The sequence below is a fragment of the Macrotis lagotis genome, chromosome 1 (genome assembly GCF_037893015.1).
Source record: "Macrotis lagotis isolate mMagLag1 chromosome 1, bilby.v1.9.chrom.fasta, whole genome shotgun sequence".
Taxonomy (NCBI): Eukaryota; Metazoa; Chordata; class Mammalia; order Peramelemorphia; family Peramelidae; genus Macrotis; species Macrotis lagotis.
In genome coordinates this window covers 5781333-5925511 of record NC_133658.1, presented here as the reverse complement: position 1 = coordinate 5925511, position 144179 = coordinate 5781333, and the positions used below count along the sequence as shown (strand labels likewise).

At 45.1% G+C, this 144179-nt stretch overlaps 1 protein-coding gene and 2 long non-coding RNA genes across 5 annotated transcripts; 2 read left to right on the top strand and 1 right to left on the bottom strand.

Moving 5' to 3' along the window:
• Positions 1 to 23044: 23044 nt before the first annotated feature.
• CYRIA (CYFIP related Rac1 interactor A) lies at positions 23045 to 110272 on the bottom strand. Of its 2 annotated transcripts, none has more exons than XM_074195064.1 (13): positions 110213 to 110272; positions 72956 to 73090; positions 64351 to 64502; positions 47729 to 47808; positions 38349 to 38470; positions 34875 to 34980; positions 34219 to 34355; positions 33858 to 33935; positions 31217 to 31333; positions 31049 to 31128; positions 29454 to 29580; positions 27995 to 28065; positions 23045 to 25076 (listed from the first exon to the last, which is right to left on the bottom strand). In XM_074195064.1, exons 4-13 carry the CDS (start codon positions 47796 to 47798, stop codon positions 25013 to 25015), a joined length of 972 nt encoding a protein of 323 aa, XP_074051165.1. In that variant the 5' UTR covers positions 47799 to 47808; positions 64351 to 64502; positions 72956 to 73090; positions 110213 to 110272; the 3' UTR covers positions 23045 to 25012. The 2 variants fall into 2 exon arrangements, with proteins under 2 accessions (XP_074051165.1, XP_074051167.1); XM_074195066.1 differs by lacking the exon at positions 110213 to 110272 and adding an exon at positions 99430 to 99742.
• On the top strand, positions 81100 to 84911 carry LOC141512616 (uncharacterized). The gene is made up of 2 exons (XR_012475544.1): positions 81100 to 81690; positions 84637 to 84911. It is a non-coding gene; the product is annotated as an uncharacterized LOC141512616 (long non-coding RNA).
• A 6245-nt stretch (positions 110273 to 116517) lies between the features above and the next one.
• On the top strand, positions 116518 to 140337 carry LOC141512608 (uncharacterized). Of its 2 annotated transcripts, none has more exons than XR_012475542.1 (3): positions 116518 to 117044; positions 138391 to 138470; positions 140254 to 140337. It is a non-coding gene; the product is annotated as an uncharacterized LOC141512608 (long non-coding RNA). The 2 variants fall into 2 exon arrangements; XR_012475540.1 differs by lacking the exons at positions 138391 to 138470; positions 140254 to 140337 and adding exons at positions 125660 to 125746; positions 126666 to 127021.
• Positions 140338 to 144179: the final 3842 nt, after the last annotated feature.

The following is a 144179-nucleotide window of genomic DNA, read 5'->3' as shown; positions in this document are numbered from 1 at the left end:
CATGCACAGGGGAGAAAGAGGTCTAAAATTAGTAGGGATAGTTGAATCAAGGGAAAAGTTTTCAAATTAGGACTCTGACATGTTTGTAGGCCTCAGGTGAATCAGGAAGACAAAAAGAGATTGAAAATAAAGGAAAGACTGCGGCTATAGAAGACAGAATGGGATGAGATCCCTTGGGTATGGCAAAGAAAAGAGTCATCTCTCAAAAGTAGAGAAAGTAGTAGAAAGGAGAAGCTATAAGGTGAATGTGAGATGAAGAGCAAAGGAGAAAGGAGAGTTCTCCATGAATACTCTCTGTCTCTGGCTCAATATGTTTAGTGCAGACATTTTATAAATCAGACCCTCAACAGACCCTCTCCCTTTGCATAGATTCTGAAGAGGAATAATGTTCCTCCAGGATCAGAGAAGCTTTGAAGCTGCCTGTAGGGTTAATTAACTTATAGTCATGTTGGCTATTTTTCCTTCTCAAACTCTCAGTCAGAATGCCTTCAAAATATACGTAAATAATTTTTAAAGGAAAAAATAATTGGTCCCTCTGTCCCACCATGAGAGAGGTGTGCCATTTTGTTAAGATATCTTAATAAAAACCATTTTGATCACTCTGTTAAAAAGAAAAGGAAAAAAATATAGCAATGGAAAATTGGACTAGTCCTTGCTAATTATTGGTATTTTCATAGTCATCATTTGAGATAATCTGGACGCTCCCCACCAGCCCGGTATTGGGTATCCTGCTCTCTTTTAGATATCTGAAGATGGTGTTTCCCTCCTTTTAAAGTGTTTCTTTCTCCAGCAAAGGCCATCTCTATAAAGAAAAGTTGTCTCAGAAGTCTTAGGGCAGTTTCAGCTTCATGTATTAAAACTTCTCGGAGATATCAAGGATGTGGTATACCTGGTTGGGTTTTTCGCTTGCTTTCTTTAAGGTAATTTCCACTTTGGCAACTATGATATTTAGAACTTAAATGTGGGGACTGCACTGCCCACAACGGAAAGATTTTTCTTAGTTTGCTTTTTGCAAAAATTTTAGCAGATCTTTTCTTATTTCTCATCTTGTTTTATCTTTCCAGTTTCATCCTGAAATGTTTTTGAGATGTTCAGACTTAATAAAGCATCTTGCCAGATTTTCTGTAAATTTATTTTCCCCTAAAAGCTTTTAATGGGTCAGCTTTGTTTGTAATTTTCCATGATTCTTGTTCATTATGATTTTGTCTTAGACTGTGTCTTAGGCTAACTTTGCCCTTGGCTGCCCTATTTGAGCTTAGACATAACTTCAGTCAAAAAAAACCCTTCCGTGGGAATACATAGAGAAGACAGAGAGGTTTAGGGGGGTCAAAAGGAAAGTCTGAGACTTGGGCTAGAAAAATGTCAGACTCCCAGGGATAATATTGGGCAGGCACAGGCAGGTCCTAGATAAAAGATGTAGGGGTTGGGATGGGCTCCAAATCCCCTGTGAGTCATCAGTATGGCATGGCAGCTAAAAATGAGAATGGAGAGCTGAGCTTTATTTTGAGACCTATTCTGTGTTTGAGAAGGGAGCTCGTAAGCCCACTGGGGTTGATCTTCTCATACGAGAGTGGAATATATCAAAAAATATAATTTAATGTTATGTGAAATGATATGATGTGATATTGTATAAAATGAGATGATCTATTTTCCACATTTCAGCTTTTATATCAAATCAGACATCCTTTTTATGATATCATGTAATACTGTATCATACATTTTCGGCACCTAGGTGGTACATGGATAGCACACAGATCCTCGAGTCAGGAGGACCTGAGTTCAGATCCATCATAGACACTTGACACTTACTTGCTGTGTGACCTTGGGTCAAGTCATTTAATCCTGATCACCTGTGTCCAGGGCCATCTCCAGTCTCCTGATTCCTATCTGCTCACTGGATTTAGATGGCTCTGGAGGAGAAAGTGAGGCTGGGGACTTAACTTAGCACAGCCCCCCCTTCAGATCCAATCCATGTCCTTGTCATGGCATCACCCCCCTGATAGCATGATCTTCAGAAATGAAGGACACACATAACTATATGATATGATATCTAACATAGATACTCAATCCACACCTTTCTAACTCTTCCACAAGGACACAAGAAGAGAATTCTTCAAAAGCTTTGCTAAAAATCAAGCTCAACGATCTTGAGAGAATTCTTGTCAGCTACCAGTGGAGTAAACTTGTCCAAAAAGGAAATGAAGTTAGTTTGGTAGGTTCCACTCTGGAAGAAACCAGGTGACTTCTGGATAATCAATGCTTACATTTCCAAATATTTTCAAAGTATTAATGATCTGTTCTAGAATCTTCTCAGGAAACAAAGCCAAGTTCACTGGTCTATAGTCTGTAGACTGTGTGTACCCTTTATCTCTTTTTCTAGGTCTTTCTCCGTCTCTTTGTCTGTCTGTATCTCTCTCAGTGTCTTCTGTTTTTTAAATTTAGAAAGTCTTTGACCTTCTCTCAACCTGTAGTCCTGTTTTCCATGATCTTTCAAGTATCACTGAACTAAATATCCCATGTGGTAATGTCTTCAAGTATCCAAATATTTCTTGTGTTAGAGGGGGTAAGACTTGTTTTGCTTGACTCCTGAGGTCCAAGAGTTATTGACAGAACTGGAAACTGGGTCCATCACAAGGGCCAGTCAGAATCAGAACTTGGGTCCACTCATCGCAAAATGGCTCCAGGTAAAAACTGGACATTGTAAAGGAGTTGATTCTTCAGGTATGAATTAGACTGGATGACTCCTAGGCCCTTTGGGTTCTGCCATTCGTGAATTTTGACTCTCCAGTTAGGGCCTTGAAAATTGAGCTGAGGAGTGTGGCGCTCCAGGACAACCTCTCCCCTTTGTCCAACTCTCCAGGTGGGGAACTATAATCAATGCTGCCATTGCCAGTGGAAATGATCTACAGGACTCTGCCTGGCCACCACGACTCATGTGTTGCTAACACTATTAAACTGTTGTCACTTCTGTATTGTAGTCCTTAGCCATAATGAGCAATTATTTTTTTTTCATTCATTCATCCTCTGGCTTGCTTTCTCTCTATTCTTTCTCTCCCTCTCTTTCTCTGTCTCTCCTAACTCTCTCTCTCTCTCTTTTTTTTAAGGTTTTTTCAGGGCAAATGGGGTTAAGTGGCTTTCCCAAGGCCACACAGCTAGGTCATTTTAATTGTCTGAGACTGGATTTGAACCCAGGTACTCCTGACTCCAGGGCTGGTGCTTTATCCACTGCCCCACCTAGCTGCCCTCTCCTAGCTCTCTTTTGACTCTTCCTCATTCCCTCTCTGTCTCTCTGTCTCTCTGTCTCTCTCTCTCTCTCTCTCTCTCTCTCTCTCTCTCTCTCTCTCTCTCTCTCCCCCCCCCTTGTCAAATGTCCTTTGCTAAATTGTCTAAACTCTCTGATCCATAATTTCATCATATCCATTGTAAAGATCCCCAGTTGCCTCTGTTGTCCATCTTAGAGATGTTTATAGAGAACGTGTGGACTCTTCTGAAGTTAAATGAATAAAAAATTAGAGCAATAAGCCAGAGCAGGGAATGGAATGAGATGATGTGTGAATCCTGGTGAGATGGGAGGACTGAAGGCGTTCTAGAGTCATTCCTACAGACTGAAGATCCCAGTACTCATGGGCAGGTTGAGGGCAGAGTCTTTCCTAGTTTCTCTTTAAGAGCCAGGGTGGGTGTCATAAGAGAACCTCCTGTGCATTTTCTCAAAGATCCATTCAGGGGTAAGCCATGGCTACCATTTCCTTTTTTTTTTATAATTTTTATTTTTATTGAATTTTACAATTTTCCCCCTAATCTTACTTCCCTCCCCCATCCTCCCACAGAACACAGTTAGTCTTTACATTGTTTCCAAGCTATACATTGATCCAGATTGAATGTGATGAGAGAGAAATCATAGCCTAAAGGACAAAATAAAATATAAGAGATAGCAAGATTACATAATAAGATAACTTTTAAAAAATTAAAGGTAATAGTCTTTGATCTTTGTTCAAACTCCACAGTTTTTCTCTGGACACAGATGGTCTTCTCCATTGCAGGCCGCCCCAAATTGTCCCTGATTGTTGTACTGATGGAATGAGAAAGTCTATCAAGGTTGACCATCACCCCCTAACTGTTAGGACATACAATGTTTTTCTGGTTCTGCTCATCTCACTCAGCATCAGTTCATGCAAATACCTCCAGGCTTCCCTGAATCCCCATCCCTCCTGGTTTCTAATAGAACAATAGTGTTCCATGACATACATAGACCACAGTTTGCTAAGCCATTCCCCAATTGAAGGACGTTTACAGAATTTCCAATTCTTTGCCACCACAAACAGGGCTGCTAGGAACATTTTTGTACACAACTGCCATTTTCAACTGCACCTTCACCACCTTCCACTCAGAGAAGGAGACTTCAGGTCAAGATTAAGAGTCTGACAAGACCAGAATCTCAGAGCTTCAAAGAATGTCAGAAGGCATCCTGTTTTCCTGAGCCTAAATCAAATACAGTTTCATTCTACTTCCTTGTAGGCACTGAGATCTCTCTCTTTGCCACATCCCCCATTTCCTGCTCCCCATAACATATTTTTTGTGTATCCACTCCCCCCTTGACATGATCATCTCCTCTTCTGTTGTTTGAATCTGAGAATGTACAACATTTTTTATCGATGACTTAAATATTTATTTATTTATTTATTCATTTATCTGATGATGTGACAAACTTGCTGTGTGTCCTTTGAGAAGTTGCTTCACCTCTCTGAACTGGTAGACTTCTCCCACTTGCAGAAGGTAAGAAGTAGAGTGGGAGAAGAGTCAGGAAAAGAGAAAACTCTTTGATTAAGGAGTCAGGATGCAAAGGGATCCTTATAAGTTCAAGAATTGGGTTGGACCTCATGAGAAACAATTCAATAGGGTTTAATATTTGTGTAAAATGACTCCCTAACATAGTTCTGTTGCCTTTGCTAGGAAAGGCTCTTTGGTTCTTAAGAGAATCTTCAAAGCCCCAATCTCTACAACTGTCTCTGGTCTGAGGGGGGTGGTTGTTGGGGACTCACTCTTTCAGATGAGTAATTCTTAACTCCTCTCATCTTCCTTCACTCACCCACCTTTCTTCACATCCTTCACAGTTAACTGCCCACAGGAATGGACGATGGATTTATGTCTGATGTATAGAATCAATGCAGAGGGATTCAGTGAACCTAGAGTTTCTAAGATAGAGAGACTACCCCCAGATTGTGAATTCAGGACTTCCAGAAAAGACACAATTCTCTCCTCCCGTGAGTGGACAAAAGAGGGTCAAAAAGGGAAGACCATCACCGAGTGACTTTGATGTAGGGATCCAAGATAGTCAGGATCTGAAAAAAAGCTTCTTCTTCCTCCTCCTCTTCCTTCCTCTCCCAAGTTCCCTGGTAAACTTCCTTAGCACCCTACTAAGATGCTAAGAGTTTGGGGTACTTGAATTACATTGAAATCCCTGTGTCCTCCTTCCTGTGCTGGGAATGGCCCAATGATGACCAACGTCTCAATGGGTTCACCTTCCAGAGAGAGAGAAACAAAGGAGCATGGACATGGCAATATGGAAGCCAAGGTCACAGGGTTGAGACCCCTGTCTGTCTCTGCTGACTCCTCTCAGGGTCTCTGCTCCTAGTCAGGAGGAAAATTCCTCCCAATAAAACTCAGTCAGGACTTGGAACAAATAGGTCACCTCCCCATAGATAGTATTGTTTTTGAGGCAATCTTTACTTTTTCCCCTTCACAGAAAAAAAAAGCCTAAGAGAGGAAGAATGTAGAATGAAGCTTTTAAACACCTACAGAAATAGAAAGGGCTCCGAGTCTGTAGATTCACTTTAGAAGGGCAAGTCTCATTGAAGGATCTACCAAATGAATGCTCCCTCTTTGTACCTGCCCTGGGACCATGGTACTAGGAGGTTGGTCATGTCTCCTGATCACTCCCACCTTCATGAAGTGTCTCCAGGGGCATTCTCCAGAAGTGGGCCTCAGCCTCTGCCATGAAAGAGGATCCAAGGAGGTCCAGACCATAATTCTCAAATTTAGTAACTTTTGAAACTGGGAACTAAATTTCAGAAGAATAATCCCAAGATCTATGGTCTCATCTATGTTAGAAAAGAAAAGAAGGAAGAAGGAAATTGGGAGCTGATGCCTAGGACCCTCCCACTGAGACCACTGGGGTAGACTGAGGCAGTTGGCCCTCATCTTACCTGCTGCTCATTATTACATCTCCCCATCCTGCTCCACTGTGGTAAAGAATTTCACTGAAGAAAAAGCTCAGGAAAATAATTTTCTGAAGGAGGATAAATCATGTCTTGTACATTGAGATAACGCAAAGAAAGAGAGGCTCCTGAGACAAAAGCCTGCCCACATCCCAGTACTCAGATTCTGGAGATGCCCTTCATGATGGGGCAGGGTGGTGGCCATCACAGGTGTTTTCTCTATATTCTCAGGAAGAGGTTAGACCATTCACTGATTTAGAGATGGATGGGACATCATAAGCCAACTAGGCCAGGCCTCCCTGTTTTACAGATGAGGAGACTGAGGCCCATGGAAGCTAAGTGACTTAACCAAAGTAACACAGGGGATCAGCATCAGAGGTGGGATTTGAACTCAGGTCTTTGTGACTCTACAATCAATATTATTCTCCCTGTCCTCCTCTGTCCCTCATTACTTGATGCTTCATGGAGATGTCTGGATATGTCACATAGGGCATATCATATTGAGGGTAAGAAATAGCCCTGTCAGTATAGGGCTATGTGAGGACTGAAGTGAGGTTGATCCTTTGTGACTGGGGACCCTAGGGCAGTTTCTCAGGAGTTAGACCTTTAGAGACATGTGGTATGAGGGAAGAGAACTTAGCAAAGGGAAAACCCATTCTCATGGAGTTCTGGGCTTCTTTTAAAAAGTTTTTCTTTAATGCAACGGAGTTAAGTGACTTGCTCAACGTCACACAGCTAGGCAATTATTGTGTCTGAGGCTGGTTTTGAACTCAGGTCCTCCTGACTCTAGGGCTGGTGCTCTATCCACCTAGCCACCCCCTTAGTTCTGGGCTTCAAAGAAGCATTTCATTCCAACAAAGGGCTTCTCTACATAGTCTTCTCCAGGCCACACATCCACTTCTCTCTTCTTCCTTTCCTCTCTCTTTTCCTATCCGTCTCTCTGGCTCTGTCTCTCCCCCCATGTTTGGTTGCCTTTAGGGCACACCTGGTTTGCATGAGCCAATATTAAGATGCATTTGAGCCGACAAATAATTGGCTGGGCCTCTCCTCTGGGAGGGGGGTGTGGGGGGGCATTCCTGGAGGGTGAGGTCAAGGTCTCCTGGTAAGGAAATTAAAACTATCACCCAGAGCTCAACCCTGAGGCTGGACCCTGCATTTGGGAAACATTATCGTGTTGATCATTGGTGACGTCTGGCAGAAAATGAACTTCTGTTTAGATGTAGCTTTGGGTGCATCATGGAGGCATTAGCTTTTTTAACCCTGTTTCTGCCTTAAGCAAATAGAGCTCCGATGGAGGCGAAACATGATAACTCCCCAAACATCTCGGTCTCTCCCGTCTCTACTAGAATAGAAACAGCAAAGATAATTAGAAAGTGATGGTCATTCTGACGAGTCCAAGGGGGCAGGGGGAGAATTTCTTCTGGCACAGGAAACAATCCCCTGCCAGCAGGCCTTCCAAACACATTGGACAAGGAACTTGCTGAAGGTCAGACCTGACCCTTCACAAACCCTGATGGCAGAAACCAAAGCCATCTACAAAGAAGTAGCATCTCCAGTATATCAAAGCGACATGGAATGGTAGAACTGGGAGGAACTGTCCTTCATTTGCTGTTTGGCCTTCATTCTCAAAGAGGACCAGGAGGGCGAAGGCTTGCCTTTGGAAGTGAATTGGGTTTAAGTGTGCAAAGTCACCAGCCTCATTTTCTCCTCCGTCACTCACCATCTGGGTGCAGTGGCCAGATTTGGATCAGGATGAGTGGAGATGGTCCTGGATGCAGTGGGAGACCCTGATCTTTGCAAGTTAAGGTCTTTCCAGATTTCAGTTTAACTGAGGCAACCTATTCAGGGTAAGAAATGAGGCAAAATATGAACTCTTATCTAATTAAGGAAACTAAAAAACAAAATCAATCTGGGAAGACAGAAACTATTGCTCTGAGCCATCAGGGTCCAAACAAGGACCAAGTGGGGCTTGGACTGGGACCTATTATTTAAGGCAATGGGATTAAGTGACTTGCCCAACGTCACACAGCTAAGAAATTATTAAGTGTCTGAGCTGGATTTGAACTCAGGGGTCAGAGTGATTTGGCTTTACGGCATGGTCCTTAAGAAAGAAATCTAGCTCATTAACTCCAAGATATTTAATGAGGGGAGAAACTTTAGGATTTAAAATACAGAATATCAGAAATTGAAAGATTATTGGAGTAGAAATGGACGCCACCTTGGAGAGAATACAAAACCCTAGATCAGGGTTCTGAAGGTGGATTCACAGACCAAGGGATCCAGGGACAGATTTCAGAGGGTCTGTGATCTTGGACTGGCATTTTTTAAAAAATCATCTTTCTTTGTAACAATAGAATTGTTTCCTTCACAATCTCATGTGAACTCCTTGAAGGCAAGAACTGTTGTCTGCCTTGTTTTGCAACCCCAGGGTTTAGTGCAGTGCTGAGGCCTTCTAGGAACTTCCCAAAGGTTTCTGTCCTATATGCAAAATTGTACAAATTATTGTACAAATTATCTCTTCTGAGAAGAGATTGCCAGGCAACCCCAGACTACCGGGGCATCTATATCACAAAACAGTGGAGCACCCAGGGACTGCCTCTGTCTCCTAGAGCTATATTTGGAAGAGGTGGAGCCAGATGGCCTTAGAGGAGAAATGGCTTCCTCAGAGTCTCCTAGTCACAAATGCCTTCCTTGCCCAAGGCCCGACACATCAATACCCCATGGCAGAGGCTAAATAGTGTTGTCATCTTCACTCAGGATGAAACCAGAAGAGCTGTTCAGTGGAAGGCAATCTTTCAGGTTCTCCCTGAAGAGGCAGATAAAGGATTGGGTAGAATTACTGCTTTCTTGGATTGAGAGGCAACAGGAAGCATCATTCTGGGAAACGTTGGGCACATCTCTATGCCCTGGTAATGATGGGTATAACAATAATGATACTAATAATGTCACATTTATATGGAACTTGGAGGCTTGCAAAGTTCTTTACAAATATTCCTTTGGATCCTCATGACAATGTTCTCAGATGTGCTCTTTTTTCATTCATTTTACAGATGAAGAAACTGAGGCAGGGTGGCTAGATGGCACTGTAGATAGAGCACCGGCCCTGGAGTCAGGAGGACCTGAGTTCAAATCCGGCCTCAGACACTTAACAATTACCTAGCTGTGTGGTCTTGGGCAAGCCACTTAACCCCATTGCCTTGCAAAAACTTAAAAAAAGAGAAAGAAACTGAGGCAAACAGAGGTTTAAATGACTTGCCTAGGGTCACATGGTTCCTTGGTGTCTAAAGAAGGATTCAAACTCAAGTCCTTCTGATATAAAGTTCAACATCGTACACCTGGCTGCCTCATAGTTACAAATATCATCATGGTTGCTATTTCTAATTAAACTTCGGCATTACAGCTTGATGTTTCTAATTTTACCTTGTTGAGTATTTTAAATTCCTAAGAAATTTTAGAAACTCAGTTTATTTTTGATATATTTAAGATCTGTTCTCTGCCAACTTCCAAAATAACTTGAGGCAACTTGCCAACACAAATATTGGGCAAGGTAAGATTTTTTTAAGGACGATAATGACTAATAATAGTAGTTCATCACCATCACTGCCACTTCAACTCTCCCTTCTGTAGCCACTTGAGTTACCCAGGATTCTTTACTCCCCAAATTCCTCTGAGGTTTTAGTGTAATCACCATTTTGAAAATAGAGAAACGGATATTCAGAAATGGATCCTAATGGATCTGTTGGGTCACACAGCAATTAAACGATGTAATTATTTGACTGGCAGATGCAATACCATATCAATGCCCTGAAAAAGGCATTTGTAAAGCACCCGATCCTAGGTGTTCGAGAAATCAGTTGAAATAATTGGGCATATTTAATAGGAGAGGAGAAATCTTGTGGGAAGAGTCCAGGAGGGAAGAGGCAGAGTCACTGCCTATTCTTCACAGACACTAAAGTGATGTAGGGAGGATTATTTCCCTAAGATATTGTGGAAGATGTACTTTTCTCACTCTATCTTTTATTTAAAACACAGTTTCCCCAAAGTCTTAGGGAACTTTTAAACTTTCATAGCTCCTATCATATGTCTCTCTTTGGAAAATCCAATTGATGTTAAATCGGTTTAATAGAACTGATCAAAGGCTCTTACACTGGGGGACACACAGTGGGATTTCTAGCTGATTGTGGTAATGAAAAGGACCCAATGCTTTGGAATAGTAAGGAACCCTGAGGAATCTTCGGTGGGGGGGCTAGATAAGTTCTCACTACCCAGGGATTCCATGGGATTTCTTAGGTGGGCACATGCACAAAGAAGGACACAGACAGAAAGGGACAAGAAAGAGCATTATTGTTCTAATTGTACTTATGTTCACAAAATCCTGGAAATGAAGTAGATGGCCAGTAATCTATGATTGAGCAATGAGGCAGCATGATTTAGAGCGGGGACTCTTCAATCATCATGGAACCTTCTGGCAACTTGCTTGGCCAACCTTATGATTCTATATATTTATTATTGTTACATTATCATTGTTTTCTAATTGATATCTGACTAATATTTTGACTATCTTGATTAAACATGGACAATAGTATCGAAGCTTTCGGAAACCTATCTTAAATGCATTAAACAAAAAACTACTCTAAATGCATGCGAATAAATTAAATGCATAAGATCAAAAGGAACTATAGCTTAATGAAAATAAAGGTGTCTAGTTTGCTATTCATGTTCACAGACAGGGATCTATCTATATATATGGACCTGGCATTAGGAACCCCTACTTTGAGAATGGGCCTTGAAATCAAGAAGCCCTGATTTCAAATGCTGTCTCATTCACTTACTAGTTGTGTAACTCCAGGTCAAAGTGTAACTTTGCCTCAGTTTCCTAATATGTAAAATGAAGAGGTTTAGAATTGTCAGTCTTTATGGGAAAATGCAATGAAATATTATTACATTATAAGCAGTGATGGATATGAGGAATTGAGAGAAATGGGAAAATTTATATGAACTGAATCAAGCAGAACCAAGAGAAGAATATGTAAGTCAGTCAATCGGCAACTATTTATTAAGCCCGACATTGATCTAAGTATAGGAGACTGTAAGAAGATAAATGAAAAGGATGTGGAAAAGGGTCATGCCACTTGGTGGGTTGTGGTGAGAGAGATGTCAATATTTTTTTTTTTACTTTTTTGCAAGGCAATAGGGTTAAGTGGCTTGCCCAAGGCCACACAGCTAGTTAATTATTAAGTGTCTGAGGTCACATTTGAACTCAGGTCCTCCTGACTCCAGGGCCAGTGCTCTATCCACTGCACTATCTAGCCACCTCTGGGGGATGTCAATATTGATGAGATCACAGGTCCATCCAAATCCCAAGTGGGTGAATGGAAAAAATATTGTAATTCTCCTAAAAATCTCAAATAAAATCCTTTAAAGAAAATGAATATTTTTCATGAAAGTAATTACATTTTAGTGCTCAATTTTATCTTTTCCCCTTCAAAGCAAACTCATTGTGGGTTGAATGGCCTATATGAAACCCTTACCATCAATTTTTGGCTCCATTGGGTTCAAATTTTAATTGAAAGATGCACTGAGAATTAGAATCTTCCTGGAGACTTCCAAGTTGGTGCCTATTAGGACTCTTTCTTTGACCATAAAGATATCATTCTTCTCACAGTGTGACATCACTGACATGGCATCATCCTGTTTTTTTCTCTGGGGGACATAGATCATCTCAAAAGGATATATATCTGACAAAAGACATGGAAAATGGGGATGACCTCCATGAGGATATCATGGAGTGAAGTCAGTCACACACTTGTATTTGCCATTTCAAGTGAATCAATTAGAAACATTTGATAGGATTATAAAGGAGATGGGATAAACAGCATTCAGTCATGGGAGCTGCCAGTCATTAGGCAAAGGAAGTCGTTGTTGACTAATTAGCCATTTCATTGTAATGAAGTTCATCACTCTTATAAATGAAACTTAATATACTCAGAAATGTCTTATTTAACCCTTGGACAAGTACAAGTCCTGAAGATGCTTATGTATACTGACCCCTAGGTTAGTTGGAACACCAGGAATCATTTCTTCCTTCCCAACCTACATAGCTTGACTTGAAGACAGGGAGATCCAAGTTTACTTTTTGCTTCATAGACTTACTGTGTGATCTGGAGTAAATCATTAAACCTCTTTCCACCTCAGTTTCCTCATCTGAAAAATAGGAACAACAATGCACCTATTTTAAAGCATTGGAGTGGGGATCAGATGAAATAACATGTAAAGTGTTTTGTAAACATTCCCCAGAAATAGGCAAGAGGATTGTGGTAGAAAACATCTGGGACTGGGTGTGAAGAGTTTTAGGAAAAAGATTTCAGAGTTCATGTGAACATAAGGAACTGCTGCCAATATTTATTTTGACACAGAGATTCCAGAGGTTTAAATCTAGGCTCTATTGTGATTAAACCTATGATTAAGAACTCACAAAATTCCTCTGAACCAAGACTGGGTTTGGACAAAGCTTTTTTTTTTTTTTTGGAGTGGGGGGGAACACATCCCCTAGATAGAGAAATTGTCTTTGTTTTTGTTTTGTTTTTGCAAGGTAGTGGGGTTAAGTAATTTGCTCAAGGTCACACAAGTGTTAGATGTCTGAGGATGAATTTGAACTCAGGTCCTCCTAAGGCATGACTGGTGCTCTATCCACTGTGCCACCTAGCTGTCTTTAAGAAATATATATTTTTAAAACATAATGTAATCTTGATGAATTCATTAAAATCATGTGACCTGGTCAAACCAAATCATGAGCTCACGTTTCCTCCAATTTCACTAGGGGTAAGAGAACTGAATTAGACTGATCTAGTAAACAAAATTGCAGATTTAAACACTGAAATTACAAAAATCATGTTACATACATTTTAAAAAAAGGAACAACTGGTTAATTGAACGAAAGAGATTTAGACATCACAAAGATAATCAAAAGGTTGGAGCCAAGGGTTTCCTTCTACAAATAGAGAAAATTAAATTTGGGATGCTCAAACTCCCCTTTGACTTCTTGTATTAAGAATATGAAAGATCTTACCTTAATATTGTCATTTCATGAGTCAAATTTCAGCCAAGTGTAGTTATTATTAACAGGAAATATCCAGCCAGATATCCAGAAGAAATGGCCCTGAGTCCTAAATAAGAAAAAATAATAAAAGGAAATAAAAATAATTCATGAGAAAAGAGATCTTTTGGCTGTGTCCCTGGTTCTTCTGTGGGATCTTTTATAGAAGCCACTTCCCTTATTCCTTCTTCTGATGACTCATCTGTTGTTGAGGAGCTTGCTGGATTAGATGATCAATCAGTTAACTATTCATTAATGTGTCAGGAAATTTGCTAAATTCTAGGGATATCAATGTTAAAAACAAACTATTTTAAAAATTCCTTCAAAAAAATTTAATTCCTTTCCCCAAGAATGCTGATGGGTCTAGAGCCCTTGCCATAAAAATCTAATTTGAAATAAAAAAAAGCTGACTAAAGCTATTTAGCTTGGTGAAAAGATGAACTGATAGGATAACTCACTTTAAGTATATGAAAGAGGGATTAGACTCACAAATACCATAGGTAGCTAGGTGGCACAGAACACAGGGTGCCAGACTTACAATCGGAAAACTTTAGCTTTATGAGTTCTAGCTGTGTGATCCCAGAGCAGTCACTTAACCTTGCTTTCTTCAGTTTCCACATGTATAAGATACAATCACTACAACTTCATTTAATATTTTTAATAAGCATGACATAGTTACCTGAATTCACAGTCTCTGTTCCAGTAGAGGATGAACTGGTCCCTTTTTATATTTGTCTGGATAGTCATACCAAAGTATAGACCTGGCTAGGTCCATACTTTGGTATGACTAAATGTTCCATGTATGAATGATCCTGAACAATTGATCATTTCTCAGATTCTCAACTTCCACCTCTCTAAAATGAGGATTAAAAATGGATTAGTGGCTGCCAAGAGAGTTCTTGGAACTTCAAGAGATTTGTAAAGCTTCTATTTCTACAAAAACACCAGCTACTGTTATTTTCAAATACATCTGTTTTTGCTCAATTCATTCTGGGTTAGTTTTGTATCAAATTGTGTTGAGGGTCTTAGATCTTTGACTGTTACACATAGAAGCAGAGCTTCCCCCTCCCCATTGGGGTAAAGACCTTAGTCTAAGATCTTGAATTGATTCATACTCTATTGTCTCTGTGACTTTGTGGGTGAACAACATAACCTCTCAATGCATGGAACATAGTAGACACTTAACAGAAGCTTTTGGACTCAATACTCCAACTGTTAATCTGCCTTGATAGAAGATTCTTCATCAATACTTCCTTATATTCAGGGGTAAGGTGGTACATTATAGACTTATGCTTCCCATGCTAAATATTCAACTGAAGTGGTGACCCCAAGGCAAAATGATTACCAGAAGAATTCATGTCAAGAGATTAGAGTGCTTCTCTGAATGGAAACAGTGCTAAACTGGAGGGAAAATCGAGCCAACCCCCAGTTGACAACAGTGGAGAGAAAAGGAGTGGGCAGACAACACTGTTCATCTGGATTAGAACACTCACAAGAATCAAGACTGGTTTGATGAAAATGATGGAGAAATAGAGAAGCTGCTAAATGAAAAACGAGAACTCCACAAGGCTGAGCTGCAGGTTAGTTCATCCATTTCTAATAAAACAGCATTTAACATGATCAAAAATAATGTACAAGCGAAACTCAGAGACATGCAAAATTCTTGGCGCAGTAAAAAAGGCAGATAGAATTCAGTTTTATGCAGATAGTAACAATCCAAAGTGCTTTTATGATGGTTATTTATGCACCAAAGCCCTGTAGTGCATCTCAACTGTTCAGTGCTGATGGGGCCACATCGATTAGGAATAAGGGTCCTAGATCCTAGAGAGAGGAACTGAACACTTCCATAGTCTTCTCAACAGACTGACATCAGTCAATGCTGAAGGCATTGACCATTCATCTCAGATTGAAGTCAATTCCTCTGTAGCTGAAGTTCTAATAGAAAAGAGGTTTAGAATGCCATTAGCAGAACACCTGATGGTGATTCTATTACAGCTGAAATTTACAAGGTGGGGTCCAGTGTTTGTACAAAAACTGACTGAAATTTTTCTGGTTATATAGCATGAGGAGGTTATCCCCCATTAGTTCAAGGTTGTCTCCATTATCCATCTCTTTAAAGACAAAGGAAATACATTGCCCTATGACAATCACACAGCAGGTGTCTCTCTTATTACTAGCAAGATTCTTGCCAAAGTTGTCTTAAAAAGACTGATTCTTCATCTGGTCACCTATCTGAGGGTGTGGCTTCAGGAAGGACCAGGGGACAATCAATATAGTGTGTGTTGCTGACAACCCCAGGAGAAAAGCCAAGAGCAGGAATCTGTATACAACATTTGTAGATCTGACCAAGAATTTTGATAGTATCAGTCATGAGGGCTTTTGGAAAATTATGTCATAAATTGGTTGCCCAGAGAAGTTCATCAGTATTGGGTGCCAATTTCATGACAGCTGCTTGCCCGGGTTCTGGAATGTGTATGATGCTCCCATGATTTCCAAGGCATCAATGGAGTGGAATAAGGATGTGTCCTTGCTCCCATACTTTAATAGCATGATGTTTTCAGCCATGTTATCAAATGCCTTCACTGAGGATGAACACAGTATCGGGGTCAGTTATCACTTTGTTAGCAAATTCCTCAACTTGAAAAGGCTACAAGCCAAGATCAAAGTGGAGGAAGGGTTGATGCATGATCTTCTGTTTACAGATGATGGTGCCCTCAATGCAGCCTCTGGAGCTGAGATGAAACAAAGTCTAGATCAATTCTCTGCTGTTTGTGCTAATTTGGGCCTAACAATTAATTCCAAGAAAACCCAGGTGCTCCATCAGACGGTACCACATCCTCCACATATGAAACCATGGGTTACAGCAAATGAAGTTTTGAAAGCTTTGGATAAGATCACTGAATAGTGTCCTTTCCAGGGGAGCACACATTGATAATAATAAGACTCTGAATTACCAGAGCTAGTCCTGCTTTTGTAGGCTCCAAAAGTGACTGTGGAAGAGAAGAAGTATTGGACTGACCACTAAACTGAAGGTCTACAGAACCGTTGTATTGACCTCATTGCTATATACCTGTGAGACCTGGAGAATCTACCAGTGCCATGCCAGGAAACTGATTTGCTTCCATTTAAATTGCCTTAGGAAAATTATGTAGATCACCTGGCAGGAGAAGATCCCAGAAACTTTCTCTAATTTAATTGTTAAGTATTCAAACTCTATTACAGAGAGCAGGACTCTGATGGACTGGCCACATTGTTTTAATGCCAAATGTATGACAATCCAAAAGTATTTTATGGAGAACTCCCAGAAAGCAAGTCCTCACAGTGGGGTCAGAAAAAGCAATACAAGGTCATTCTCAAGGTCTCTCTTAAGAACTCTGGAAATGATTGCATGACATCAGAGAACCTGACATAGGACCGCCCAGAATGGTGTGCCCTCATTACTAAAGTGCTGTGCTCTATGAGCAAAGCAGAATTATAGTAGCTCAAAAGAAACACAAGATGCCCAGTTTTAACGAATCCACTCCAAATGTTCATATGGCTTATTTCTGCCAAATTGTGGTAGAGCATTCCAATCTCATATTGGTCTGATCAGCCATAGTCAGACATTCTGTAACTTGACTCTATCATACTAATGCCATTTTGGTCCTCTTTGAGAATGAAGAGCAACCACCAACTAGATGGGTAAGTGTTTAATCATTTTCCCATGAAAAAATAGCAAATGACAGAATTTTAAATTTAATGAGATTATTAACATTTTCTCTTAAAATCAGATAATCCACAAAATAGTAAGTCATGTACTTATTTGTTGCTTCAGTTTCTGAGCTGGTCCATTCTGACTGGCTCTCACAGAAATCTGCATTTACCAACGAAATCGTAGGTCTGGGCTTAACAAAAAAAAAAGGTAGAAAGTACTAGTGTTCTACAAGATGACTCTCAAAGGGAAATGAGTAATTTGTGAACTGAAGAGAAAAAGGGAAGCTAGAGGGTGCACCTTGGCCAGTGGCTGTAAGATGAATTGGCAGGCAGGCAGAAGAAGATGAGGGGACCAAGTATTCTGTAGAATAGTGACCTTGAAGTGACCTTAGCAAGAAAGAATACCCTCAATTCTTTGTCAGTCTCAGGAATTATGAGAAATTCTGTGTGGGGGAGAATTCTCCCTGTTTTGAGATCTATTGACTCTGTAAGCTCCATCTTCCCTTGAAGAGCCTCCAGGCACTAAGGATAATGGTCAGTGTCTTAATGTGTCCACCCCAGAAATATTCTGCATTCCCTCTCTCATCACAGCCTGCTTAATCAAATCAGATTTCAAGGGGACAGCTTCAGCAAAACCTGTCCCTCCCTCCTTTCAGATTTTTTCTTACTCCTAATCTCAAGGTAGTTCCTTCAGAATAGAAGTACTGTGAATAGGCAGTGGTTGATTTATTGCATTTGTGTACCCAGCACCTAGGACAGTTCTTTATCCTTTGTATATTCAGAGTGAATTGGAGGCCTGGCCAAGCCAGAATTGCTGAACACAAGCCAAGTGCTCAGTTGATCTAATCCCCACATGAACTTAGGTCATGCAGTTTATTTACTATGTTGTAAAGAAATGGTCTGTTGCTGGGTTGGTACCAAGAGTCAGAACTGGGGTGGGGGAGGGACATTTGAAAGGCATTTACCACCATTTTATCTTTCCTAACTGGTTGGGTTTGAGTGGGCAGTCAAGGGATGCAGTGGACAGGAGATGCTGGAAGTCTCTTGAGTAGAGTAGAGGTCTTGGACTCTTCTCTTTCTACTTGGGTCTCTATAATGTAACTTGAGAGGCCTTGACTGGATTCCTGCTTCTTTTTGGCTCATGCCTAGTCTTTGCTGTTCTCAGGTGGAGGAGTTTCAAATTAGCCTTTGGCTTTGTGCGGTTCACAAGGCCATCAGAGGTCTGGGACTGGAGGCCATACTAGATTCTGGGAACTGCCAAACGTAATGAGAATCAAGATTGACATTGTCTAGAAATAAGATCATAAATGACCAAGAGGGAAAATGGGATGTGGTCATTTAGAAATGACTTGGAGGGTAAATGAATGTAGAAAGTGAGTTAAGAGTCTACTGTCCCCAAGCTACCCTCTAGCTAAAGTATGGTGAAGAAGGGAGTGGAAGGCATTGGAAGGAAATGGATGCAACTGTGTTCCTCCTTTATCTTCTTAGTAAATAATTCTTTAAAAAGGAATTGATGCAAATTAGTTACATGAAATTGGAATACTAATCTCCGACAACTGATATTTGGAATCAGGATGAGGGCTTGAGCTATTCAATATGGAACTAGCAATTCTTTCTGCCTGGACCAGAAACCCTGAGGGTTTCTCTCCCTAGACTAATATTTTTTTGATCAGGTAAAAGAGACCATTCTCAGTTTCATTTCTTACCTGCCTTAATCAATGAATGGGCATCACTTTGGTCAAACTGAGACCTGAGAAAGATCTTAGCTTAAAAAGGCCAAGGTCTCCCATGGCATCCAAGGCCATCTCCAGTTATCCTGGTACTACTTGGTCATGGGATCAAATGACTCTGGGGAAGAAAGTGAGTCTGGTGACCTTACAAAGTCAATCCTCATTTAGGGCCAATTCACTTGCATGTCATGGCATCGCCTCCATAATGTGATGGTCCTTTTCCAGAACAAAGGACAAACAACAATAACAGCATATAGAAAAATCACCCCCTCTCCTTAAGAGCACCCAGTAGAACCTTGAGGGAGAGATAGAGCCTTAATCAGAAGTTGGGTTCATCTGTGAATGGGAGGAGGATTTTCAGAGTTTATAATATCTACATTAATGAGAGTCTGTTGATTGATTGTGAGGACAATTTGCTTGAGGGCTACTATGTGCAGATACACAACGAATCTCAGAGTCAGTTATATCCTTTCAGATCTGACCAATAATCACCCTATGAGATCTTGGCCAACAACCAACATCTTCTTGAAGAGTTCCAGTGTTGAGAGCTTACTACCTATCAAAACACCCCATTTCACTTTGGGGCAATTCTCTCTTAGGAAATTTTTTTGATTTGTGGTTGTTGAGCTATGTCTGATTCTTTGAGATGCCATTTGGAGTTTTCTTGACAAAAATGTTAGAGTGGTTTGTCATTTCCTTCTCCAGCTCATTTTTATTGATGAAGAAAATGAGGCAAGCAGGTTTAAATAATTTGCCCAGGGTGAGACAGCTAGTTAGTGTCTGAGACTGGATTTGAACTCAGGTCTTCCTGACTGCAGGCTTGGTACTCTATCCATGGTGCCACCTAACTGTCCTTGCCTCACCCCAATTCCTTTGACCAATCTTCTTAATTCCTATGAGACACATCTTGGGTGCCCTGCTCTGGATATTCTTTGCCTTCTCAAAAGCTGTCCTAAAATGGAGTGTCAGAAATTAAATTGAGCACAGGACTCCCACTGGAGTCTGGCCAGGTTAGAACCTGAAAGCATTATTGCCAACTCACTCCCAGACACCGTGTCTTTTTCTTCTTCAAGTAACGTCAGATCAAATTTGCTTTTCTGGCTGCTGTATTACAGAGCTGACTCCTTTGGATCTCAGGGTTCATCCACAGCCCCAGGTCTTCTGCATGTGTACTAAGGTCTAGCTATTTCACATTCTTTACTATCACCCATTACTTTACAGAGTGTCAGGCCCTTGAGAAAAACACACGTTCAGTAAATATTTGTTCTACAAAGATCACTGACGTGCTGGCCGAGGTACTGGATTTAGAATGTTAGGACCTAGGTCAGGATCTTGGTTCCATTACTCCCTGGGTGCTCTCTCTCTAAATTTCTTGCTATAGTCTACATGACCTACTCATTTTTGTTTTAGAGCTACAAACTAGTATTAAATCCATTTTGCCATTGTCCCTGGGCATTGGGGTTAAGTGACTTGCCCAAGACCACACAACTAGGTAATTATTAAGTATCTGAGGCCAGATTTGAACTCAGGTCCTCCTGACTCCAGGGAAGCTGTCCTATCCACCAAGTTGCTCCTTCAATATACTCTTCTATGGCCCCATTTACCATCTGATAACTTTCTGTACCAAATGCCCCTTCCTGGCTACCATATCACTATGTGTGATGTTTTCCCCTTTAGAACAAGAGCTTGGTGAGGGTAGGGCATTTCTTCGCTTTGTATTTTTATCTCTAGAGTTCAGTATATTGCTTTACATATAGACATTAGTTCATAGGTGTGTCTTTTATCAAGGAATTTTCACTTGCATGGGCCTCAGGTTTCTCTTCTCTAAAATGGGGGAATTCAACGACCTGTAAGATCTTATCCAGTTCTTGGTCCTCAAAGCCGTTACTCTAGTGTTACCCTTTAAAGAAATGAGCCAACAGTCTCTCAGGATATGTACCAAATTTTATTTCATTTTACACTCAAAACATCTGTACAAAAGGAGGAAGGGCAGACCAGGAAGGACAAGGATTTCAGCAAAGAGCAAATGAGAACCGTGGCCCAGGTCTTGACAGCAAGATGCAGTTCTCTTTCTATACATAGCAGACAAAGAACCTCCTAGTAGGGTTGGCTCTTACAGGGAAAGGTCCTGGTTCACATCTCAGTCAAATCTATCACAAATTCATAGCAATCTAGTTCAAGTCATTTTCAAAAAAGTGGTCAACTCAGTGTACAGCAGGAGAATATTCCCTCCACTCTCTAAGGAGGGGGGCAGTGGTCCTTATTTGTTCTGGGCAGGGGTGAGGGGGGAGGAGGCTGAAATCATTTCTATTCCAACCTTAATCATAAATTCTTCTTGATGAGATTCTGCAAGCTACAGATTGGCATAACCTTGAGGTCATGGACAGAGTTGGCAGTGGTAGATGTGGGCAGAGATAGAAAGCTGGATGAATGGAAATCTAGATGTTCTCGTCCCAGGACCCTGAAATTTAGTTTCTTGATCTTCCAGTTTTCTGGCAGTTCAGGCCCCTAGGACTGGGAGAAGAATGGGTCTGAAGAAAAATACTCAGTTTGGAGTAACCATCTGTTTCTTATCATCTTTGTGATCTTGGGTAAGTCCCTTCACTTCTCTGGGACTCAATTTCCTCCTCTACAAAAGGAAGCAATGGAGAAGGCAGTTTCTTCTGTTCTGAAGTGGCTGATGGTTGACAAGTCCTCATGGTGTGCTTAGAATTTCATTTACAATCATGACTATGTCTGGATCTCATGACCATCCAAGAACCCATAGCTGGCTCGAGCAACTCCACACCTATCAGTCTACAGAGAATGACCAAGGTCCACCATCCACATTGGTTGGTTTTTTCCACATACCAGCATTCATGACACTCAGGGATTCCAGGTGGTTGTTTTCATGTATACTAAGGGTTCCAGAGGTCACTGTTCACACTCTTTTTCCCAGAATTAATTGTGCTATGACTCTATTGACTAAGAAGGATTCAGGTCCCTTCTATTTTAAATATTTAGGATTTATATGCAAGACTTAGTGTATACTCATCTGGACTGCTGTTGCCCTCTGGTACAAGATGAAGGACTCCATTTTCCTCTTACTATCTGTCACCCAAGCTCAGTAAAGATACCTGAATGGATTCTGTCAAACTTTATCATCACTTACTTTGGTAAAGGCACCACGGGTAGAGGGGAAAGCATTGAATTTAGAACCTCCTTGGACCTCGGTTTCCTCATTTGTAAAAAGTGGGGTGTAGATGGACTCTGAAGATCATTGATGTATGGTGCTATGATCACAGCCCATCTGTGTGACAATGAGCAAGACACATAACCTATGAACATCTGGTTTGTTTCCATGTATAAAATGGGTCTATGTGTTGGGATATTCCTCAGATCCTCCACCTCAGCAATTCTATTGTAATCTGATTCCATTTACCAGATTCTCAGATGTCATAAGGCAGGGAGGGACAGTTAATATTGTGAAGGAGAGGACAAGGGTCTCCAAATATCCTGACAGGATTAATGACGGGCCAAAAAATTTAAATAAAATTTAATGGAGATAAATTTTAAGTCCTTCCCTTAGGTTATAAATCAAATAAACAAAAAAAAGATTTCATAGGTACAGGACAAGGGAAAAATTCTCTAGAAAAATATGGGGATGGTTAGGGTGGAAGCAGGCTTGGGATTAATAGATGGACCAACATGAAGGCAGATTGGCTCACACCCAGAGCTGGGGTGGCCTTCAAGGGCCTGAACAGGAGTTGTCCTTTTGTATTTGCTTTGTGAATTAATTTAGAAAGGACATTGAATAACTGAAAAACTTCCAGAGGAACACAACCAGGTGGATCCCAGATCCAAACACATAAATTCAGAACTATAAGGGAGCTCCCAGGAAATCTAATCTTCAGATGCCATAAGTAGGGTTGGATGGGATTTTGCACTCAGGTGAGTCCACCTCCACATTTTGTGGACTTGCCCAGGGTCACACAGCTACTAGGCAGGATTCAAACCTGCTTCTGGGTTCAAGTTGTCTCATTGGAAGCTCACAACAGCCTTACAGGTGCCACTATCCTTATTTTACAAATGAGGAAACTGACTTAGGTTAAATGACTTGCCCAGAGTCACACAGCTACTAGGCAGGTGTCATACCCATGTCTTCCTGACTCTGGGTCCAGTGCTATATTTACTGTGCCACCTAGCTGGTAGCTAAAGGAGCCCAAAATGAAAGGGTAGCAGCCTCTGTGAGATGAGTGCCAGTGGAAAGAACAAGGGATATTGAGCCTGGAGAATCATCTTCTTCCCTTCAGAGTGTGTGTGTGTGTGTGGGGGGGGGGGGTCAGGGCGTGGTGGCCGTCCTGGAGTATCTGAAAGGCTGGCAGGTGAAAACAGAACCAAGTTTGTTCAGCCTGGACCCACAGAGAGGAACCTGAATTTTAGAGGCTGAAGAGATGATTTTGAACAACGGAATGTCATTTCTGGAGAGGGGCCCAAATGGCCGCCATTGTTGTGGGGTCCCATCCTGGGGCGGGGGGCTGGATGAGAGCTCTTGAGTTCCAGTCTGGCCCAGAAATGACTCAGTTGTCCTGGCACTAGGCTGGCAGGCCAGTTTGCCTACTGGCTGCACTCCCTTCCCCACTCACAGACTTTACCATTGAAGTCATTCATGTCCTTCTCATTCCAAGGGTTGCAGCCAAAGATAATTAACCAGAAATGATCCATCCAGCAAAGGATCCCCATATCAGCCCATGGCAGAATAGGCCTAGCTGTAAGTTATTCAGCTCCATGACCCCCCACACCAATCATCAAAGCCATTTAAAGGCCATCAATAACACTGGTTCCCACATCCATGGTGATGGAAGGTCTGTTAAGCACTTGACAGGTATTCTCTCCTTTGCTTTTCACCACAATCCTGGGAGGGAGGTACTAGTATTACCCAGAAGAAAATGAGTCTGAAGGAGGTAAAGTGACTTCCTCAAGGCCACTAAGGATCTGAGGTGGGCATCGAAGCCAGATTTTCCCAACCGAGAGGTCACTGTCCCACCTTTTTAACATCTACTCTAGAACATGACCTCTAGCAAAAAGCTTTTACCAGATCTGTACTTTCATTCTGCTGCAGAATGACTTTGAACCAGTCACATTTCCCTTCGTTGTGCCTCTGCTTCCTCATCAGAAAGATGAGAAAATTCCATATGATGATTTGCCATGTTCTACTTTCCTAAAGTCCCATGCGACTGTCTTAGTTTATGTTCCTGGCAGAAGCTCATGGGGCCCTACTGGACCCTCCATTCTCCAGGAAAGTTTTGCCAGAATCTCAAGTATGAGGCAGGAAGTAAGACTCAGACACTGAGGGAAGACTTCTAGGAAGAGATCGAAAGTGAAAAGCATTTCCTGAAGATTGTTCACCATTTAGACCCGAACCACCTTCAATGCTCCAGAACCCTAAACCCTGGTTCATGGAAGGCTGAGTATTCCCTCTGGCTCCTCAGTAGAGAGTGGTAGAAAGTAGGCCCCCTCCCAATGCACAATGTGCTTGACCCCCCAAAAAGATCTTCCCTGAAAGTGAACTTTCCTCCTCTTGAGACCCTTCAAAGCAAGATGGATCTCAAGATCCAGAGGATTCCGCTGATGGGCAGAGGGGCTTGTTCTTCCCTCCATCCTCAAGCAGCGCTGTGGTACTGCTTATCTCGATCAGTTGGGAGAAAAAGAAGCAAGAAAAATCCATCCTGGAAATGATAGGAATTGCTGCTACCAAGGCCGCCCCCAAATTCCAGCCGAGAGACAAACACACGTGCTGGGGAGCTTTAGAGGGAAAAGTCAGTCAAAATACTTACCAGCTCCATTGTCTCTACACAGAACATCTTATTTTTATTTTAATTTTCAAAAATGTTTATGATAAATTTAGTTCCTGTCTTCCAAAAATGCCTGCCACTCTTTACTTCCAACTGAGATAGGAATGAAAGCTTTTTTCTAGAACCCAATTTCTCTCCCAAAGCAGGGCAACCAAGAAGGAATGGCTACCACAGAAAGAGAGGGTCCAGTGAACAGAAAGCGCAAAGTCTGTGGGGCCACGGGGCTTGTCTGGCTGAAGGCCAGAGGGCTGGGAAGAGAATTTATCTCTCACTAAAGGGCTGCGAGAATCAGTCAGGTTAGGACCGAAGGGCCATACATCTCAGTGACAGGAAGGAAATGGTTATGTAAATACACAAGTATTAACATAAATCTATATTAAATATGTAAACATATACATCTTCTGAGGTCAGGGCCCCTGTGGAATCCTCGGTGGAGAGAGGCCTCTATTGGAGCATGGCTCGGATCTGTTTGGAGGTCGACTCATCATTCAGGTGCTTTGTAGTGAACCTAGCAGGGGGAAGCAAGCAGCAGATAGAATCTGAGGTCCAAAGTCTGGGGCCCAGTTAGTACAAGATCCTAGCATCTCAGCATGAGTCAGGTCTACAGAGGCATCTGGTCCAGCCCTTTTGTTATCCAGAGGAGGAAGCTGAGTCTCAGGGAGGTCCAATGACTTGCTCAGGGTCACACGAGGAGTTAGGATCTGAAAAGGACTTTGAAGGCAAGACCTCTGACTTCTGTTATTTCCCCAAGGGATCAAAGCTTCAATTATACAAAAGTCATTTTGCCTTTTTTCTAACATGCCCCCTTGCTCCTGGTTCTGTTCTACCCCCATCCCCTTTCCTGGGGTTCTTGATGTTTTGGACTTGTGATTTCAAAGATATGAGAAGCTGGGGCAGTTAGGTGGCACAGTGGATAGAGTACCTGCCCTGGAATCAGGAGGACCAGAGTTCAAATCTGAGCTCAGACATTTAATACTCACCTAGCTGTATGACCTTGGGCAAGTCACTTAACCCCATTGCCTTAAATTAAAAAAAATAAATAAAATTTTAAAAATAGTATGAGAAGCTCCCCAAAATGGTAACTTATCAACAGTTCTTCTGCAATGGATGCCTTGGGCACCAGAAGTTATGTGACTTGCTCAGGGTCATACAATCACTATGTGTCAGAGGTAGGCCTTGAACTTCCCTGACTCCAAGGCTGGGCCTCTTTTTACTAGGCTTTGCAGCTTCCTATTGACGCTATCGAGAACTCCTCAAGTGCCTTTTCTGATCAAGGATGTGATTTCTATGCCAGTAAAATGTCTATAGTAGGGGCAACCTAGACTTGAAATCAGGAATGACCTTGGGTATGTTAGTTTCCTTCTTTGTAAATTGATGATAACAAGACCTTTCATTGGGAGAATATTCTAATATTTGAAAGCCACCCTGTGAACTAGGCCATGCAATCTGTCAGTTAAAACATAAGCTTTTATTAAGTATCTACTGTGTTCTAGGCACTATGGCAGTTATGGGAAACATAAATACAAAGAATGAGACAGTCCTTCACTCAACAGGTTTATATTCTAATATGTGGGGAGGATCATTACCCTTTTATACAGAGACTAAACAGCTTTCTCAGTATCAATCAGCAGGTCTTTGATCTCCATGGATGCCAATATCAACTTCATTGGGTTATTGTATGGTCTGATTGAGCTAGAGGATGGGAAGGTGGTATAGAGATGTATGTGGGCTCTTGGGAGTCCAGTGGTTGTCGCCACTGAGAAGGGACCGTCTCACCTTCCAAATATGTTTCCCAACTTGCGTTAAACCCGATAACTCCCCTAGAATTAGCAATGACCAAAGATCGTCCTTTTCTAACTTTTATCTCATGATCCCAACTTACAAAGGGCCCCTTTCTGATTCAAGACTAAAAATGAGGCAGCAGAAAGAGGTCAGAACTTTGGAGTCAGAAGATTTGTAGCCCCCTGAGGCTGGTCCTAGCAATCTGTGAGTTCACTGATGCTGTCTGGGACACATTTGGCCCCTCAGTTAAACAATGAGTTTGGATCGGATGAACATTGAGACAATTTCCAGATAAAAATTCTGAAGAACTTTCCACCTCCTACCTCCGTACCTCCCAACAAGGTTTTTCAAGAGAGTCACATTAAGGCAAGAATTCCTTGGACAGGAAACTCCTATTGATTTATTGACTACATCAGGATGGTTTCCCTGTGGGTGCTCTCTCCACTAGGGCACATATTCTCCAACCCCAACCCTTATGCATGAAGACCATCCCCCACTTGACATTATGGCTAAAGAAAGAACATATTTCACTGTGAAATATGTTGCCTATGGCAAGGCCTATGCTCTGGAGGGGGAAAGGGTACATCTGGGCTTGGGAGACAGGCCTTTTGTAATAGATTCTACTTAGAAACTGGGTTCATATCCCTTCTCTGTTCCCTCTGCCATCTTAGATAATCAACCAGCAAGCACCTTTATGAGGTGCCTCGTTGGTATAAGGCACAGGTGACACGTGGGCAAAGAAAGAAACAATTCCTGCTTTCAAGGAAGTGACATCCTAACCTGCCTTCCCTTGGTAGACTTTGTTCCTTCACCCAGGGAAGGAAGGGGTTGGCCTTGATGCCTCTGAAGTGTCTTGGATTCTCTGTTTCTAAGTCATTCCCCCCTTCTGGGCCTCAATTTCCTCTTCTATACAGAGGGAGCTGGACTGGATATGACCTTTAACTTGATGACTCCCTATTCATTCAGTTTTAGTGAAGAGCAAGAAGGCCCAGAGAGAGAACCAGGACCTCATCCCTCCCCAGTCTTCTTACATCTTACATCCTACAAGAAGTGACTTCCAAGACTTATGGCCACCAAGGCTGGTGTCTTTCTTCTGAAATGATCTTCTGCTCAATCTCTCTGCATCTTGTTTGCAAGGAATTGTTTTGTCTGCTTTTTCTCCATTAGGCAATGAGTTTCTTGTGAGTAGGGACTAGTTTCTGTCTTTCTTTGAATCCCTAGCTGTTAGCACACATAGCAGAAGTTTACCAAATGCTCATTGACTTGATTTGAGATTAACAATTGAACTTTTCTATTTGTAGGATTCAGCCATCCTTGGCACATAGCCAGTCCTCAATGAAGACTTTCTCACTCCCCAACATTCTCTTGTTTTCTCTGACAAAGGTATTTCCCAGCTCTGAAATTTGATGTTCTACCTACAAAGGTTCCTTTGGGCTAGAAGATTCCATGGCCTGGATGCCCTGCATGTGCAATTATTTTCCCTTTTCTAAGATCTAAGGTTCTGTGAAGTTCTAACCTCCTGTGTTCTATGTTCTGAAATCTCTCCCAAAGAGGAATGTCCCTTTTCTATGTATTGGACCTCCCTGGAGCTCAGACATGTTGGTTCTGAATTCCTTCCCAGCTCAACACTAATTCCAGGCTTACCTGAGGGCATTCAAGAGGCCTTCCACACTGTCTGGAGGCTGTTCCTTCAGCACTTTGATGCAACCTTTCATCTAGAAGAAGAAATGCCAGAAAAAAATATCCCATGCTTTCATAGGTCAGGAGGACAAACATTGCATCCTGACAGGTCTATAACAGGGGAATTGAATCTCATCTATCTAATTCCTTCCTGAACAAAATCACCTCCTTTATTTACAGGGTGGTAAATAGAGGCCCAAGTTGGGGAAGGGGTTTGCCCAAAGTCACATTGGTAGGAGGTAACAAAACCTAAGATTCTCAGCCTTGGAATCAGAAGCCTAAGATCTCAGTTTGCAGAACTATAGAACCAAAATGGGTCAGCCACAGAATCTTATTTATAGAAAAGTTAAGAAGTAGCCATCTAGCCCATATTTGAAGTTGCCTCTCTGGAACCTACTGGGTCAGCCTTCTGATTAGGAATCCTGGGTTCCAGATACTACGCTACCTTCTGTTATAGGACTCAGGGTATGGAATGGAAGAAGAGAAAAGGAGACGGAGGTGGACATATGGACCAGATTTCCCAACAAGCCCGACTACCTAAGCTTGACTCTTACCAGATTTTTCATTTTTTTATTCCACCTGAAATCCATGATTAGAGGGCCACCTGGTGGTAATATGCCTGCTCTTTTGAACAATGAATATTACTTGAAGGTTCCTGATGCAGTCAGTCACACCTTAGAGAAAACTATTTTTATCACCTTGCTTTCTTCCTTCTATTCAGCTGAGGCAGGCTGTCCTAAGGGATAGGATTTTTGGTTTGGATAGGAGAGGAAATAATGCTACTGGGTGGAAAAGTTTTGGAGAGGAAGAGATGCTTCAATAACTTAGCCCTGGGGTTCAAGGATGGAGGTGGAGGAAAGGGAGGAATAATGGACAGTAAGTTTGGAAAAAGCTTGGGGCCAATTATTTCATCTCTTTCAGCTTCAAAATTCATGTTCCCTCCCTACTTTAAGATTCAGAGAAGGCCAGAATCCAAATTAGAAGAACCAAGAACATGCATTTTCTTAGTGTTTAATTTGCGTAACATTATCACTAATGTCTCTCATCCTTTCCTCCTCTCTTTTCTGTCTCTTATGGTGTCTGTCTCTGTCTCCTTCCCTCCAAATGTCCTTTCTATCCTGCTTCCCATCTCTTCCCTGCTGGCCCAGAAACCCAGTCCATGGGGATTACTAACGAGAAGCAGCTTTCCTTGTGACCAAACTTCAACCACACCAATGCAGGAGACTGACTGGGGTGACCTCCATATTACCTAACATGCCCACTCTGTGAGGACATGGCAAGCCTCATAACCAGAGGTGATCTTTCCCATAACATGCTTTATCTGATCATCTCTTAGATTTCTAGAACATCTTTGAAGAACACTTCTAGAACAGCATCATGAAAGGCTATTAGTTCTCAAAGTCTGCTTCCCATCAGTCCTTACATCGATCTTGGACGTCTTACAGAAAGCCCCGACTGGGTGCACATGGTCATAGAGAATGATGACACCGACCATCACTCGCATACAAAACAGTAGAGTTTCTTCACTGGTGAACCTACTTCGGTATTCCCTGGAACACAGAAGATAAATCCATCAGTCCAGTTTTGCTTTACCCACAAAGTCCAATGATCTAAATATCCCAACATTAATTTTCTGGTGTCATTAGAATTATCTCTTCTGGACGTCCTCAGAACCACATGGGGATAATAAGTGAATACCAAGTCCATTACTGAGCCTTTTGCCAAGAACCCATCCTCCTGACCAGGTGGACCAAGAGAGAGCAGATGGGAAATTAGGAGGCAGAGAGGTATTTTCCATTTCACTCTGGAGTGTGGCAGGGAATTGCTCTCATCTTTCCAAAGCCCATTAAATGTACTTCTTTTATAGTGGGTCCCTCTGGCTGCCCAAGAGTTTTGAGAATAATGACTCCATTTAGGAGAATCTGACTTATTCCAATAGAAGTTTCTGTCCTCAGAAGCTGTTCCTTTTCTCTTTGAAATATGGATCATGCCTCAAGGAAGGACACGAGGATAAGGCAATCAGCCAGCAGTCAGATGGCCTGACAATGCTGCCTGCATTTTATGTGGTCTCTAAGGACAGGCTGCTGGTCTACATGTCCCAGTAAGACAGAGATTGGAGAAAACTTCAGATAATTTTTGTGTGGGGGAAGGGAATAATTTCACAGCAAAACAAAAACCTCTTGTATTAAGTGGAAATTGCAGTGTAAATGATATTGGACTGTGTGGCCATAGGCAACTCACTCCTCTTCCTTAGGACTCAGTTTCCCCCTTTGTAAAATGGATCAATTTGGTTGTAAGAAAGGCACTTTGTGCATCCACAGCCAGAAAGCACTGACCTCTGGAATGAGAAGAACTAGGTTTGAAACTTTCCTCTAGACTCTAGAAGCCAATTGCATTACCTTGGTCTAGAAAACAATGCAATTGGACTCAGTGATCTCCAAAGTCACTTTTGGCTTTAGATCTAGGATCTCATGAATTTTTATGTGTTGAAGAAACAGGAGTCATTTTTATTAACATTGCCATAGTCCTCTGTGCCAGAGTCCAAATAAAATGCCTACTGTGGGTCTGGATTTTCTCATCTGCCACGTTAGGGCTTGCCACTAGAATGCTATGAGAAATCCAAAAGGAAGATTATTTTTTTTTTTAAACAGAGCCTGGAAGTAAAAAGAAAGCATTGAAAACTACACTGTAAGGCAGCCACTCTCATTTTCCAGATGAGGAAACTAAAACTCAAAGGATAGTCATGACCACTTGACTGGATCCCAGACTCAGATCCTGCAGGACTCCTCATCTCCAGGGAATCCCCTGGAAAAGACCTCTTGGGCCCAGTCAGGCCCTGGGAGGATGACCAAATCAGCCAAGATCTCCTTCCAAGATGACACCAGGCTCCTGAGGGGCTTTCCCATTTATCTTCCTTCACATTCAGTCATGAGCATCCAACCAGATCCACAGTCCAAGCTACCTGGGCCCTGCTGACTCCCATCCCCCTTGCAGGAAGTGATGGCTTCCTTGACTTACGGGGTCTCCAACATGACTTTGCACACACTTATCATGGTGCTAAGGCAATCCGTTGTGTTTTCAATGGGCAGAGTTTTGTTCTGAGGAGAAGACACAAGAGACAAGAACACCTCTGTGAGTGCTGCCTGCTACAATGCATCCCCCAGCCTCCCAGCTGAGGAGACTCACCTCGGAGACAAAATAGGTTGTAGCATTGCTAAGGGTCTTCAGCATTGGGGTGGCTTCTGCATAGAAGAGGGACATTCGGTTGGCCATCTCGTTGTTGACTTCATTTTCAATGTCTAGCTGATGGAAGGAAGGAGAGAAGATGGGATTTATTAACAAGGGGGTTGAGCAATGGGGAATAGTGGTCTGTGAGTTGAACCTGGAGTCTGAAGATCTGAGTTCAGATCTCTTTTGCCCTAACTCTTCCTCCCAAGGAAACACACTCTCTATATTGTAGGAGTTTCATCCTGGCAATATGGAATAAGAAGTAACCTTTGGGCTGAATAACCCACCCATTTCATTTCACAGATAAGGAAGCTCATGTTGGAGTAACTTCTCCAAGGCCACACAGGAGAAGAGGCAGTCTTTCCACGGAGTTCCTGACTCTGAATCCAGAACCTTTCTAATTAAGGGTGGCAGCATTCTTCCCCAATTAGACTGTAAACTGAAGCAGGGCTTGTGTTGCATTTTTAGGTACATTTTTTTTCTTTTTTATAGAATCATCGAATTCAACCTGGAGGGGAATGCAGTGATCATTAGGGCTAAATACCCCCATTTTACAGACAAGATGACTAGGACCAAGAGATGCAATGTGATTTGCCTAAAGTCTCACATGCAGTAAGGAGGGGAAACAGGAGACTTGAACTCGAGATCCCTGATTACAGATCTAATGATTTTCCCACTCATCATATGGCTTCATCATTTATCAAAATGCCATAAATGCAGTTGTTATCTAATGTTCGATGAGTTTTATGTCTCTCTCATCAGTATTTGTCCAGCTGTCTTTCCCTTATAATCTCCATGACATCAGTGATTGCTACCATGCAGATGACTCCCAGAGATATGGATCTCCCTCAGAAATGTTCACACTACCTACCTGTGCAACATCTCCAAGAGGATGTCCTGTCACCATTGCAAATTCAATATGGTCAAAAGAGAACTCCTCATCTTGTCCTTGAGCCCTGTTTTCCCTCTTTGATCTAACCGTATTTCTGTTGAGGTTATCTCTACATGGGTGTATTCTTCCATTACAAAAAATGCTAGAGGGAATCCCAGGTTCTCTCTCCCCAGGTTCCAACCCCAGATGACTAATACTTTTTTCTAAAGTTTTTTTCTAAAACATCCTCCACAAGTGTCCTTCCTCCAACCCTGGGCTCGAGGTCTCCCATGTAGAGTTCCCACCACACTTGAGGTAGTTCTTGGAGACAGTTCTCATTGATGGGAGGTTCTTTCTGACATCTCATTTAAATCTATCTTTTGGAAATTTCCTCCCATGAACTCTGCTTCTGTCCTGGAGGCCAAGCAGAGCAAGGCTGATCCTCTTTCAATGACTAGCCCTTCATATATTTAGTGAAAAACAGCTAACCTATCCTCCCTCAACCCCCACATTTCAAATCTTCCTCCCAGTTCATAGTTCAGAGTTATTCTTGATTCTTTGATTTCCTTCAGATGCCATAACTACTCAACAAGTTTTGCCAAGTCTTCCTCCACCCATTCCTTCACTCCACCCACAAGACTGCCATCTTAATTCAACCTTATCATTTCTCACATAGATTGTTGTGTCCAATGATTGGAATGTTCTCTCTCCTCCTAACATTAACTTGCTGAAATCTTTAGTTTCTATCTTCCTTGAGTCTCTCCAATTTGAAGAAAGTGATCCTTCTTCAAATCTGCCTTTTCCCCCCCATACCTTAAATGGCAGTCATCTGTATGTGTGTCATAGTTCCCTTATAACAAGAAAACTATAAGCTTCATGAGGGTAAGAACTCCTTTTACCTCACTCCCAACATAGACCTACTTGGGTTATTGTACCTAATAAGCCTTTAATAAATGTTTAATGCATATTGTTTATTGAATTACAAATTAATCTATGCTGAAAGCAATCTAAAAGTTAATAAGAGTCCATACCCTTTGACCCATAGTTTCCACTGGTAGACATTATTTGATGGAAATAAATAATAAAGGAAGTTCTAATACATGTCAAAATATTTGTGACAGCAAGTTTTGTGGTAGCCAAGAACTACAAAGAACATAAATACCCATTGGCTGAGGAAAGGTCAAACCAGTTGTGATAAGTGAAGGAAGTGGAATATTACCATGCTGTTAGAAAAGGTGCACATGAGATGAATACCAAGAAACCAATACTGAGGAAAGGAAGTAGAAGCAGAAAAATAATTCACACAATGACTATGTGGGTCAGATCAATGGAAAGAACTATCACATGGCAACCAAAGTTCAATGTTGGTGTGAGATGGTAATGACCAAGTTTGACCCTAGGGAAGAGACTTGCCAAAGTATGTTCCCTGGGTTGGGGAGGACTATGGGATATATAGGACATCAGCCTTTTTTTAACGGTATGTTTGCTAGGTTTCCTGAATCCTTTTTTTCTTCCTCAGATAAAAGGCATTTTTTCTAATTGCTTGTGCTAAGGGATAATTGGGAGGGAGGGGAGTGAATGTAGGTGACACAAAGATAAAAGACATCCACAATATTTTTTTAATAGAATGACCACCATCTTTCTTCCCATTACCTCCTCTCCAACCTCTTTCCTAAAGCAGAAAAAAATGTGCCTATGGCAGCCCCCAGACAGAACCATCATGCTCACGTGCATATTGTTGATCCGATTACGGCTTATCGTCCTCCTGTAGTAACTGAAGTCATTCTGTATTGCGGGGTTTCTCATCTGGAAGGAGAAAGAGAAGAAAAGCCCCTGGAAGTTCATGTGGCAGAGGCATGTACAGTTGAGGCAGGCCACTTCATCATTTGTGTGGCAATTGGGAAAACGGAGTCTAGTGTGGCTTGTTGCCAACGTTCACAATTCAAGATAGAGGTTAAAAATAAAGATGGAATTCACTTCTCATCCACATTCGTGGACTTCCTGAAATCTATCCCATGCTGAGACTCTTGGAGCTAGAGGGGCTACAGAGAGACCCTAGGAGCCCCAAAGAAAGAACCTCCTGCCTCACCTTCAGTTCATCAAAGCGTAGGGTAAAGTGAAGGATCTCGGCAAACTCCTTGGCCAGGGCCTGTTCTCGCTCCAGGTGCTGGGTAGGGGTGTAGGGTGGGCATGTCAGACATTCCAGAAGATTCTGAAGAGCTTTTTCTGGAAGGTAAAACCATGAACATATCAGGCCCCTTTTTTTGCTGGTTCGTCCCTAATTCAGAGGAAAGAGAAGGCTGTTTGAAGCCAGAGTGGATGGACACCAACCCCAGTCCTTCCATCTTTTTCTGAGTCTTAGAAAAAGTCTCTTCTCTTTTCTTTATATTTCTTTTTTACAGGAAAGAATTGGAGTCAGGAGTCTCTAAAACCTTTCTGAGCTCTCATCTCAGGACCCTCTGACTCAGATGTAATCCAACTTCTGTCTTTCCTGTGAGCTTATAGAGAATTGTGTGTTGGGATAGGAGGGGATGACCATGTTCATATACCTCCAAGTCACAGTTTCCTTATTTCCAAAAAAGGAGACAATGGTCCTGGTGACATTGATCTCCCAAGGAAGTTGTCTCCCAAAGTAAAATTTGTAGAAAGCAGGGAGATGCCTTCTATGTGGGAAGAATATCAAAGCTCCAAAGTGCGATTAAAAAAATAGATAAATAAAAAATTAGATTGAGAACAAGAACTTACCCAGCCGGATGGAAAATTCATAGAACCTCTTTAGCCGGACAACAAGAGGACACACTGCATTCCAAGCCTTTTCTTGCAGCTGGATGTCATTGGGATTTTGGATTGCCTACAAGGGAGAAGCCAGGAGATGTCATGAATGGAGAAGCAGCTTCTGAGTCAGGAAGAACTGAGTTCAAATACTGTCCTTGAAACATACTGGCTGTGTGACCTTGGGCACGTCACATGACCTCCCTGTATCCTGGAGGATGCTCTTAGATCCAATATGGAGAAGAGGCAAATCTTCATTTGAAGAGAGGGAGTTTTCTCCCTGGAGAAAAGCTACCTATGCCTTGAGATTTCAGTCTCCATCCTTACCCCCTCCAGAGATATGAAATCTTATTTAAATGAAAGAACTCAAATATGGAGAGAATACTTTTTGGCTTTCACATTCTGTTTTCTAAATCTCTATGTTTGATAAAACCTTCAAACGCTAATATTCTACAGGCTAATATTCCTTCTGGATCTAACACTGGAGATGTTTATGTTCTATGTTCTAAGGTCTCTTCAGGTTTCAAACACAGGGGATTCTAGAGTTCTAGGGCCTAAAATTCTTCTCAGTTCAAATACTGAGTTTTTTAAAGCTCTATATTTTAGATTCTCTTTAAATTCTAACCTTTTCAGTTCTAAGGTCATTTTTATTTGAACAGTCTGTGTTTTAAAGATCTAAGTGCTAAAGTTATTTCAGTTCCAGTTCTAACATTCTTCATTTGCAAGCCCTAAGATTTTGGGGACTTCCACGATTGATGTCATCTCATCCATTCCAGCCCAAACACACTCTAAAGTGCTTTCGAGTTTCCTTCAGCTCTAACATCTAACAATAAGGAAACGGTGACTTGGAGGTCTATGAACATGGTCATCCCCTCCTATCCCAACACACAATCCTCTATAAGCTCACAGGAAAGACAGAAGTTGGATTACATCTGAGTCAAAGGGTCCTAGGATGAGAGCTCAGAAGGGTTTTAAAGACCCCTAACTCCAATTCTTTCCTGCGAAAAGAAATATAAAGAAAAGAGAAGAGACTTTTTCTAAGACTCAGAAAAAGGATCACATGTTAGACTATAGTTTTGGGACAAGATAGAAAAACGCTAACAACTCTGGAATTGGATGCTTTTGTCAACAACTATTTCTCAGGACCTACTGAGTCGAAGGACTATTCTAGAACTTACACAACCAGTGAGATATTCTGGGACAAGATGGTCTCCTGCATAATGGTCCATTAGTTCCCAGATATTTCCATCCTGATAACTTTCTCCCCCTCCCCCCAATCAATCTGCTACTAATGGCTCTGAATGAGCTTCTCACTCCTTCCCCTACAAGTTTTAGTGGGAGATCTTCTGAAAGACCAAAGGCATGCCCCCCTTCTGGCCACAGATCATCAACAGTCTTCTGTTCTTGAAAATCATTTCCTTTGAGAGTTAGAAGTAGGAAACTCTGATGTCCAGAAGCACTGTTGCCTTTCTTCCTTCACACGACTGCTTTCCTAGTTCAGACCCTCATCTGCTCCTCTGGGCAGGAGGCCTCCCTAGCAGGTCCCCCTCAATCCTCCACATGACTGCACATCTGCCAATGGTGCTCACTCCATCCCAGAGTCCCTACTGTGACTCCCTCTGGCACAAGGAGTCAACATCAGCTTCTGTTTGACCTTCAGAAACTTCTAGAATGCTGTTCCCAGTACTTGTCACAGATGCCTTTCATATCCCTCCTGCTTCTAAAGGTGTGGTCAGTGGTCTGCTCCCTGCAGGGAATAATGCACTATTCCCCCCCACACACCTTGTCTCCACCTCTCGGATTCACCCTTGGCTTCCTGCAGATGTTGCTCCAAAGCTGCACTCTTTTTATGGACTTTGAATATATTTGGGGACTTGCTCATGGAAGGACATGATATTTCCCCAATGCTTGATGGTCAGGACCATTTGATCATTGAGCTTGGATCCAATGTATCCATTAGTGCCTGGTTTGTAACAGATATACCATCAATCAACTGGTTCAAGTGCTACACACTGGGTTATAAATATTTGTATAATGACTGAATGAATAAATGATGATGTGAGTTCTTGAAGAAGACTGTGACATCATGGAGGTGATGCCACGACAAGCGCATGAACTGTTGCTTTGGGGGGGGGGGGTGCTAAGTCACCAGCCTCACTTTCTCTTCCACTGTCATCTGGGTCCAGTGGCCAGATATGGATTAAGATGGCTGGAGATGGCCCTGCATGGGAGGCAGTCAGGGGTCAGTGACTTGCCTAAGATCACACAGCTAGTCAGTGTCAAATATCAGAGACTAGAACTCAGGTCCTCCTGACTCCAGGGCTGGTGTTCCATCTTATGCTGCACCACCTAGCTACCCCAATGAACAAATGAATGAATGGATGCTGTGATTCAAAGCAAAAAACAAGAGGTCCCTGCCCTCAATATACTTCCTAAGATGGTGCAGCATATGTGAATTGAAATAAGTTTAATGTTCTTTCAGGAGGGAACAATCACTCACAAATGGGGAAATCAAAGGGACTTCCTGGAGGAAGTGACCCAGAATGATTCTGAGAGACAGGGAGAAGGAGGGGAGCATTTAAGGAAAAGGGGACAGCCTATGCCAATGGCATCCTTGAGGAATACGGGGCAGTTCGTGCCTATGCAGAGGCTGGAGATGGAAGGTTGAGGTTGGGGAATAGTACGCCAGGTCATTTTGAATGGAATACAGAGTATGTGAAGGGGAATGATCAAGGAGACTGGGTTAGATGGTGGAGTGCCCTGAATGCCACCCTGAGGAGACTACCCATAACCTGACAGGAGGAGGATGGGTTCAGGGTAGCATGAAGCAACCAGCAGAAATGGTGGTGGATTTAAATTTAGAAGAAGTAGATTGGAATCCTTGCTCTGTCCTTCATTACTTGAGTGGCCTCTGATCTCAGTTTAATCATCCATAAAATAAGGAGATTGTAAGAGCTGACACCTTAGACTTCTTTCAACTCTAAATTGATGATTCCCATATGATCCAAAGGGAAAGACCTGGAGAAAATCAGTTTCACCCCAATCCATGAGATGGGGTTGGCAATACCAACATCAGTGGCTCTAAGGGGAAAGAGTCACTAGAAACTAGCCTTATCATCACACGTTTGTTTTCCTTAAAGAGTCGACTGGTTAATGACTATGCAAGGGAAAGCTGGAACACTAAATCATTATGTGAAAGGCGGATGCTGAACCCCGAGTGTGCATGTCTGGAGGTGGGGGTAAGGGGTGGATACAATGTCTGGTTGGATGAATTTCCTAGAATAAAAGGGACCATTCATACATTGGCTTAAATGCACATTACATCCCCTGTTCTTTCCAGGATTCTAGGAAATACTGCAGCGATGACTTCATTCCCTCCCTCTACACCCCCCTAGTCCCCCCTCCACCGTTGTCAGGACAATATTATCGTTGGCTTGGCTTACTCACATCACGGATCTCCTGGCCAGCACCTTTGTAAGCTTGCAGGTCTGTGAGAATGCTCTCTGAATCTTGAAGAACGGCACTGACCTGGTTCCAGATCTCCCTCTCACCCTCCGTGGGCTGAGCATCTAAGCAAGGTGACACACAGGACAGACACACATGGAGTCAGCTTCACACAACCTCACTGGGCAAAGTCCTTTCAGTCCTCCTTAGGCTACCATCTTCTTTAGAAAGCAAAATCTAGAAGTTGAAAAGCCATGGTCTCTTCCGGGTCTAAATCAAGGAGAGGAGAACCATGGCTTCTCATCTTCTTAATTTTGCTTTATAGAGAAGACTAGACTAAACCCCAAAGGCCAAAAATTGGACCAGAAATGGGAATTTTCAATTCAAATCCACAAACTTTCAGTAAATGTCTACTGTGTGCATAGTCCTCTGACATTTGAGGATACAGATAGAGAAACTACTAAGAGCTACCTTCTGGAAGTAAATAGTTTAATAGAAGGTAGACTCAATTAAATCCCCGAATCATTGAAAGTCGACTATGTATGAGGCTACTTTGGAGACTAACTTTCTACCTCAGTTATATACCAACTTTGTGGTCATGGACAATTGTCTGAAGAACCAATAAAGTATCCAGTTCTAGCATGTCTAATACTGTGCTAGGAACCAAGTTTAGAAAGCTGAAAACAAGACTTGCTATAGATGATGAATTACAGAATTATGGCACAATTTTATGAAGTATCCAACCTGGATGATACCACAAACCCAAACATTCCCCAGTTACTAAAATCCACAAGTTTTTAAACCACCTACTATTTGCCAATCACTGTTTTAGTCAATGGGAAACTAAGAAATGTAAAAGATATTCTGTCAATAAACATTTTTCCCAGGTACTATTCTAAGTTTAAGAGCACTGGTGGTTTTCAAAGAACTCACAGTCTGTCTAATAGGGAAAAAAATTACAAACAAATGCATATAAACAAGGACAAATTGGAGAAAATCACTAGAGGAAAGACACGAGCATCAATGGTATTTGGGAAAGACTTCCTGTAGAAGGGGAAGTTGAAACGAGGAAAATCAATGAAGTCAGGAGGGGGAGATAGGGAAAGAGGGGATCCTAGTCCTGGGGGATGGGAAGGGAAAACAGCTGGAGTCTGGAGATGAAGTATCCTGAGGGAGCAATAACAGGAGGCAGGCCTGGGCCAATGGATGGTGGAATGCCATGGCTGTAGCTTCCCTTGATTTAGATTTAAGTGAAGTTTTCATCACAGTTTTCATACATTTCTTGTGGATAGAAGGAAAGAGAAGAATTCAACAATACACAATAGATGTTTCCCGAAAGAAGGTTTGCAGACATGAATTAAAAATGACCATTTCTGGGCTAATTTCTTGTCCTTATGGTTTAGTCTAGTCTTCTTTAAAGGACACAATCCAGAAGGGTGAAAAGTTACCATTCTTACCCTGCAGAGAGTGGATTCAAAAAAGAGTAGTTAAAGTCAACAGAGCAGGAAATCACTAGTCGAGTAACCCAGGCATCTCTGAATGACCCTGGGCTATTTAATAGTTTTCTCAGTGACTTGGGATAAGAAGCTAGGAAGACTGGCTAACACATTGGATGACAAAGTGCAGATCCTGAAGGATCTAGAGTATTGGGGTGAATCCAAGGTGAAATTCACCAGAGATACAGAATATTGTACTCTTGTAAAAGCCATCTTCACCACTCCAAGATGGGGGGAGACATCTGTTAGGAAGAAGGAATTTTGGGGAAAAATCTGGAGATTTCAGTGGATGGCAAACCCAATGTGGAGTGAAAACAAATGAATACAGTTTTGAGTGATATTACTGGAGGCAAGGCTTCCAGGAAGGAGTTGAGAAGTCCACTGTTAACTGACCTCCTCAGACCTTGTCTAGAGTAAAAGAAAAATTCTGGGTGCCATTGTTTAAGCAGGACATTGATAAATTGGAAATAGTCTAGAGGAAGTCAACCAGGGTTTTAAGGGCCTTGAGTTCATGTGATATGATGACAAATGGGGATTTAGCTTAGAGAAGAGGTGACTGGGGAGGGAAGGGGGTAGAGACCTGAGGACCATCCTTATATACTGGAAATACATCAGCTGGAAGAGAACCCAGAGCAGTAGAGGTTGCCAGTTTTGCAATCTGGTAAGGTAACCAAGCTTCTTCAGATCCTCTGGTCCCAGTCTCTGCAATCCAGCTAGCTAAAGAACATCAGAGACATATGAAGATAGATTGAGTGGTCTGGTCAATGGCACAGAGCATCATAATTTGAACCCAGATCCTGTGGAGACCAATCTGCAATGGCTTTATTTGTTGCCCTAGGTTTCTTCTGCAGATTTCATCGAATGGTGGCCTTCTACAATTCCAGTGATTTCCAATAATTTCGATATTATTTTCCAAGATGGTCACCTAAGCTAGAAAACTTTGCTGTCTTACCAGACCAAAGTCCCTGTGATTTACATGGGCCATTGAAGAAACCGATCCTTCCCACAGGCTGAGGAAGCAGCCATGCAGCCCCTGACAAGGGGGATGATTTACACACCTGTTCTGGACCCACAAAAGCTGAGTGTATTACAGCCCACTCTCTGCCCTCTGACCTTGCTGACATACATCTCTTGCTGAATTCAAAGTGGCCAGAGCAGGATTTGTCAGGGAAGGAGACTCAGGCCAGATCGATGGAGGTTTTCATCAAAAGGATTTAGCCTCATTTGGGAGAATTTTGCCCCCAAGTGATGGTGAATATCGACTGTCAACATGTTGATAAGAGTCCAGTTTCGTGTTCCAGCTGGCCCCTCTCATTGGGGAATGGGGCCCTTTCATCCCAAGTGGAATGTCAAGCATTCCCCCTGTCAACAGAGCTGAGGAAAGGTACCACCAGGCTTGGCTAACCAAGAATGCCTTTGTCGGAGAGATCAGATGCCCATCTCCAAGCAGGGGCCTCCGAGAGGGGGATCATTCCCGAAGAATGCATCCTTAGGACTGAGACCAGCCCAGGGCCTTATTTGGCCTCTACACCAACCACAAGAATAGAGAATTTGTCCCTGGAAACTCGATGAACCAGCTACACAGTTTGATAGAGGACTTTTTTTCAAATGCCAAAGATCACACGTGGGATGCAAGGCACCATTTATTCTGAGGTGTCTCCGGCCCTCAGAGGATGGGCTAGCTTTGGCACCAGGATCTATGACTTGTTCAAGGCCCTGGGGAATGCTTCATAAACACTGCTGGGCCAAATGAAGAAAGAGATACACAGCAAAGCCTTCCTGCCTCCATCAATCACAGCAGTGCCTTTTTTGTTCTTCTTTGGGGATAAACCAAGGGACATAAATTATGATCTATTATTAACATTTGAAGATGTAAAGTGGTAACGATTTATAGGAAAGCATTAACAGCTCAGAGAAAGGGGGAGGGGTGTCAAAATGGAGAGATAAGTTTGAAAGTATATGTTTGACTTAGTTGACACACTGATTTCCATGGGGACATCCATCACTCCCACCACATAGCCTCAACCCTCTGTAATGAGGGGCCAGGGGTCTGATTCCCGAGGCCTGGGAGGCTCCCACTCAGCCCTCCCTACATCTAGCCAACAACAGGGTGCGAGACAGGAACAGGGAACAGCACCTCCCATCACCCCACGTCCCCACCAAGTCACTGTCCATTCTAAAGTCTACTTCTGACCCAGTTACTTTCCTACTCAAGAATTTAGCCTCAGTGACATCGATTCAACAACATTCATTAAACACCTATTAATTAAACTCTTATTGGTACAAAAACAAACAAAAAAAGAATTATCTTGACCTCAAGCAACATCTCTTTTGGGAAGGAGACCTAATCCACAGGCAAGTTAGTGCTTTACCACCTGGATTCTGCCATCTTTGTCAGGCTTTCCCCTTCACAATCTGCTTTCTAGTCAAGGAGTTGCTCCCCATGTTCTCATTTCTGCCCCATCACTGTGTTTTGGCATAAGCAGGTCCCTACTCCTTGGACAGTCATTCCACATTTCTTCTTCTTACAGGGCCTGCCTTCTTTCATGAAATCAGAGCTTAAGAGATGGAAGCAGCCATAGAGATGATCAAGTCCCATCCCTTTATTTTGTGCATAGGAAATGAGGCAGACAATAAGTCAAGTCATTTGCCTAAAATCACCCAACTTAAGATTTGAGGCCGGATTTGAACCCAGGTCTTCCGGCCACTGCACCATGCTAACAGCAAGATCCAACTTGGGTGCCTGCTCCTCTACTCTCCTGATCCTCTTACTACTTAGAGTCATCCCCCCAAATTATCTTGTATTGTCCCCTTATGCTCTTCCTCCCCTGCCCCATATGAGGACAGACAGGCCTATCCGTTAGCATTATCAATCCCATTACCTTGCATTGGCTTACATCCTCTATTCCTCACCCCAGTTTTCTTGGCTCCCTCATAATTCCTGCCCTAGTTCAACTTGGTACTCCTGACTCAAAGTCCTGTCCTATTAGGAACTCCTGTCCATCACTAAACTTGGTGAGAGTGGCAAGCAGAGAATACAAGAGAATTTGAGGGAGCTGACCCTAAGTAATCAATATCTTCTGCCCTGGTTCCAGTCTCCATCATCTCTGTTCTGGTCTGCTGTAAGAGTCTCCTCATTGGTTCCCCAGTCCTCAGTCTTCATTTATCTTCCAAGGAGATATTCTAAAAGTCATATTTATCTCATGCTGAAGAAACATCTGTGGCTCCCTAGGGCCCCAGGTTCAAATAGATGCTCTTGATTCTGACATGTAAAGACCCCCCCCCCAATCAGACCCTCACTTTATCTTCCCCAGGGTGACTGCACATTATTCCCCCTTGCATCCCCCATATGCCACCCACTGGTGGGCTCTCTATCATATCTTTGCTAGGCTAGAATTCTCTCCTTCTTCACTTCTGCCTCTTAGATGCACCAGCTTCCTCCAAATAACATCTCATGTGACATTTTATCTGTTCTTAGTTGACCCAGGCTTCCATGGCTTTATGTGTGTTTTTATTCACTTTTCTGAATCTATGATAGTAGAATAAAACCTCCTTGATGTTAGGGACTGACTGTTTCACCAAAGCCTCATCATCTGGATTGGATTCTCTGGTTCTACCTGGACTTCTACTCTCCTGGAGAGCCTTCTAGAGCTGATGGTCAACTTTCACCCTATGATAGGACAGTGGAGAGAAATGTTGATGGGAGGGTTCTACCATTCTGGCCCAGTTTCTAACAAAAAGTCTCTGAGAGGATGACTGAGCTGAGGAAGGAAACACACATGCAGAACAAAATGGCAGAATTTAAACAACCCGAGGGATGCAAACCTGCGGGTCATTAGTGGAAAGTGGAGCCTTCCTCTCCAAGGTCAAATGACTAGAGGAGGGGGAAGGGAGGGGAGGGGAGCTCATTCCTTCCAGTTGGGAACCCTTGGGACAACACAGAGGACTTAACTCTGAAATGTTTTCCCCCGGGTCAATTATACTCCTGCAACTCAACTCAATTATATTTCATCATTGACTTCAAAAGGAAAGTGTGACATTCACAACTTATTTGCTCTTTGAAAAAACAAAAATCCAAGGTGCCAAATCCATTTAAGTGTTCCCCCTACCCTTGGCCCTTCCAGAAATACTGACTGGGCCCAGTGAGGGGGGAAACACTGAGGGAGGGGGTCTTTCATGAATTTTTCAATGTTTCTTTCATCTTGGTTGCCCGTATTCCTCAGAGGAAGGAAATTTCCACTGCCAAAAAAGCTAAAATTGGGACCTTTTTTCTCAGCTCCCAGTCTTGTCCCTCTTTGCTAAAGTACTGACTCAAAAAAGTCTTTTATCTGGGGTGGGGGGGGGACTGATTGAACCTGACAGTACAGGCCTAGGTGACAAACCAAGATGGCACCAGAGGTGAAGCTAAACAAGTCAGTTTGGTGGGATTGAAGTTGGGAGTCAGAGGTTCATAGCTCCTTGGTCTTGCAGCTGTTTGAGCAGCCCCAATTTATAGAGAAGGAAACAGAGACTCAGGGACTTGTCCTAAGTCACACAGGGAGTATCAAAGGTGGGATTTAAACCCATATCTTCTCATTCCCATTGTACTACTACTGTCTCCTGAGACAAAGAGTTGGACAGGATCACAGAGTTCACAGTCTTTTCATAACCTCTGTTTTTTGGTAGGTAGAGGTCCAGAGAAGTGACCTATCCAAGGTCACACAACTGCTAAGTATCTAAGGTGGGACTTGAATTCAGGTCTTCTTGATTCCTGGCATTAACTACATGTATGACCTTGAGCAAAGTCCTTTATTCATCTGGGGTCTATTTTTTTCCTTTTAAAATTGAGTGAAATATAGCACATAATCTCTAAATTTCTTCTGTAGCCAAACCCTTTTGCATTCAGAAATCAGACTTTTAGGTGACAAAGCTTAGCCAAATCTGTATCAACATGCTTTAGTTACATTCATATGTTTTTATTTTTTTAAATAAAAATAGGAGTGAGCCTAGTGTGGTGGAAAAAACTTTATGTTTAGGATCAAAGGGTGTGAGTCCAAGACCTAAGTCTCTTAATTGTTATCTTGGACAAGTCATTTCCCTTCCTCCTATCTTCATTTCCTTCTCTTTTACATGCAGATGATTTAGTTTAGTCTTGTGAGAGATAAGATATATAACTCTAAAAATGCTCTAGCAATGACGGCCATTTTTAGATTTTGCTGACCTGATGCCCATGAAATAGAAAAAAAAATAACATGACCAATGAAATGACACTTTTATAATTTCACATTTAAAAGTCTAAACACTAGTGTTGGGGTCCTTGCTCCCTAAGTATTTTGTTTTCCTCTGCAAATATTTTGTGCAGGCAGAAATAGTGAAGAGTAGTGGACAAGGGCCTGACTTGGAGTTAAAAAGATGTGGATTCAAGCTCTGCCTCAAATATCTTCTGGCTGTGGGATCCCGGGCAAGTCTCTTTAGAACTGTAAGCGGTGAGAAAGATGGTGGGCTGTATCAGTTCATAGGAGTTCTTCACAAATCCTAATCCTAATCAAAGGCCTAGTCAACCCCCACCATCCCCGTGATCACCATCAATACGACAACTAACACCACTGCCATGAGCATCCTTATCACATCACCACTGCTAGTACTACTACCACCACCACCACCACCACCACCATTACCACCAACACTAGTTCTATCACCACCATCATCACCATTACAACCACCACCGCTATTACCACTGCTACTACTCCTAGGATCACCATCATCATTCCTGTTGAGGTAACTAGCTCCCTAGTATTTATATCGGATTTTATAGTTTACAAAAGGGATTACTCATGTTAACTCATTGGATCAAGCTCCCACCCGCTGACTTTACTTATTTGGGACCTAGTGACTAGGATCCCAGTTCCATTTACTTAAAAAATATACCAAGAACATGAAAACAGTTTCTCTCCTTAGATCCACAATATATTATACTCTCTCATATACCGGCTCAGTCCCTGGAGAAGTAGGCTTAACTGAGCTTAGTTTCTACACAGCACTGTCTCATCAAGATCACATCCAAAGTCAATATCTCAGCTGGAGAGTCTTCATTTCAGTTTTGGCTGGTATGGGTCCAGAATACGCCTCCAGAAGATCACTCCTCATTCCTTGGGGCATCAATATTGGACTGGCTACCACCCCTGGGACAGTCCTCCTGTCCCAGATTCCTGTGACTAGTTCTCCTGACCCTTTAACACTCCCAAGGTCAGGGACTCCACTTCCTTAACCAGCCACTATGAATGGATAATCATCAAAATACCTCAGAATCAATGAGGCAGAGAGACAGTCTTAGCTAAAGCTGGCAGGTCTCTTTGGGTAACTCTGCATCTAACCAATACATTAGTTGAGCAGAAAGTGTTACAGAATGCCCAAGGCTACACAGTGTGTCCCTTCAAACCACTTCTCTTATGTGCCATTGGATTTTCCCCAGAAGTAGGTTTCCTAGGATTTCCACATGGAGACACAAAAGTGCTCTGCACTTGTTCCAAGTCCTGTTTCATCTAGAAATATAGGTTTGGGCTTGGATTTGGAATAACTAGTTAAGATATTCCATCATAAAAGGGATGCTTGGGCATGCTCAGAGGACCATTATTTATCAGCCAGAGCCGGACAACACCATAACAGAGAGGAAAAGAACCTACTCTAGGATATCATTTTGTTGTATTTTCTAGAATGTTTCAACATCCCTTTAAAAAGTAAGCATGAGGCTAAATTTCATTATAGAATGAAATAAAATAGGGAGTCAGTAATGACAGAGACACATGAGAGCGCCTAAAACAAAAAAAAATCATAATTATATATTTTACATAAGAGTGCCTAAAACAACAAAACAATTATAATTATATATTTTACATTATTTTGCAAATGAAAGAGAATAAAATGAAAAAGGGTAGTGAAAATAGCTTAATTGGGAAGAAAAGATATCCTAAGTGGTCTGCAAACCAAGAAATAAAAGAAGAATCCAATACTGGCCCATAGCATGTTGCATCCACCAATAATCCACCATAGTTTTAAAAAAAAAACATTTTGGAGGGAAAAAATGTATCCAAACAGTTGAAATGGAAGTGTACAGTAGGAATAATAATGATAGCAATAATATAGTGCCTATATGGATGTATGGTCTATATCATATACATAATTCATATATATGAATAATCTCATTTGAAATAAAATACAATTAGGGTCCTGGAATAGAAGAGAACTCTAACCAACATTAAAATATGAACCTATTTCTCCCTTCCCCCAATATTGAAATTTTAATTTTGTTCACCAAAGCAATCTTAACTGACTGATGGCTGGTTTAGATTGGCCACAGACACATAGAGGATCCATGGTCCTAAGGGAACTCCCTCTCATCTTTGACAGACTACATTTATGTTCTAAGGTCCCTCCAAGCTCTGAGGATCAAAGTTCTAAAGTCTATATTCTAATGTTCTAAATAAGCCAATGGGCTAATAATGTTGGATTCTTGCTTCACTTCTTGAATGTGATTGCAGACCATTTTTGTGACATTTTTTTCTCTCCAATTAAACTATTTCTCTTATCCTCACTTAGTTTATCATCTTGCATTTTCAAGATAATTTAAAATATACACATTTTTAAAAAGTATTCAGGTTTAGTTTAGTTTCAGTTTATTCTTTCTGAGGATTAATCAATTCCAGCACCATGGACTCTTGGGTCCAACCACAGTTGTTAGAAAGCAGATGAGGAAGAATCCCCCTCATTCTCATGGAGGACTCAGGTCTGAGGGAACCAGGCTGGGCTGGCAATATGTCTGGGACCATGAAGCTGAAACCTTCATCTCAGTCAGTTCCAAGGGGAAGAAGGAGAAAGGTTCTGTAGCGTCTAGTTAGTTGTTCAACTTACTTTCAAAATCCAGGAAAAAGTGGGGGTAGTTTTCAATTTCCCTGGTTAAGACTTTAAGAAGATTGCCCATTCCAGGAAACCTGGGGGATGCAATAAAAAAGTAAATGGTTATAAAGGCAAAAGGAAAAAATGATGCAAAGGTTCAACACATCTGGTCAAATACCATTAAAAATCCACTAAGGCCATGACTTTCAGGATCAGTCTGGTGCCCCTCATGAAGGCAGCAGAGCAGAAGGGCTAACCAGGTCATTATCTCTCCTTATACCTAGAATGGGATAATGCATTCAGCATAAAGTATAATGGAAGATGCTACAAAAAAACATCATCATCATCATGTGGCTAGTTCTTGGCTACCACTTGGCTCACGAAGACAGGTTCTAGACTGTTACTTTAGCAGCTATGGAAAAGGGTCACCTAAGGACCTAAAGAAATTCATCTCAGAATTGCATATGGAAGGACTCAGGTATTTGGGAAGGGAAAAGTTTGAGCTACTCCTTTCTGTGCTTGGTCACTCTTAGCTCTGACATTCTATATCTCGACGACACTCTCAGTTCTCATGGCCCTCGGTCTTTAGTTTATGTTCTAAGGCCCTGAATGCTCTGTCATTCTGGAGTGGATCTCCTAAGTTAGTAGCCTCCCTTCAAAGCAACATTGCATTTATCCACTTTGTTTTTCTATTTATTCTTTTTATTTACTGTCTATACTTAAATCCAGAGTAGTCTTGTCTTCACTATTAGAATGTAATCTTGTACTTGTATGCTCTGGCATTCTAGAGAGGATGTTCTAAGGTCTCGCATGCTCTGCCATTCTAGGTCTTGAAGACACTCTCAGTTTTTATAATCCTCAGTCTACAGTCCCTCCCTGGCATTCTAGAGTAGATGTCCAATTCCAAGTCTGGCACTTTGCCCACTGAGTCACCTCTTGTGGGGTAGAACCTTTACTATTCACAAGCACTCAAGCCTCTAGACAAACAGGACTACTTGGCTTCCCTCATGTACAACCTATAGGGTTCTCTTTCTGCCCTTTTGCCCATGCTGGTCTCTTGCTTGGCACTCATTTTACTTCCTCTCTGCCTGTTACCCATCTTTAAAACCCTGACAAATGGTACTTCTTTCAGGAAAGTTTTTTCGGACTCCCTCACCCCCAAGTGGAATTTCTTCCTCCATCTTCTGACCTTACACAAACATCCTCATCATCTAATTTGTGATTGGTCAAGATAATATAATGGAGGGTACTTTACAATCCTCAAAGCCTTATAATCGTCATCATCATCATCAAAACTCCTAAGTTTTATGCTCTGAATTACATTTTTGCTATTAACATTCTTCCACTGAATCCTGATGACGCCTGGTACGGATGTGACCCTGGGATCTTTTAAAGTTGTGCCAGGGCAGAACATCTTACAAGCCTGAGAGGCTTGGAATACTGCTCCAGCCACAGAGCCAGTCTGTTCATGATCGGCAGCGGAGGCTCAACATTAGCAACATCAGTCTGCTGACCACTCAATGAGGAATTCTTCAGCTGTGGAAACCCATGAAGGAAGGAAAATGAATGAGTGACCCTCAGTCCTCTGCTGCCCCCTTCTGATTCTGCAAGGTTGCTTGCCTAGCGTGGAAAGGAGGATTGGGACAGCTAAGAATCACAATGATTTTAGACCAATCACAAATTGAATTTGGCTCTTGCTTTTGAAATGGGAGACCACTGGTCAATGAGCAGACATTTTACTGGGGTAGTTGTTGCCTGTCATGAGTAATATGCTGATGTCTTACCTTTGCTAGCAGACTGCAAGCTCCTAAAAGGTATGGCTCACCTGGTATTTATCCCTGGGCATAATAGCCAGTTATCAAAATTGTTATTTTTATCGTTTAAAATCCATCAGCAGTCTTTATTAGAAGGAAGCAAACATGTATTTTGATACCTGTATTTACTTATATTTATCATTTTATTACTTAATTCTATTTACTAAGACCTATTTGTGCCAATTGTGTATAAGATTCTTTCCTCAGAGTTTACTAATATCATCTTATAAAAACTGAGAGTGTCTTCAAGACCTAGAATGCCAGAGCATGCGAGACCTTAGAACATCCTCTCTAGAATGCCAGAGCATACAAGTACAAGAATTGGACATCTACTCTAGAATGCCAGGGAGGGACTGTAGACTGAGGATTATAAAAACTGAGAGTGTCTTCAAGACCTAGAATGCCAGAGCATGCGAGACCTTAGAACATCCTCTCTAGAATGCCAGAGCATACAAGTACAAGATTACATTCTAATAGTGAAGACAAGACTACTCTGGATTTAAGTATAGACAGTAAATATGTGGCACAACTTGTGAGGGAGTTGCAGTTCTCATTTTCATTTTACAGTTGAGGAAACTGAGTGTTTGAGGCAGAATTTGAACACAAATCTCCCTTATTTCAAACCTGGTTTTATCTACTTTGCCCCTTATTTGCCAACTAGCTGATCAATAGATACATATTCCTCATTTTATGTTGCTATCCACAGAATACCAAGAGAGATAAAAGAAGGACCTCCAGAACACTGGATAAGGCACTTTGGAAGACTTGAGATGAGGTGGGAAAGGGAAGATGCATTTATATAGTGCCTACTGTATGCATACTATACTATGTACAGTGCCTTACAGGTGGTATTTCATATGATCTTTACAATCTTAAGAGGTAGGTGCTGTTTTTATCCTTATTTTATAGTTGAGGAAATGAAGGCAGACGAAGATAAAGTGACTGGCCCAGGATCACACAGCAAGTGTGTGAGGTCAGATTTGAATTTGTCTTCCTCTAACACTGCTTCATATAGTTTCTTTTAAGGTTTATTCTGTGACAGGGAATTTTAAAAAAAGAGCTCCTCCCCTCAAGAAGCTTACATTCCAATTGTTGAATGAATGCTTAATGGCTATTATAATTATAATCTCTTAGGTGCGGCTAGTTGGCATAGTGAGAGGTGGCTAGGTGGCGTAGTGGATAAAGCACAGGCCCTGGAGTCAGTAGTACCTGGGTTCAAATCCGGTCTCAGCCACTTAATAATGACCTAGCTGTGTGGCCTTGGGCAAGCCACTTAACCCTGTTTGCCTTGCAAAAAACCTAAAAAAAATAATAACAATTATAATCTCTTAAACTTTACAATCTCCCTGAATGACAGGCAGGGACAGAATAATTTTTATTCTGGAGGTCTGGAGCATGACCTTAGGTTGTTCTCTCATCCTTCCCCCCCACCCCCTCCCTCTGTTTTCTCATCCATCACAGAAGAGCAGCTGGGGTGCTGTCCGAGGTCCTGACTCTCCAGTCAGCGGGCCTGGAATGCGCTCCCTCCTCTCCTGTACAGTCGCAGACTTCTTTAAGCCTTATGTTCTAATCTACAGGATCCCTTTACAGTTAGTGCCCTCCCTTCCAAGCAACCTTGCATTTCGCCACTTTGTTTTTCTATTTATTCTGTTTATATACTACATACATATATATACATACATATATGTATATATATATATATATATATATATATATATATATATATATTTATATATTTAAATCCAGAGTATTCTTGTCTCCAATATTAGAATGTAATTTTGCAATCATTTTACTCATGGTGCCTGTCCCATAGAAGGTGGTTAACAATGCTTGTTAATCAACTGACTGACCCAAATATACAGAGGCAGTGTGGTTCAGTGTATGGAGTGTCGGCTTTGGGGCATTCCTGTTCTAACAAATTGAATTGTGTGGCTCAAATCAACTTCTCTGGGCCTCAGACTGGTCCTCTGTAAAATGGGCATAGTTTTGGTCATAATACCCACCTCTTGGGGTTATTGTCAGGCTTGAGCCAGGCCATGGAAATTTAGCATACAACATTAGAAATGTCAGTTAATGTTATTACTTGGTCATTGGAAAATCCTGGATGGAAAGCACTTGGGGAAAGACAAATATTATGGAGTTGGCCTAATTGTACTAACTAGGACTGGAAACTGGCCTGGTCAATGCCCTGGTCTTTCCTCTCATTGAAGCAGATACACATGTACTCTAAGAGGGCAGTCTGGAAGAGAGGAAGGTTCACAGGCCTAGGCTGTCAGGATTCTTAGGCATCACCTAGATCTATCCCCTCAGTTTAACAGGTAGGAAAATGAGGTTCAGAGGGGGAATGACTTTTCTATACTCTCACAGAATTTTTTTAAGGCAAATGGGGTTAAGTGGCTTGCCCAAGGCCACACAGTTAGGGAATTATTAAGTGTCTGAGGCCAGATTTGAAGTCAGGTACTCCTGAGTCCAGGGCCGCTGCTCTATCCACTGTGCCACCTAGCCACCACCTCTCACAGAATTAAAGTAGAAGAATCAGATTCTGAATTTGGGTCTTCTGACTCCAAATTGAGAAGCCCTAGAATTTGCATCCTCCTGGTGGGGTGATGCACTTTGCAAACCTTAAAGTGTGTGTGTGTGTGTGTGTGTGTGTGTGTGTGTGTGTGTGTGTGTGTGTTATCATACTATCACCATCACCATCTTCATTATTACAACATCATCATAATCATCAATACTAGTGCTCCTGCTAGTCTTCCTGAGGCTCCAGACCCTTCACATGGGCGTACAAGGACACAGGATCCCTTCTCTGTCTCTGGGCCCAGTCATCAAAGAAACTGAATTGAATTGAGTGGTGGTCTTAGGAAAATGAAAAGTTATCTGAAAGAAGTGTCTGTAGAAATGAAGGCAGTGACTGGGACAGAGGGTGGAGGGAGGAGGGATTAAATACCTACTGTGTGAGGTGCTGGGCTAAGGGCTTTTTAAATATTCTTTCATCAGTTCCTGAGAAGAGTTTTATTTCTGAAAGCTGCTTGGGGAGACGGGTCTTTGGACTTGTGCCTGAATTGGAAAATAAATGCGAAGCCGGAAGTCGATCTGTATTCTCAAAGGCTAAAGAAGCAATGGAACAAGTGAGGAATTTGTTTAAAGACTTGGCCTGGAATTTATCTATGGATCAAATAAATTTATTAAAAATCAAACTAAAGGACAAAGGCAGCAGCCTGTTGATTTATAGTGTGAGATTTAGGCCTCCTCATCTATTACTAATACCCTGAAAAAATCCCACAGCCACTAAAGCCACTAGAAGCCACAGGAAATGGAAAGCTACTTCTACCTTTGTTTCATGATATGGATGCCATGACCAAGAGAATTGGGTCAGCCTACAAGTGTGATTATGGTTATAAGTCTATGGCTCATTCAGGGATCCTGACTCTGCTGTATAATACCCATGTGATCTTGGACAGAAGCATCTAGGTGGCATGGTAGATAGTCTGGAGTGCCTGGAGTCAGGAAGATCTGAGTTCAAATCCATCCTCAGGCAACATACAAGTGTCTATGTAGACATGTATAGACATATGGTGCCTATGCAGGCATGTGTAGACAGCTTGACTATGTAGACATGTGTAGACATATAAACATCTATGTATACATGTGTGAACATGCTAGTGTCTATGTAGAGATGTGTAGACATACAAGGGTCTATATAAACATATGTAGACATGCAGGTGTCTATGTAGACATGTGCAGATAATGTGAGTGTCTGTGTAGACATGTGTAAACATGCAGGGGTCTATGTAGACATGTGTAGGCGTGCAAGGGTCCATGTAGACATGTGTAGGCATGCAAGTGTCTTGTAGACATATGTGTATCTATGTAGATATGTGTAGACATGCAAGTGACTATGTAGACATATAAGGGTGAGAAAGGGGATGGCCAGAATCTCCCAGATTTATGGGAGTCTGTACTATTGACCTTTGTGCCCACTCAAGGAGGTAGCTGTTTTTGCTCATTAATATGATAAGCAGGATGGGGAAACATGTGGGGGTAAATGTACATATAAGACCTAGCATTTCTGGGATTTGGTGCCTCTTTTCCCTTAAGAAAGAGGTGTTTTTTTCTTTGCAAAGATGTATTGATAATAAAAGACCATTTTAATCACTCTAGACTAAGTATTTACACATTGTGTGTGTGTACATGTGTATGTATGTGTGTGTGCGTGTGTGTACATGTGTATGTATGTGTGCGTGTGTGTGTGTGTGCGTATGTGTATGTGTATGTGTATGTGTGTATGTGTAGACTACAACTGTGATGGAAGGAAGCCAGGAGTGAGGAATGGAGATGGTGGCATCTGCCTTAGCCTGGAGCAGAGCTACATTATCACTACCTCTCCTCACGATTTTGGCCACCTGAGCCAATGCCCCAGTACCCTCACCCTGGTTACAGCTCCACCATCTCCTAGGGAATCAGCTCCAGTTTAGGGTTATGTCAACACTTGGATTTGGGACAATCTTGAACACGCTAATCCTCCAAGTGAATAACAAAAGCTCCCGTCCCTGTTCTAAGGCTAAATGCCAGCCAGAGGGGAATTCAAAGGGAGAGGGAAATTTGAGGGAATCCCCCCCATCTCTAAAGGACTACTGGCTACTGTTCAGCAAACTCCCAGTTTGGGAATTTTACCTCATTAACCCTAAAGAGGATGAGACATAGACAGAAGGCTTTTCAACAGCCACTCTGGAGAGGAAGCAGAGTAAGAAGGAAAGGGAGTGGGGCAGTAAATGGCATAGTAGATAGAGCACTGGCCCTGGAGTCAGGAGGACCCAAGTTCAAATCCAGCTTCAGACACTGAATAATTGCCTAGCTATGGTGACCTTGGGCAAGTCACTTAATACTATTGCCTTAAATAAATAAAAATTTTAAAAAGAAGAAGAAAAGGGAGTTGGGCTTAGAGTCAGGAGGCTCTGGGTTCCAGTCCTACCTTCGACAGTTACTAGCTCCTCCTCCAGCTATGGTGGGCAAATCATTCCTCTCTTATCTGTAACTTTCTCATCTGTAGAATGGGAACCACAGTCACTATAGTCTTGACCTTAAGCTTCAGTGAGAGGTTTCCAAACCTTAGGTCTCTATTGAAAGCAGATCTGCTGCCATGATTCCCCCAGGAAGGGAAATTGGCCCCACATCTCCTCACTCATTAGACACTTTTAGTGGTTGACTGGTGGAGGGGGGTGGCGGGCAGGTACAGGACCTGAGCTTGAAGGGAAAGACCTTGGGAATCTTAGTCCTTTCTTTTTAAGCAGAGAGGAACTCTCCTTTGTGGTTGATTTTAAAATATTGAGAAAGGGCCAAGATTCATTTGGGCTGATCTGGTAAATGAAAAGCAATGGTCTGGCCTCATTGGAAAGGTTTCTCTTCCAAATCAGGGTGGGCAAGTAAAGAAAATCCCCTTCCCTTTTGGTCTCCACTTCCTATCTTTTTAATGTTCTGGCATCTTATTACCCCAACATCTTTTACCATGGAGGATCACTGACCTTCATATTATTTCTGCACTAGCCATTCCAGCTACCACCTCCAAACCTTAGTCTCTGGCTGGGCACCAGGCTCTTGTTCCTCATCTCTGCTTCCTGGATTCCTTTGGGTACCACCTAAAACTCCACATTTTTCAGGACGTCTTTCCTGATTCCCCATAATTTTGGAGCCTTCCCTCTCCATTCTCTCTGGTTTATTGTAGTTTGTATAGTTTTTGCCTGTTTTCTCCCCTCACTAGACTATAAATGCCTGGAGAGTAGGTGAGGACTGTCTTTTGCCTCTCTGTATTTCTAGTCATTGACTTAGCTTGACGTGGACAGAGCACATGTGGATCTTGAATGAGTGAGGAGGGCTGAGCCCTACCTGCCCACCAGTTGGGTTCCTTCCCCCCATGTTTTCTCAGTGTCAACAATCTCCTGGATATTGTGGGCCCCCTCCCCATGCAGAACCAGCTGGGAGAAGGCAAGTAAAAGGGAGATGAGCCCTGGCTGGGTCTTCTAAAGGAACAAATTTTGGTCCCTTGTAGGAAGACACTTCCCTGGAGATGATACAAGTGAATAGCAGAAGATCTGAATGTGGGCCTTGACTTGGAGCAGCATCTCTCCATCAGGGCAGTGCCTCGTCTGTGATCATAAAGGGGATGTTGCAGAGCCAGGGTGCTCTACTTCACCCCAAGTGGCCACCAGCTTGTGATTCTTGCTATGGTAGGTTAGATACATGACCATTCTTGGACCCTTTCATGGGGCCCTCCAAGTAAAAGGGAAATTGGTGGATGAATACCAGAGCCTTCCCTTAGGGTCCTGGGGCCCTGCATGTTTGATGGTCAATTCTTCCTTCCCTAGTCCAGAATTTGATTCTCCTCATTTTGCATCAAAGTTGGAGAGAGGTCATGAGGGGTTGTCTCAAGAACAGTAGAAGCCCGCATCATCTCTGAAAAGTGGACTTGGGATCACAATCCATCAACCAACCAGTATTTCTTAGATGCCTATCATGAGTGACAGGCCCTCTGCTAGGTGCTAAAGTTGCAGTAAAAAAAGAGGCAAAAAAGAAAGAAAAAAGAAAGAGTCTTGCCCTCAAGGAACTTCCATTTTTTCAAACATTCTTTTTTCCAGTTCCTAGATCTGGGACCTTCAGTAAGTCAGGTCCTTTGTTCATATGGACAGAGCCTTTGAGTGGAAGTCACTTATATGCTCTTTGAATCTCCTCTTTTCTGTTCCAAAAATGGAAATAATAATCATTGACATGTCTGGGATAATGGAAGGCTTGAAATGGATCCTACCTCTACCATGCTTTGTGGTTTTTAAAGCATCATAAACAAGGCTTTGGGTCTCAGTTTACTCATCTGTAAGACTTGTGAGTAGCTGAGGGTCCTTCCACCCTCCATAAGTCCATGAATCATTCTTATTATGATTCCATATCAATATTTGATGCCTGAAGGCAGCAATCTCTAAGGCTTTTGGTTTCAGGACCCCTTTACACTCTTAAAAAATCAATGAGCACCCATTCACTACAAAAAGGTATTTTGGGGGGGGGGCGTTGTAAAAGGTAAAACCTTTTCTATTTGCCATATTAGAAGTCAAAGCATCTTAGCCTCCTGAAAATGTCTCAGTCTCTCCAGGGTCCCTTGGCCCCTCTCCCAGCTTCAGGGTGTCAGTAATTATAACATTTTTTAAACATTAAGGTCGCTGTTCTATTTCCCACAGCAGAAACTTTGAGAAAAATATCTCAAAGCACCAAAGACAGGTCTGGAGCTATTTTCAGGGACTCCCATGCTTGCCAAACACTATTTCTTGCCAATAACCCCCTCAAGGTCAGAACACTAAGAGCCATGATCATATCCAGAAGTAGTAAAGGGAGTCAGGGCTCTCTGGTCGATGGTGGGAAGAGGTCCACATAGGTCAGTTGTCTACACCACTTGGTAGAGGACACAGGTGTGGACCAGAGAGGGAATGTGACTTAAGTCACACAACTACTGAGTGGATAGACAGGGCTCAAATCCAGGCCTCCTTCTGGCAGGACTAGGTCTCCTTAGCAGCAAGGGGCCATGATAGAGTGGTGGGCCTGCATCAGGAAGACCTGAGTTCAAATCCTGTCTCAGACATTTGCTAGCTGAATGGTCATGAACAAGTCACTTAACCAAACTGTCTATCTTATTTTCCCCATCTGTAGAGATCATAATAGTCCCTCCCTCCCCCCCCAAAGTTGTTGCAATGATAAGATTAGATAATATTTGTAAAGCACTAGAAAAACCATAAAGTGCAATTAAATTTATAATTATTATCTATTATAATAATTATATAATATTATTATTATTAACTATTCATAATTATCAAGGATCTGAGGTCAAGGTCAACCAGGCCAGTGTGCTTCTCACCATGGATTAACAGAGCCAGAGTGAGACCACTAGACTTGGTACGAAGAACCCCAGAGCCCCTCTAGTGACCGGCCCTGTTCCACATCCCCATTCTCCCTATTTCTGCCTCCTTGGTGGGCTCCTCTCTTCCTGGCCCCTATGTCTCCTTTGACTCTTTCCCTAGCTCCTCCATGACTTTCCTCCACTCTCTCGGTCTCCTTCTGCCTCTAGTTCTCCTGGTCCCCCACTGCATCTCCTGCCAGGGCAGCTATCTCAGGGAATCCCTGTCTCTGGCTCTCACTTTCTCCATCATCTCTCTCTGTGGTAGTCGCTCTCCTCTCTCTATCCATCTTGTGTCTCTCTGTATTTTCTAACCTCAAACGCTGCCAGTTACAATCTGCCTCAAGAGGAGGAGATCCAGGCAACCATGGGCTGGTGGGATGACCAGAGTTCTCCCTTCTCTGTCCCTGGAGCTGGCATGTACAGGCCAATCTGCTCAGGTTTGGGGACTGCAATTTGGGGCTGTGTCCACTAAGGGGCCTCAGTGACCAACATGCAGCAGCCACAGTCCAGCTGCTATAGAGAAAAGGATGCTCTCCCAGAGGCCTCTGGGTTGCAGGGGAAGGGTCCACTCTCCCCAACTCCTGCACAGGCTTCAAGCTGTCATCCCGCCCAGGGGGAGGGGGGATGCGCATTCAGCTCTCAATTCTACCACCCTAAGAACACTGATGACTGGCCAGACGTGCCAATCATTAGCTCTTTGGAGAATCAGCATCATTATTGTCCTAACAATACAGGTTTTTACAATGAGAAAGTACTTTGCAGACATCATCTCCTTTTATTCTCACAACAACCCAAGGAGGTAGACACTATCATTATCCTCATTTTACAAATGGAGAAACTAAGGCTGAGAAAGCTGAAGTAACTTGGCCAGCTAGTAAGCAAGCAGGCATTAGGATCAGGATGAGAAGCCAGACTCCCAGACTCTAAGGGCCCCCATCCCCTGGGAGGTAGTGGCTCTCTCTATCAAATCAGGATGACTAAAGACTGCCCCAGCTTAGATTTGTAAGTTTGGGCCTGAAATCCCACCACCCACTTTTCCTAATGAATTTGCATCTCAGACATTCCTAACGAGTCTTCTCTGGATCATTAAAGTAAATGAAGATTGCAGATCTCTCCAAGCCTCAAGATTCCTAATGACCGCTCAGTGCTTCCACGTAGGTGGGTGGACTGAGACCCGGACACGTGAGCCATCCAGGAATTTCTGTGCTCGGAATGCTAAACCAGGCTCACCCTCAGATCAAGCAAACAGACTGACAAAGCTTATCTAGATGATCTGGTTGAGCTAGGCTCTCGGGCTGAGCTTCTGGGGGAGGCCCACAAGGAACCTCAAGTCTTGAGGCTCCAGTATCCTTCCAGATGTCAAGTCCCTTCCTCATGGACCATGGAGGTAAGGAATGGCAGGGTCCTAAACAAGGGATGTCAGAGCTCTGAAGACTCTTAGAACACAGAAGGTCATGGCTGTGATGGGTCTTAGATCAGAGAAAGCCTCACCCATCTTTTACAAATGGGAAAACTGAGGCTTTCTCATAGGAATGAATTATTCAAAGTCACAGTGAGCTGGGATTTACTGACAGGTGGGGACATAAGCCTTCTCCTCCAAGATCCCCTCGGATCTGTATTTCACAGACATCACTGTATGGACTCAATATGCCTATGCATATGTGGGCATCATCTCCCCATAGCAGAATGCCCTTCCTCCAGGAGGGTAGGACCAAGCTCCCATTTGTCCTTTGTGTTCTCAGGGTCCAACAGAGCTGGAGCAGAAAATTGTTTGATAAATATTAATTGACAGACTGATTGATCACAGTCTAGGAAAAGGCCAAACTGCCTCCGACCTATCTTCACCGTTTCTGTACAAAAGATTTCCCATGCTCACACCAAATCCACCTGAGGTCTGCATTCTGTTGGTGCTTAGCTGCTGGGATGGTGTGGGAATACCCAGGAGACCACTCATTCACTCAGTGACCTGGGCAAGTAGTTTCTACTACCTGGAACCCAGTATCCCCATGGGTACAGTTGGGACTAGGCAAAAGCTAAGGGTCCTCCCAGGTCTGGCATTCTCTGTCCCATGTCCAGATGCCTTCCTGGTCCAGTCAACATTCTAGAAGATCCCACTCATTACTCATGGCAGGTGCCCATGGAGAAAGGGGCAATTGTCCCTCCTACGAATAGTCTCCATCCTGGCCCTTTAAAAGACTTCCTCTGGTTTCGGGTGGATCTGGAAAATGAAGAGGGCAAATCAGTTCCTGCCAGCTCTTAATCCATGATTCCAAGAATCTAAGGCCCAGCTTCCCGAGGACCAGGAGCAGAAATAGAAGAGCTGATGGACCCAGGGCCATGTGTACAAGGAGAACAAGCCTAGGTTCAGTGCTTTGAGGATGGATAATGGTCTTCCCTGTGGGGGAAGCATTGTAAGCACCAGCCCCGTTTTCTGAAATGAAACCACTGGGGCTCGAGGGAAAGGTACAAGGATTTGAGGTCAAGGTCAACCAGACCAGTGTGCTTCTCGTCGGGGATGCACAGAGCCAGAGTGAGACCATTAGGCAATCCAACCACAATGTCCACTCCTTGCAGCTTCTCCTCTATTCCCATCATTAGCGTGTCTGAGATAACTGGAACAGAGATGAAGGCTGAGGAGAGGCAAGATTAGAGCAGGGAGGATGGTCTTGACAGAGTGGGTATGCAAGGATAGTAGCCCATTACAAGAGCAGATGGATGCTGACTTGACCAGTCTGAAGAATGCTGGTGACTCCAGAACCTCAACTACTGAATGACTCATTCACCTTTGGGTCTCTCCATAGAGGAACTGGTCCTAGGAGCAATGGGGAAAATCCCCTTGATTCTTGCTGTGATATGTCAAGCTTAAACTTGCTCGGTATTGCTGAGAATTGGGGAAATTAGGGAAGATTTCTGCCTAGACCTCAGATCCATGACATTAGTAGCATGGGGCCTCTCCACCGCTCAGTACAGATTCCTGAATCACTGGGGGTAGGGGGGTGGGAAATCCCTCTTGTAGGGCAAACTTCCTAGATTAGCTAGGATAGTTATTGAAGAAGACCCTTCCCTAGGCTGTACACAGACAACTTTTACTCCATGGGCAGGGCCTCCAAGAACTTCCTTATTCTACAGACTCCTTTTCCCTCAGAATAGTTTTTTCTTCCTCCTGATTTCCAAGTGATGCCAGTAGGATTGTTCTTCTCCAGGCTCTGGTCCCTGGAGAAGACCATAGCTTGGATCGTTTCCTCTTGCCTTCCACCATCCCCAACTCCCAAAGACCTTCATGAGCATCTGGCTTCTCTAGAGAGGTTCACTGGCCTCCAACTGTCCCCAGAGTCTGGTTCTCCAATCCATGCTGCACACACTGTCGACCACCTTCCTTTGGAGCCTGTTGTCTATCCTCAAAGCACGGAACCTAGGCTTGTCTCCTCGTACACACAGCCCTGGGTCCATCAACTCTTCTATTTCTGCTCCTGCTCCTCGGGAAGTTGGGCCTTAGGTTCTTGGTGGATTTGGAGCTGACAGGAACTGATTCACCGTCTTCGTTTTCCAGATCCACCCTAGACCAGAGGAAGTCTTTCAAAGGGCCAGGATGGAGACTATTCCTAGGAGGGACAATTGCCCTTCTCTCCATGGACCACAACCTTCCTCTGCTCACAATCAGTGGTTTCAGTCTTCATGGAAACACCTAAGTGGATCAACAGTCAACATGCTTTGCTTGCCATTCCCCATAGTTGACCTTCCATCTGCCACAGGTTGCCTCCTATGCCTAGGATGCACATCCTTGTCATGCTCACTTATGTCACAATGTTGAATCTGACACTGTGGCCCTATTTTTAAATTTTTTTGGTATAGACACTGAGGTGGATTGCCATTACCTCCTCCAGATCATTTGACAGATGAAGAAACTGAGAATTGAAGGGTGAAGTGAAGGATCACACAGTTGATAAGTGTCTCCTTCTGAGGTCATATTTGAACTCAGGTCTCCCTGAATCCAGGCTTGGTACTCTATGCTCTATGGTGCCACCTGGCTGCCCCAGAGAACCTATTGCTTCCTTCTCATCTCTGTTTCAGGGTCACCTCCTAGAACGGATGTTCTTAACCTTCTTTGTCATGGGTCTCATTAGCAGTTGTGTGATGCCAATGAACTCTTAGCAGAATAATATTTTAAAAAGCCCAAAACGAAATGATGCTTACAAAAGAACCCATTGTTATTTAATATGTTATCAAAATACTATTTTTAAAAAAGTATGGACATCAAGTCAAGAAGCCCTGTCCTCAAGAAAGCCTATTCAGACTCTTCCTACTTTGGGCCTTACTTCTAAAACCTTACTTTTTCTAAACTTTGCATTTACTTTCATATATACCTGTCAATTCTGAGAGTCTCCCTTTCTCCTCCCTCATTGACTATGAGTCCCTTGAGGGCAAGAATAGTATCATTTTCAACTTTGTATCTCCATGGCCCAGCACAGTCCCTGGCCCATAGTAGGTCTTTAACAAATGCTGATTGTATTGAATTAGACTGAAGACCTTCAATGTGGGAAAACCTTCCACTTCTTGAGATAGTTCATTTTACTACTTGGGATAACGGTTTCATCTTGAGATAGCCCATTCCATCTTGATAGCCCATTCCACCTTGGGACAGCTCTAATTCTTAGAAATTAAATATCAAGTCTACATTTACTTCTTTGAAACCTCTCATCCCTCTCTCTGTCCCTGCCCCCAAATCATCTTTATACCAGCATTTCCCAAAATGCTAAAGCTGAATGAACAGGACCAAGCCTGTGCTATGAGGTAGGAGGAAGTCCTGAAAAGATTCTGACATTTCAACCATATCAGATTGTTTGTAGCCAACCTGGGCATGTGTAAGCCTGGCTACCTGGCCACCATGGAGTGCAAGGGTGCATTTATTGACTGAATGTCATTCATGGTACCCCAGGATCTCTAGAGTCAATGAGAGCATGGGTTTAGAAATCATGGGGGCAACTTGAGTTCCTCCTGAGCAGCAATGGGGTTCCCACAATACAATACAATACCAACTCATGCATTATTAGGAGACCTCTATGGGCAGAGGGAAAATTAAAAAAGCAGAACCAGAAAAACAAACTTAACCATGACTATGTGGAAATCTGAATGAAAGAAGGGCCAAAGAGATGGAAGCAGATGGTTTCAGCCCCATAATAATCAAGATGAATGAATAACGCCCCCCAAGAAGAGACACTCTACGACAGGGCTGCTATCCTTTTCTCTTTGTGGATGTGGGGAACCCTGGATGCTGGACCTAAACATATCAGACTGTTTTAATATGTTGATTTATTTGGATGAGATATTTTGCCCACTTATTTATCCTTTGTTATAAAAAATGATTTGGGGGTAGGGTGGGAGAAGGTAAACAGTAGAGAGGTGGCTGATATGAAAATGCAAAAACCAAATACATTTTTATAAAAGAAGTACCACAAGTATTGAGGATGCTAGCATTAATTCCCAGGGTTGCTACGAGAAATTTTGCAAATTTTATATATTAAAATGCAAGTGATATAAACACCAGCTATTCTCATCACTGTTAATGGTCATGCTGATATGATAGGAACCATAAAGAGATGACCAGCCTTAGTTCTCACAAACTTGAAAGTGCTCCACCCAAATATGGAATATGTCCAGAGCAGGGACACTTCTCCAACCTTCACTGGCCCACTGTGTGGGCCCTTCACGATCCAGGCTGCGGTTCATCTAACAGTAATGGAGGCCTTTGAAGGACCTGTGAATCACTGAAGGGGCAGGTTCCATTGGGATTTCTGTTCCTTGGGCTTGGCCTTGGAGAGACACCATGACTCAGAGGGGAATGCAATGGAAAAGCCCCTCTCCTTAGAGACAGGAGACCCTCAACTTTGATCATACCTCTAACATAGTAGGCCTTTAACAAATGTTGATTGGGGCAGTTAGGTGGTACAGTGGACAGAGCACCAGCCCTGGAGTCACAAGGACCTGAGTTCAAATCCAGCCTCAGACACTTAATAATTACCTAGCTGTGTGACTTTGGGCAACTCACTTAACTAACCCATTGCCTTAAATAAATAAAAATTTTTAAAAATGTCAAAATGACTCCAAATGCTGATTGCATTGAATTAAACTGAAGACCTCCAGTGAGGGAGAGCAATCCATTTCTTGAGACAGCCCATTCTACTCCTTGGGATAACCCATTCTACTACTTAAGATAGTCCATTCCACCTTGGGATTGTTCTAATTCTTAGGAATTAGATATCAAGTCTAAATTTACTTCTTTGAAATCTCTCATTGGGGCAGGTAGGTGACACAGTAGATAGAGTACTCAGGAAGACCTGAGTTCAAATTCAGCCTCAGAAACTTAACAATTGCCTAGCTATGTGACCTTGGGCAGGTCGCTTAACCCCATTGTTTTAAATAAGTAAAAAAAATAGAAAAAAAAAAGAAATCTCTCATCATTCTTTCTTGCCTTGCCCTCAAACCATCTCTATGTCACCATTTTCCAAACCTTTGAAGCTGAATGAACAGGACCAACCCTGTACTATGAGCAAGGAGGAAGTCTTCTGATTTTCTGCCTGATGATGGTAGTTCTTTAGTTACTTTCTTTATATCCCTAGCCCTCAGCATAGTATATGCTGGGCCCCCAATTTCCAAACCTGTAAAATGTTGGTATCCGTGTTTGTAGCATTGACCTCCAGGACTTGTTTGGAACAATCAAAGATTTTTCACCCATGAGTACTATTTAAACATCAATTTAAGTGACAATTACCATGAACTGAAGGGTACTGACTATGGAGAGCACTTGATATTGAATGGCATGACAATTGGCATTCCAAACTGCAGGAGGAGATGAGGAGGGACTGGTCATACTTCACTTGGTCACTTACCTGGAAGTATAATTTCCTAGGAGTTACAGTTACCAATCCAGGCTGATGGGAAAAAAGTTGTCAGCAGAGCCCCCCAGGCCCAGACCAGGCCACTGGACAGCTTGAGTGTTGGGCAGAGCCGTCTCTTCTGTCTTTCTTGGGGATCTCTTTATCTAAAGAAGAAAGAAGAGTCTGGTGATTTCAAGAATGGAAAGATGTCCTCTCTGTTCCTGCCTCCTTCTATTCTCACCTCCCAGACATATGGGAACCAAAAGACTAATTAAAAAACTTGGAACAACAACACAAAATCTCCATCATTTTCTCAGATTGTAAATACCTTAAAGGTAAAGACTAGAGTTTTATAGTTAAAAAAATTATACATTTGCATAGAGAGCTCTGGTCATGTGTACAATCTTCTGTTCCAGTGAAGGTTCAGCGGTAGGGTCTGAATTCAAAGTCTGCCACAGGCCACTTATCAGAACAGAAAGGAATCTCCTTGAAACCAGGATTTTTTCCCCTTTCTGCCTCTGTAGCCCCAGAATCTGACACAATGGCTGGAATGCAGTAGGTGCCCAATATTTGATGATTCAATATGACCTTCCCCTCTTGAGCTTTATCTGTTTCCTTCTCTAGGAAATGAGGGGGTGGCCTTGATGCTTCCGGGGTCCACTAGCTCTAAGTCCAGGATGCTATGGCCTCATGAAGCTCAAGTTGAGGTAGGAGGAAAAGATCCAATCACAACTCAACATGCAGTAACAACATTGTATAAGAAGTGGGAGGCAGGAACACAGTGCTTTATGAGGGGACTGGGCAAGCAGCATCCCAAGGGTCAGGTCATTCAGGGGTGACCCAGAGTTCTCTTTCCAACTTCAAACCCTTGTCAAACCAGAGCTTGGGCACAAAGGACACTGGCTAGCTCATGAACAGGGTCAGCATGGGAAGGGTCATGATGGTGTTGGCTTCCTGGTATCTGCTTTGGTCATTATAACCCAGAATTCAACAGTTTGGGGGGGGGGGGGCAGAGTCCTCAGAGACACCAGGAAGGGCTTCTATGGAACACCCTTAGGAAGCAGTGGGATTTAAACAGAAGCAGAGAAACAGAATGAGCGAGATTTCTGATGGTCCAAGTCTCCATGTTGTCCAGCCTCCTGGGGCCTGTCATACAACACATGCAAAGTCAGGAGTTGAAAGCAGGATGCTGGGGCTAGGACGGAAACATGGAAAATCCAGACCCTGGAGAACTCTCTCACATTCTGCCACTGGACACTCCCCAGAATTCACACTGTATTTTTGGCTCGGAAAAGGGAGTTTTATGGGCATTATCTCATTGTTTTTATTGAAAATATTTTCGCTACTTATATCCACGGTATTAATCCTGTTAATTATAGCAATAATAGCATTTTGTAGACTAGAGTAATAACATTATAAATGACAAAAATGATGTTATTATTGCTAATAAATAATAGTGATACCATTATAATCATTGATTTTTTATGAGAAATAATGTGGCATAGTAAACAGTTGCCTTAGAGCCGGGGAACCCTAGACACTAAACTCTAAGCTCAAGCTTGACCTCTGCCAAACCTTGATTGGATAGGTCATTTGCCTCCAAGTGTCATAGGTAACTGTTTCAGCTAGAAGAAGCAGAGGCGCTGCCTCAGATTAGAGGAAAGGGAATTACTTTGGTGGCAGTTTGAATTTATATCATTGAAATTTACAGGTTCATCTTTATATTGTTACTTAAATCATCATTTTTCCCCATTTGTGAACTAAACTAATGACTCCAATGAAGAGACTTGAGAAGCATCTCATCCACTTCTTTGTAGAGGGGGAGAACTATTGGGACAGGATGCTATATACAAGGTCAAACTTTTTGCCGTATTTTACTGGTCTGCTTAATGGTTTTTTTTTTCTTTTTGAGATAGTTCCAAGGAAGTGGAAGAGACACACCGGGGAATACAGATGAAAAAGAAGCAAAGATATCAAACATTTAAAAAAAACCTAGTAGCAATGGTGAGGAGGAACATGAAATACTAGATAGCAGACTGGACGATATCTGGGATAGTCTTGCCTCTGGCACATATTAAGTGTGTGACCATTGGCAAGTCATGAAACCTCTCAGGGGCCTGGGAAATGCCCCAAGACTATATGTTACAAGCAGGCCATTGACCTGCAGATGTAGAAAGATCTTCCACACTAGGCCTCCTAGAATCAACTGCTTGGCTTCTCCCTTTCTCTTCTCTCTTTCTGCAATTTGGCTTCCAATATGCTCTGCCATCAAAATGGTTCTCTCCATGCGCCCCAAATGATTTCTTTACTGATCACTTGAATGTCCTTTTCTTCATCCTCACCCTTCTTGACCTCTCTTAAGCCTTTGACCCTGTTAATCATGGTCTTCTCCACCCTACACTCTCTTCTCTCTAGATTTCTGAGACTACTTCTTCCCTGGTTCTCCTCCTGCCTTTCTGATCATTTGTCCTCTGTTTCCTTGGCCAGATCTGCATCCGTATGACACCATGTAATGGTGAGTCTAACCAAGGTCTTTCTCTTCTCTCACATCGCAACCTCCTCAGCTGCCAAAGGTCTTGTTATTTTTATAATGACTCCTAGATCTCTATTTGTAGTCCCAGTCTCTCTTCTGGGTCCCATTCCTATGTAGGTGCCCTCAAGGCATTCCCTCTTTCTTTTTCTTTTTATCCCCAGAGGTTGGCATACAGTAAGTGCTAAATAAATGCTTGCTGACATGATGCACCTTGACTAGGCATCTTCAGATGAACATTTCCAAAAGAAAACTCCTCACTCCCCCATTCCCCTCCAAACTCTTCCCTCCTTTTTAATTTCCCTATTATTATTAAGGATGGGAACATCCTTCCAGACTTCCAGGTTCATAACTCCAAAGAGAGCATTGACTCCTCACTTTTGCCCAGACTGCCTAGACAAGTGGCAATGAAATCTTACGCTTATTCTTCCTCTATGTCATCTTGCTTGTGTCGTCTTGGTGTGGACCATATAGCTTCTCAATGTGCCTCTCTGCCCCCAGTCTCTTCCTATTCCCTGCCTATGTCACTTAGTTGTCAAATCCTTCTTCTTAAATTACAGGTCTAACTGGGTCATCCTCCTGCTCAACAAACTCCAGTGGCTCCCTATGGCCTCCTGGAGCAAATAGAAAAATTCCGTTTGTCATCCCAAGCCTTTCCTAACCTGGTCCCTGCTGCCTTTCTATCTTCTTAACCATACTCTCCATTCTTGAATCCAGAGACACACCAGCCTCCTGGCTGTTCTCTGAAAGGGACATTCCTTATCCCCCACTTGGGGCACTTAACCCAACTGTCCCCCTTGCCCACAACTCTCTCTCCTCCTGAGTTCATCTCCTGGATGAACCTTCAGGTCTCCACTAAATCCCATCTTCCACAGAAAGTCTTTGCTGGTCCTCCTTTATGTTCATGCTTTCCCTCAGAGATGCCTGTCTCCATCGGTTTTTACTTTGTCTCTCCCATTAAATGGTGAGTTGTGCCTTTTCTTGTATCCCTAGGGCTTAGCATAGTTCCTAAAGCAGTCATTGTGTTTGATCATGACTCTATTTGGGGTTTTCTTGGCAGACACTGGAGTGGTCTTTCATTTCCTTCTCCAGCTCACTTTACAGATAAGGAAACTGAGGTAAACAAGGTTCAGTGTGTTGTACAGATAATAAATGTCTGAGGCTGGGTTTGAACTCATGAAGAAGAGTCTTCCCAGCACTGTATACATTGCTCCACCAAGCAGCCCTTCCTGGTATAAAGTAGGTGCCTAATAGATGCTAGTTGTCTTGTTGCATAGTTTGATTGATTCTGTCATGGCAGAATGATCAAACCAAAATCATTTTACTGTTGGCATCACTTAGAAGATCTATGGGGAACGAATGTCCTTAACTATGAATCTGAGTTTGGTCTTGTGCCACATAACATTTTTAGCAATGATCTGTACAACAGCATTGTTGGCATCCTTATCTAATAGGATGATGGTACCATGCTGAGGAGGCTGCAAATATGAGTTTAGAAGGGACATTGATAGCACAGAGAATGCCATTGTAGCTGAATCAGAAGGGGAAGAGATTTGAGTTCAAGTCATAAGAAGATAAGTAAAAAGAACTGGGATATTCAGATTGAAGAAGAAAAGAGATGGACTGGGAGCAGGTAGGGAGGAGAGCTTAGAGAAGATCATTATCTCCTAGTATCTGAAGAACCGTAGTGTGGGAGTACAATTAGACACTCAGAAGGGCAGAACTTGAGAGGGAAAAGGGACCTCGAGTCCTATTTCTCCAGTCTAACTCACACACACTTGGTTTGGTTCCAAAGGCAGGGCTAGAGGCAATAGGTTGAAGTTGGAAAGAGACCAAGGGAGGCTCCATTTAAAGGGAAACTAATCTCACAGAGCTCACTAGAAAGAGAGCCTCAGTAGGATGTGGGTTCCCTCTCACCATAGCCTTCAAAAGTGGGGGAATGACCCCTCACTTACTGGGTTTGGAATAGTGGTGATTTCTTTTTCAAGTTATGATCTGGACTGGACAGCCACTGAGGTTTTTCCAACTCTAATGTCCTACGGTTCTGTGGTGTTACTTCAAGAAATCTAGAAAGCATTGTAAAGAAAGGTCAAGTCTTGAGCAAGGCAAATAAGTCCTCAGGTGTACAAGTAGTATTTTCCTCCTGGTACCAGAACAAAAGAAATGGCTTTGAATGAGGAAGACAGCACGGAGACACAAGCAGTTGGCTAGGAAAATGGTGTCTGACCACGGGATTTGAATTTCTGGACAATGTCTTGAAACAGAGAGATGACAGGTTGTTGGCAAGAGGCAGAGCACAGAAGCCAGGGTCCGGTAAGAATGCACTGGATGGTATAGTGAAAATTGAATTAAAAGATTAAAATAAAAATGGGGGAAGGGGCGGCTAGGTGGCGCAGTGGATAAAGCACTGGCCCTGGAGTCAGGAGTACCTGGGTTCAAATCCGGTCTCAAACACTTAATAATTACCTAGTTGTGTGGCCTTGGGCAAGCCACTTAACCCCACTGCCTTGCAAAAACCTAAAAAAAAATGGGGGGGGGGGGAAACAACTACCTAGGTCCATCCACCATTCAAATATCATGGAAAGTGTAAGGAGAAGAATACAAGGAGAGATCCTCCAGTATTCACGAGAATTGAAATCTAAAACTGGAGCAAGCAAGAAAAAACATGTCTCAAAGAGTATATACATGGGTGCCTTAAATATGGATCAGGAACAAGATGAAATGAATATAATGCACAGAGACATTGGCTTCCTCAACGGCCTCATGGAGTTAGGGTATGATGGTGGACATGACTAGAATAAGACTTTACATGAGATCCCTCACCCTAATAAAACAGGATGACTAACATGGGGCAAGTAGAGTGACATTTGACCTACAGGAACCCTTCAAGAGTGATGGAACCCAGCAATCAGGGTGGGGAAGCATGCCAGGGGATATTTCAATGTAGAAAACTGAGATGGAACCGTACTGTTAGCAGAATTTCAAGACCCCTTTGGCTGAGAGGGAAACAGATGAGTCAATTGGGAAAACAGGCCGTTTGAACAGCAGTGGGGAGAGGCTTCACTTCTCTTGTCATCTCCCTGAATTCTCGCTCCACAAAGTGGAGAAGCTAGTGGACCTTCTCTTGTTTAGAAAACTTGCTCAAATGCGGAACAGTCAAGGGGAACTGCTCATTTTGATTTGATTCTCCCCAACAAGAAGAAACCGTTTGCCATAGTGGAAATGATGGGAACCTTGAGGGGGAAGTAGTGAGTCTCTCTTAGAGTCTGTCACCCAGCAACATTTACTCTAAATGTTAGGAGATATAAATAAATAAAAGAGAACTTTTAAAAATGAAATATCAGGGTATCTAGGTGGTGCAATGAGTAGAATGCCAGCCTGGAGACCTCTGTTCAAATCTGGCCTTAGACATTTGATGCTTACTAGCTATGCTATCTTGGGCAAGTCACTTAACCACATTGCACCACTTTAGAAAAAAAAAAAAAGCTTGTATTTGGGGCAGCTGGGTTGCCTAATGGTTAGTCACTGGCCCTGGAGTAAGGAGGACCTGAGTTCAAATCCAGTCTCATACACTTAATAATTACCTTGGGCAAGTCACTTAACATTGCCTTGCAAAAAAAAAAAAAAAGAAATATAAAGACCAAGAAGAATGTCTTCCAAAATAGAATGAGATGCCTTAAGAGAGGATAAGTTCCCTTCCTAGCCTGGAGGTCTTCAAGCAGAGGTTGAGTGAACCCCCATCTCATATGTTATGGTGAGGAATGATCAATGAGATCCCTTCCAACCCTGAAATTGAATGAAGATTGGGGACAACGAGTGGACACTGGTGATTTCACTTCAACTTGGAGGGAAGTTGAGGCAGTGAAGTAGTGGAGCTTATGTTGGGTTATGTCTCTCTCTCTAAAAGGTAGCAGAAAACTCCTAGGGGGGAGCATGGGGTTGTAGTCAAGAAGATCTGAGGTCAAATCTGATCTCAGACACTTACTAACTGTATGATCATGAGCCAATCACTTGGCCTCTGTTTGCCTCAGTTTCCTAACTTTAAAAGGGGATAATAACACCGACCTCCAGATCTGTTGTGCAAATCAAATATCTTGCCCATAATAGACATTATATAAATGAATGCCCTTATTATCACTATTATTAATGATGATGCCGATAATTAATTTGAAATCTCCACCCCTAGGACTCTCTCCTTTTCCCCCTTTTCTTTGTTTGACAAAAATTCACCAAACACTTGAACAAAGGCACATTTGACATGATTATCAAATGATCAGCTGACCCCAAAATGAAAATCAACACACCGAGACAAGATCTCAAAGGTTCTTGATGGGCAGATCTAATAAGATGAAATGGAAAAGTCATACTGACAACATTCCGCACTTTGGTCCAAAACCAACAACCCAACAACTTCAACTTCCTCTTTGGAGGAGGCATGGCTATGGGCCAATTCAGCTGAAAAGGATCTGGGGATGTAAGGGGACTACAAGCTCAATGTAAGGTAGTCATGTGTTAGGGTGACCAAAGAAGCATTGTTTCATTGCCCTAAGAGATACATCAAAGGACTGTTAGATTCTGCCTCAGTCTAACAGGTAGAAAGACAAAAACAAACAAACCAACACAGAACAAAATCCATTTCTCTGGCCCCAGATCTCCACCAGAGAACAGACTGTGCCAAGGAAAGGCCCAGCAAGGACATGAGAGATAAACACATTCTCTTCTCTTTTCAGGCCCTCAAATAACAAAAAGGGGATGCTATCAGGAGGAAGAGAAAATGAAATTTGAGGACGAAGAAGGAAGAAAGAAGATAAAGGGGGTGGGGTGAGGAAATGGAGAAAGGACAATAGTTTCAAATGTAGCCTTTGTCCAACTATGTTGGGAGAGAGATAATGAGAGGATTTCTTCATTTCTCTGACCTTGGCATCTGGACCTGATGGACTCAGGGGTTTTTTCCTGCAAACTCTGCCACTCTTAAGTTCTAGGTTTCAAAAATCCTAGATTGCTACTTGGATCTCTAATAGTCTAGCTTTCTCTTCTTTCCTGTTCTGCACAGGAATGGACCCAGTGTACCAAGGATGCCCCTGGTCTTGGGGTATAATGGGAAGAATACTGACTTTGGAGATGGCAAGACCCTGATTCATTCCCAACCTCAGACAAACTCTCCATCTTAGTTCCTTCCAATATAAGTTAGGGATAAGAACGGTTCCTAGACAGAAAGTGGTGTGAGTATCCCATGAACCATCATATACAAAGTAAGTGGCTCAGTGGACAGTGATGGCCCAGAAACTTAGGACCAAGGTAGAGCTACAAAGTGGCCTTGCAGAATGGAACTGTTTCCTTCCCTGTTCAATGGGAGATGGATTAGCCCTTTCTAGATCTAGGATCCTAAGGGATATTGGAATATGAATCACTATTATCCCAGGATACAGAGTATAGGAGCTGGAAGGGACATTAGAACCTAAAACTGAGACTATCAGAGCTGAGAGAGACTTTAGAACAAAGAATGGTCTAGATGAGGGGAAGCTTAGAATATAGAACACAGAATGTCAAAGCTGAAAATTCCTTAAACTCGGGGATTTTGGAAAGGGGTATTAATTAGTAGTCCCTGCATCTGTCCCCTGAATTGTAAAGTAGAAAGACCATGGAACCTGGCAATGGGAGAACCCTGGATTTGACTCCCATCCTTCCAGGTTGTGTGACCATAGGTAAGCCTCAGTCTTCTCCTTTGTCAAATAGGCTTGATGATGACCCTAGTAGCCACTGGCTTGAGCTCCAGAAGTGAGATAATGTACATCAAATGCTTTGCAGTCTACAAAGTGTTTTATTTTTATTATCAATGTTGGCCATAAATGGTATTGCTTCGTATAGAAGATCAAAGCTGGAGGGCGCCTTAGAGGCCATCCAGGACAACTCAAACAGTTTACAAGAGGACAAACAAAGTCTTTGCACCTCAGGGTCAATAATCTGTCCCAAAGCAGAGGATTCGGAGCCTAGATGGGGGGTCTTGAGTCTACTCATAAGCGGGCCAGCCCCAATATCCTAAGAGCATCCCCTCTCTCCTAAAAGGAATGCAGTTTTTTTACTTACATCTTCAGGGCTGGAGAAAACTGGGCCTGTTCAACAGGAAGAGAGGAGATGCTCAATGTGGAGTATCCAAAGCCGCACCGCTGGACCGCTGCACCGCTGCTCTAGAACCGGTGAACAGAACAGGAGAACCAGGATCTGTCAGACAGAGAGAACGAACATGAGGGTAAGGTCTTTTGTACATCTTATTTTGTTGACTGTTTTTAGATATCATAAAAGAAAAAATTGTTATAAAATGAATTTGATATCATTAAAATCAAGATCAACCATTAAAAGAACCAGTCAACATCACAATTGCATCGGAGAATGCGTGGAACATTCACTATCCCTAGTCCCCCACCTTTTCAAGGTACAACAAGATACATTTCTTCATGATCTATCAGCTATTATGGGAATCAGGAACTGTTCCTATCAGCCTCTCAAGCATGAAAAGGAGTTGGGTTTTGACCTTTAGCCTCAGTTTCCCCCATCTGAAAATTTTAATTGTCTGTGTTTCTTTGATTCTACCAGAGCTGGACTTCAGAACTCATGGAGGCAGGAGACACTGCCAAGCAGGGGCTTGGTTAATGACTCCACTAAATGATAGATTTTCTCCTTAAATTCTGAAGGGAAACCTATGATTTCCATCCTTCCCCAGATAGAGACTTCTCAAAGAGAATTGCTGTTCAGACACATCATATTTTGTAAAGTTGCCTTGACAAATACTTTCCAGATGGGCCATTGCTCGTATAAGCCAACTACACTGGCCCATTACCTGACCAGGGAGGAATTCCATCAGAATATGGCCCCATCATCAAGGGGACCTGATTCATCTCTGTCCCATCACCAGTACTCTGAACCCTATAGGTGCATCTTATTTGATAAATGGACATGGGACAAATGAAGCATCAAAATCCATCCCAGAAAAGGATTTCCCAGAAAACAGAGTTTGGATGGGGGACGGGAAATAAAACAGAGCTGATCGGAGATGAGATGGACCTTAAAATGGGGATGTCAGACTTTGGGACCCTAGAATGGAGGACACAGAACATCAGAGCTGGGAGGGGGCTTGGAGATCTCCAAATCCAACACAGGCATATAACATGTGGGAACATGGGGTGTTTACATCACATACCACTAAGGGATGCCAGGAGGCCATGACCCTCCAGCTACAAAGCCCCCTCCCCCCTCCTTTCCCCAGGCTCTCCCACCACCCACCCAAACCACTCTCCTGTGAGTGGCATCCAGCTGTTGTGAAGAAACTTCTCATAGAGTAGGTGTTGAGTCATGCTGTGGCCACAAACTCATTATGGAGAATAGCGACCAAATGGGGAAGAAAGTGAAAAATCCCCATTTGGGGTGGGAGAGGGGAAACTCCAACCACAGAAATCCTAACCACACTCATGTCCTCAGATGCAGTAGCTGTGATCACAGCCACTTGTTTTCTGGGGACTGTAAGAGCCTGACAGGATCTCCACAGACCCAGGGAGAGAACATGCCAAGGCTGCAGATCCCAAAGAGGACTCCTTCTCCATCAGTCGATCAACAGCAGGATGGGTGGGTGGGGTGGACAAAGAGGGAGTTAGACAAAGGTGGGGGGTAGGGGTAGAGGCAGCCAACCACCCTTTGGGGCACATGGCTCCCCAGGCGGCTTTGGATGGGGCTGGAGGAAGAGGAAGGAAAGAGAAGGGGAGTCTCCTCCTTGCCACAGCCAGGCCCAGGCTCAGGCCCGAGAGAGCCAAGAGTTCCCTGGGGATAAACATGGACAGCAGCTGTTTACTGACACTGGACCCTGTGTTTACACAGCACCTTTCCGGGGAAGGCCAGGTCAGGCAGGGACACGGGGACCAGCGCAGGCCTGGGAACTGGCTCACTGGCCTGCTGAGGGAGAGAGAGAGAGAGAGAGAGAGAGAGAGAGAGAGAGAGAGAGAGAGAAAGAGAGAAACAGAAAACAGTCAGAGAGACAGACAGAGACAGAGTCAGAGAGAGAGAGAGAGAGAGAAAGAGAGAGAGAAGAAACATCTGGAAATAACTCTCCCTAGACACAAAGTCTTGTGAATTCACAGACATTACAGGATTCCTCCCAGATCACTATAGGGGCCTTCCAATGTAGGAATTCCCTCTAACAAGAGTGATGACTCAAAATCAATGAAGGTAAGTTCCTTGTTGTGAAGTTGTGAAACTGCAGGAGGTTCAGGGACTTGCCCAGGCTCAGACACCGAGTGAATTGTCTGAGGCAGGATCAGAACCCAGTTCCCTATGCCAAATAGAAGACCCCCTAAAGTCTCTACCTCTTAGGCATTAATTCAGTGGGAAATCGTCTACAAGAACATTTTAGAATCTCACTAGGAGAGGCATTTCATAATCTGGAAGGCACATTTAAACATCAATGTTAAAAAATTATAAGTCCCAGTCGCTGATTAAATAGAAGCCCATAATCTCTGACTTGGAGGCCATTTCACACCCACCCTTCCCTGTGCAGGAATCCCTTCTGTAGCATCCCTAAGAAGAGGGTGTTCAGCTAGGTGATGCAGTGGAGAGACTTGGTCAGGAGGACAGGAATTCATATCCAGCATCAGACCTTGGACAAGTCACTTAACCCTGCTTGCCTTCCATCCAAAGCCATCTCCAAGTCCTCCTGATTCCTATTTGGCCACTGGACCCAGATGGCTCTCGAGAAGAAAGTGAGGCTGGGGACTCAGCACAGCCCCCTCACTCCAATCCAATTCATATGCTTGTCATGGCCTCACCTCCCTGATGTTGTGGTCTTCTTCAAGAACAAAGGACAAACATTATCAGGTATCTACTTCTAGGGGCCAGGAGCTCATGCCCTCCCCGGGCCACCCATTAGGTCTTACTATAACTCTGCTCTCTGGGGCAAGAAGAAAAAGTCTAATCTCTTCTCCAAAGAATCATGCAAAACCTGAGTCTTCTCCAGGCTAACCTTGCTCAGGTCCCCTGCTCCCCTTCTCCTGGTCATTCCCTAGGATTTCAGTGACCCCTGGATTTGGAATTGGTAAGACCTGCTTTCTAATCCAGCCTGGGCCCCTTCAAAGCCATCTGACCCTGAGCAGGTCAGTTAACCTCTGCCTCTGCTGCTTTCTCATTTATAAAATGGGCATAATCACAGCACCTCCCTCCCTGGCTTGTCACAGGGATCCAATGAAGTTCTAGCTGTAAATGTTACTGAGGGCGACAATGATGATCATCATGCCAAGACAAGCTCTCAGACTGCTCTCCCTGAGACAAGAAATTTTGGTCCCAGGCTGGCCATAGTCTCCAATGCTGGTCTCCTGATGAAGACTGGGGACTCTCAATGGCCCACAAGACTCAGAAATCCACATGACAACCACTGACACCCAGGGATCCAGAAGGGGGGTCTGACCTATTCGTGCTTGGCCCTGGGGATAAAATCAAGAAACGATGGGGGGGGGGGAGGCTAGATGTGGAGGTTGGGGACAGCAGAATGGAGGCTCACCTGGGCCTCCATGAATTCATTCTTGCTATAAAAGCCTCCCATAACTGGACAGGAACGAATCCCTTAACCAGCCAGTCACCTCAACACATTTTCTTCAGCCTCCCAACCTGAAGGCAGCAGATGCCTTCTTTATCTGTAAACCAGTCTCTGCTTCCCACTAACTGTGAGGAGCCAAGGAAGTCCTTTCTTCTCCCAAACTGAGCCTCAGTTCCCCCATCTTTTAAATATGACTGACAGTATCTCCAAGAATTGCTTACATGACTATTGGGAGCACTACACAAAATCTTTTGTTCTATTCTTTAATAAATCATGAAAATTCCAGGAGCCCCAAGGGTACTGGCAAGGCCATCTGCTGGGTATAGACTCAGGCTGCAGCATCTCACCATGACCATATACGGTACAGAAAAGGGTGTAAAGGAAGCATCTAGAAATGGGTGATTGGAAAAGGTGAACTAACTAGAGAAGGAGAGGAAGGTCTGAGGAGTGGACAGTCAGGAAATGTGACAAAGTAAAGCACCCACTATGTGCTAGTCATTGATATAAAAGATGCAAAGATGGGCTGGGGGCAAGAACTGTAGAGACATGACCAACACAGCAATCCACTGGATATGTGGAGTGAGAAAGAGTGAGGCTGGGGTCTGTGCCACTGGAGGGCTCACCCACATCTAGGAAGTCCCTGATCAGCAAGAGTTCCCATTCAGAGTGATTTATAACATAATCATGATACAACTGCAGTATCAATACCCTTTGCCCATTGTGGAGCCCAGAGTGGAGCCCAGGGTAGAGCTCAGGGTGGAGAAGCTTGACCTCCTCCAAGTCTTCTTTATCTGTAAACTATCCTGATTTCTACCTCCACCCTCTTCATCTGGATGCCTCACACTCAGTGTTTGAGGAGTCATGTGGCAGAGTGGAAAGGGGGTGCTGGGCATGGAGGCAGTAGGTCTGGGTTCAAATCATAGCTCTGACACTTGCTAGTGGGTGACTTTGGGCAAATGATGGACCATGGCTAGGTCTCAGTTTCCTCATTTACAAAATGACTCAGTTGAATGAGATGTCTGGGCATCCTCCATGGTCCTATGAAGTGAGTGTCAGAGAAAAGATTGGAATCCAGATCCTTCTGACTCTGTCCAATACACCACATTGATAGGTTAGGTTGAGTCCTAGCCTGTCCTCCATCACTTCTCACTAAACCATGGGGACTTTCTGTTAGATCATCTAACTGTTAGGTCTATCTTGATGCTTAAGGGGCAGAAAGTCCCCAATTCAAAGGACTCCCTTACTGATTCAGTCAACAGGCATTTTAAGGCTCAGGATTGAATGAAAGACAACAAGGAACATTTATGTTTAAATGAGGTCCCTACAGAATACACGTCCAGTTGGCTATTAAAGAAAATGCAAACTTCTTGTCCTGAAATTCAAGGCTCTTATCACCTGGCTCTGATCTATCTGGTTTCATCTCACATAACCATAAAACAAAGACATTTAGACTTGATCAACTCAAAATTGCCTATTGCTGTACTGACCTGGGTTGCCATTCCCCTTCACCATGCTTTCTATGTTCTAGCTGAGCTGTGCTTTTTGCCATCCCTAAGTATTGATAGCCCACCCTGATTGCCCTGCTCCCAGCCCCTAGACTCATTGTCCTTCCACATCCTCCCTTTCCCTCAAGGTTTGGTTCAGATACCATCTTCCCAAGGAAATCTTGACTCAGTTCAACTCACAAGGATCTCTCCCTTCTTGCTTTGAGCAATCCCTAACCTCCTGGCTGGAAGTCATTTGGATAAAACACTCTCATTCTGTTCAGCTGACTTCATTCTGATGTTTATGGCATTTTTCCTTGACTCATCTTACCACATTAATAGATGGTCAGATCCTTGAGAGCATCAACTCAATCACAATGAGAAACAGTATGAAAAAAAGTTTTGGTTATATTTACTCTTTCTATTTATTCCCCTTATCTGTAGCGTCTCAGTAGAATGTAAGCTCCTTGAGGGCAAGAAATGGTTTCATTTTGACTTTGTGTCCTTAGTATAGTGTCTGGTATACAGTTGGCATTTAATGAAGACTGGTTGATTAAATGACTTTAAGAGATTGGAAGCAATGAGTTACTGACCTTAGACATGGACAGTAGATGCAGGTACTTGTGGTGGGGGCAGAGGAGGAGATACAATATGATTTGGGGAAGGTAAAATACTACAATCTATATCATTGTGACTACCTGAATTAATTTATTTATTGTGTCATCCCATTGAAACTTTCAGAGGATGAATTTTTAGAGCTAGAAGGAAAAAAATCACAAAATTCAGCTAGAGAAATCTCAAGGGAGATAACAAAAGAAAAAATAGGAAGGAAGAATACCTAGCAACATCAGATCTCAAACTACTTCATTCATTCATCATTCAAAATGATCTTACTAGTTAAAAAAAAGAGGTCAAATATTAGAACAGATTAGATACATAATATAGAGTAGTAAATGAATTCTAGAGTCTAATATTTAATAAACTCAAAGGACTCCACCCTCACCACAGCTAATAACTTGCTATTTGACCAAAAATAGGAAAATTGGAAAGTAGCCCGGCAAAATGTAAGTATAGAACAAAATTTGCACCATATACTAAGTTCCAAATAGGAACACAAGCTAGTCATAAAGGATGACATCAGAAACTAATCTGAAGAGTAAAAAATAAATTAAGTCAAATCTATGAATAGTCAAAGAGTTCAAGTCCAAACAAAGTAAGATAAAGGGGTTTTTTTGCACAAACAAAAACAAATCAACTAAAATTAGAAATAAGGGAAAAAACTTTGCATCATTTTTTTCTGATAAATTCTAATTTCTGAGATATGTAGGAATCTAATTTAAATTTACAAGAATAAGAACCATTCTTCAGTTGAAAGATGACCAAAAATATCAATAAGTAGTTTTCAAGGGAAGAAATCCAAATTATCAATAGTGATATGAAAAATTGCTCTAAATCACAAAGAAGAGACAAATACAAATGAAAATAATGCAGAGGTTCTATCACATAGTCATCAGATTTACAAAGCTGACCTAAAAGAAACATGAAAAATGTTAGAGCTTCTGTAGGAAAACAGGTAGGTTGATGTTTTGTTGGTGGAGCCATTATGGAAGAAATTTGGAATAAAGTCCCCAAATGACTTAATTAGGCTAACCCTTTGATATATAACTCCCCAGAGGGGAGTATATATCCTCTCAAAAAGAAGGGAGAAAAAGGAATCAATATACAAAAATATTTATAGCAGTTCTTTTGGTGATAGCAAAGATGATGTAATTTTAGGTTATGCCTAGTAATTAGGGAATGGTTAAACATGAATGCAATAAAATATATTATTCTGTAAGAAGTGATAAAGGGGATGATTTCAGAGAAATCTGGGAAGAGGAATATGGACGAATGAAGAAGGAAATGAGCAGAATCAAGAAAACAATTTTTAAAAATAAACAAAGGAAAACAATTTGGGAAGATTTCCAAACTCTAATCAATTCAATGACTACCCATGAATCCAGGGCAACTATACCAAAATATGCAATGAATTCAGGGGGCAGATTTTTGGACACAGCCAATATGGAAATTTGCTTTGCTTGACTCTACACATTTATTGCAAGAATTGTTTCTTTTTGAATGGGAAAGGTAGGAGGTGAGAGGAAGAAGGGGTGGCTCTTTGTTAATTGAAAAAATAATTAACTTTTCCCAAATCCCAAATTGAGTCAGTACATGTGTCTTGGAGAGACTGGAGGTGGAGTCAGGAACTGGTCCCTGAAGGGAAGACAATGAATTAATCTGAGTGCCTTGGGGAGGGAGCTTGGTGCTTTTAAGAAGCCCACAATGGTCCCAGAAACAACCTTTTTAACCCCATTATTTTCCCAGTAAGAATCTATGTCAAGAAATCAAACTAGATAGTTTCTAAATAGTTTTAAGACCTCAGCTACTAAAATCATACCATCCACTGTAATTTAGCCCAGTCTTCCCCTGAGAGGCAGGGGGAAACAGTGACCCCTGAACCAAGGTCTGGGTTCAAGTGCCAGCTCTGCCATTTCCTCCTTGGGGACTCACAATGAGCCACTTGGCTTCTTTAAGATTCCATTTAGTGTTTGTTGGGAGGAATGGTGACCAACAGGTGCAGAACGCTGCAGGCGCCTTCAGAGGACAGTGTCCGCTCCTTTCACCAGCTGAGAGTTGGGGGTGCTGTGAACTTTACTGGCCCCTATAAAACCTTACAAAAATCAAAATGTCGACTGACTTCAGAGAGGTGTCATTGCCTCCATTTACCCAAGGGAAAAGGAAACCAGCCTGGTGGATGATCTGGAAAGGACCCTCCCAAGATCTTGTGGCAAGGGGAGAAGAACATGAAGCCTACCACTGGGGATCAGACACTTTTCTGAGCACTTTTCACATATCATGTCATTTGATCCTCACAAACACCCATGAGGGAGGTGTAGGGTACTATGGAGGAAACTAAGGCAAATGAATTAAGTGACTTGCCCTGGGTCACATCATTAAATTGAGACTGGATTTGAATGCAGGACTTTCAGACCACTCTATCCATTGGGCCTCCTAGATGCTGCCTCTCTAAATGGGCTGGGCTACTGTGTAACCAATGACTCCCCTCCTCCAAACAGGTTCCCTTTATTAGGTAACCAAAGAGGAGGTACCCTGACCATCCTGAGCTTCTCCCTTTGGAAGCTGGACACTGCCCCTGGGGCCCTGGGAGTGTCCATTGAGTCTTTGCTCAGACCACCAGGCCCATCCAGTCCCATCCAAGCTAGCTACCAAGAGCTAGAGGCCACTTGAACCACCTGAAAGGCAGCATCACTGAGATCTAGGGATCAAGGCTGCTGAGCTCACCTCACTGGGGCTCCTCAGGTCACAGGACTTAGATCTGGAAGGATTACTGAAGGAAAAACTGAGGCCCACAGAAAGGAAGGAACTTGCCTGTTGTATGGCCAAAATCAGATCTTGAACCCAGGATCTCTGATGCCATGTCTACCACGTGGTCCACACATCCAAGGGGACTTTGGGTTTCTGGGTGGGGCAGGTGTTCATCCCACAGATGCCCCCTCTATGGGATTTCCACATTGTTTCCCATTCCCATCCAGGAATATCTGCTGCTCTTTCCCTAGGAGAGACGCCCACAAAGCAGGTGGATAATGGAGAGAGAGAAAGATGGAGAAATGGAGAAAAGGAGAGCGGCAGAGTCTCTGCATGAGCAATGATGTCATCAGATTCTGGATGCCTTGGACAATAGGTCCACCCTTCAGTCCAAAGTAAGGAAAGGCCATGACGGCCATGCTTCCAGGCCATTTCTGGTTGGAATAACACAAGCTGCCCTAGGGTCCTGAGCCCTCTGTCAAAGCCAAAGGAGCTTCCTATGCCAAAGACAGTGGCAGGACAAGGGGACCTCACCAAAGACCTTCTGGCACCTTCTCACCTGCCCTAGGGTGAATTATTAAAGCTAATCAAACTGCTTTGAAAAAAAGCTTTCCAAACTCAGGGTCCCAGTCCTAGCCCACTCTGATACTTGGGGGAAGGAAGCTCAGGGCCTTACCCTGCTCTTCAGGGCTCACAAGAATCTGGGGCTCCATGTGTGGCTCTGCTGCACTGTTCTTGGTCTGTACCCCAGAGCCAGCATGGGCACACCACATTCCCCCCCATCACATCACAGCCCAGGGCAGACCATCTCCCCTCCACTGTGAGCCAGAGGAGGGGACTGCTGAGGACCCACCCGGCTTTCCCATTCTGGGCTTCTAAACCACTTTCTAAGGCCTGCTCTGGGGTAGTCCAATCAGCATTCATTCATTCCCCTAAACAAACTTCAGGAAAGTTCCATGCACAGTCAGGACCCCGTGATCTCTCCTCCCCCAAACTCCCCTAGGTACCATTCAACTGAGTTAGCATGACATATGGCTTTGCAGAACTGTCTTTATATTTAGGTTTCATCTGTGGGTGTCAACTCCCCAATTACACTGACTCAGAGTCTCTAAGACTTAGAATAACAGAATGTCAGAGTTGGGAGGGCCTTTAGAAGAGAAAAACTAGAAATATGAGAATTGAGAAAGGTTCTAGAAAAGAGAATGTCAACACTGAAGGACCTATCAACCATAGAACATGGATCATCAGAGATTGGCAGGGCCCTCAAACCCAGGACATAGAGGGCCATAGAAGGTGGGAGCAAGGAAGGTCTTTGAAATGAAATAGAAAATGCCAGGGCTGAGAAGGATCTTGGAAGATGGAACATCAAAGCTAGAAGGATCCTCAGAACAGAGAGAGATCCCTCAGATCAGAACAGAGAAGGTCAGAGCTGGAGGGACCCTCAAACCAGGAAGGTCAAAGCTGGAGGGATCCTAGAACAGAGAAGGCCAGAGCTAGAGAGACCTTAGAACTGGGAAGGTCAAAGCTGGAGGGACCTTAGAACAGAGAAGGTTGGAACTGGAGGGACCTTAGAACAGAGAAGGTCAGAGCTGGAGGGACCTTAGAACAGAGGTCAGAACTGGAGGAACTTTAGAACAGAGAAGACCAGAGCTGGAGGGGAGAAGAAGGGAGCAATCATTTCCATAGGATCTACTATGTACTAACCACTGGTTACACACTTTACATATATTATTTCATTTGATTTTCTCATAAGTGGGAGATTGAAGCTCTTATAATTATTCTCATTTTGCAATTGAGGAAATTGAGGCAGGTAGAGTGACTTGTCCAGTGCCACTCAGTGTCTGAAACTAGATTTGAATTCAAATCTTGCTGCCTGCAGGCCTGGTTCTCTATTCATTGAACCACCAGCAGAAAAGCAGAATTAGTGTCAGAGACTCCCCCAATGGGCCTAAGGGTACTCTCCATACTAATGTCCTTTCCCTTTCATCAATAGCTATGGACTTGGATGCCCCCCTTCCCCTCCCCACTCACTACACACTCTCTCTCTCTCTCTCTCTCTCTCTCTCTCTCTCTCTCTCTCTCTCTCTCTCTCTCTCTCTCTCTCTCTCTCTTACTCACATACCCCCTCCCTATGTACTTCATAATCAAGGTCACCCATTTTCCCCCATGGTCTCTTAGTGTTCTCTGACCTCTGTCCCTTTTGTGATGGGTACATGCTTCCATGGACTGTCAGCCTGATCCACTGAGGCCTCATCCAATGAGGAGATGAACACCACATTGGCGAATGAACAGACTAAGACCTGCCCACAAAAATTCCCTTGAAGGGGCCCGATGAAGAAGGACCCCAATTTGAACCAAAGAGCCAATTAAGGAAGCCGATTGGAGAACCAGAGAATCTCCCAAATGCTTTATATTGGGACCAAGAAGCATCTGATTCACAGAAAAGGAAAACAAGCAAACACACAAACTGAAAAGCTGTTTCACCAAAAACCAATCACACTAAGCAGGGCCCTGCTGGTTGAGGACAAATTCTAGACAAGGGATTTCTCAGGAAATCAGCAGTTGCTGTAAAAGTGATGAAAACCATGTTGGCTTTTGGATGTGATGGGGGTGGGGGAATGACCAGTCATCCCAAAGTCAGGGCATGTAAGGCCTGAGAGGCAGAGACCCTGGAACCCAGAGCCACATCTACCACAGGAACAGCGATTGCCTTTGCCATGACCACCAGGATGTGCACATCTCTCCTGTATGCTTCTGGCCAGTTACCTCAGTCCAAATGGTCACATCTGGAAGAGGTCCATAGGCACCACCCTCCGTGACATGGCTTCCTAAGGATGAGGAGCGGTATGAGGGATTCCTCAATGGGCCAGGGAGATGGCCCAACCTTGGTGTAGACAGAAAGGTGAGGAGATGGAGGAGGAAGGCAATGCCCAGGGATTCCTTGATGAACCTCAGCTTTGTGAGTGCAGTGGAGCAACCATCGCAAGAGGGAGAGGAACATGGGTCATGAGACCCAGAAGGGACAGTGTCTGGAATGGCAAGATGATGGATGTACCTTAAACTGGCATTACTCCCTCTGATAAATAATAGCTTTAAAACTGAGGGATCTTAAAGGTCAATCAATGGCTTCTATTTTTATGTGAGCTGTATTGATTTTGTTTCTTCTTTTTCTGTTTCTTGCACTCAGTTATCTATTTTATCTATCCCTTGTTTGGTTAAGCATATCCCCCTACTCATAAGTGGGAAAAGATCCTGGTCTCTCTGGTCCTGAGATACCCCAGATGCTGCTATCCTTGCCTCCTCATCCTCCTTCCCCCTTTTCCTCTCTCTCTTCTCTTTAGAGTTCATCCTGTCCAGAACCCTGTTGTCGCTGCTTGTGACCCTCTGGATCTCTCTCCCACCTCTGCAGAGAGCTCGGTACATTCCTCCAAGTTGTCTTATCCACCCGACCCCTGAGACCTTCAAACACTTTGGCCTTTCCAGGAATCCTCCTGAATTTGGAGGGGCTTTGTACCAAGATGGAGAGGTCAGACATCATCTCCATCCCAACCCTGTTGGGCCCCCATCCCCCTCTCTCCTAATGTCCTGTGAAGATTAAATGGGTTTGTAAAGCCTCCTCATTGTGATATTCTCTTACTGCTCCTTGACCAGTCATTTCAGGGTCCTTGTTTCTCCCTCTATAAAAATGATGGGGATCCTTCTGCTGGACTCAGACCTGAAGTCAATCTCCACTGGACCCCACCGGAGAGGCCAGGGCAAAAAACACACTTTTGGGCCATGGTCATCCTGCTGTAAGGTTGCATCAACTTCAAATGAGTCAGTCCTGACTGGTCCTCAGTTGCCTGTCTAGGTTCCCCACCTTGGTCTGTGTTCACCCACCAACGGGTCCTTAGATTCTACTCTTCTCAGTCTAGAAAAGATGGCCCTGGAGGAAAACCCAAGCTATTTCTACTCTGGGGGGGGGCGTCCTGCCCATCCCTCCATTCCCATCAGCAGCAATATTTCTAGGGAACCATCTCCCAAAGTCCCAGGGGAGTTTTCTCTACAGGGTACCTCCCTGCAGGGACAATCCCATGAAGCAAGGAGGAGGAGGTCGGGGAATTCCCAGGATCTAAGAGCAGGAAGCAGCCTCAGGGCCTTGGAACCCTGAATGAGCACTCCTGTGGGGTCTTCCCTTCCTCTAGCCTGCAGAGATCTTGTGTGTACCAGGTTAATGACAGGTGAAAACCCTAGTAGACCATGGGGACGGTCCTTGAGGGCAGGTACCAGGCTCTGGCCTTCCCTGGCATCCTCAGCCTTCATCCCCAGGCCTGGACTGTTGACTACTGACTGCCATCTCCAACAAATGGCTATCTGACTTCTTGCCTGGAGACCCCCAGCATTGGGTGGAGGGAGACCTGCTACCTGCACAGGCAACTGGTTTGGCTATTCAGTACATTATCTGTTTCCTTCCCATCAACCTTGTACCTCATTCTGCCCTGAACACTTCATCTCCAGCCGACATTGGTCCTTCTCAAAAAAAGTCAGAAGCCCTGGCCCCTTCTCTCCTCTACAGCCCACTCTCAGCCTGGCTTCCTCTACAGGGCCTAGGGGATGCCTCGATCTAAGCCAAACAGACTGTGTGGAGTCTATATATGGGGGTGTTGTGTGGTGTGTAAATGTGTGGGTGTGTGAGGGGGCTGGGGGAGTGTGGATGCCGAAAAAAAGGAGACATGGTCCCTGACCTCAAGGAACCTGTTCATTTGGCTAGCAGGTGCACTGGGGGACCAGAAATGCCCCTGGGGAACTGGTGTGTCATCCTGATCACCCCAGATTTTGATCTTATTCTGGATGACTGCTGAGCCTAGAATCTCTGAGCTGAGAGGGACCTGAGAAACACCCCCCCCCGCCCCAGTCCAGTTCATCCACATCCAGGGATCTTGCCTGCACCTTCCTACAAGGGGCTGGATAGCCTTCATCTCCCCACCTCCTGAGGCAACCCATCGCCCCCACCTTCCTTCTGGATAGTTTTCATCATTAGGAACATTTCCTTCCATAGAGTCTTATGACACTCCCCATCTCTCCGAGCTGTCAGGATTAAACTTGAGTAAAGTAGCAGGAAAATCTGGAACCTAGCTGAGGATGGTTCCAAGACTTTAATGAACCATTTTTGATACTTGAATGATTAAAACAACCAAACAATTTGAACCCAACTAAGTCTGGCATGGACAGTCAGGAAGACCTGAGTTCAAATCTAGCCTTAAACACTTACCTGCTGTGTCTCTTTCTCCTAGACTCAGTTTCCTCAACCTATAAAATGGCAATAATAATAGCATCCTCTCCGTCTCTCTCTATTCTCTCTCTCTCTCTCTCTGTCTCTCTCTGTATCTCTCTCTGTCTCTCTGTCTCTGTCTCTCTGTCTTTCTCTCTCTCTGTCTCTCTGTTTCTCTGTCTCTCTGTCTCTCTCTCTGTCTCTCTCTCTCTCTCTCTCTCTCTCTCTCTCTCTCTCTCTCTCTCTCTCTCTTCCCCACACACCCTATATATGAGTGTGCATTTAGGTATGTACCTCAGTATGACTGACAAGTTAGGTCATTAGTTCCAGTTTTGGGAGTGATCTCTCCATCCTGGGGTGGGGGGGCACACAGGCAGAAAAAGCAGACCCTTCCCTCTTTGCCTGGCTGGCCAAGCTCTTGGGGCTCAGGAGTAGGCCCCTGGCTGGCATCAGACTGACTCTTGAATGAAGGTGGCCTAGAAGCTGCAGGGATAGTGCCAGTGAAGCATGGCCTCTGGTGGGCCCTTATGGCTGCACCCCCTCCCTTCTGATTACACTGGTGAGGACAGGCTGCAAAGCCCAGGGCTCTGTCCTACCTGGGCCCAGGAGGGAGCCACCCAGGAAGGAGCTCCCACAGAAGGGGAAGGTTTTCATCCCAGGATTACCTGCCCCAGCCCAGCATCCTGAGATTTGGGGCATGGCACTGAGAGATGGAGACAGGCAGGGCTTTTATTGCCCTTAGAAATGAGGAGCTGAGAAACTGGAGAGGGAACCTAGCACGAGAACCTCTGAGACGGAGACCCTGCTTAAAGGGAGCCAATCCTATCTGAATTCCAGGGTGTCCAGTATCCTGCAATGAGGCCCGCCTGGTCAGGGGTCTTGGTCTTACTCAGAATTTTGTAAACAAAGGAAGACAGAGCTGGGCCGGGGAAGGACTGAGAATGTAAACAGAGACTCCAGAGCCTCTGACTCATGGAAAGATGATGGCTTGGATAGCAAAATGGCAGCACCCATCCAGGAGATGGCATGGACACCTGCTGCTGTACCATCTGGCCAAATCTCTGGACCTTCCCGGAGCGAATGGGGGGACATCCCCAGATGCCCACCTCATGCAGTTGTTGGGAGGAAAAAGCGCTGGTGGTACCATCTCCATTTCTGTAAACATGGTTGGGGCCCAGATGAAGAGACTAAAGGCCAGAGATTCCACCAATCAACCAATCAATCAACAATTATTGATTAGTTCTTTACTATGGTATAAACACTGGAGACAATTCTCCTTAGACAACCAGAACAATCCTCTTTTAGAAAAGTTCCCCACCTCATTTTTTACTCCTTGTACTCCCCTCTAGGTCTCCACTACTCAGAGCCCATTCAAGCCACCTTACACACAGTAGGGGCCTAATCAGTGCCTATTATTGGATGGACTGATCACAAGGCTTAGATGAGATCAAGAATCCCGACTATTGGACCGTTAGCTCCCTTCATCTTCTAGGCCTTAGTAGGTGATTGATAAAATATAAATCCCTGGGCTATCTCTATGTCCTTCACTCATACAGGCAACAAGCATTTATTAAATACCTTCTGTATAGCAAAGAAAGGAAGCCCCCTGAGGAACTCATAGTCTAATGGACTATGCAAAATGCAAATGACCCTTTCCTGACAAGATGCAGTGGTATAGTGAATAAAGCACCGACCCTGAAGTCAGGAGCATCTGAGTTCAAATTCAGCCTCATTCACTTACTTAGCTATGTGACCTTGGACAAGTCACTTAACCCCATTGCCTTGCAAAATTTTTTTTTTAAAAAGATGCAATTTAGAAACATTGGAGAGAATTCTCCAAGAGAAGGTGCTACCACACACTATCTCCAGTAAGAAATGCCAACACTCATTCAGCTTCCTGGTATAACCCAAGGACTTCATCTTGTCCTAGGCTTTGTAACAGCACCTTTGGCACTTCTGGATCTTTCCATTTGTTCAGTAACTGATCTCATGGCATGTTGATCCCCTCCATTAGACAGATGAGCTTTTGGAGACCAGGACCTGTCTGACTTTTTATTTTTATTAGAATAACATCATGCTTAGAGCTTAATAAATGTCCTCCATCCATTCACTTATCCAGCACCTACTGCATACAGCACAATGTGGTTTAGGGAAGACTACTTGCGACCACTAGGGGCACCATTCACCCTGGTACTACCCCTGCCAGAGAAGGGAAGGAGCTCATTCAAGAGCCCTTGAGAACTCTCTAAAGGGAAGCTCTCTGCCATGGGAGGACAGCCACCTCCCACCACAACCCAACTTCCCACACTGATGCAATCACAAGTGTTTGATGTATATGGGCACACCTGGTCTGGAGGTTCATGGAGCAAGGGAGGGTCAAATTCAGGGCTTGATCCTGGGTAATTAATGCAATTTCATTCATTCCTGACTTCAGAAGGAGTATCTCGGAGATGCCCCCACTATCAGATCCATCTAAATACAGGTTGCACCCATAACAGGTAGCTCACAATGGGGAGGAGGGTGATGAATAGGCATAAGCTGAAGATAGAGGCCACACCAAGGCCCAGGTTAAGAGAGGATGGGAGAGGGGCGGCTAGGTGGTGCAATGGATAAAGCACTGGCCCTGGAGTCAGGAGTACCTGGGTTCAAGTCCCGTCTCAGACACTTAATAATTACCTAGCTGTGTGGCCTTGGCCAAGCCACTTAACCCCGTTTGCCTTGCAAAAACCTAAGGAAAAAAAAGAGAGAGGATGGGAGAGAAGAGAAGAACAGGGTGGTCTCTACTGAGGCTGGTCCACAGGTAGAGTCCATGTGGGTCTCCTGGGAAAGTCAAGAATCTGGATCCTGAACTCTGTCCCTTAGAACCAGAGTGACTTCAAAAAGTCACTGCCTCCTCCGGGGGGAGCAGGGAGGACCCTCTTCTGGACAATGACTTCTCTCAGAGCCCCTGTGGTAGCACCTGGCTACCCGGGCCCCAAGGACCCTCCCAACTCCACATGCCTCTTGGTCTCTTCATGAAGAAGGAAGGGGTATCTGAACTTCCTTCTGAAGCAGAGTGCATCACATTCCAGTTTCTCTCCTGGGACAGCAGATAAAGCCTGGCACAGGATGCCATCTGTTCCCATCCATGGAACTAGGTGAGAGCCAGAAAGAATGCCACGGCTCAGAGCCAGGGAAAATTCACACTTTCTGATGAGCCCACAGATCCTCATCTGCCTCCCCAGGCAGAAGGAAATCATCTTTCCCCAAGAATGGGGGCGTTGCGACCTGATGTCTGGAGTCCCCATCTCCTGAGCCATGGAAGGAGCAGCCCCAATGAGAGGCGGGTGCCATCCTAAAACTGGTGGCTCTAAAGTCGGAGACTATTCAGAGGTCATCGAGTCAGGTTGGGAAACTGAAGACTAGGGAAGGGGAATCATCTCCCCAGGCTGGCACACACAGCCCCAGGGCAAGGGGATGAGCCAGGATTTGGCATCATAGCCTCTAACTTTGCGTCTACCAAACAATCTACCAAACAACCCCTAAGAGAGATCCTACATTAAGAATCTGAGGCTTAGAAAGGTGAGCAGGAACATGGCACCTAGTGGGAGGGAGCATGGAAGGAGACCCTAGATTCCATTTTGGATCTGCTAGTTACAATCTCTGGCAGGGTCAGGAGGGGCCTTCCCTCTTTGGTCCTCACACATCTCATTAGAACAGATGAAGAAATCAGGACACACAGAGGTTAGAGACTACCCAGTGAGGACATATCTGAGGAAGGACTGATGCCCATCCTGGATGCCATGTCAAACTGGCACCATCAGGCAGGAATCTATAACCTTTTAGGCATTCCTTGCACCCCCACTGAGAGTCTGTGAAGACTATGAACCCCTTCCCAGAAATGTTTAAAATATATTAAGTTAAAGAGAATACAAAGGAAGGTAGTATAGCAAACTATATTACAAAGTGCTCAAAATTAAAATTATTTGGTACTGGCTAAGAAATAAGAGTGGTAGATCAGTGGAATAGATCAGATACACAAATCTCAGTATATGACCATAGTAGCAGTGTTTGATAAACTCAATCATTCAAATTTTTAGAAAAAGAGCTCACTATTTGACAAAAACTGCTGGGAAGACACTAAGTTTAGACCAACATCTTACACTATATGCCAACATAGGGAACATGAGTATATGAGTTAGACATAAAGGGTAATATCATAAGCAAATGAGGAGAGCAAGGAATAGTTGAAGGAAAGAACTTTTGAGTTAACAAGAGACTGAGAGAAAATGGATAATTTTGTTCACATTAAATTAAAATTTCTTTTGCACAAACAAAACCAATGCAACCAAAATTAGAAGGAAAGCAGAAACTTGGGAAATAACTTTCATAGCAAGTATCTCTGATGAAGATCTCATTTTTCAGATAGGGAGGTGAGTCAAATTTGTAAGTATGAAAGTCATTTCCCAATTGATAAATTATCAAAGGATATGGACAAGTTGTTTTCACATGGAAGAAATCAAAGATGTGGATAGGCATATGAACATAATGCTCTGAATCACAACTGATTGGGAAAATGAAAATTAAAACAACTCTGAGGTACCACCTCTCACTTATCAAATCGACTAATATGACAAAAAAAAGGAAAATGATCAATGTTGGAGAGGATGAAAGAAAACTGTGTCTTAATGCATTGCCGGTGGAATTGTGAACTCAGGCAACCATTCTGGAGAGCAGTTTGGAACTAGACTCAGAGAGCTATAAAACTGATCTAGCGATACAGTGCTGGGTCTATACCCTAAAGAAATAAAAAAAAAAGGGGGGGAGGACCTAAATGTACAAAAATATTTATAACAGTTTTATTTGTGTAGGGGGAAAAAAGGAAATTGAGGGGATGTCCACTAGTTAGGGAATGGCTGAATAAGTTGTGGAAGATGAATGAAATGGAATGTGGTGCTAAAAGAAATGATGGGTAGAATGATTTCAGAGAAGGCTGGAAAGACTTCCATGAACTGAGGCAAGGTGAAATGAGCACCTTAACAATAACACTGTGCCATGATCTACTGTGATCCCTTAGCTCCTCTTGGCAACTTGGGGATCCAAGAGAATTTCCAAGAACTCGTGATGGAAAATTCTGCTTCCCAAGAAGTAGTTTGAATGCAGATTGAAGCATGCCACTTTCACTTTCTTTTTTCCCTTTTGTTGTTTTTTTCACAATATGACTGATATGAAAATATGCTTTACATGATTACACATATATAACCTATATCAAATTCTTACCATTTTAGGGAGAAAAGAAGGGAGGGAGGGAGGGAGGGAGGGAAAAAAAATCTGGAATTCAAAACTCTTTTTAAATGAATACTAAAAGTTGTCTATGGGTAGTTGGAAAAAATGAATACTTTTTATTTTTAAAAAAAGAAGTCAAATGCATAAAGTAAAATACATAATACTACAAAATTAATTATTTCAAAATATTATTAAAATATTTTTAAATCTTAGATTAAGAATACTTTCAAGTGTTAAATCCTCTTTGCTTGCAATTCTCCACTATAACTTGTGATCACAGGCACCCCCCTCCACTCTCCATTCTGAAGAATAGTGACACAACTTGGGTTTGGTGGGAGCATTTACAAGTCATGTGCCCTTTGGGATTCAGTTTCCTCATCTTTTAAATGGGATGATAACCTGTATTTTGTCTGCCTCCCAAGACTGTGCTAAGGATCACGGGAGAGACTGGGAAGCAAGTTTGGAAACAAGGAGAAGGTCATATTGAGCACCCGAATAGCCACTGCCCCCAGGTAGGGTCCAGATGGGCAGGAGGGAGGGGAGGAGGCCGCCATGCATCCAAGATCAGTCCTTGGGTGGCCTGGGGGGTGCGGTGGCTTTCCCAGACTTGACTGTAGAAGCCCTACTCCAGCCTCAGTCCCGGTCAGGGTGTGGTAGAGGACATCTCACATCTGAGAAAGCTTTGGAACTGCATTGCCCTAGGCTCCGGCTCTGGGGGAGGCCACTCTTCAGTCTGGCACATCGAGGCAGAACAGAGTAAAGGGGAGGAAATGCCCGTTCAGATAACAGCAAGTGCACCCCCAGACCCCCTCCCCTGTCCTGCTATGGGTAGCCAGAAGCTTGGGAAGAAGCCCAGCACCATCAGAGGCAGCTTCTGAGAAGGGTCAAAGATCACCCCCTCCTCCCCTCCTTTCCTACTGGATGATAAGGCCTTCTTCACAAACTCCTGGGGGATGGGAGGCTCAGAGAGGAGGAAGCTCTGGAGAGGGAGACAAGTTCCTCAAAGTGACACAGAGAGGAAGGAGGTGGGACTCAAGAGGAGACCAAGTCACTGACTCTCAGAGCTGGAGGGCTCTCAGCAGCCATCTCGCCCAGAGAGCTTCCCCGTTGTCATCACCCCCTCCCGAAATCCTTCCCCCATCTAGTGAGTGGAAAAACAAGCGGGTGCTGTGCTCCAGGCCTGAGCTGTGTCTGCCTTCACAGAAGGAGGTTATCACCAGGTAGCAAGTGCTAAACAGAAGGGGAGCAAGGGGAAAAGGGGAAAGAAGGGGGCCTGGGGAGGCTATGGGGACCAGGGCTGAGGTCCTGCTCTCTAAGCCCAGACCTCAGTGAAGGGCTAAAGGTGCCCAAGCAGTCCATATGCACCTACTGGGTGGCCAGTTGGGAATATCAAGAGTGCCTGTCCTCAAGGAGCTCACATTCTTATGGGGAAAAAACACCAAGGGACATGTCTCCACCATGTCACATGGCTTTGACCAAAGGGGCATGGATCAGGACACAGAAATCAACAAGCATTTATTAAGCACCAGGTGTATGCTTGGTGCTGGGCATACAAAGTTGAAATCAAGATGGCCACTCTAGTGATCCCGTCGATGTTGTCAGAAGTCACCCGCCACCCCAGGCCGATACAAGGCTGAGTTGGGAGATGGGAAGCCCTGGGTTCCAGTCTTGTTTCTGACATTTCTGGGCTGGTGGCCATAGTCCACCTTGGTTTCCTTTTTTACTAAATGGAGAATATAAATCCCAATTCCCAATCTCATGGGCCTGCCATGAGACTTGGCTCACCAAGTCATGGATGAATAGCTCTTTTAAGTGCTCTGAGACACCTAAGGAATTATTGCTGGTATTTTTATTCAGAGTTAGTATTTGTTGCTTATTTCCCAGACAACAGAGGTGGGGGCGGGGGCAAGGACCATTGCCCTCATTTGACTGAGCAAGAAACAGACCCCAAAAAAGAGAAGTCCCCAAAGCTGGCTAAGTGACTGAGCCAAGATGTGAAGCTAGGTCTCCCACTGCAAGTGAAAGACTGTTTGGTTGCACTCTCACTATGGTCCCATCAGGTCCTCTGGGGGGAAAATGAACCTTTACATTGGGTAATGTGAGAAGAAGGTCACCACTTCCTCTTCTTCCAATCTTCAGGGCTTACGAAGGTCTACAAGACCTCACACCTCTGGGGAGAAGGGCAAGTTACCATCATATCAGTACAAAAAAAGAAAAGGAAAAAGATCAGAAGCTAGAGAGAAAAGTGATTTGTCCAAGGACAAATCGTGAGGGAGTAACTGGATCAAGAGTCAAATGAGACCTTCTGATGATAAATATAGCATTCTTGGGATTATTTGTGAGACCTCATGAAAGGCCAGGCCATGGCTAGTGGAAACCTGGGGGGGGGGGGGTGGCCACTTCCCTGGACCAAGCACTCATTAAAGAACCAGGAAAGAAAATGATAGAGGCCTGGTTCTGAGAGTTGAGCCCTCGTTTCCACATGGGCAAAGACCTTCTACTCTGTTGAATGGAGAGCTGAGCCTGGCCTTGTTCTGGGCGTCCTCTTTCTCATGCCATCCACTCTTTCTCACTCCTTCTAGAGGCACAGGGGTCTGTACTTGGGGGTCAAATCCCTCCTCTGTCACTTACTAGGTGTATGACCCTGAACAAGACAAGTAGAGCTGCTGAGGCTCAGACAGCCCTTTAAAGATATAAGGTACCATGGGTAGTGTTCCATCTCAAAGGAGGGTGTCCCCACAAAGGAAGAGCAGAGTTCCTTGACATCTTGGTGGTCTTCTCCCATTATTTCCCCTAAAAGTCAAGGGACGCTTGGAGACATCCATTGGTTGGTTTCTGTGTTTTTGTAAAGAGGCAGCTATGGTGTGGTCCTGGTTGTCTATTTAACTTACAGACTTCAATATGGCGACCCATTCTCTTCCCAGCCCAGCCACCCCTTGGGTTCGCTTTTATGGGCCTTCTACTTTTAAACCTCTAAATCCAGGGGGACCCTACTTCTCTATTTGTATTTGCCAGGGAGACATGAAAGAAGGTAGATGAATGAGATTAGTTTGGGCTTGGAGTCCTTGTGAAGAGAGAGCCAACATGAAAGACTATTATCTGTGACCTTAGTCAGGGACCTAGTTCTCTCTGAACCTTGGCAGAATCCTCTGCAAAGCAAGAGACAAGGCTAGATGAGCTCTGAGGTCCCCTGGCATTCAGGTCTTTGATTGAGGTTGACAAGGGTCACTGGGGCATCTCTGAGGTTCCAGGTCTGAAAGAACATTGACGAATACAAGACAAAAATATTCCCAGCAGGTTTGGAAGGTAATGAGGTCAGCACAACGCTTCTGCCATTTTCAAAGGCCGTCATAGAAACAACTCTTTCTTCAGTAACAACCACAATTCAAAAATCGTTGGGAGTGATCATCCTTGACAACAATGAACCCCCTGCCTCCAGTTCCATTGATGAGACCCTTTATGTCTCTGCTAGAAATGGAATTAGGTTTCCTATAGATCTAGATCAAGAAAGGACCTCAGAGGCTGACCACTCCAGCCACTTGATTTTACAGATGAAGAAAATGAGGTGCAAGGGGGTTAAATGGACACATGGGAGCGGTACATGACAGAACTGAGGCCGGTTCTCAAGTCCTATGACATATCTGCTGGACATCTCCTCACTGGGCTTCCCATTCTCCAGCCATCATCCTCTCCCTCCCACTATGATTCAGTCTGGGCCCTGGGTCCCCCCAGTCCCTCCCACTTCAACTAAGGAGCCTTCACTTTAACTCACCCAGAACAAGGTTCCTAGGATGCTCCCCAGTCAACCTGAGTTCATGCCATCACCATAAAACACTTAGCCCTCTCCTTTCCAACCCCTTTTTGTGGGCTGTCTTAGAATGTAATCTCCTTAAGGGGAAAGGAAGACATTTTGGTGCTTACCACAGAGTTTGTCACATGGAAAATAATCTATAAACTCTGCATCCAGCCAGCCAGCCAGCCCTCCATGCATCCATCTACCCTAGCCAGATCCTTTATTTTCCATTGGGCTGCCTCTCCTATGTTAAAAGTTCCACAAGATATTGAGAGGCCATTTCCACAGCCGCTGATATTTAGGATGATGCCTCAAATGTTTGGAAGACAGATGACCCCCAAAGACCAAGGACAACCCCTTGCCATAAGGTGAGTCCTTTCTCCTCAAATGTTCTCACCTAGCCTGGGAATGGGGGGTTTACCTTCTGTCCCCACCCAGGGGGCTATAAGCACCCTTTACATCAAAAGGACCCCAGGGATTGGCAGGCTGTCAGAGAACATCAGATCTCAAGGTTAGGAGGGACCTGAGAACAGAGAGAACAGAAAGCCAGAGGGGAGACAGAACTTAGAAGACAGAACAGCAAAGTTGGGGGAGGGGGGAGTTGTTCCTCTGTTTCTTGAAGGGGAAGCCTGAAACCCAGGAAGGAGAAGGGCCTCTCGGCCACCAGGGCCCAGTGACAGCCAAGTGGGGCACCTGGCCCCCAGCCCAGGGGCCTCACCACTCTCCTGAGGACTCAGAGCAGCTATGATAAGCAAGAGGACCAACATTTTGTTAGGAAATTCAGATTCTGGGCAACCACTGGCCTAGTTGAAGTGGGGCCTGTGGCCAGGGGCCTCTTCCTCAAGAGAAGCTGCCCCTGTTGAGCCTGAACACGGGACAATGGGGATCATTTGGTCCCCCATTTCCCCTCCTGCAAGGTTTCTATCCCATATGTGTGGGTCCTTTTTCCTTTTCCTATCCTTGCCTTTCACTTTCCTTTTAAAAACTAAACCTTTCTTTGCCTGGGGCTTGGTGAGTCAACTGAGCCATGCACCCCAACAGGGAGCAACTTTCACTTCCCCCTTCTTCGGGCTTCCTGGGGAATTTCGAAAGGGTCCCCCATCAGTCAGACTCCCCACTCCTGCCTGAAGTGGAGCAGTTGTCCTGGATGGGTCCTAGGCCTCAAGATTGCCTTGATCGTCAGGCTGCCAGAAGCTTCCTCCCTGAACCCCCAAATCCCCCGGCACATCTCCAGTCCCTGTTCGGATGTGACTCTCTTTCTCCACAGGCTGGAAGCTTCCAGACTGCCCCCGAGGCCCCCGAGCAGAGCCAGGCCACAAAGGCTACCCAGGGGCCCACACTTAGACTTCCTTTGAAATCTCTGGGCCCGGAGGGAGGGAGGTGGACGCTGGGAAAGCCCAGCTGCTGGGGAACATGAAAGGCTTTTTGTTTGCTTGGTCTTTTGGTTTCTTAAGCACACACACAGATATTAAGAGTGGTTTTGCAAAACTATTTTTGACTCCAAGTACCTCAATGCTGCTCTAAAGGCCAGAAAAGAAATGCTCAGAGACTCAATCCAAAGTGGGCCACCATGTTTGCCGAGGGCCGCTAAAGGAGGTTGTGGAGAAACGGAGTCTAGAACATGGAATGGCTGGGCTGGGAGGGACCTTAGAACAGGTCGAGATGGCAAGGGGCTCTAGTTTCCATGTTCGAACACAGAACAGCAGAGCTGGGAAGGCCTTAGAACCCAGCAGGAGAACCTTAGAGCAGAGAAAGGGAGAGCCAGGAGGTGATTAGAGTGGAGATGAGAAGGACAGGGAAGAGGGGCTTCATCTGGTTCAGTGCCTGTATTTTGGGTGGGATGATGAGGGGGGGGGGCAGGCAGAAAATTAAGGCCTTCTTATGGGAACTCCTAGAGTGGCCTAATGGGGAGGATGGGAAAACTCCCCCCTCCCCCCAAATGCAACACTATATTCAGAGATAGAGATTCTTGGTTTAAATTCCATCTCAGACACCCACTCTCAGGAAATCCTGGGACAAATGACCTAATCTCTCTGACGTTCAGGGAGACAGACCCTTTTGACAGTATTGAGACAAAAACCACAAAGATTTTTAAATGCATAAAGTAAAACCTATAGGATGACAAAGGAAACCAATTATATTCATATACATTGTTCTTCCACCCCCCTCATTAAAGTTCACAGACCCTCTGATTTTTACCCACAGACCCTTTGGGGAAATCTATGAACCCCAGATTAAGAACCTCAGGTCTTAATGGCACCCGAGGACCCTCCCATATCTAACCTCTAGGAATCTATGAGCCTGTTTCATAGACTAATGCCCATAGTGGGCACCCAGAGCTGGCATGAGGCTGGGATGATATTGCTATCACTGGTCAAAGCAGTCATCATGGCAGAGCTTCTCAGATTCAGGGAAGAATTGGGTCTCTGTCCTAGGCTCTGTTCAGCCCACCTCGTCCTCTGGACGGGGCCTATCAATTGAGAAGAGTTCTGCTAAGCCAGGATGGGCCAGGAGTTCTGAGTCTGGGATCTGGGAACCCTGGAGAAGAGAAGCCTTAGGGTAGGTATGAGACTGCCTTGTCCCAGATGTGTTCTGTTGGGTCCTAGAAGGCAGGAGCTGGGTGGAGGGTACAAAGAGGAAAGCCTTCCTAACGAGTGCTGTGTTGCGTGAAGAGATATGGGAAGGTTTGCCAGCAGAGGCTGGGGGCAGGACAGACCCCTCTGGAAGCCCTTCCTCATGGGCCATCCTGGACCAGCTTGGGACTAGCCTGGGGGGACTGGCTCTGCTGACTTAGAGCATAAAGGGCCAAAGGGCCCTTTGGGACAATCTTTGTCTTGTGGACTTCTTCAGAGTGAGCGCTATCTCAGCAGGGCAGAGGAGACCCTGACCCCCTTAACATCTGGAAGACTTGGGCATCATGACAGAAATGAATTACTGAGGAGGAGAAAGAGGAGGGGAGAGATGAAGAGGAAGAAAGACCACGACATTTCAGTTGAGTTTTGCAGCATCAGTGGGGAGAACAGAGCTCAATAGAAAAGGCCTAGCAGGGGACCCCAGGGAACAGCTCCCCTCTTCAGCAGATGTCCCTTAAGACAAGTCAACATTTAAGCACTTATTCCAGACAACTCTAAAGGAAGTCAAAAACTGTCCATGGAAATTCTGTCCATTCTTCAAATGCTCCTGCACCTTCAGGACCTCCTGACCCCAAGATCCTTCAAATCTGTACCTTAGATGTCAGAGCTCCAGGTTCAAATCTGTCTGAGGCACAGTCCCAGGCTATCAGAATGCCTGGCTTCCAATTTTGTCTCAGCTACTGTAAAATGAGGAGGTTGGATCTCATGACATCTGGGGTTCCTGTAACTTTAGAACTGGGATCCCATCCCCACATGAAGGCAGGAAACAGGGAATGCTATAGGCTGACTTGCCCACCAACGCCCATAGTAGACTGATGCCCATGGTAGACAACACCCATGGTAGATCAATGCCCATAGCAGACCAATGCCCATAGAAGACTTCCACATCTAAGGAAAGTCAAACCATCCAGTCATCAATGAGAACCTGCCCTGGGTGAGATAGAGTGCTCACCACTGGGAAGATAGGAAGGTAGAAACAGTTCCTGCTCTCAAGGAGCTGACAGTCTATGGGACAGAAAACTTACAAGGATGCCTGGCTCTTTGGGGGATAATCCCAAAGGGGAGCCTGGCATTAAGGGGGTTTCAGTAAAGGCTTCTTTAGAGGGGTGAATTGGGCCTGGAGACAGGAGATAAGGATGGAGAGAACTCCAGGCCTGGAATGGTCAGGGAAAAAGTAAGGAAATTGCCTTACCCTGGTGAAGACCCCACTGGGAGTAGCAGCCCCAATTTTTCCCAAGGCCAGCCAGTCCTCACTAGCAGTCCATGTATAAGAGGGGGCATCAGATGGTCGGGGTATCCAAGGCTAGGCTTGGCAGGACAAGTTCTGAGGGTTCCAGGGAAGTAGAGAAAAGGATTGGGTGCTGTTGAACTCGTTGGTTCCCCAAGGGTTGAGATGGGAAAATGAGGAGAGTGGGAGCTAGAGCAGAGGGGTTGGCCGAGAGAGATCTGGGGGTAGAGGGGGCAGAGACCACAAGGAAGATGAGGGAGAGGGGGCAAGATATCAGCTACAGGCATTTCAGAACTATGAGGTAGCCAAAAATCAAAGGGGGAGCCGCCTCTATGAGTATCTGGGGGGTGGAGATCTTAGGCAATGTGCCAGTTGGGGGCCTGGGGTGTTAGGGTATGAGAGAGAGTATCAATGTGCCTCATTGATCTCCCTGAGGAAAGCCATTGAGTGTCCAGGAGGTGCCTAGATACTGAAGAGAATAAAGAGGAGACAATGAACCTGGAAGGAGGGGAGGTCCTGGAGAGATGGAGGCCCAGAGGTCACCGGGGGACACAGAGCACCCAGCTCTGACCACAACCAAGGAGTGGGGAGGGACAAGGGGGAGGACGGCGGTCATGAGACCGAGTAGTGAGTCTGAGAAGGTGGAGGAAAGAAGGTGGGCAAGGGTTCAGGATGGCTGAGAGCTGGAGACCTGTGGAGAAGGGATCCCAGAGAATGAGGGACTGTGGGGGTAGAGACAGGGGTCAGTGGGGGACAGGGAACAGAATCCCAAGGCTGGAGAGGGGGTGATGAAGGGAACACGAGGGTCACTGAGGAAGGAGCTTAAGGGTTTGCACTTAGGCCAGGTTGTGCCAGGGTGGCAGGTATCTGGGCACACTGGGTGGGGAGGGGGGAATCACTGTGATCAGGGGCTGCATGGATTCTAGGTAAGACAGGAAAGGGAGGGAGGCCAGTGCCAGGCTGTGGAGGCCTCAGTTGGCAGTCAATTCATTTGGGCAAGTCATGACACTTCTCTGCTGTAAGAGGAGACCCGGCTTAGTGAGCAGGGAGCGACCCCTGCATTCAAGGGAGTCAGGAGGACTTGGGGGAGAATCCTGCTCCCGGCACACCTGGGCAGTGCCAGCCTGGGTGAATTATAAAGCCTCTCTGGGGTCCGAGTCTCGGGGCTGTTTCTTTGATGAAAGGTGATAGAATCTCTGGAATAGTGGAAAGCATGTGAGGATTGCAGCCAGAGACCTGGGTTCAAGTCCTGCCTCTGGCATGAAGTGCCTTAACCTCCCTGCCTCAGTTTCCTGATCTGTAAAATGAGGATAATAAGAGGTGTGCCACCTCCCCTGCAGGCTTGTGGTGGGACATAAACAAACGCCCCAAACTCCTTCACAAGTTTTCCAGTCCTTTATGAACCAATCCGCATTTATGAAAATCCTGCTGTTGGCGGCTCCTCCTGGGGCCACATCACGGGGCCTGACGAAAATGGAGGAAATGGTGATGACTGTGCTAGCCGACCCCCAAGCCCTCCAGTTCCGAGGGGTCTCCCATCTCTCTCACCCCCCCCCAGCAAACCCTGGCCACCCTGGTGAGGTGCAGTTAAATTAATCAGGAGGGAAACAAAGCCTGGCCGTTGTGGGGGCCGGGGGCTCTGCCCTTGGGTCCCTCGGCTTAAACAAGAAAGAAATCGAGGATCAAGGAATGAATTCAGAAAACGAAATGTCAGTCTGTTTTGTTGCCTTTGTAACCCCAGGAGTTCTAGCTTAGCTATTTTAAAACCATTTTCTGAGAAGGGGGCCAGAGGCTGCCGCGCGGCCGTCTGGCCCAGCCTGACCATTTTGTAGAAGAGGAAATTGAGGCCTGGAGAGCAAAGAGGACTTGCCCAAGGGGACACCGACTTGGCAATGAGAGGGACCTGGGAGAGTTGTCGGACCCTCTGTGTTTACAGTTGAGGAAACTGAGGACCAGGGAGTTTGGGTGACACCCCCCCAAGTGACAAGGGTAGCAAGAGAAGGCCAGCACTTGAACCCTGAGCCCTAGACACTAAATGCGGTGGCCAGAGCAGACTCCAATGACTGCACAGCCTCACCTGCTCTGCAGCTCACCCCTTCACCTGGGGACCCCCCCTTCCCTCCCCTTCATAGGTACCCCCAGCCCAGAGCCAGGCTCACTTCACAATTCTGGAAGTGGCCGCTGCGGGCCTCAGACGCGTGTGCCCAGGTTCCCGCAGAAATGGAGTGGAGGAGCCCCTGCCCCACCAAAGGGATGCTTCCCCAGGCCCTTCGGCTGCCAGAGCTGCCTTTACTTTCCTGACAGTGCACTGGCCAGTGAAGGGATGGGGGTGGGGGGAGAGTGACGGAGACAGAGACAGACAGAGAGACCAATCCCTCCACGAGCACCCAGGCTTGGAGACCCACCTGGGCGGAGTGGGACCCCCAGCTTCTCTGGTCCCAAACTGCCCGGATCCTGAGGCCACCAGTCCAGAGATGGGGTGGGGGAGGGGAATGACAAGACCCAGACATTCTGGGACTCAGTGTGAGACCCAGCAACATAAAATCTTGAGAACTCGGGGTAACTTTTCTGTTCTGACAAGTTGAGAGACCTTGGACCAGTCCCCCAAACCCCTCACTGTCCCCATCTGTAGAAGGGAATGAGGACTGCTCTGCCCGTGGGTCTGGCAGGGGGTCACAGATGAGGGGTATACTCCATCAGGGTCAGGTAGGATTACAAATAAGGAAACCGAGGCCAAGTAACATCACTCTGTTTGGAAATAGCCAAGTCAGAAATCAATCTGGCTGCCCCCCTCCCCTACCAGGAGGCATCTGTAAAGTGGGGGACCCCTATCCTTGGTGAGCTTGTAGAGAGAAGCTGGGGGCGCCCCTCCAGCCTTGTGGAGATGCCCTTGAGGGGGCCCTGCTCCCGGGCCTCCTTGACAGGAGGGCCAGCTGCTCAGAGCTGCACACCGTGTCTGGGCTGAGGACCCCGGGTCTGCATGGACAAAGGCCCTGGGGTGAAGTGAACCCCGAAGCTTTTCTGGATGAGGAGAGACAGGGCTGAGGCTCCAGGTTGGGGAGGGGACCTGGGGGGCCCTGGAGTCTTCCCCACCAGAGGTGGGAGCTCAGCGCCCAGCCGCCTCCGGCCCACGAGGGGCTGGCTTCCCCAGACCTCAGGCTCCCATGATGTGGCCTGTCCTGGAGCTGCTGCATTCCCTCCTCGAACTCTTGCTTTGCTCATCCAAAAAATAGGGTCTCCCTGTCTCAGTACGTCTGTCTCCTACACACACTGCCATCCCCCACCCCACACATCACACACACTCACATATATCACACATGCACACACATCACACATCACACATGCACACACTCAACATACATCACACACTCGCACAAGCACACACATGACACATGCACGCACATCACACACATAGCATGCACGCACACACATCACACAAACACACACATAACACACACACACACACACACACACACACACACACTCTCACAGAGTTTTAGGGCAGAACATGCTCTCTCAAAGCCCAGGGCCAGACCCTTCCCTGGGCCAGAGGAGGCCCAAGCGCAGCCTCAATGAGGCCAGTGAGCTGTGGGGGCCGGCGCTGGGTGGGCCGGCCCAGGCTGCACCTCCTGAATCAGCCCCTCTGGTTTCGTCCTCGGGGGTAGGAGGAGAAAAGGCCGCTCTGTGGCGAGGCCCCACACAATGGCCTGGAGATCCTCTTCTCACGGGGACATGGCGGGTCACAGGGGGTGGGGCAAACGGGTCACTAAGTCACACAGGACTGAAAGACGACTGGATCCAGACCATCGTCATCGTCATCATCATCATCACCTGATGCCCAGAGAGGGGAGGACTTGTCCAGGGTCTCTCCCACACATATGGGGCAGAACCAGAACTTGAACTCAGGTCTTCCGAGTCCAGGACTAAAGTGCTCCCCGACTCTACCAGTTTACGTTTACACCCCACTTTAAGGTTCACCACGCCTGGCATAGTAGTTTCCTCCTCACAACCACCAGGGGGAGGGGGCAGGTGCTCTTAAAGTTTCTGTTTTACAGGCAGAGAAACTGAGGCACCCATGGGTGATATGAGTTGTCCAGGGCCATTCACCTAGGAAGGGTCTGAGGCAGGATTAGAACTCAGACTTCCTGACTCTACCCTAGCTAGCCTCTCCAACACAGGTTACGCCTCCTTTGCCACTTGGAGTCCTGAAGAGTGTCCAGAGCCCTTCAAGCTTAAGAGACCTGTCTGCGGTGGGACTCGAACCCAGGTCTGGCTGACCCAGTGCTCTCTCCAGGAGGCCATGCTGTGGTCTCATAAATGTAAGGAGGTGCAGATGTAGTGTCCATGCGGTCGGGGAGGCTCCCACCCCCCACCCCTATCCTCCTCCCTGCTCTGAGGGACACAGCCCTCTCTGGTCCTCCTGCTCCGCCTCCTCATTCCCTTCTCATCCTCATCATCACCTGCCAAGCCGTCTGCCCGGATCCAGAAAACAGACTCGGCTCTCCCCAGCCTGCCCTTGAAGCGAGGCTCCCCTTTTCTGAAGGTTCTCCCCCGATCTTGGCCACCAACCTGTTCAGCTTGACCAGGCCCGGGGACGCTTGTGACCAACGCAAGCTATGAGATCATGAGGCGATGTAAGCCCCCCTCCTCACTTGTCCCAGCTCTGGCCCCTCTCCTCATTCACAGGCCTCAGACCACCACTTAGAGGACCCTGGAGCCAGGAAGGCCCTTGGAACATGGGATGATGGTAGAGTGTCTGACCTCTGGGAGGTGGCCACCCCCGAACCCATTATTCTCGGTTCGGTAGGGGACTCATGCTCACAGAGGGAAGGCAGTCTACTTCCAGAGATGAGAAGGAATCTGGAGAATGGGGTCCTGGCCCGTGATCCCCGGCTCACCAACCGACTGCCTCTGACTGAGAAGTCACTTGGGGGGATCCCCTCTTTGGCTGGATAACTGCCATCGTCTCCTGTTCCTGCTGCAAGTCTCCTTCCACTCCAAGCCATTCTTCATAAGCAGCCGTGGCCTGGAGGCCAACCTGATCTGCCAATAAACGCCCATATCTTGGAGTCGCTGCTAATGGACTAGTCTCCCAACTGTGCCTCAGTCCCATCCAACAGTGCCCAGGTCAACTATCGACTCTGGTATCTGGAGTCTTTCCCCACCTGGATCCCCGTCCCTTTTCAGATGGTCTCCAGACCTCCTTGGTGTTTCTCACACAGCTCACTCCATCTCTGTCCTTGGCAGAGTTCATTTCCAATCCATGTCAGGAAGACCCCCCTCCCAAGACAAACCTTCAAAATCCACCCCCATGTCACCTTCAACACAGAGTCTGGACGTTGAGGACCTTTCATTGCTCTTGTAGGCTATATATCATTTCATAGGACCTTCTGTAGAATGCAATCTCCTTGGGAGGGGGGCAAAATGATGCCCTTGGGTCTTTGTCCATCTATTACATAGAATGGTACTGGCACAAAGTGGACCTAAATAAATGCTCATTCACTGACTGAAGCCCTGGGAGGTCTAATCGTAATCACAGTCATTCTTGGTCCTGAAAACAAGGAAATGTTCATTTTTCCTTCCCTCGGAGAGGTGGGGGCCTATGGGCATGAGAAGCAGCATACGCTGCCATATGGTCTCTGTCTTCCTGGTTTTGAGAAACTTTTTTTGCTTTGTTATTAGAAAAGAGTAATAGTGGAGAGAAGGAGGGCGAAGGAGGGAGGAAGATCAAAAGGCACCAATAAAAATCTTAAAAAACAACTGGGGTTGGCCGAGATGATCTATCTCTAAGGTCCCGTCAGCTCTGACATTTTCAATTTTTTATGTAATTTTCTTGGATTTTACTGGACTGTGAAGTCATTAAATAAATAGGCTGGCTCTCCATAGGCCATTAAGACTCAACATTGGCCAGGCTGGAACACCCTGCTAACTGTCCTAGAATCAGGGAGTCCCCAGACGGCAGGGCTGATGGGGCTCCTTGCGGTACTGCAAGTTCTTATCTTACAGAAGAGGATTCTGAGGTCCAGCAAAAGGAAAGGACTCTCAGCAGGTCACACAGGAGCCTGAAGTACCTTTACACATGAGAAACCATTTTTTTTTTTTAGTTTTTTTGCAAGGCAGTGGGGTTAAGTGGCTTGCTCAAGGCCACACAGCTAGGTCATTATTAAGTGCCTGAGGCCGGATTTGAACCCAGGTCCTCCTGACTTCAAGGCCGGTGCGCTATCCACTGCACCACCTAGCCACTCCCGAGAAACCATTTTCTAAACCTCTGTCAGCAATCTCCCCTCCTGCCACATGGGCCTTTCAGTTTTTGTAGGATGAGAGGTCATCTAGATCACACTTGAATTTGTATTTTTTCTCTTTTCTTTTTAATTTTATTTAAGGCAGTGGGGTTAAGTGACTTGCCCAAGATCACACAGCCAGGCAACTATTAAGTGTCTGAGGCCCCATTTGAACTTGGGTCCTCCCGACTCCAGGGCTGATGCTCCATCCACTGAGCCACATACTGGCCCCTCTATACTTGAATTTTTCAATGGAAGAAAAGGAGGCCCAAAGGGGGCAAGTGACTTGACCAAGGACATACTGCATATAAACGGGAGACACAGGATTCAAACCCAGATCCTCTGAGGCAAAATCCAGGATCCTTTCCATCAAACCCCCTTTCTCCCCATCTAATCACAGAACAGAAATACTAATGCTACAACAATGACATTAATCCATCCAAGTTTGTAAAGCGATCTATTAATAATCCTGCAAGGAAGGTGCTGCTGCTATTACCTCAGCCTATGAGTCTACCTAGCGCTGGGGGCACCGAGAGGGCCCAGGGGGCACCGAGAGGGCCCAGGACCAGTCTGGTGTCATGCACCCAGAGGTGTCAGAAACAGACTTGGAACTCTCGCTTTCTGACGTTTCAGCTGGGTCACCAACCCCTGCCCTGTGCTTCCCAGATTTATATTACAGATGAGGACACCAACTCTCAGAGAAACCGAATGACCTGCTCAGAGTTAACCTAGTCGCTGTATGCGAGAAGGACTTGAACCTTGGTCTTCATGACCCCGAAGCTGGCTAGAACAACTTCACCATGGTTCCCCTCATCCTCATTTTACAGATTGGGAAACTGAGGCACAGAGTGCTCAAGTGACGTGCCTCATGTGAACCAAGGCAGTGTCTGGGGGGGGGGGTTCCCCATCTCCAATCCAAAAGCTGCATCTCAGAAATTCACAGATGGAGGCAGTCAGAGCTCTCATTTCACAAAGTGGTAAACGGTTCTTGCTGGCTTGTTTGTCTTTCACTAATGTGAGAGAATCTCAACCAAGGTCTGGGGGGGGATCTTCTGCCTCCAAGCCCCCTTCTTCCTTCTTCCCTTCCCTTCCTCCCCAGCCATGCCCCCTCCCTCACCTGCCCTTCTCTGCCTGAAGAAGATCCCTAGGTGCTCCCTCCTGCCTCCCCGGCTGGGAGGGAGCTACCCCAGTCCAGATTCTCTCTCAGCTTAGAGGACCAGAGGCTTCAGAGCTCCAAGAGACCTCAGTGTTCATCAACTCATAATTCCACTGAAAGAGGAAATTGAGGACCAGACAATCACAGAGGGCCTGTTGGCCCCCAGTTCTCCTCCTATGGCCTAGTTTGATAGATTTTCTTCTAAAACCAGATGCCTCTATTTGGGGGCTATTTTTTTTATTTATTTAAGGCAATGGGTTAAGTGACTTGTCCAAGGTCACACAGCTAGGCAAGTATTCAGTGTCTGAGGATGGATATGAATTTAGCTCCTCCTGACTCCAGGACAGGGGTTCTGTCCACTGGACTACCTAGCCACCCTTTTGGGGGCTATTTAAAAGTGAAGGGTGGGGTTCCCAAGGCAATGACCAAAACCTTCTCTGGTTCCACACAGTGGTGGCTTCGACTGATGTATGACCCCCCCCACCTGCCCTTCTCTGCCTGAAGAAGATCCCTGGGTGCTCCCTCCTGTCTCCCCTGCTGGGAGATGCTCTCTTATCACCCCCCTCCACAGGCTGCAGCCCCCTGAGCCGCTAAGCAGTGGCGAGGAGCTGAGCTATTCTGGGTCAGGGGATGGAAGCCAGAGCTGGCGATGACGTGGGCTGCAGCCGGGCCTGGGATTCGAGCTAGGCTGGGTTACCGTGCAGAAGCCGGGAGGGAGGAATCCAATCATGGGGCTGGGCTTTACCACCCCACCCCACCGCCAGCAGGCTATTTATAGGGCACCGATGGGCTTCGGGAGTGTGGGGAGCACCCAGCTGTGGCCGTAGGGTGGGGAGGAAGGGCATGAACTCCAGACTCCCCAGCTTCTCAATGCTCTTCCCAAACTGGGGCACCCAAGACTGAACAGAGTCCTCAGGAGGAGGCCTGGGGTGGGGGTGGGGGGGCAGAGCCCAGGAGGACTCTCACATCTCCCTTCCTGGGAGCCAGCCCCTTCTTAGAGGAGTCCAAGACGGAACCAGATTGCCTGACTCAGATCAGACTGCTGACTCCCCAAGGCCGCTGAGACCCCCAGATCCTTTTCCTGCAAAGAGTTGTCTGTGTGGGTGACCCCCGAGTCTTGGGGGTCAGTGGGAAGGCACCATCCCCAGTGAATGTCATGGCATTTGTTTCCCTACAGGCCTGCCACCTAGACTCCTGTTCCTGCCTCAGAGGCCCGTTCTTGAGTTCGGGGCCGCTGAAACCCCCAGCTCTTTTTCAGGCCACGGCTCTCTGATCCTCATCTTGCGCTCATGGAGGTGGACCTTGGGGAGAACTCCCTGAGGGCCGAAGACCTGTTGAATGTGATCTCATTCCCCTTCGGCCCAGTGCTCACACCTGCCGCCCCATCTGCAAGCCGGGGTGTGTGGCACCCCTGCAGTCCCCGCTGCGAGTGCCTGGAGACTGGCATCGCAGTCATCCTGCCTTGGTGGGTTCTGGCCAGCCCTCGCCTCGCCACCGTCTCCACAAAAATCAGAGGATTCTGGGACGCTATCACTTTTGGTTATCTTTCAAAGTATCCAGGTGCTATGGTTTTGGCTAGGAAGGGTCCTCCCCCTCCCCCTCCCCTCCCCCTCCCCCTCCCCCGCCCCTCAGCGCGCAGCCTGTCTAGTCCTTACAATGTGATTCCCCTCATCTGCCAAGGCTGAAGGCGGCCCTATGGCCCAGGAACGCACAAAGAGCAGTGAAAGGGGGATTGAGTGTGGAATCAGAAGACCTGGGTTCAAATCCCGACTCTGGCTCTGGGCAGGTCTCAGGCCTTGCCGCCCAGGGTTCCCTAATCCCTGCGAGGAGGGGGGGGGGGCCTTTTGGGTCCCCCCCCCACCTCCGGATCTATTACTGGACTTTTGGGCCACTGCAGCGGGGGGGGGGGGGGGCCGAGGGCCTGATCCGCGGACTGGGGGGGGGGGGGGGGCAGCAGGACTGGCCGCTTCCTAGAAAGCAGGGCCCAGCCCCCTTCTGCTGGGGGCCTGGGGGCCCGGGGGCCCGTGGCGGGGTGGAGTCCCGGGGCCTCCCCGTGGGATGGGCTCCGGCCTTCTTCCCGGGACCAGCTGGGGGTGCAGAGGCGGCAGGGAGTGCTGGAGGGGGCCGGGCGGTGTGGGGGAGCCCGGGGCCCTGGAGGCTGAGGGCCAGCCCGGGCCTGGGGGGGCCGGGGCTCCTGGGCCAGGGGAGACTTCGGGGGAGGACCGAGGAGAGGGAGGGACAGGCGGGCAGGCGCCCGCGCCCCCCGGGACTCAGTGGGGCTCCCCCCAGCCGTGACGGGGCGCCCCCGGCCCCCCGGAAGACCCACGAAGAGCGGAGAGCTGGGGGGCGGGCCCCCAAGACCTGCTGGGCGCCCCGGGGCCCCCGATGCCCAGCAGCCAGAGTCGCGGGCCGCGAGGGGGCGGCGGAGAGTCCGGGGGACCTGAGTGCAGATCCGGCTCCGAGGCTCCCCCGCGCCCAGCCCTTGGCCTGGGCCGGGTCACTTGGCCCCGGGCCTCGGACACGAGGGCGCAGAGCTCTGGTGGGCAGCGGGGGGGGTTCCTCCTCGGCCCCCCGCCCGCCAGCAGCCCCGCTGGGGCCCTCCCTGCGGGGCGGGGCTCCCCTTTCTTTCTGGGGGGCGGCCCCGGCCACCAAGGGCTGATTCTCCCCCACGGGGTCCTGGCGCCCCCCGCATCCGGGGGTGGGGACCCCCGCGGGCCCGACCCGGAGCAGCGCGGAGCAAACAGGAAGTGGCGGCCGGACCGGCTGCCCCCGGCCCCGCCCCGCCCCCCCCGGTCCCCCCGGACCCCCGCCTCAGGCCGGGCCGGGCCCGGGGGGGGGGGGAGCGGCGGCCCCGGGGGGCTCGGGGGACCCCGGGCTCTGGGGCGTGTCCGCACCTCCCCATCTCCCGGTGACAGGCGCAGGGTGGTCGCCATGGCAACGCCGGCGGGAGCAGGGGAGCGGCCCGGGCGGGGGGCGCGGGGGGCCGGGGAGCCCCCCCCCCCGCCGGAGCCAGACCGGGACTGGGAAGTTTCCGGAGGGCAGAGGAGCCGGGGGGCGCCGGGACCCCCCACAGCCCCGAGGGGCCCCTCATCTCGGGGCCACGGAGCCTGCCCCCCCCGCGGGCCCCCGGGGGTACAAAGGGAGGGGCCGCCCCCCCCAGCCTCTTCTGTCAGGAGGGAGAAGCTCGGACCCGAGCCCGCGGAGGGGCAGGTGGGGGGAGCCGGGCCGGGGCCAGGCGGCGGCAGGCAGGAGCCCCCCGCCCGCGCCCCGCGCCCCCCGCCCGCGCCCCGCGCCCCCCCGCCGCACTCACCGGAGCCTCCGCCGCCGCCGCCGCCGCTCCCTGGCCTGGGCGCCCGCAGCTGCGGCTGCTCCCCGGCTCCCGCCGCCCCGCCCCGCCCGGCCCCGCCCCGGCCCCGCCCCGCCCCGCTCCGGGCCCCGCCCCGGCCCCGCCCGGCTCCGGGCCCCGCCCCGGGAAACTGAGGCCGGGCCGGGCGGGGCGGGGCCGCCGGACTCCGGGCTCCGGCCCCCCCTGCCCCCCCATCCCGACCGGCGCCCCCCCGTCTTCCTGTTCCCAAGGTCGCCCCCCCTCCGCGCCCCGATCTCTGGGAGGCCCGGCCCCCCTTGGGGCGCCTCCAGCTGATGACTCCCCCAGGGTCCGCCCCCTGGCCGCCCCCCCCCGCCTCCTAAACCTCAGGGCATAGACGCCCCGTTCGTGTCCCGTGATGATGCCCAACAGCGGGGCCGGGGAGGTGTGGACGCAGCTCGGGCCCCGCCTCAGCCCCCCCCCCGGGGCTCCCTGCGCCCCCAGGATCAGCGATCCAAGCCCGCTGGAGTCCTGAAGCCGGGCCTGCCCCTCCCTCCCTCTGCAGCCCCCCAAGTCTCCTAGCTCCACGCGTCCCTGGGCGCCCCCCAACCTGGAAACCGCCCCCCCCCCCGCCTTTGGGCGCCCCGCGCTTCCTTCAGTTCCCAGCGAAAACCACGCTTTTTCTTTTGCGCTTTGCCAGGTCATAGGGTGAAGTGACTTGGCCAAAGCCCCGCAGCCAGGTCCTTTCTGAGGGCCGGAGGGCGGATCGGAACCCAGGTCCCGCGGACTGCAGGGCTGGCGCTCTGCCCCAGATGCTGAGGAGGCTGCTCCCAAGGGATCCGAGGACCACCGGCAGCTCTCATGTTCCCAGGAGCCCTCCACTCCCGCACTGCTGCCCTCCCTGCCCCAGGCCAGGACACACAAGCCCGCGTACGTTACACACGTGCAGTCCGGGAACACACGGGTCCACACCCGTCTTGTCCCGAAAGGAGAACAAAGGGGAACAAAGCAAACGATGCCCCAAAGAAAGTGCAAAGAGCTTGTTTGAATAGACTTTCTGAATTCGCCTGTGGACGCCAGGCCTTCAGACCTGGCCGGGCCGGCAGAGCCGGTGCATGGGAGCCACAGTCAGAAAACAAACCCTGGCTGAGACTCCCAAGGGGGCTAGTCCAAATCTCTCGGTTTAGAGAGGAAGAAGTCCAGGCCCAGGAAGGCAAACTTACCTGCCCTGGGTCACACAGCTAGGGAGGAGGAGGGGTGGGACTTGAGCTCAAGGTCTCTCCCCACTGCAAGTGCATTGGAAGGCTCAGGGTGCTGTGAGGGCCAAGGAGCAAGGGCAGAACTTAAGGAGGTCCAGGGAAACGTAGTCTTTGGTCTGATGTTGCGACATTTTATAAGAAGATTCAGGAACGGGAATAGCATGAGCCAGGACTGGCCCAGTTGGGTGGCCCAAGTGGAGCAGGTTAAACTTTACTGGGTCGGCCATAGGGAGCCATTGAGGATTATTCGATCTGGAGTATGGAAGCTCCATGTGGCAGTAGGATGAAATGGGGATTGAAGGGACTGGGGCCGTGGCGGAAGACCAGTGAGGAGGCAAGCATCAGCACTAGTCCTCCCTCCCACCTTCCTGTTTCAGTAGCCGACAGGCTTGTTTGGGATGCTTAGACGGACCCACACTTCTGGGTCTTGGCACCACCTTCCACCCTCTTCATCCATTCATCCATTCATCCACCACCTAGTTCCCTGGCTTCTTTCAAGACAAAGCTCAAACCCCACTTCTGCCGGAGGCCTTTCCTGGGCCCCAACTCCTAATGGCTCCACTCTGGGATTACCTTCCAACTCACAGACTGCATCTCTATCTCATTCTGTTTAAGATATATTCCTGGGGGGCAGCTAGGTGGCTCAGTGGATAAAGCACCGGCCTTGGAGTCAGGAGTACCTGGGTTCAAATCTGGTCTCAGACACTTAATAATTACCTAGCTGTGTGGCCTTGGGCAAGCCACTTAACCCCATTTGCCTTGCAAAAACATATATGTGTATGTGTATGTGTATGTGTATGTGTATATGGATATGATATAGATATGTATATGTATATATGTTCCTGGCCTTTAGGATCAGATCTGTTTCTGCCTTTCTTGGACTCCCAAAGTTTGATAGCATCCCTGACCCCTGCTAGGGTCTTTGACTTGATTTGGATAAAACATTATACTTGAAGAGACTAGAAGTTCCCCATCAGCCCCACAATAAACTAAAACACCTCAGCCCTCCTTGACATCCTCCATTAATGATTTCATCCACACTTTCCAAATCAAATTGCTCTCCTTCATACATTTCCCTTTCAACCAAACTGGCCTCTGACCTGTTTGCAAACTCTACAAGTCATCTCCCCACTCCTCACCTTTGTCCAGGCTGTCTGCCGTCCCCAGAATATGCCCTGACCACCCTTTCTTCCAAGAGGCCCTGCTTTCTTTCCAACTCCAAGTCAGGTTACTCCTCTGCCACCCCCCAGATCCATGCCACTCCTATAATTGTCTCTGTTGATTCTCTCTGCAAATTGTCTTATTTCCTCATTTGTGTGAGGACAGCTTACTGTCCAGAAAACCGATGTCCCGTGAAGGAAGGCCTCACCCCCCGGGGCATGACGGACTGTCCTTCCTCCAGACAAGTCTTTAGGGTTGGATGGATAGTTGGATGTTCCCATCTAAAACAGCCCTTGACAAGAATGAAAGCTTCTGGAGGTCAGGAAGCACCTCTGGGGCCACTTTGGAGACATGGCCTAATGGAATCAGTACCAACCTCTGCCATGATCCTTGGGTCTTCCTTTCCAGAATGATAGAGTGTCTCTCTCATTGGACTTGCACCCGTGTCTACCTGGAGCTGCATGGGAGCACGCATTCCAATGCCCTTCCTCATGGGAATTGTTGGGTTGCAGCTGTAGATCAATAATGACAATGACAGGAGGATTTAGCGTCTAATTTCTCAGTGCTATTAATTGAGATTGGATTTTTAATTGATTTTCACCCTTAAAAGAATTTGCTTGCCCAAATAGGCTCTGAAGCCTTAATTAAGTGCAGGCTGTTTTGCTCTCCTAATTAGGGCAGTGGGGCAGAGACGCAGCCTGGTCCAGGAAACTGGGGACCGGGGTTGTACTTCCAGCTCTCTGACCTTTCCAGTTTCCTCAGAAGTAGAGGTTCTAACAACAAACATTTATCTGACTCTGATGGCGACTGGTGGACAAAGGACTGGAAGGAAACAGGAGAGAGGTGGGTGCAACTGGAATCCAACCCTGGCTAAATGGGCGGTCCTCTCTGAGCCTCAGTTTTATCATCTGTGAAATGGGGGCAGCAATGCCTTCAGTAGCTTCCACAAGAGGCTCCCATGAGATGCCTAGGGGTGGTGTCAAGGCCAGGCTGCAGGACCCCAGGGGAGATCTGCAGAGAAGTTCAGACACAGGCTCTGCCCGATGAGCTCAGGGGGCTGAAGACATTTGGTCAGAGAGGGCTGGTTCAACCTTGGGCATGACAAGTATACTCCTGAGATCATAGGGCCATTGGGAGGAGACGGCCTTCTCATTCCTCAGGGGAGCAGAGACCTAGAGCTGGAAAGACATTGACTCCATGTGAGCCTTAGACAAGTTCAGGGATGTACCTGGGATCAGACAGGAAGTCATTGCCAGAGCCAAGATTTGAACTCATTTCCTCACATCTACAACTAGGGACAATAATAGATAGTCACCCAGGCCTGGGAACTCAGGAAAATTTGAGTTCAAATCCAGTCTCAGACACTAGCTGTGCGACCCTGGACAAGTCATTATACCCTGTCTGCCTCAGTTTCTCCATCTGTAAAATGAACTGGAGAAGGAAATGACAAACCAGTGTTTTTCATCAAGAGTTGGACAGCAAAGAGCAGTAGTCCTCACAGATCAACCCTCTTCACTGCTTTTTGTCCCAGGTTAAACAAACTTCCTTCCCAACCCTGCTAAATATGAATACCTGCCTCAGGTGATTTTATCCAATTGATCCAGTCTGCCTTGCATGGCCAGAGTTCTCTGTATGATGCAGACTGAAGGAACACATGGGCCCCTTTTGTCTTTCTCTGTATCTCCCGGGGCTTAGCCCAGTGGTGACGGTTGGTTGACTGACTTCATGGTTCCGCCACCACTGACTCTGGGTGAGCCCACATACTGAGGGTGCTTTGGTTCCAAGATATTGAGCTCACCTGAGCAGCGGTGAGCAGCACAGGGAAAGGTGGAGCAGGGAAGAGCCTTCGGAACTTGAGGGAATGCCACTGCTTCGAGAGGTCAAGTATGAAGATGGGAGTCAAGAGGGGTTGGCAGAAGGGGCAGAGAAAATCCTGAGGGGATCCTGGTCACTTCCTCTAGGAGGCAACATTTAAATTAAATTCCAAAGGCTGAGGAAGAAGGGAGCAATATTACAGGCCTGGTGAATGGGGTGTCCAGAACACAAGGGCAGGAAAGGTATGGGGGTATACAGAGCCTGGGAAATAGAGGAATATTCTTCCTAAAGTAAAGATTTTATGGATGAGGTGAGGTTGGAAAGGTGGGGTGGCAATAGGGAGAAGACAGAGCTGTTCACTGATGCTTCTCTTTGCCCTGCCAAGGGGAATAATGTTGGAAGTGGAAACCCCAGAGTAAAAATGATTGACTGGGAATTGATGCCCAGGAAAAGTTAGGAATGGGAAGAGAGGCCATTGCTCCCTTGGGGAATTCAATTCCTCTGGTCCAGATGAATGACATCCTTCATCTGAATGAACTGACATGATGACTGGCTGCCAGCTGGAGGTATCCAAAAGATCAAGGAAAATGAGAGAGGTGCCCCTGTTTTCTCAAAAGACTTGAGAAGTGCAAATGTTCCGATTTCCCAAAAAGGGAAGAATCAAAATCTGTAAGCTCAAGTTAGTGAGCTCGGTTACAATTTCCAGCGAGATCTTAGATCAATTATTAAAAAGATGGTTGGGAAAGTTGTGATTACAAAGAGCCAGCATGGTTCAGAAACAATAGGATATGCTAAATCAACTTTATTGTCTTTGTTGATAGGGTTACTAGACTAATAGATGTGAGAAATGCCATGCCTATGGTTTTAGTATCTCATGTTATACTCATAGGGGGAGGGGTGTGTGTGTGTGTGTGTGTGTGTGTGTGTGTGTGAGAGAGAGAGAGAGAGAGAGAGAGAGAGAGAGAGAGAGAGAGAGAGAGAGAATGATTCATTTCAGAGCTGGGTAAATGGCCAAATGCATTTGTTAGTGGTTCAATGTCAACTTGGCAAGCAGTTTCCAATGGAGTATTTCAGGCATCTGTTTAGTTGTGTGTGTGTGTGTGTGTGTTAATATTTTTATCAGTGACATGGTTAAACCATGCATAAAATGCTTATGAGCCTTACAGATGGTAGACCAAACCAGGAGGCATGGTTCCTTACAGTGGGTGACACTTGGCCAATTGAGGCATTGGACTGAATCTAGAAGATGGAATTCAATAGGGAACAAACAGAAAATCATATGCTTGGGGATTCAGGAACCAGATTTACAAGAATAAGATGGGGGAGGTATATGATTGGTGACATGTCCAAAGGAAAAAAAAAGAAAGAAAAGAAATATGATGGATTTAGAAAACTACAAAGTCCACATGAGTCAACAAAGTGATATGGAAACTAAGAAAGTCAATGGAATTCAGAAGGGCAGAGCTTTCAGGAGAGAGAGAGGATGGTCCAACTGTCTCCTGCCTTGGTCAGACTCCATCTAATGCGTTTTAGTTCTGGGCACCATTCTGTAGAACATGGCTCGCCTCAAGTTAGTGGAGGTGCACCACGAAGAAGGTGAAAGGCTCTGAGTCTAGGTCATATAAGAACAACTGAAAATGTTTCACCTAGAGAAAAGACTGTGGGTGGGGGATGATGGCGACCTAAGAGGGGGTTTGAATCAAACTCTATATGTGTAGTCCCAAAGAGCTGAGTTCAAATCCCAGCTTAAATACATTGTTGAATGATCCAAGACAACTCACTTACCCTTTCTGGGTCTCAGTTTCCTCATCTGTAAAATGTTGGGGTTGAATCTCTCTCTCTCTCTCTCTCTCTCTCTCTCTCTCTCTCTCTCTCTCTCTCTCTCACCATTTAGTTTTTGTAGGGCTGCCCTATAAAGAAAGCATCTAACCTGTTCTGTCTGCTCCCAAAGGGAGTTCAAATTTGGCTCAATGTCAAAAAAGAGCTTCCTTTAACAGAACTGTTCCGGAGTAGAATGGGGTTTTTGGGGGGATGACTCAACAAGACGGGCTGAAATCTTGCCATAGAAACTTGCTAGCTGGGCAAGTTCTTTCCCTCGCTAAGTGTCCCAGTGGGTGGAACACTGGTCCTGGTGTCAAGGAGTTCCAGTGCAACCTCCAACAATTTTTAGCTCCTTTATCTTCTTTTTGCCTCAGCTTCCTCATCTGCAAAATGGAGATGAGAACAATGACTACCTTCTGTGATTTTTGTGAGAATCACCTGAGATAGTAATCCTAAAGAACTTGGGCCGGAGCCTGGGACATGGGAAGCACTGGAGAAACATTAGCTATTCTGCTTCTTGTATTTTATGCTCTTGGTTTGCCTCAGTTTCCTCATCTGTCCAATGAACTGGAGAAGAAAATGGCAAACTTCTTCAGTATGACCCCAAATAGAGTCTTAAGTTGAACATGACTGTATTAGATGAACACCAAACAGACCCGGGTACTCTTTTAAACTCTGGGGACAACCCCTGTCCTCAAGGAGCTTACAATCTAAGGGAGATGACTACGAAAGAGTGCCTGCTTCCAAGGAGATTTTATTGGATCAGGACAAACACCTCACAGGTAAGTAAGAATATATGTGACAATTTGGTAATGAAAGCTTAGTGGCTGGGAGGGAGAACAGAAAAGACCCATGTGAAAGCTGGAACTTTAGCTCACAATTTTAAAGAAATGAGGGATTCCAAGAGGCAGAATTGAGGAGGGGGGAGCCTATCAGACAAAGGGAATGACCTATGAAAGTTGGGAGTTTGGAGATAGAGGACAAGAAAGTCAATTTGGCTGATATGAGAAATGGATGGGAGGGATATATATCAAGATTAGAAAGGTAGACAGGCACTGGCTTCCAATATCTAGCCACAAGATTTTTATTTGATCCTGGAGGTGATAGAGGAAGCCCATGGACTTTATTGAGCAGGGGGTGCTCTGGGGAGCACTCTTCTTTAGGAATATCACTTGAACAACTGTGTGGAGAATGATGCAGGCTGAAGAGAAAATGGAAGAAGGGAGGCCAATTAGGAGGTTATTATAATCGTCCACTTGAGAGAGGTGAGGTGAGGACGAGGAGAAGAGGATAAATGAAAGGGATAGGAAAGAATAAAAAAAATGGCAAATGATTAAATAAGGAGACTGAAGGAAAGTGGGGGAATCAAGGATGCCTCTGTGGTTAGAGACCTGGGGTTACTGGAAGGATGGTGATGCCTGTGACAGGATGAGGAAAGCCAGAAGAGGGGTGGATTTGGGGGGAAAGATAATGAGTTCTTGAGTGAGACATGTTCATGGGACTTCTGGGTTGAAACGGCCATTGCGGGGGAAGAGAAACCAAACAAACAGCCAAAAGATTAGGTTATTGCCAGGGTTGTGTGTGGGATGGTGAAATCTGAAAACAAAGAAAAGGTAGGTCTACTGAGCTGAAGGAGGAAAATTAGAAGAAAATGGTTGATATGGAGTGCAAACCCAGTCTAAGGAGGTCAAATTTCAGTGGATTTAGGTTTCCATTTCCATTCTGCATCTCCTGGCTTAAGTGAACCACATCCCAAGGTCCTGGAATAATTGACAGATATGATTGATGAGCTACTGTCATGGGTCATTGACAGATCCTGAGAATGGCAGACATTCTGCAGAACTGGAAAAACTCAATGACTTAACTTTAAAAAAAAAAATGGTAGCAAGTAAAGTCTTCAAAAAATTGATCCAGTGAGTTTTCCGAAAATAGTTTTGGAGGAGCTAGCCAATGCTCTGAAGACCTCCCACTACATCTTTTTAAAAACTCATGTTTATATTTTTTGTTTCTATATTCATTCTAAATATATACTTCCCCCCACTATTCTTTATTAATAGACGCTTACTAGCTATATGACCCTGGGCAGCCCAGTGAGCCTCTGTTTGCCCTAGTTTCCTCATCCCTAGAATGAGGATTAAAATACCTATCCCAAAGGTTATTGTGAGAGTCAAATGCTAAAATATTTATAGAACATTTTGTGAACCATAAAGGGTTGCATGAATGCTAGCATCTATTATTATTATTATCATTATTATATCCTCATTATAATGAAGAACAAAAAGGAGGAGAGAGGCAGGTTGACAAAAGAAGCTAATGCATTGAATGATTCTGACCATGTCTGAAGCAGGTTCCTTCCAGCATCTTTTCTTGGGACCAAGCTTGATCAATTTATTTTGCAGCATTCAGTTTTAACCTTCTCAGTCTTCTGAATATTTCATTGAATGCAACACCCAAGCGAACCATCTGTTCTTTGATCTGGTACGTGACTGGCCATCCTCCTCCCCAAGCACACTAAGCTTTATGATATGCTCAACACCCTTCTTGCATATAAGATTTCACAAAGAATGAGCTAGGTAGTATGAGTTTTTTTTTTAATTGCTCTTTGGGTTGAAACTAGAAATCTTCAGAAACTGGTTTCCATGATTCAAAGCCTCATTCCTTATTTTTAGAGGGAACGGATGTCAAAAAAATAGGCATTTGTGGTTATTGTTGTATATATTATTAAAGACATTATATAAATTTCTTTAATGCAATCCAGCCCTTTCTTGTACCTCTACCATTTTTCAGTTTAGTCCTTTTTCCACTGGCAGAGCACATACAAGATATAGGTAGTGATGGCCAGGTCAAGGGGCATGTCCATCCCATTCCCTATCCTCATCTGGGCCATGTGAATTCTTCATCCACTTAGTCTAGTGTATAGATGGCTAGGCCATAAACTTTAAGTGGCAGCTTCTTTCTTACTGAGGGGGATCATTAATATTCTACAGCTTGATATAACCAGTACAAAGTTGTGTGGAAAATATCATCATCTCGATGAGAAAACTTTTCTGATGGTATTCTTGGGAATTGTTCCTACTCATCTTGGATAGCCAGGGTGAGGGGAAATTTGATATAAAGGACTCTACTGGTTAATAAAATTTATTTTACTGTATATAATAATACTTATTATATAATATATACATATATAATATGTAATAATTACTGTATATAATAATAATAATAAAGTATTATAAATAAATAAGGACAAGCTTGGGAGATGGGTGAGACTGGACCGCGATTCATCCAATGAAAGAGTGAAATTCATTATGAACTGTCAATGTATCATGGCAGCCAAGGGAGCTAATGGAATCCTTCGTTTTTAAAGTTAATTTTCTTTTCTGTCTTTCCAGCACATAGTTGGTTCTTAGTGAACAAAAGGAAAATTGAATTGTATGAATATAGGTTTTTTTGCTTTGGCCAAGAATCAGAGTGAACGAAAAACATGGTGGCAGGAGGGCGCTGCCTTTGTCCTCTGCCTTGGCCAACCAGTCGAGCAACTTGTTTTGGAAAGGCTATTGACATTTTGGATTCTGTCTGGATGGGATGAAAAATGAATCTAAATGGATCGGGGGATGGCTTGATGAAGAAACTGAGACTCACAGGGAGCCAGGAAAGCTAAGAGATGGAAATGAGGAAGGGAGAGCTCTGGGAACAAGATAGAGCTAGTGAAAATGCCCAGAGCAAGGAGATGGAGGGGAATTTGGTGGCCTGGGATGATGGAACACATGGGGAAGGGTGTGAAGTGTAAGAATCCTGGAAAGGTGGGAGGATCCCTGGCCTGGAAGGTCTTTGAAGAGACAAAAGTAGGATTTTATAATGATAGGAAGCCATTATTGTAGAAAGAAGGATTGCTTTCTGTAACAATGAGGGTGCTCCAAGTACAGAGTGCTGGGTCTGGGGTCAGGAAGACCTGAGTTCAAATCTTAGCTCAGATACTTCTAGGTCACTGTGTGACTCTAGGTAAGTCACTTTACTTCTATTTGCCTCAGGTTCCTAAACTGTAAAATGAGAATAGTAATGAATTAGCACCTTCCTCTTAGGGTTGTTGTGAGGATCAAATGACATATAACACTTAGTAGGTGCTACAGAAAGGCTAATTGTCATTAATTTTGAAATGGGCTTCCTTGGACTGAGAGGTGTTTCAAGCACAAACTGCTGTTGTCATTTATCTAGTAGGGTCAAATGGCTATAAAGTGATGGGTTGAGAGGTAAAGGGTCTTTAGAAGTCATCTAATTCAGTCGTTTCTATCAGAAACTTCATTGGTGATGCATTGAAAAAGAGGAACTAATGAAAATATTAGCACAGTTTTATATGGATCAATTGGTTAAGAAATCTATAAATATGACAATGTGGTGGCCAGGGCCACAGCCTTAGGCTTCTCTGGGGCCTGCTCCCAGCTGCCTCCAGGCGTAGGGCTGACAAAGCTGAGGTACCACAGGTGAGACTCAGGCAGCCTTAGTGGGGAGTGGCCCTAGGCTTGGCTTCAGGCCTGGAGCAAGGCTACCCACAGCTCCAACTGCGCAGAACAGACACAAGAAACACCACATTTGACCTTGACCAAGACCTAAAATAGCTTGGGGAAGCTACAGTTTGTGCATTATGGTGGAGGGAGGTAGTTTTCTGCATTTGCTCACTATTTTTTCTGGTCAGTCTCTCCTTTATATGTTCAAAACTCCTGACTTATTCTAAGTCTTTCCTAACCTATCAATTGTGTTGGAACAAATTTACATTTTCAAACTTAATTTATAGCAGAATTGCTGGATTATTTTGGGGTCAGAGGATACGATTTAGTATTTAAAAAAAAAAGCTTTTCATTTTTGGCTTTTTAGCCTCTACAGGGTCTAGCTGCCCCCCTTCCTCCCACCCACCTCTCTGACACTGGATAACAGGCCCCAGCCATGGTCTACCACCTCTCCAATGATGGTGGTGGTGGCGTGCATTCATTTTTCTTATCTCCTCTCTGGGGTCAAGATGGGTTGATGAAATTGCATTCTTTGACTGTAAATGGAAATGCTCCACACTGTGTTTGCTCTTCTCTGATTCTGCTTATTTCCATGATAGATTTTAGACTTTTTCTTCTTCCAAATAATTTGTGACTTGATTTTATCTAATTTTATAAAGAAACTCCTTGGGAGTCTGATTGGTATACCACGGAATCCATAAACTCACATAAGTGGCCTGTACAGTCATTCTATAAAATCATGATCAAGGAATATCCTTTCCAATTATTAGGCTTTTATTTTGGGAATAAATAGTAAAAAAATGTTTGTAGTTGTATTCATGAGTCCAGACTCCCAAAGTTTTTTTTTTTTTTTTTTAATACCATCTCACATTTCCATTGGGGATTTTCCAGCCTTAATCTCCGGCTTGACCTCTGAATTCCAGTAGGAGAGTAGGAGAATCCACTACATTAACTAGAACAAAGGTCTGGAGGTCCTCAGGCTGCAAACTCCTGAGTGGGCTCAGATCTGGAAATAATTGGGAAATGGTTAATAGAAGGAAAAGATACAATGCAACATAGATAATGTGACATGGTGGTTTTCGAAGTTATAGGTATTTGTTTCTTTTTAATTTTGGTAAAATGAAACTCTTCTCCCAACCCCACTCCAGTCTCAGTTTCTTATCTTGGGGGTCTCAGTTCCGCTCTCATTTATTAATAATTAACATTTATATAATACTACAAATTTATAAGCTCTTCACCATTCTGGAAATCATTTTGGAATTTTGATTACCCCCCACCCAAGGCTAAACTAGGTGCATCCTTTGACTCAGGGTCTCTTAGTCACTTCAGTAACTTCAGCCTCACAACAAACTTGTAAAGTATATCGTTAGGATCACCCTTTCTAAAGATGAACCAACCAGAGGTTCTAAGAATTCCAGGGACTTTCCCAGGGTCCCATGGCAAGTATCAGAGACAACCTTGAGCCCTAGGTCGTCCAGACTCCAAGTGTGCCCACTCCTGGCCTTGTGCCACGCTGGCATCTTTGATACTCATCTACTTTACTAGGGAGGCTCAGGAATTGTTGGCTCCATTAGTCTTTTCTGTACCCGAGACAGAAATGAGTCAATGCCTCCAGGGGAAGCACCCAGACCTGGAGCCTGGGAAGTGCAGGGTGGCTCCTGGAGAGGCCAAAGCCCAGTAATCAAAGCTTTCCTGTCCCTTGTCCGACAGGTTCCTAGCATTTTATGGGTGCTCTCCAATTTCTCCCCACCCCATCCCCAGCCCAGCGGCCACTCTCACATCTGGCCTGGCCTGTTTCATAGTGTGGAAGCCTGAGGCTTATCAGCCTTTCTTCAGGACCACCTGCAGAGTCACTGCAGTGGCCCAAGGGAAAATCCAGGAGTCCAGATGTTCAGGATCAGGAGCTGAATGACCTGAAGAATGTCCTTTGGCCAGAGGTATCCCCAGGGCTCTGTCCTGGGCTCTCCCTCCTTTCCCTCTATTTTACTTCACTTGGAGATCTCAACTGTCATGGATTCAATGGCCATCTCTATGCTGATCATTCTCAGATCTCCTTTCTTGCCCCAACTTCTCTGCTGTCCTGCAATCTCTCATCTCCTTATCTTTCCTCCTCAACACAGACTTCCTTCCTACCTCCTTTATTACTGTAGATGACTGTAGATGCTTCCCAGTCTCCCTGGCTCCCAACCTGGAAGTCATCCTGGGCTCCTCACTCTCTCTCATCCCCCAGATCCAATACGGTGCCAAGGTCTCTTGATTTCACCATCTCTTGTTGACTTAACCTTAGTAGCATCTCTTGAATTAGTCCTTTTCTCTCCTCTGCGACTGCCTCCACCCTGGTACGGGCCCTCATCATCCCATACCTGGACTATTGCAGTGGCTACTGCAGTCTGCCTTTCCAGTTTTCTCCCCACCATAATCCATCCTCCACTTAGCCACCAAAGTGGTTTTCCCAAAGACCAGGTTTCATCATGTCACCCCATATTCAATAGACTCCAGTGACTCCCCATTGTCTCCAGGCTCAAATGCAAAATGATTTGGTGGGCATTCTAAGGCCTTCATCATCTCCCCACTCTTTTCAGTCTTCTTATACTTCACTCCCCCATATCTTCTTCCAGGGACAGTGGCCTCCTGACTGTTCCAATAAGACATTCAATCTTCTGACTCTGGACTTTTTCTCTGACTGCCCCCACGCCTACTTCCAGAACTTTCCTTCTGATAATTACTTCCTATTTATCCCAGAGAGAGCTTGCTTTCTATCTCTTTTTTGCATATTGTTTCTCCCCATTAGATTAGAGACTTCATGAGGTCAGGGACTGTCTTTTTTGTGTCATCATGCTTAGCACAGGGCTTGATAAATTAATATTGATTGATTGATTGATCAGGGAAGCAGTCAGCTTTCATTTTGTCTTGTTTTGGGATATCTTACTCCTGGGCTGGCTCACCTGAATTCTATTCACACTAGCTGCTTGGACTCCCAGAGCACTCTTATTTATTTCTTCCCTCAGGATTGTAGTGAGAGTACTGAGAGGCTGTGATTTCTAATATAGCTACTTACACAAGCCCCCATCCAATGTGCTCCCCAGAATCTATCTGCTGTGGTCCTCAATTCACTTTTATAAGAATGTGTCAGTACCATGCAAAAATGATTTCATTTGATCTCAAAATAGCACTATAGGTAATTGAGGCAGTATTTATTGATAATCTAAATAAGGAGCATCTTTTGAGAAGCTATAGCAAGGACAGGAATTACAAAACTGTATGCCCAAGCTAGGAGGTATACTTGTCTTTCACCCACAGAGACACACAGACACACAGACACCCAGACACAGGATGGGCTGTGATTCAGAGAACAAATCTAGGGAAGTGCACATGTTAAGAACTCATGGGATGGAGAAAGACTATATGAGATTCATCATCCTGGGAGTCTTGCTCCCTTTACAGAATGTCTACCAACTTTGTCATCCCTTTGGGTAAGATAGCCTGCTTCCCAGCCCTGGTTCCCAGCAGGGTCTGGGCTCATGGTTTAGTGCTCTATTGGGCTGTCAAACTAGGTTCAATTATTGATTTTATTTAAACTTTAAAAACTGTTTTGCCTTTAAAAAAATTGTTACAAGTGAAGGCTTACTGGTCGAGGAGTGATGAATGTAATATAAAAAATTTTTGCAAATGTAAATAAAATGTAAGAAAGCAAAAAAAACCCCATAAAAAGCTAGAATGGGTATCAGAAGACTATACACTTCAGAAAGTTGTGCCATTTAAGTAAATCCCTGGGCTAAAAGCTAATTAAGTCTTCTAGCTGATTGTTGACTGGGAGAGCACTGATAGGGACTTATGGACTGGAGTGTTAGAGTTATTCCCAAGATGTAAGAAGAGTCAGCCCTCTGGGAGCCAGACCCACTAGATCATTTGGAAGCTGGGGAGTGGATTCCCAGGGATTATAATATAATAATTCAATAATTCTCTCATTTTCATCCCTCCCTAGAGCATCTCACTTTGGAAGGTAGGTTGAATTTTATATAGTGAAGTTTTATAAAGAATCACATTTTCAGGGTTGAGGAAAGAGCAGATATTAGAGGGATAAATGAATCTTTGGTGCACTTGGGATTGAATTTAGCTGGGTAGTTAGGAGCCGACAGGGTTAATTGAAAGACCATCTCTATGCCTGAGATCTGTGAAAACCAGATTGTACCAACCTACTTTACTTTACTTAGTCCTTTTGTTAGAGTTTTGTTTGTTTTGAACCAGGCTGGGTCCTAGGAGGATTAAGGCAGAAGGGTTTTTGCACATACCAGGCCAGGAGATCTGGGGAATCCCAGGACCACAGTGGCCAGGTGGGGCCTACGGAAAACAAGATCACAAACCTGAAAGGTAGCAGAGACCTCCTTTCTGTTGAGAGCGCTGCTATCTTTGCAGTCAGTTCATGCCCTTGGCCACATCTCCACCTCCCCTTTTCTTTACCCCCAACACACAACAAATATACATGTATGCACATGCACCGAGTCAACAGATGCCAAATTTTCTCGATTCTATTTCCATAGCAGCTCTCTAGTCCATGTCTCCCCTTCCCTAACACAAGTTCATTTTTAATTCAGTGAAGCTCAGTGGATTTTATGGAAGAGATATTGGACCTGGAGTCAAGAAAATCTGCAATCAAATCCAGTTCCAATCCCTTCCTAGTTGTGGGACCCTGGACAAGTCCCTTAAAATCTATTTGCTTCAGTTTTCTCCTCTGTAAAATGGGTATGATACTTCAATGATCAGATTCAGAGATCATATTTGTAAAGCATCTCACAACACCAAATGCTTTTGCTTGTTGTTTTAAGCTCTCATCACCATTTGTCTGAATTCTCTAACTTTGGGATTGTCCTCTTTCCTTCACTCTCTTCTCCAAGTCCTAGAGACTCCAAGTTCAAGCTCCTGGCAGAGGAGACAAGGGACTGGGAAGGAATTCACTCTCAAATGCGGAAAATGGATGGATGGTAAATGTAATTGCCCTTTCAAGGGAAGACCTTCTCAATGGGCAGGAATCGGTCACTCATTGTGGGTCAGACAACCAGAGTTAGGAGGGAAGACATCAAGTTGTGGAATGGAGAATAGTCTGAGGGTATGTGTTTATATCTAAACTCTGGCAGTGTGACTCTAGGCAAGTCACATTTTGTCTTTGGGGCCTCAGTTTCCTCATTTTTAAAGTGGAACCAATAGAACCTACTTCATAGGAACAGTATGAGGAAAGTGTTTTTTATATCTCCAAATACCACATACACGGGTTTGTCATTCTGATGATTGCATATTTTATGGACTGAGTGACTCCAGGGAGAGGACAGGTGGGATTTTCTTTTACATTGTCGAAGAAATGCTGAATTTGGGTCCTCATCTTGGAGGCAGAGTCCCCCATAAGAACTGTTACATACACATAGCATGGCAGGAGAGAATAGGGAAGAGGAGTCCATCCAAGGTGGAACTCTACAGGGAATTCTGAATCCTTACCCGCTAGGAGGCTCCATTCTAAGGAGTGGGTGATGAACTGTAGAATAGTGGAAAGAACTCGGGGGTTGAAGACAGAGGGCCTGAAGTCAAATCCTAGCTCCATCCCTCTTTGACCTGGGTATCGTGGGTCAATCACACAATGTCCCTGGTCCTCAGTTTCCCCTCCTATAAAATAAGATGGTGGCACTAACTTATCCACTTGCATTACACAGGCATTTATTAGGGGCCTGTTGTGTGCTTATGGACTGAGAACACAAGCACAAAAAGTAAAAGAAGGGCCTGTCCTGGGAGAGCTTCCATTCCAAGGGTTTCTATTGCTCTCCCCCTCCCTCCCAGGTTTGAGATGCTCTGATCTTTGGGGGGAGGATGGGCAGTTTCAATGCTCTGACAAAGACACTTTCTTTCTCTTAGAGGACCCTGTTGTTGTGAGCATGATCAGAATAGCAGGACCACTGGAAGCTTCCCTCCGCAGACCTTCTCTGAGGCAGATCTGCCCCTGGAGTCACACACTGAGTTTTAATTAAGTCTAAAAAAAGACATCGGCTTGAAGAAGTCTCAAGAGTGCTCTGTTCTGGGCCTGGAGCTCTCCCGGGAGGTGATTCAGGCCTGAAAACCTAGAGGGAGAAGGAAGACAAGGGTACATTTGTCAGTGAGAGATCCCACCAGAGGTCAGTGGACCTGGCTCCTGAGAGGTGGTAAAGCAGGGGACAGCAGGCAGCTGGGACAGGAGGCAGAGAGAGAGGGTCGGGCATTATCAGGGGTAATTATTTTCATCTCTATGTTTAATGGAGATCAGATAGAAACGATCCTAGGGAAATTTGTTGTCTTGCTATTTCTCTTCCAGATTTACTGTTGATGGGATTATCAGGGAGGAAGAAAGGGAGGGAAGGAAGAAGGGAGGGGAGGGAGGGAGCAAGGAAGGAAGGGAGGGAGGGAGGGAGGGAGGGAGGGAGAGAAGGAATATGTGGTGTGTTGTACTCTATCCATTCCTATGGCATTGAACCCCACCCACTATTGTTTAAATCCTGTTTTCATTCTCCAGCTACCTTCTTTACTCCTTCCCCCCCAAACCAACCCTACCCTCCCATACAATGTCCATCTCTAAATTGATTCAGCCTTTCCACAGTGTTTCATAAGTAACAACCTGGACTCTCTCCCTTAAACTTTAAACCTTCTCCCTTTTCCTTCCCTCTGTTTTCTTATGCTCTTCCATTGCATGTCTCTGCATTTTCTTTTTCTTTTCCCCAAGGGGAATTTGCATCAGTGGCTGGCACAGATGCACTCTGTTCATGGACTAGTCCCCATTAAACACATGTCCCTGTCACCTGTGTTTCCTTGACAAATGCATCCACCAATGACTGCACAAAGATCCTTTGATTACCAGCATGAAAACAGAGAGAATGGCATATACCATAGATCATGTCTTCCATTATCATGGAAGATATTCTAGGGGAAAGGCCAAATGAGGGAAGGTCTTCCTTTAGTGCAATGGGTTTTGACTTTCCTCACGTCATGGACTTCATGGGCAGTCAGTCCAGGGAAGCCAATAGATCCTCCTAAAATACTGTGTTTAAGAATATTCACCAAATTATAGAGGATTAGAAAGGCAGCTGTGATAATGAAGTAAAGATGTTCTTATTCTAATCTAAGTCCATTGACCTCTTGGATTCTGTCCTCAGCCTATGACTCTGCTAGAGATCGTGAGATTGTCGTCAAGGTGATGCTGTTGGTGGATCCTAACTGGCTTTTTGTAAAGATAAACAATTGAAAGGTTAGGGAACTCTGAGCAACATGGCGACCAATGGTGAAGCCGAAGGATGGACACTTGATGAGGCCTCTAGCTAATCCGGAGAGAGTAGAGGAATTCAGAGCACAGCTTGAAGGCCATTTCCTTTTCTTTTCAAAAGTTGTTGCACATGGCCAATGTGGGGATTTTTTTTGGCGGGAGGGCAGTATCTGGACTATATATATACATACACACATATATTTATTTATTTATGGAACAAGATCTTCTTCCCCTTCCCTTGAGAAAAAGAGAGAGACCCATTGAGGTAAGAGGAAGTAGAAGGGAAACAATAGAGAACTGAAAATGAAATTAAATTGAATTATAAAAAAACTTCCCATCTTTCCAACCACAACATTCTCCTGGTGACCCTGGATGGCTGCAAATTATATTGTACCTTCAGTTCAAAGAATCCAAACTGGAGCCACCCCAGAGACTGGGGGACAAAAAGAGGCTCCTGGGCATTACCCATCAAAACCAATAAACCAGACACCTCATAGAAGATCAAGGGTCTTGAGGGCAGGTTCTCTAAGGTGGAGAGGAGATCTGCTCAGAAAGCTGGAGCCAGGACAGAGACATGGGCAATGCCAGGGAAGATGACCCAGTTGAGTGTTTGCCTTGCTCAGTGTCCTCACACTCAGAAACTGAAAGAAAGGAAAGCTAAATCAATTCTAAGTGAATGGAGTGAATGCCTCTACCAAGCAGATGAGGCAAGCAATTGAAAAGGATTGGTTTTTTCCCACTCAATTATATATTAAAGTTGGAATAGACCCTGGAGGCCATCAGTCCAACCCCCTCATTTCCAGATAAGGCATCAATACGTTGAGAAATGAGGTCAGTCAGACACAAACATTTATAAAATGTTTATAACATTCTGCTAAGTTGTGAGGATGCAAGGAAAAGCAAAAATCCTTCCCTCAAAGAGCATATAACTATATCTCTGTCTCTGTCTCTCTTCTTTTCCTCTTGGCTTTTGTCTCTCTGTCTCTGCCTCTTTCTGAATCTATCTATGTCTATATAAGGATATAATATCAGAGAGATGTTTGTCCTTCATTCTCAAAGAAGACCACAACATCAGGGCAATGATGCCATGACAAGCATGTGAATTGGATTTGAGTGCGGGGGCTGCTATGCTAGGTCCCCAGCCTCACTTTCTCCTCCATAGCATATGGGTCCAGTGGCCAGATATGAACCAGGAAGACTGGAGATGGCCCCGGATGCGAAGTAATCAGGGACCTTGTCCAAGGTCACACAGTTAGTAATGTCAAGTGTCTAAGGCCAGATTCCAGCTCCTGTCCTCCTGACCGAAAGCCAGTGCTCTCTCTATTGCACCCCCTAGCTGCCCATAGTATCAGAGAGAAGCTCTAAGGAAAGGAAGGTTGGGAAAGACTTCTTCTAGCAGCTGGATCATGAGTTGAGGCCTGGAGGAAACCAGGAAGGGGAGAAGGGGGAGTAGGCCCCAGGCAAGGGGGACAGTAAGTGAAAGTTCAGAGTCGGAAGTCAAAATGTCCTGTTCATGGAACAGCCCGGAGGACAGTGTCCCTGAATTGTAGAGTGTGTGGGGTGACATGGCTTTTTGAAGAACTGTGTTTGACAGATGAAGGGAGGATTCCTCAGGTTGGGGGGATCAGTGACATGGCTACTTTGGTATTGAGGCGAGAGGTAATGAGGGTCTGACCTGGTGTGGTGTCTGTGTGAGTGCAGGAGACGAGGGGGGATAGGCAGCAGATATTGTGAAGGCAGAAATGAAAGATTTGGCAACTGACTGGCAGTGTGACCTGAGTGAGAATGAGGAGTCAAGGAAGACCCCCAAGTAATTTGGGCAGTCATTCAATTAATAAGCGTATATTAGGCACCTACTATGGGCAACAGTGGATAGCTGGGCCTGGAGTCAGAAAGACCTGAGTTCAAATCTAACCTCAGACTCTTCCTATCTGCATGACCCTGGACAAGTCACTTTACCCTGTCCACCTCCGAGTTCTCATCTGTAAAATGAACTGGAGGAGGAAATGGCAAACCACTCCAGTATCGCAGCCAAGAAAACCCCAACTGGGGTTCCAGAGAGTCAGACAGGACTGAAATGATTCAAGAACAACTTGTGTAGGACTCTGCTAAGCACTGGGTTGAGGAATGCATAGCTCCAGGTATCTGGGGTGGGATCTGGATCCCTCCTCGCTGGATGGTGCCCTCGCCACTGCTCGCACAGCCCCTTAATATTCTCATTCCTTGCAGTCTTATTGGTATGGGGTCAAGGCATCTATCTGGGGGACCAGCCTAGCTAAAGGTGGAGAGGCTCACTATTAAATTAGCCACAAAGGGATGCCCTGTGCCGAGCCATGGAGACATTGGGGTCTTCATTAGTTGAGGCAATTAGGGATTCATGGAATCAAAGGGTGGGGAGGGATCTCAGAGATTGTGTTTGACCTGGACTCCACTGAGAAATCATGGCTCCTTCAGATACGGAAGTGAAAAATAATGGAAAGAGTCCAGCTTTTCCTGAGAAGATCGAGTTGGCCTAGTAAATCACTTGGGGCCTCAGTCTATTCATCCGTAGCATGGGTGTGATCTGACTTGAATGACTAGCCTCAACATGGCCCAAGTGAGACTCGCTTTCAAATACGTGAGGTGCCACAATAAAAAATACAAATAATAACATGCTAGCTGGGCCACAACTGTCATTAGTTGTTACATTATGTCACTGAGATCAGAGATACAGTCTTTTATCCCCCTTCTTGACTTCACACGGTATTATTAGAACGTCAATAAATCCCTTCGAATTGACTAACACTGCTTAGACATTCTACACCACCTGTTTTTGCAAAAGGAAATCTCTATTACATCAGCACAGCAATATTATTGGTGATTTTATTCAAGAAATAAAAAACCTTATAATTCTCTTTTATTCACTTATTTTTAAAAATTCTTTTTATAGTCTTGCCATTTCCCCAAACCATATTTCTCAGAGAATGCACTCTTCCTCAATGAATAATATCTGTCAAAGACACTAGTTCATTGACCATGTTCAAGAGAGTCTGCCTCATTTGGCCTCTGGATTCTAGGATCACTTTGCCCGAGACAAGTTTAGTTGATAAATATGATTGAGTTCAGAGGCCTGGGATCATCCTCTTTTACTCTATTGAAATGAGTGACAATGAGTTTATTGAGCAGAGACTGTGTGTGGCACTGGGGGGATATAGAGTTATATGGCGAGAGCCCCTGCCCACAGGGAGCTCCCACTCCATGGGGTAATATGGACACATTCATCTTGAAGCCTCATCTCCAGTTCTACCATTCTTCAAACTCATGTCTTGTCTCCTAGCAAAAACCCCAGGCAAACACCTCAGCTAGAGGACCCTGCAAGTCTGATTCTGGATGAATAAATACAGATATTTGTTCCTCTTTCTAATATTCTTCAGATTCTGTCTTCCCTGGGAATCCTCCAGTACACTCTGTCCATTCATTTTTTTTTTTTTTAGGTTTTTTGCAAGGCAAGCAGGGTGAAGTGGCTTGCCCAAGGCCATACAGCTAGGTCATTATTAAGTGTCTGAAGGCAGATTTGAACTCAGATCCTCCTGACTCCAGGGCCATGCTCTATCCATTGTGCCACCTAGCCACCCCTTGTCCATTCATTCTTTCAAAGATCCAGTTGAAGGACACAGACCCTTGAAGACACAAAGCTATGTAGGAGGGAGGACTTGTCCTTGATCACACATGAGAGAAAGCCAAGAAGGAAATGGCACAAGAACTGGGGAGAAACTCAGTCATCATGATGGGAACAAGGCCATGGCTAGCCTTGATTTCCTTATTTGTACAATAAGCCACCTGAGGTGCCTGTCAAGTCTGACCTCTGTTTTTGTTTGTTTTTTTTTTATTTTTTTGCAAGACAAATGGGGTTAAGTAGCTTGCCCAAGGCCACACAGCTAGGTCATTATTAAGTGTCTGAAACCGGATTTGAACCCAGGTACTCCTGACTCCAAGGCCGGTGCTTTATCTACTACGCCACCTAGCCGCCCCTAGTCTGGGCTCTTCTGTTCTTGAGATCTAACTTTGCAGGTTCTTTCCCATATCCAACATTTTAGATTCTAAGTACCCCCCAATTCTTATAGTCTACACCTAAGGTCCCCCTCCCACCTTGGACCTTCTATAGTCTAAGGCCTCTCCCTCAGCTCTGATCTCCCCTGCCTGAAGGTCTCTCTCCTAACTTCAATATTCTATGCTTTCAAAATCTTTCCAGATTTCCACTGAGTCCAGCGCACAATTCACTAGTTAAGAAGATGGTGGGAAAGTGCTCTCCCTGAAACAAAGATCCATCCTTTTAATCTCCATATTCCTCTTGGGATGTTATGTAACTCTAAGTCACAGAGTGCCAGAATTATTTTGTTATTATTGTCAATGGTAATGATGAGCCCACAGGAGGTAGAAACTATCCTCAACAGAGGATCAGGTCTTGCATACAGGTAGTATCTTAAGATACCCAATAGATGTGTGATCCAAAAAGGGGTGAGCCTGTCGCATGGTGGTAACCAAGGAGGTCCATCTGCTAGAACATGTTTAGTACATAATCCTCAAAATACAACAACCATTCAGGAAGGCTTTGCACCCATTGGATGGAATATCTGCGGCAGGTATGGAGGAGGAAGGAGACAGCATGGAAGAATGGAGAGTTCTGCCTTGGGAAGGAGTATGCTCAGGTTCATGAAATCTTGCATCTAGGAAAGAATGTAAGCATTACAGGTGACTCAATGAGGCAGTGGTGCTGGAAGCCGAGCTAGGAATGGCCTGCTTCCCTCAAACAAGGGCCATTCTTTGTCACCTATAAAAAGACAGTTCTAGTTACTTGTGTGTCTCCATTCTTATCTGATCCCAGTGTCTCCTGCAGGCCTGGGGCTCCAATTTCCTCTGGTTTCTGCTTACGTTCCTCATTATCTGTGCCCGCTGAGGCTCACCAGCTGATGGGAGCTGCTACCGAATTTGAGACAAAGGGCAGGGGGGCGCAATTTAAATAAGAGGAGTTGGGTCAGAGCAGGGAATAGGAAACCAGAGCTCCAAGAGAGGGGGATATTTTTGATGACCAGAAGGAACTCAGGGAGACTCACTTTGGAAGGAGATGTCTATTTAACAAAACATCAATGATAGAATATACAAATAAATAAGCAAAAACCTCCCAGATATTAGACAGTGATAGGAAGGTAAGGATGTCCCTTAAAGGCATCCTCGGTTTGCTAGGTCCGAGTAAGTCATTTTAGGGTAAAAGGTCTGATCCCCCAGGACAGAAATGCCTTTTAATGTTTGCTTTCATACCCTTTAGTTCTCAGGACACTATTTAAAATGCAGAAGGCACTTCATGAACGTTTGCTGCTGTTGCCATCCCTTCCCAAGTCCCCTCCTATCTCTTTCTGCGTATAACAGATAGCCTGGCCATTCTTCATCATTTCTCATGTTAGTACCTCCTCTGGGCCACCATGCACTGCCTTCAACTCCCCCACTACTGTCCCAGATTTTAGGTACTCTTAGCACATACGACTAAAACCATGAGCCCCCACTGGTGTTTTTACCTGTTTCCTAGTCTGAGAACACAACTAGCTCAAAGAAATGTATATAAAATGTATATGTATATATATATATATATATATATATATACACATATATACATATATACATATACATATACATATATATGTATATATAAAAATGTATATAAAATATAACACTTGATAGAATGAGAACAGTAAGAATAATAACAAAATATCCTCCCTAAAGTGGGCTCCACTCTTCCCAAAGTGTCCACTGTGCCAGTGGAAGAAAGGAGCTGCAGAGTTCACAAGTAAGGAAGCACCAGCCTGCTCTGGCTAATGCTCCCTCCCATCCCCACTCACTCTACATTGTATTACCAGAGCTCTAACCAAATCAATTCAGTACCTGTGACTTCCCAAATCAACACATCCCTCCTTGGACAACTCTAGTCTTTTTTTTCTTGCCCTAATTAAATAACAGTTTTTTTTTTGGGGGGGGGTAGGTTTTTTCAAGGCAAATGAGTTTAAGTAGCTTGCCCAGGGCCACACAGCTAGGTCATTATTAAGTGTCTGAGACTGGATTTGAACCCAGGTACTCCTGACTCCAGGGCCAGTGCTTTATCCACTGCACCACCTAGCCGCCCCTAAATAACAGTTTCTTGAGGACAGTTTCCATCTGACTTAATTCCAGTACCTCCTGGCCTCCCTATTGTCTTGTTGCTTTTAAGTTGTTCACGCATGGTCAACTTTTTGTGATCCCCTCCATGAACTGTAATGTCCATGGGGTTTTCTTGGCAAAAATATTTGAATGGGGGGGGGGGGGTGTGGCTAGGTGGCGCAGTAGATAGATCATGGACCCTGGAGTCAGGAGGACCTGAGTTCAAATCCAGACTTGGGCAAGTCACTTAACCCCATTGCCTTGCAAATTAAAAAAAAATACTTGAATGGTTTGTCATTTTCTTAAGGTCACACAGCTAGGTAATTATTAAGTATCTGGGTCAGATTTGAACTAAGACCCTCCTGACTCCAGGGCCAGTGCTCTATTCACTGCCACCTAGTTGCCCCAGGCCTAGACTTTTCTTTACTTTTTAATCAACAATGGGCCACCCCAAATGGTCACTTTAGGCAAGGAAGAAATGAGGGGATTTGTTTTGGCCTCTTACACATAGCCTTCCCTTGACCAATAGCCTTCAGTGACTCCCAACTACTTCTATGTCTTTGTTTAGGCTCCTAGCATTAGCATTCATATCCCCTCTCAGGCTGGTGCCAACCTGCTTTTCCAGCCTCTTCTCTTTTTCCTCCACATACCCTAAATTCCACCCAAACTAGGTCATTCTTTGTTCTCATAATCTCATGGTCTTTCTGCTATCTCTGTACCAGAGACCATGCCCTGAGGGAACTTCCTACTATTAGATATGGAACTCTTGCCCTGTGCTGAGAGATGAGTGCTTGCCATGGCCCATTATGCCAGTCTGACACCCAACTTAGACATCTCCGGTTCCTTCAATCTTCTTTAAAGACTCTCCACCCTCTGCTTCCATTTCTCCTACAGTCAGGAAAACTCAAAGGTTCTTTCCTCCATTTCCTCTCCATTTTCCCCGATTTGGTCAAATGGCTTCTTATCCTTGAGTGTTGGAAGACAAGGATTTGGGGATGAAAAGTAAAAACCTTCATGTTAAAGCACAAGATGCCAGCTGCCCTTTGGCAGCTGGGGGATTGAGGAGAGAGTCTCTAAAGGTATAGAAAACAGGAAGCAGCAAATGAAGGGTCAAACAGCTGAATTTCTAAATGAGAGAACTGCAATTCTCTTTTTGCTTCTGATTTGTGTGTTGTGAAAGATGACCTTTGAACCAGAATGGACAGACTCAAATGGAGCAGCTAGTATTCAAGATAAATAAATAAAGGGATAATAGGAGACCTCATCATTGGCCTCTATAGATGCAATTCATCTGAACCAGCTAGGACTAAATGTGAAGAGAATTGGCAGGTGTGAGGGCTGGGTGACTTTCCAGGATTTCAGATTGATGCTCATCAACAGAAGGAAAAGTGCAGATGAGAGTGTGCTGTCCTGGGTTTTTTTGGAGGTGGGGGAAGGAGAATAATAGATCTACATCCTATAGGCCAATGGACTTGACTTCTGTTAGCACATTTTTAAATGGATCATTACATGGATAATTGATGAACCAGCAAACATTCCAAAGTGACAGATCATCTTCAAGAAAATAGGGCAAGATATTCTGAACCCATTTCCTTTTACTGACAAGTTCACTAGACTGGTTAGTCAGGGAATGCTGTAGGCATAGACTAGCTGGACTTTAGTTAAACATTTGACAGAATCACTCTTGGTAGGTATTTTTTTATTTTTAAATTATTTATTGAAAAAAATTATTTATTTTTCCCAATTACATGTAAAACGTTTTCACTATCTGCAAGAATTTGAATTCCACATTTTTCTCCTTCCCCCCTCCATGATAGTGAGAAATTTTATCATCTTAAATACATTTCTATACTAGTCATGTTGAGAAAGAAAAATCAGAATCAAAGGGAAAAATAAATCATGAGAAGGGACAAAAACATAAAACGCAATTTTAAAAGTGAAAGTAGCATGCTTCAGTCTTCATGCAAAGTCCAAAGTCCAACGCTCTTTGCTGGAGGTGGATGACAATTTCCATCCCGAGTCTTTTGAATTGTTTTGGATCACTATTGTTGAGAAGAGCCAAGTCTACCAGAGTTGCTCATCACACAAAGTTGCTGTTAAAGTGACAGTGTCGTCCTGGTTCTGCTCACTTCAGTCAACGGCATTTCATGTAAGTCTTTAGAGGTTTTTCTGAAATCTGCATGGTTGGTGTCGGATAGTTTTAGAAAAGTTAAAGAGAATAAAATGATTAGATGCATTAAAAATGGGTTAAATGGTTGGACTGAAAGGGAAAACATTAATGATTTCATGTTACCATGGCAGGGGATCTCTGGTAAAGTGTTCCAGGGATTTGTATTTGGTTCAATACTGTTTAAAAATATTTGTTTATAAATGATTTGGATACAGGCATAGTCTCTATACTATCAAAATCATAGAAGACACTCAACTCAAGGGATGGCTAACATAGAGATTGATGGAATCAGGCTCCGAAAGGCTCTTGGTAGGCTAAGGCATCGAATTGGATGTAAGAACCTGAAATTCATTAGAGAAAAATATGAAGTCTTAACTTGGGTTCAAACATCAAGTTCACAAGTACAGAATAGAAAGATCCATGGTGAGAGGAGAAATTGGAAAAGAGATCTGGGAATCTGAATGGACCCCACATTCAATAGGATTGAAAAAGTGCTATGGCAGCCAAGGAGACTCATCAAATTATGGTCAATAAAAACTCCCAAGAACAAGGATATGATTGTTCCACTGTCCTTTGCCCTCATCAAAGCAGGTGAGAGGTGATGAAGGTCTGAAGGGAGGTAGCAGCTGTGTCAGGGGATGGACAGAAGAGTGAATTAATAATTAATGGGGTTGTTTTGTCCTTTATTCTTGAAGAAGACCATGACATCAGGGAGGTGATGCCGTGACAAGCACATGAACTGGATTTCAGTGTCAGGGCGCCATGCTAAGTCACCAGCCTCACTTTCTCCTCCAGAGCCGTCTGGGTCGCGTGGTTAGATACGAAACAGGACAACTAGAGATGGCCCTGGATGCAAGGCAGCTGGCAAGCGGCAAGTGTCTGAGGCCGGCTTCTAACTCCCGTCCTCCTGAATCCAAGGCCAGGACTCTATCCACCTAGCTGCCCTTGGACAGGAGGATACAGGAGGGTCAGAGGATACAGGATAGAAGTCTGGAGAAACAAATGATAGGATTTGGTGATGGAGTGTGTGTGTGTGTGTGTGTGTCCAAGAGAGAGGAATAGAAGATGGCTCTTAAAGTGTGATCCATAGTTCTTGGGAGTATGGCAGTACCACTAGCAGTAAAAGGAACTTTTGGAAGACGGGAGGGTTTAGGGTAAAGATACTGACGTCAGTTTTGGATTGAAATAGTGAGTCTGAGACATCTAAAAGCTATCTAGTTTTGATATTTCTTAAGGCAGTTTTGTGAAGAGAAATTGGATTCAGGAGAGAAACAAAGGATGCCTGTGCAGATCTGGGAATTATTAGCATAGAGATAATACTCATATTCCTAGCACTCAAAAAGATAGCATGAGGGCATAAAGAGGGAAGAGAACCTTGGGTGATACCCCTGGTCAGTGGGCACTAGGTGGAAGATGATGCAGTAAAGAAGACTGAGAAGGAGGGGATAGACAGGCAGGAGGGAAAGGGGGGAACCCACTGTCACAAGCACCCTGAGAGGAGAGAGCATCCAGGAAGAGGAGGTGATGACAGTTGCAGGGCCTGTGTGTTCCATTCTCTTTCACTTTTGAATATTTGGGAGTATATCATGTCACTTTTCTCAGATTCTTCATCAGGTCTCCATGCATAATTAGTCTATTTGCTAAATTTGAATTAGAGATGGGGACTGGACATGTGACTTCATTTGATACAAGGGACTCTAAGATGAGAACAATCCATCTTCCTGTTCAGGTTGTCTCCCTCTCTGCAGCTTTTGACCTGGAGCACAGAAAGGTTCGTAATGACTTACCCAAGGTCACACAATTAATATGTATTAGAGGAGGACGAACCCAGATCTGCCACCTCTCTCATCATGCCTCATGACTCTTCTTCCTATTGGACAGATCAGAAAAGCCTTGCCAGTGTTCCTAAGGATAAGGGCAGCAGGCTCACTGCTCTACCTGAGATGAGGGAGGGACATTTGTCATCACTGTTCCTGAGCCTTCTCTCTAAAGTTTTTCCTTTCTGTTCCCAGGTCCAGAAATGAGTAGAACTGACAGCACCAGGTGGTCAACCACTTCACAGTTGTATTGGCCAAGGCAGTGACTACCCGTGGTATGTGAAGAGAGCACAGCTGTGGGGAGAGAAATGCCAAAGCTGGAGGGAAACTGTCTGGGGGATGTTACAATAAATCCTAAGGATTTTCTCTTGTGAGGTCAGGACATCCTAAGCAGAGACAATTTCACACTTGATAGACACTTGCTCTCCACACTGTGTTGGTCAGACCCCTCTCCTCCACTCCTCCTTTCATTGACCTCCTTTTCAGGTCAAGGCTTCCTCTCTTCTCACTCCCAGCTCCTCCCAGCTCCCCTCCCCTCCCATTTTTTGGGCCTCTGAGCTTCTATTCAGTCCCAGCCTCCTTCCAACTCACAGTCTTGTTTCCAACAGAGAAATGGTTCTTGGAGATAGAAGACCTTGATACTTCCGAGTTGGCCTTCCTGGGGACAGGTTCCTTTCCATCTTTGAGGCTCGGTTGCTTTCTCAGGGGATTTGAAGTAATATCTTTCATCAGTGATCTCATTTTTACCACTCTCAGCCTCCCTCTGGTGTGGGATTTCATCACCTCCTACCTGGACAGAAATAATAATCATCTTTTTTCTCAAGAATTTATCTACTTTAACATTCATCTTTTAAAACTTTGAGCTTCCAATTGCCTTTGACCCTCCAGTCCTTCCGCCACCCATGGAGAAGACAAGCAATATGATGTCAATTATGCATGAAGCCATGCAAAACATTTTAACATTGTTGTGGCTGTTTATTCTTTGTCATTGAAGAGGACCATGCCAACAGGAATATGATGATATGACTCGCAAATGAATTGGATTTAATTGGGTGTGAGCTGTGAAAAGTCACCAGGGTCGCTTTCTCTTCTGTAGCCATGTGGATCTGGTGGCTGGATATGGATCCAGATGATTGGAGATGGTGGTTTTGTCAAGTGACCTCCCTACCTTGAATCTCTTCCCACTTCCATTCATCCTCCACTCACCTGCCAGAGTGATCTCAAAGTTCAACCATCTCAACTCCTATTCAATTCCTGCAGCATCAAATACAAAGTCATTTGTTTGGTGTTCAAGGCCCTTCAAATATTCCCTGCTGCCTTTTCATCTTCTTACACCTTACTTCCCTTCCAAGTACTCTCTGAACTAGTAACACAAACCTTCCAACTCTTCCTCACTCAGGATGCCCATCTCTCAACCCTACGCCCCTCTTCCCTCTGCCTTTTAGCCTTCCTGGCTTCCTTCTAGTCCCAACTAAAATCCCACTATTTTCCAAAGGCCTTTCCTAGTCTCCTCCTGGACCCTCCCCTTACTAGCAGGACCTTTCCACTGTTTATATTTTGCACCTATGTAGCTAAATGTTTGTTGCTATCTTGATGAGATGTGAACACCTTGAAGGCAAGAACCATTTTTTCTTTATTTCTTTGTATCTGGAGCCCTTACCATAGGGCCTGTGGCAAAAGTAAGTGCTTAATAAATGCTTAGGGATTTAAAATAAATGATCACTGTTGGATAGTTCATGAGTACATTATCTAACCAAGCAGATCTGGAATGGGAGGGGCGACTGGGTGGTACAGTGGATAGAGCACCAGCCCTGGCCTCAGGAGGACCTGAGTTCAAATTTGACTTCAGACACTTAATAATGACCTAGCTGTGTGGCCTTGGGCAAGCCACTTAACCCCTATTGCCTTGCAAAAAAAATTTTAAAAAGTGATCTGGAATGGGAACTCTCTCAAAGGCAGGAATCTCACCTCCTCCATGAAGTCTTTCCAGATAGGCAAGAAAACAGGGGATGGTTTTCAACTTTCCCTAATGCCAATAACAGGAATCTTCCCTTACAGTCACCTTAGTGCACCTACCTCAATCTCAAAGCCCTCTGAAGTGATGCAGATGAGTAGTATCTCTTCCATTTTACAGAAGAGGAAATGGAGCTTCAGAACCTGAAAATGGCTCCAAATTCTAGGATGCTCAAAGTGGAAGCCTTCTTTTCATCTAATACTGCCATTTTATAGGTAATAAACCTTAAGGTTTTAAGGGGGGGAATGACTTAACCAAAGTAACTCAACAATTTAGGAACATCTGAATCCGTGGCTTCTGGTGTCTAATCCACAGCCTTGTCCACTGAATAAAGTGCATTGCTTTTGGTAGCATGGGGTTAGATCAACTCTCTCTCTCTCTCCACCACATCCCTGGTGTTGATCATGCCCCCTCTTAGAGACCACCTTGGAAACGGGAGAACCTTTTTTCTCTCTCCTTTATCCAAACTATTGAGAGGCATTGGGGGGAAGGAAAGGGTCTATTCTGCTCAGTCAACAGTTCTTTGGGGCACAAACTCCCCTTTTCACAAGCCTGTGGGACCAAATGGAGTCTCTGATAATCTATGTCCTTTAGCAAGTGACCAGAACTGATGTCTTACTGAAAGACCTAGTTCCATGGGACATACGCTTTTCCAAACCTCAAGATAGTCCTTAGAATGCTAGATAAATATTAGATTTGTGATTTTCCCTGGATAAATAACCTATTATTTCTACTTGCTGAACACATCTGCCTTCCAAAATTCCCTTATTTTACTAAGGATACCAATTCCCTTCCTCCTTTCCTCCTTCCTTCCTTCCTTCCTTCCTTCCTTCCTTCCTTCCTTCCTTCCTTCCTTCCTTCCTTCCTTCCTTCCTTCCTTCCATCCTATCTTCCTTTCTTTCTTTCATCTGGATGTCTTCCAGGCTAACAGAGCAGGGGCTGTTCATGAGGCCAACTACAGTGATTTAGAGTCTTAAGAACCATACAAAGTAAAGTCTCACCCAGAAGTTCTTAGAAACTGGCTTTTGGTTTGTTTTTCAAGTTTAATCTAGGCACATGCCAGTCACGAACTCGGACTAAAACTTTTCTGGAGCGCATTGCTATGGGCCCAGACAATGTTAAAACCAAAGATCCTAACTTCTCAAAATGATGATCTCAGTAGATGAATTTCTCCATCTCCTTGGATCCTGGTCCTTCATCCCTAATCTCCTCTTTCTCCTTTGTGCTTAATGTTTAACTTTGAACTCCTTAAGAGTTGAGTCTGCCAGGCTGGGGCAGAACAGGAAAGAGTAGCACAAGGTAAAAAGCAAAAGTGCGTTCAATTCAATTCAATGAAGATTTTTCTCTGTGACATAACCGCAAAGGATTTAGCTAGTTCCCCATCTCTACCATTGTATCACTGATTGGGGTTATTAGATAATCCCTAATCCCCTTCATCCATTATTAGATTTTTGCCATTTTCTCTAATGTTCCTTCATACTTATTTCATAGATTAGAATAAACTAGAAAAAGTGAGAGATTGCAAGTGCTGTTTCAGGGAGCTCCCTTTCCCAATGCAAGTTGCTACTTTCTTGGTATCTTCGAATCTTCGAATTGGTGTTCAATGTTCTTTGGTGACCAGTGTTCTTGCTAAAGGTCCCATGGGCAATATGAGGTCAGAAGTAAGACCTGAGTACAGGTTTTCAGGGATTTGTTGTTAGCTCTCTAGCCATTGTACCACCTTGACTCAACAGGAAGTGTGCTGGAAATGTCCTCCTTAAGAATAATCAGATTGAGGAGAGGAAGGATAGTGGAAAGAAGGTTATTGTCTAGGAGTCAGAAGACCTGGGAGTACCGTGGTCAAGTCATTCTCCACTATTTTGAGCCCAAGTCATTTGGGAAAATGTCAGCTATAGCATCTAATTTGCCTCTGATGTAAGGATCTAGTTAAAGAATGGATACAACAGAGATCTGGGTGGCACTGTCATGGAAACGTGACCTAAGGCAGGGCTTAGGGAGGTCTCAGTTCAGTTCCTTCTTTGGCTAGCTCCTCTGTCTCCTCCACTTTTGTTCTTTCTGAAGGACAAACACTGAAACTGAGGCAGGATCCTCATCACACAATTGCTTAGAATTCTTGTTTGCCAGCTCACTGCCTCCTTTGTTTCAGAACTGGCTGGGAGGTTGTCCCTCCTCCCTCTTCCAAGTCCTCCATGGTAAACTTGTGGTATGAGGAACAGTTCTATTTTGGTAAGTCCTGCTCAGAACCAGGCCTTTGGACATGTTTAGTGCTTAATCCCTATTTCCTGAATGGACTTCCTTCTCTATCTTTAGTTCCAAGTTGGAGGCTTAGCTTCTGGCATTCTCTGCCCATGAGTTCAGAGAGGAGGACCGGATTATTTCCGATGTGTGTTTTCCCCCAACGTCATCATCAGATCTGCCTTAGAGGCTGCAATGCAGACTAGATGCCAGTCTGGAGCACTCTCTGGGAGAAAGGAGGGTTCACACTTTTTTCTTTGACTATTTTGTATTCTCATAGCTTCACACAGTAAATATAGAATTGCTTATTGACCAACTGATGGTAGAGAAGATAGAGGCCTGGCATCACCAGAAAACCCTAGTCCTTATTCTCTCCTGGACACTGCTTTGCTTTCATGCCCCTCTGCAATCAATTTAAACACAGAGAGTCTATTTCCTCATCTGTAAAATGAGGGTAATAACATCCACTTCTGACAGAAGATAATAGGATAATAGATCCAGAACTGATGGGGATCCCAGAGGTCATTGAGTCCAACTCCCTCATTTTACAGCTAAGAAAACTGAGCAACACAGAAGTTAAGTTACTTTCCCTGGGTCACATAGCCCATAAGTTTCTTCAACAGGATTTGAACCCAAGTCTTCATGTCTCAGCCCTTGTAAAACTTAAAGTTCAATAGAAATAGAAGCTATACTCATCCTGAGAGTTATTCTCATCCCTCCTGGGAGGCAGAAGAGTACATTGGGAAAAGCACGGCATTTTTCAGGAAAGAGGACCCATGTTTGAGCCATTGAGTAAGGTGGCCTTCTAGGCCTCTGTGCCCTTTACTAACTCTGAGATTTTATTAACCTTTGAGTCCGAGTGACGCTAATGTGGTGAACTTGGTTTGGTGAAGTTTCTTGACTTGTAAGTGTGAACATAAACCATATATAGAATAGTGTCTAAATGCCTTCCAAATCTGATCTCTTTTGTTTTCTGTTGAGGTCCCTCTCAGCTCTGACCTTCTGTTCTAAGTTCCCTGAAATCTCTGATCTCTGTTTTCTGTTTTAAGGTCCTTTCTACCTCTGACCTTTTCTGTTCTACATTTTAAGATCTCTCATGGTTTGGGCCTCCTGTATTCTAATATATTTTTTAACTCTCATACACCTCATTCTCTTTAGTCTTTCTCATCTTTAATATCCTTTGATTGTTTTTTTTCAAAGCTCTGTTCACCTTCCAGGGAACCTTTCCTCTATCTCCCTACTCATTAATGTTGGTCTTTTGGAATTCCTTTGTTTGTGCACATGCTTTAATCAACAGAATGTAAACTCCTTGAGGATAGGAGCTATTTCATCATTGTTCTTTTTCTCTCCAGGGTTGCCCCATAGAAGGTAATAAATTTATTGGATCAGACTAACTCCTCAAGCATCCTGTACTCAAAAGGACCGTCCAGTTCTGATAGTCTATGGAACTATTGATATGTGGCAGGTTCAGGTTTAATATGGCAGCATTTCTAGATTAGTGATCTGCATAAGTTGCTTCCAAGGGTCAGAAGCTGATCTGTGCTTGTGGACTGAACTAGGTTCAGGAGAGAGACTCAGAGCAACCTGGATGCAGACCCATTGGTCTATGGTCCTACGTAGAAATGACATCTTTAGAAGGGATTTCCTGGAGAACTACAGGAAGGAGGAGGAGCATAGAATGCATTTTGGAGAAGGATCGTGCTGTTTAGCAGTGACTGTGGGAACAGGGACTAAA

What these genes read in the sequence shown, in the direction of transcription:
- CYRIA (XM_074195064.1), bottom strand. Translation starts at nt 47,798, where the DNA reads ATGGGCAATCTTCTTAAAGTCTTAACCAGGGAAATTGAAAACTACCCC. An exon ending in ATCGGATCAACAATATGCAC is followed by an intron (nt 31,334 to 33,857) that starts GTGAGCATGATG and finishes TCCTTCCATCAG; the next exon opens with CTAGACATTGAAAATGAAGT. An exon ending in GGCCTCTTGAATGCCCTCAG is followed by an intron (nt 25,077 to 27,994) that starts GTAAGCCTGGAA and finishes TCCCCCTGCTAG; the next exon opens with GTTCACTACAAAGCACCTGA.